We start from the raw sequence: 116,802 nt of genomic DNA, 5'->3' as shown, positions 1-116,802 counted from the left end.
CCTCTTCCTTGGCTGGCTCCAGAAGTGTGTCTTGGGCTTGGGTAGCTCCAGGAAAAACGGAATTTGCCACAAGGAGCTTTTCTCGAAAATATTTTGTGACTCTCTTCACTGGCTCCTCACACCTGTGCCTTGATTCATTTCTCCTTCCCAACATTTATCACTTTCAGGCTCTTTCTGTTTCTGGCCAGTCCAGGGAGAGTGGGGAAGGGGAGAGTCCTGCTCAGGTTTTCTGAGCTGTAGCAAAGCTGGGTCTGGGCTGAGAGAAGGAGCAGGAGTCCGAGGTGAATCCATGGCCTTCCAGGTTGAAGTTCCAAACTCTTTTCCAAGTGATGCTGTGAACTACTGTGTACTGCGGGTTAAAGCAGCTTTGGTGGCCCCAACTAAGTGTTGGAGAGGCTACAAAAGAGGGACTCAAACAGAGACCAGGGCCACAGACACAGGTCTGCCTCTGATGTGTGAAAGGCCCTTCTGCGTGTCGATGCTGCATTCTTTGTTACCTCAGTGTTTTTTCCTTTTACCATACAGACCCTGCGTAAAGATAAATTAATATATCTTAGAAATCTATCATATAGCCAAGGAATAAGAATAGAGATCATTTCTCCTTTCCCCAAAGTTGTGGGTCTCAGCCTCGCCATTTGGCAGAGTCACCTGGGGAGCTTCTAAAAGGTGCAGATGCCCTCCCTGTCTGATTTCCTTGGTCTGGGTGAGGTCTAGGCATTTCTTAAAGGCTCCCAGGTAATGTTAATGTTGCCAGAGCTCCAGGGGTGAGAACTGGCAAGCATGTGGGGATGAACTGAGCAGCTGTGGGCATCCCCACCCCCTCCTCCCCCAACTTGAGGTTCCAAGAAAACGGTCAAGTGACACCAAAGATGCTACCCACAGAGCCCAAAATAATATATCTGTGTAACCTTTTCACAAGTTTTATAAATAGTACATGGCCTATTGTTACCTACCTCATTTTCTTGGCAGTATTTTCAGGACTTGTGTCCAAGATCCATCTTAAACTACTAAAGAAGAATTATTGTGGACATTCAACAGCTATTAATCCAAAATCTGATTCGGAAAAGAAGGATGAAGGCTCAACGTCATGAAAATGTATCTCTGTTGCTCTTCCTTTTTTTCTACAGGCAAAACTTGTTTCCTTCTCCTGAATGTCTCCTTCACAAATGTACAGGTTATTAAATATTAATAATAGAGGAATTTGAAAAAAATATTTGTCTTCAAAAAATGCAAAATGGGGCCAGCCCCAATGGCGTAGTGGTTAAAGTTCAGTGTGTACCACTTCGGCAGCCTGGATTCGGTTCCTGGGCACAGAACCACACCACTCATCTGTCAGTGCCCATGCTCTGGTGGCAGCTCACATTAAAAAAAAAAGAAAAAGAGGAAAATTGACAACAGATGTTAGCTCAGCGTGAATCTTCCCCAGCAAAAGAAAAAAAAGAAAAAAAAAAAAAAAGAAAAAAAGAGCAAAATGGAAGCAAAAGAAAGAATCTTAATTTACTGGGGATGTGACCTCAAACACTCAGAACCTCATTTGGAGTAAATGAGTCTTAAGCCACCATCCAAGAAAGGTTTTGCAAGATGTGGTCAGGTACCTCCTGGCTAGAAAGGCAGGCTACCCATGGCCTCACCCCAAACTCCTCACTCTTTAGGGGCAGAGGCCAATAATCTGCATTTTAATCAAGCTTCCTAGGTATTTTGCTTGACTTTATTTTTTAAAGCAGCGATGCCACATTTAAAATAAAATTGGACATGGAATCCCAGTAAATAAACTGGTGGAGGTGGAGCGCCATTAGCTGAGTGAAGCAGCAATGAGGCAGGCTTGGGGTTCAGCAGGTGGCCTGTCCTGGGGGTTCAGGGATGCTTCCCTGAGGCATGACATCCACTGCTTGAGGGACTCCAAACATCAGTGTCATCTCTGCCTCCGCGCTTCTACTGAGCTGCCTTTCCCCTTACTTGTCTCCTTCCTACTCTCTGCCTTCTCTCCTTTCCAAGGGCCGTGCTTGTTAAGGCCCTCAGTCCTCTTCTTGACTCACCATACTCTTTCTTTCTCAAACATTGTATTCACTCAATGGCTTTAGAAATAAATACATTTGTCCAAAAAATCATAAAAGAAGAGAAATTTAGAACATGTAAGATTGTAGTAAAAGAAACTTTTTTAAATATTTGCATTTAACTTGCTGAATTGTAGAAGTTTTTAACTTCCCAATGTCCTTATTTCATTGTGCATCTCCTCCGGCTGGAGTGGGCTTCAAGCATGCTCCAGCACTGCGCTGCTTGTCCAGGAGTGCTGTTGAGGGCTGATCTTGTTTTATGGGGTTCGCTGTGTTACCTCAAATGACTCGCATCAGATTCTCTATGCAAGTCTAATTGCCATGAAGAAAATTACATTGCAGATTAGAAATCTGAAGCTGACAATGAAGGAGTTATGTGCCCTCCAGGTAACTTCTTCAAGTCCTAGTTGTGTTTATTTCATGGTGGGAGATGAGGAAAGAAGAACAAATATCTAGTCTGTGTGTGAATAGCATGCGCTATGACAGGCTGCCAAAGGAACCACAGAGTGGGCAGTGCCAACTTACTCACGAGGCTGTTGTACATCCAAATGTGACTATACTCTGCTCACGGCAAGACACAGCACGTGGGCTAATCACTGGGTAGGTTGTTGTGGCATCTGTTCAGGGGAATCTGGAGCCCCAAGTTAACCCTCTCTGACTTGGTCACTTTGAACAAGTGAGTATCAAGAGAGCCTCAGTGTCAAGAAAAGCACTGGTCCCAAACTCTCACTAACATCACTGCACTCATCCCCAGTCACTCCCATCTTGAGGTGGAAACTCCTCAAATTCCATGGATAGAGGTCCATGTAAAGTGCAGTCATAGGACCAAGGATGGAATTTTAGGCCATGTGCTCAGTAATTGCCACTTCTTGCTCCTTTGTCCACTACACCCAACAGAGGTTTGGGCACATCAGAAAGGATTGGGATAAGCTCTTTTCCTCTGTCCCCCAATTCTCTCATTAACTCATGGTCAATGGCAACTGGGTTTCAATTCCTCCTGAGACTGTACAGAATCCATACACATAGCCTCCCAAAACTTCCAGGAACCCAGCATGGTACACACTGCTCCTCAAGCAATGTGCCAAGGCTAGTGCACTATTTCATTGCACCTTACACTTCAGCTCTTGCTAGAGCAGCTCTGACTCCAGAAACAACACTCACTGGCTGGATGCAAAATCAGATGCTGGAACCCATGTCAGTTTTCTCTGAAGAGCCAAAGATTTCTTACCTGTTACTCCTCCTTAACCTGTTGCTTGGGACAAAATGGACACTGTAGCAACATGGAGCTTCTTGGCAGGTAGAAGTAAGGAGTTCACTCACTCCAGCTTTGCTGAGCATTGTGGACTTCAGGTCATCTTGAGATGGCAATGGATCATCTCCAGCTATTCTCTTCATGTTAGCTTCTGAAAACAAACCAGGATTAGTGGCACGAGCCGCGGTGAGTTGAATTAATAGCTGCTTGGTAAGTGAAACAACTAAATCTCTTAGCTTTTAAACATATCTGAAAAATTATTCCAAAATAATTATAGTTTAGAAATATATGGTGGAAATCAATAAAGGCTAGGCTTATGCCATTCCGTTCTCTAATTGTTAAGAATCTGTATTAGAGTTATGTCAAGCAAGATTCAATTCATTTATGTATTCAACAAATATGTACTGTGCACCTTGTGTGTGCAGCTCCTGCTCTGGGCTTTGGGGGCACAGCATTGCTCTCATGGATGTGGATCTGACATCCAATTTATAGTTCCTGAATTTCAAATGGTGAATCTCTGCTTGTAACTAATGAACAAGATCAAGTACCACTAATCACAAACATCTTCCAAAGAGTTAGTTTAATATTTAAGCTGGTCTCATATTTGTCCTGTTCTGGTCTCAAGAAATAGACAGTGTGGGAAGTGATATGACAATGGACAGTCTAGGTTACTAGATGTATAGCTGAGGAGGAGGGTGGAGGGAGGAGAGGAAAGTTCCCGCAGGAACTGATTCTTAAGTGAGAAGTGAAGGAGGAGTCCGAGTTATCCAGGAGAACTTGCAGGGGCTAGGCAGACAGAAGTGTGACAGTTCAAGAGAACAGCATGTGTCCAGGTGCAGAGGGATACAGGGCATAGAGTATTGGGGAATTGTGAGGGATGAGGCTGGAGAAGATAGAGTAGGGAGACAGTATGCTATGGCACAGATCACAAAGGCCTAGTAAGTCATGTTTAGGAATTTGGAAGTGCTGAATAATTTTTTTTTTTAAAAAAGGAATGACATCATTAGACTTGCATATTAGAAATAGTTCTCTGGAAGACTGATGGGCAGCAAGAGAAGATCCAAAGTGACCAGTCAGGAGGTGCTGCTGAAGGCCATGGGAAAAATGAGGGTGGAAAGAAAGGAATTTATTTGGGAGACATTTGCGAGACAGAGTCAGTAGGATTCTGTGATTGATTGGATATTGGAAGTGAGAGAGAAAAAATAGGAGAAAAAATATTCCCAGACAGGGAAATAGGGAGAACTGTGGTGCCATTTACTGAGATGAGGAGATTGGAAGAGAAGTAGGTTTGGATTTGGGGGGTGAGGTGCCAAAAAGACATCCCAGTGTGAGCATCGAATGCGTGGCTGGAGATATGGGTCTGAGGCTCAGGGAAGAGATCTGGGCTGGAGGCACAGGGTTGGAAATCTCCAGCAAAAAAGCAGTAATGAAACTGCCCAGGGAATGTACATGGAGTACAAAGAGGAGAGGCTCATTATTGAACCATAGGGGACATCAGCATTTAGTGAACAAGAAGGGCCTTCAAGGAGACTGGAAAAGAACAGCCAAAGAGACACAAAAACCAAGTGTGCAGGTCAGAGAAAACAAAGGAAGGGTGTGTTCAGAGGACAGGATAAAGACTAGTATGTCCTGTGAACTTAGCAACATGGAGGTCACTGGTGATCTCAGTGAGAGCAGTTCTGTGGAGTGTTAGACACAATGCCAGACTTCCATGAGCTTGAATGACTGAGAAATGAGGAAGTAGAGACAGGGGGCACAAGGAACTCTACCAGGAATGTCTATGAATGAAAGCAAGGAGAGGGAGAGGGCAGTTGTCCTGGGGAGATTTTGGTTTGGGGGAGGGATCTAATTAAGAGGAGTCACTCAGGCAAGATTAAGGCTGCTGGAAAGCAGCCCAAACAGTGGAGAGACGACCAAGCAGTTAGTTGGTAGGAGGAAGCACCAAGATGGTGGGATGGGGTCAGCCAACCCTTGCGGGAGAGGTTGGCTGTGTATGGAAGAGGGGCTCCTCCTTATGATGAAAGGAGAATCTTGGGTGAGTTTATGGGTATATGGGAGGACAGGAAGACAATTCCTTCTGAAGGTGTCCAGTTTCTCCTTGGAGTAAGAGGAAAGGCCATCTCTGGGAGTGTGGGAGTTGGCGACAGTGTGGCAGGTTTGAGAGACTAGTTGGGGCTGCTATAACAGAATACCATAGACTAGGTGGCCTGTGAACAGAAATTTTACTTATCACAGTTATGGAGGCTGAGAAGTCCATGATCAAGGCACTGGCAGACTTGGTGTCTGGTGAGAGCCTTCTTCCTGGTTCATAGATGGTCTTTTCACTGTGTCCTCAGATGGCTGAAGGGAGTGAAGGAGTTCTAAGTCTCTTTTATAAAGGCACTAATCCCATTCCTCAGGGCTCTGCCTTCATGATCTAATCACCTCCCAAAGGCCCCCACCTCCAAACACAACCACGCTGGGAGTTAGGTTTCAACACATGAATTTTGGGGAGACACACACATTCAGTCCACAGCACTAGTGAACATTTGCTATATCTGCTCTGGAGACTGGGACCAGGAGAATGTAGAAGGATTTTAGGGCAGCACGCAGGGTCCAGTTGCTGATGGAAGCTAAGAATCCTTAGTGGTTCTTGTCTCCTAAGTTGTGGGATTTCTCCAGCAATCCTCAGTGCCGCGGATAGAGATCCAAAGTTGGACAGTGGGATTTTGCTAGGTTGCTGAGGCAGGAGGGAGGGGGATCCTGGCAGAGAGGGAGTTGCAGTGATGGGTCCTGGCACTTGAGATGGAATAAAGAAGAGGCTTGGAGGCGTGGGGGGCTGGGTTGTCTGAATTTTACAATGCAGAGGCAAAGCCAGTGATGACAAGGAACAGGATGAGACCATAAGAGTGGGTGGATGACGTGGAGTAGGCGTGTAAGTCACCAGAGATGAGGAGTCAAGGAGCTGAGAGAGGCTGGGAGTTGGAAGGGTGCTGAAGTCATTCACAGCATTGGTAGGAGCTGAGAAGACTGGGGGCCAGGGGTAGAGTAAATGGGGGGAGAGGGGGTGCTACCACGTAGTCTGTACAGGACAGCAATGATGAAGGGTAGAGATGACAAAGTTCAGAGGAGCTTTGCAGGAGACAGAAAGAAGCTCCAGGGAAAGAAGAGTAGAGTTGTAGGGGAATGAACCTGTCACAGGAGAAGGGGCTCTGGAAAGAGCCAAGAGGTGGAGACTACTGAGAAGAGCTGAGTGTATCAGGCATGGGCTGGTGGCCTCAGGGAGCACAAGGAAAGGTCAGGTAGAGGGAAAAGCTTAGAGGCCAAGCTGTGTGATACATCCAGGTGCTATCCCTGGAGAACAGGAACAGGAGACAGACCATACAATGTCTAAATGAACCAGTCCCCCACCTCATCTGTGTCTTGGAGCAGATGAGAGGGAGGCTCAGGCTTCTGGCTAGGTGTCAGCAAAAGCCCACTGGATGCAAGCAAGTCCTGGCCCCAATTAGAGGCTGGAGGTGGAATTCACTGGCTCCCAGTATTCCTAAGGCTACCCGGGTATGGAGGGAGCTCAGCATCCTTCGGCGAGGAGTCTGCTCAGGTCTAGATATATTTGCGGGGCTCTGGGCATTTCATGCTCCAGTCATTACTTCATTCATGCACTTTTTAATCCATTCATTTGTCCCTCAATCTTACATTCATTGTTTCTTCCCTTCCTCATTCCCAAAAGGACTTAAGATGTTCATATCAGCATCTACTATCTGCCTGGCACACAAGGTTTTCAGAAATGTGCTGTTCCCTGTCTGTAACACTTTTTCCATGTTACCTTCTGTTGAAACTGTTTCAACAAGGCCTAGACCTGGTTTCATCTCCTCCCTGAAAACTCCTCAGTCGTGTCAGCCATGGTCTCTTCTCTTTGGAACTCTTTCAGTCCTTATGCTCTGAATCACATATTTCCCTACAGAAGTGTATTTTGCTCTAGCTTACCCTGTCTCTCCAACTGAACTGTAAGCCCTTTGGGGATGGGGACTCAGCATAGGAGTTTTTAACATCTGTAATATCTGCTAAGACACTAGGGACATGGTCAACAACAGGCATTGCTTTTTAGGGAGACGTGCCCCTCTGCAGTGGAGTGGTTCTTGATGATGCACTACAACTAGGACTGATAATGAACTCTCTGAGTTTCTCAGGAGCACTCCTTGGAGCATGAACAGTCTGACCTGCAAGGTCAGCTACCAGAAAGACAGAAGATAAAATGTGAAAAGCAGCAAAGTAGCAATGTACATTTGTTCTCACCTGAGACTAAAGGAATACATTATAACACAGTGACAAGTTAATGTCAGAACTTCGCTGAAAGTGGAATGTTACACAGATATACTTTGTTGCATCAACGTTAGCTTTCTGTGAAGCATGCTGGGATTATGCAGGTTCCTCTCTTGATGTTAGCAACTGCTGAGGGAGACAACTTCCAGAATCTAGACCCCAAGACACTTCCCCAATAAAGAGATCAAGTAACCTCATCCAAGGAAATGAGAAATAGATGCCACAGTCAAGATTCCCCTTTTGGGGGCTGACCCCGCTGCCGAGTGGTTAAGTTTGCGTGCTCTGCTTCGGCAGCCCAGGGTTCGGATCCTGAGCGCGGACATGGCATGGCTCCTTAGGCCATGTTGAGGTGGCATCCTATATGCCACAACTAGAGGGACCCACAACTAGAATGTACAACTATGTACTGGGGGGATTTGGAGAGAAAACAGAAAAAAAAAAAAAAGAAGATTGGCAACAGTTGTTAGCTCAGGTGCCAATCTTTAAAAAAAAAAAAAAGATTCCCCTTTTGTTGTCAGTCTGTGGACAGGAGAGCAAGTGGGAGGAAAAGGGGGGAAATTTGGAAGTTTTAAATGAGGCCTCTAAAATGCCAACATAGAGAAATAAGGAAATTGGTTTCCAGTTTAGTCTTTCCTTGACCAAATTTTGCTTTTCATTGCCCACTTAACAATATTTCCCTGGTCCCTCTACTTTAATATCATGAAGCTTTATTTTTGGGCATTTACTTGTCTTCCTCTATTATTTTATGCTCTTCCTCTTTATTTTATGCTCATTTCCTCCTTTTAATCTCCTCCTCACTCTCCATCCCATTTTTTTAAAATTACTTTTTAATTATTAGTTATTTCAAATGCCCAAAATGTAGCTTTTAGTGAGAAGAGGATTGGGTTTGCACCCTGGGGATCAGACCAGGGATTCTTCAGTGGGATGCTTTGTTGGGTTTCTGTCCTTGGAATCTGTCTGCTTTGGCTCAGCATTTCCGTAGTGTCACATAAGGAAGTACTTTGCTAGTGCATCTGGAACTCTTGAAAAGAAAAGCACATTAAAAGTGGACAGTAATTGTAATGCTTAATCTATATCATTATCATCTTGAATTGATTCATAGGATCACCTGTGCACAACACATTTTTAAAATGCAGCTGTTAGTCCTTTTTTTTAGCATCCACCACTATGTGGCAGGCACTGGCCTAAGGATACAAATATGAATAAACTGCATTCATTGCTCTTGTGGATCTCACAGTTATAAATACAAAATGAAATCTGGTATGTAACTGTCTGTGACTGTTCTAGTTTCTGCTCCACACTCTTCCTGTGTGAAACATCCTCCTATTTTGGGGGGAAGAGGGGCCACAGGAGTTTCCTACTATTTTATCCAGGCTTAATGACCCACCAAATGGGCAGTGTTTGTAAAGCACACGTGGGAAGCACGGAACTTCGGGGGAGCTCGTGTTTGTAAAGCACACATGGGAAGCAGGGAACTTCGGGGGAGCTCATATAGCCGAGAAGCTTGAAGCCCAGCAAGTGCAGGACTGGTCCAAAGACCACACAGCTGTCCTTGCTCTTCTGTGCTCCACTCCCCTGTGTCCTCACACCCATCCTGAACTGTCAGCCTCAGGCGCTGGGAGGACAGAGGAACTGCCATGCTCCTTACACGTCATCCACTGCTTTGAATATTTATTGAGCAATTACTTTGATGCAAGTAATTGTTAGATACCTTACATACATTGTCTTCTTTAATTTTTACAAACCTGTAAGGTAAATAACTTTTTATCCCTCCCCTTTTAGGGATGAGGAAATCCAAATTCAAAAACGTCTAGTAACTTGGCCAACATCCCAAGGCTGATATGTATCAGAGGAAAGAATGGAATACAGGCCTAAAGTTACCATGTTTTTTTTTTTCTTTTTTAAAAGATTTTATTTTTTTCCTTTTTCTCCCCAAAGCCCCCCAGTACATAGTTGCATATTCTTCGTTGTGGGTTCCTCTAGTTGTGGCATGTGGGATGCTGCCTCAGCGTGGCCTGATGAGCAGTGCCATGTCCACGCCCAGGGTTTGAACCAACGAAACACTGGACTGCCTGCAGCAGAGTGCATGAACTTAACCACTTGGCCATGGGGCCAGCCCCTAAAGTTACCATGTTTTTTAACCAGTACCCTATGCTGCCCCTCTGTGGGATTCTCCACTTGGTTGCCAAGCAAGGAAGGGGACTTGTCAGCACTGGTGGAACTGACACAAACCCACTGGATGTGTCTTAATCATAGATGTTCCTCTTTCAATTCAATTCAACAAACTTTGAGGCTCTGGTCAGGCTCTGTGGGACAACACAAAGTTGAACAGGAAACACTCTTGTCCTCTAGAAATTTGAGACCATGGGAGAGGAGGGTTAGCACAAAGTGACCTTCCAGGGCACTACAGAAGGCAGCATTCTGAATCATCATTTGATTGTTATCTCCTGCATTCATTCACTCAATCTCTCATTTATTCTTCAACAAGTGTTTTTTCTGGTAAAATGGTCCCAGTTGAAGGGAGGAGGTTCTGGAACCCATGCCACCGTGTACCGCAGGACACAGACAAGCAATCCAACAGTTCAAATATTGAACCTCTTTTCCCCTGTGTTTTTCTAACCATTTTAAAAAAAATCAGTCAACAAATTATTTGTGTCACCTTTAACAGACATTGAATTAGGCTTCTTTTATTCTAATGGGTAAATATTGGGAATATATTGGGTATATAATGGGAATAGATTCCAAATTAATCCAAGAGGGTAACACTGGATCCATCTGACACATGGTTTCAAAATCCAAGCATTCCGTGATAGGACTTTCAATCATTTTTTTTTTAAAGTGTCTAAAAATAGGTGTTCTCTGCTCCAATGAAGACATCTGAAAATCCAAACTCACAAAATATACAGAGTATGAGGGATTATTAGTTAGCTCGGAAAAACATTTTCCCTTTACAAAAGAGTTCATTGTCTGTTGAAAAGGCGTAACAGTGAACGAATGCCAGCATTAACTTCCTTAATAAAGAAATCGCCAGGCAGAGAAACTTAGCTGAGGATCTATAGTCACGGGAAGCCCCTGGAATTACCATGGAGACAATTATCAGAGCGGTGTGGCTTGATTTACAAAATTGGGACTTAGGGACAACTCTTTGGAACAAGACCCCTGGACGCCGCAAGAAAGGAGCGTCTCAGTTGTCATCCACGAGGCTGTAGGCTTTTGTGCAAAGAACGCGGGGTGGAGGACAGGAAGGATAACTGGCAGCGGTCCGGTTTTCCTAACCTTCCTGGGTTTCTTTTACTCATGCATTCTGCTGCTGTGTGAAAGAAAATACCTTTTGACTAAAGTTTTGTATTTATCAGCAAATGAAGTTTTCCTGCTTGCTTTCTTTTAAGCCGCAAGGCTACATCACGTGAAATTAACAGAACATACGTACTGATAATCTTTCCTCCTCGGACCGTTCAATTTTATCACCTTCCGCCTGGGCTACTACCCTGGTTTTCAGTTCACCCTTTTACTATCAGGCACACACTTGTGCCTCGACCCTTACCAGCTACCCCGAGACACTCTGCTGCTATTTCAGGTCAAGTTGCACCGTCCGTCGCATCCGTGAACGAGGGAGCTGCACACGGCAACGTTCTAAATTGCGAGGTTACACGTAGTGGAGTAAAGGTGAGACGATGCTTCACTCTGATCCGCTCGCCTTCCAGCCTTCCAGCGGCGGAGCCACCGAGGCTCCAGAGCGCGCGCACAGCGCCCCCCCGTGGTCGTTCTCCAGCGCCTCCTCCCGGTGCACACGCCCCCGCGCCGCGCCGCCGGGGCCACGCGGGCTTCGCCGGGCTGCACGCGTAACCTTAATCGGGTCCCAAACTTGGACCAGCGGCCCCCGCCGGGAGAGGGCCTCTTTCTCTTCCCAGCCACTCCCAGAGGGAGGGGCGGCCGCTCCCGGAAGGCGGCCCACACTCCCGCCCCCGCCGAATCCCGGTGCTGGCCCGGAGCAGGGCCGGGGTCGCGGGGCAGCGGCGGGGACGGCCCCACCCGCGCCGTCAGTCCGCGCGTGCGCGCTGGGCGGTCGGGAGCGCGCGTCCGGCGCGGAGGGGCGGCGGGGGCGGGGCCGCCGCCGCTCACAGGGTGTCCCCGCCTCCGCCCCCCGGCGTTCCGCGGTCGCCGTGACAACCGGAGCGGCGGCAACGGCGGCGGGCGCGCGAGTCCGGCGCCGCCTCCCGGCCGCACCGCCAGACAGGCAGCCGCCGCCCGGCCTTGCAGCTCTCTCCGCCTCCCGGCCCGCGGGGAGGGACCGGCCCGCCCTCCGCCCGCCCGCCCGCCGGAGAGTGAGCGGCGCCCGGGCCGCCCCGCCAGTCCGCGTTCGCCGGCCGCCGTCCGGGCGCGCGCAGCGAGCGGTCGCGACTATGCCAAGATGGTCCTGCAGGCGCGGAACAAGCACCGGGAGGCGGCCCCCAAGCCGCCCCAGCCGCCCCGCGCCTCGCAGTCGCCGCTGAGGGGGGCGCCCGACGCCGGCGCCGGGGAGCCCGGGCCCGAGCGCGCGCCCCCGTCCCCCAGGCGCAAGGGCGCCGCGGGCAGGAAGGGGCCCCGCGCCGAGTCCGCCGCGCCGCCCGCCCGGGGCGGCCTCGGGGGGCGCCTGGCGGCCGGGCTGCGCGGGGCGCTGGGCCTGCGGCGCGCGGGGCGCGGCCGGACCTGGACCACGCTCCTGCTAGGTGAGCAGCCCCGGCGCGCGGCCGCCGGACGCGGAACTTTGAGGCGCGGGCTCTCCCCCTCCGTTCCCCTCCCGCGCCCCGAGCCCCGCCGGCCGGGCTCCGCCAGTTTGCAGCCCTCTCCGACTTTTTCTGGGACGTCCTTCCCTCCTCCCCTCCCCCTCCCCGGGCTCAGCCTTCCTCGCGCCCTTCCTACCCGCGCTCTGACTCTGCTTTAAAAAAATGGCCCCGAGATCAACAGCTGCCCGGCCTGGCAGGTCTGCGCTAACGACACTGGGGCGCTGCTGATTGGCGCCGACCGGCCGCCTGCCCGTTATCTCGGCCCCTGCCCGGGAGGATGGTTTGTTTCGGGTTGGAAGCGATTCCGTTGAGCTCAAAGCAAAGCACTTTCCCTGTCTTAGAAAGTTGCTAAACTTACAATTAAATTTTAGCGTGCTTTTTTCTTCTTGGCCGCAAACACCGCCGGTGGCACTTTGTGATTCCCCTCGGCACATCACTTTCCAGGTTGTGTGGTGTTCCGGGCGCCCGAGCCTTAATCCCCTCTGCTGACCTGGGAACGTGGGATGGGGAGGGCTCCCCTCCTCTCCCGCGACCATGCACCGAATGGATGCTGTGTAACAATGTGCTGAAAAAAATAAAGTTGAAACATTCATAGGCTGTGGCCCGACTTGAGGTTTCCTTTGTTTCCTGATTGACATTCTGATAAGGCAAGTTATAGCAGTTTGGATAACAGGCCTGATTTTTCTAAGTCAGCCAGTAAAATTCTATAACATTGCCTTTCCTATATAATGCCGTTAATAGGCTTTGGCTACTGAATTATTTAACTATCGGTGATTTATCTCTTCTTATGTCTTCAGATTCCCTTAGTGACCCAAAAGAATTTGGAGTTCAGTATAGGCCGAGGAATAGAGCGCAGCAAATTGGCGTCCCTTGAGATCACAGCTACCACTAGAAGCCACTCAATCATAAAAAGCCAGAGTCATCACTGTGTGTGCGTGCGTGTGTGTGTGTGTGTGTGTGTGTGTGTGTTTTAGTGGGCTCGAAAGGTTGATACTGTTATGGGGGTACTGTTTTTTTTTTATTTGGTAGACTTAAGCGTAGAGTAATTCTGTCTTTTCAGTACATTCCTCCTTTTTGCAGTGGTGAGCTTGACAAGCGCTGCTGGTGTACAGGTTGGAGAAGTTCACCTTGGGGAGGCAGCATGGGACAGGCGATGAGATGGGCTCCAGCTCCAGTGCACAGTGGTTCAGTTGGGTTTCAGTTTCAAATTATTTCCTTTGCAGACCTTTCCTTCCCTGTGATGTGGGATTGTTACCTGTCCTACTTACTCCCTGGGCATGTCCTGAGGAGCAGAACTAGAAGGCGTGGGTAATATATGGGAAGGCACTTTGCATCTAAAGCATTTAACAAGTTTTAGTTGTTATAAAAGCACATGCGTAATACTGATTTGAGGTCTGGTGACAGAATGAAGTGGCATTCTTCTTGAATGGTTAATATCAACATTCACCACTTTATGGTGAAATATGGAATGGCATCACTTCTTCAGGGAGGTTATAGTAACAAATCACAGAATAATATCTATTGCATTTTCTTTTGTGCATGTGTATTTTCTTGTAATTGCATTTCCGTTGAATCTTCTTATATTGGATGGCTTATATTTGAATTTAGTAGTGCTCATAGCTAAATACAGTTTTGTGTTAATATAAGACTGTGTTACTTTACTTGACTTACCTTTTTGGGCATTGGAAGGAGGTACAATGAAGGAGCTGTCCCATGTTCTTGGGTGTCGCTGGCCATCAGATGTATGGATGTTCGATGACCAGACTAAGGTCTAGAGACTTTGTGTCCTTGCTAATCATCTACAGGAAGCTGTGGGGCAGCTTGAGAGAGAATTCTGGAGAATGATTGAACCTGGGATGTTTGGTTCTTTCTTTGGCCCCATATGCTTGGGCCTGCAAAGAGGATCAGAGTTTAGACATTTTTGAAAGCTGACTCATTTCCTCTCTTCTTCCCCACTTATTCTCAGAATGGGTGAGAGTTGAGCTGACACTGTACAGTTTTTTAGTATGGGACGTTACTATGACAAAAATTGCTTTTTTTATGTTTAGGAAGATACTATACCTTGAGGCTCCCTGGCAGAAGCACAAATTTTTAAGAGTTAAGACACTGAGTAAGGGTCCCTAGTTCAGTTTCTCTCATCTCCTCCATATGTGCTAATCTACCAAAGTGGCCCTTTCTGCTGTTGGGCAGGGTTAAGCACTGTTAAAAAATCCATTTTAATAAACATATATGCTTTTCTTATTTTTGGACATTATTTATTATTTAATGGTAACAGTCATAAAGAATTGTTCTTAAAATGTTTATTTTTAGAAGTTTCAACCCAGTAGCTCCCTGTATCAGCCAGGGGAGGCAGTGTTTCTCCAACTTTTTTGACCACAGCCCACAGTAAGCAATACGATTTGTGTTACATCTGCTCACACTTCTGAAAATGCAGTCCAGTACATTTAGGCACATGTCTGTCTGTCTGTTGATCTATTTATGTATGTCAGTGTCCTGGCAGGAAATAGATTTAATAAGTGGACTTATTTTCAAAAGTGTGAGCATGTTTAAGGAACCCACAAAGGACATTGAAGCACGCAGGGCCTGTCAACAATGAGAAGGTGCTGCCATCTCTGGCTCTGCAGGAGAATGAGAGCGACCCCACACACTCCTCCCATCCTCATCTCCAGCTGGTGCCTCTTACTGGCTGACCAACTGGAAACTCTCAGGCAAGGGGCCCAGCTGAATCATTCTGTAGGGTCATCCTCCTGGGTCTGGTAACAAAGCAGAGAAGGGAGGAGAATGATTTGAAAAGGCATATGGGATTAACCAGCACATATGTGCATATATTTAAAACAAAGAATCGTGTAATAACACTTATCTCTATAAGGTACAATGCACTCTGATTTTACTATTCTGTCCTTTTAAAAAAATGCTGTTTCTAAATCATTACATTGATTTCATGATCTAGTGTTATGACCCGCAATTTGAAAACACTGCCTTAGAAGAACTGTTTCTACTTCTATACCTGTTTCAAACCAGTTGGGTGCCTGAGCAGAGCACTTAGCTTCTCTAAGCCTCCGTTTGTACACGTGTGAAAGTGGGAGACCTGGACTAGACTGCTGGTTCCCAGTCTTGGCTGTATACTAGAGTCACCTGGGAGCTTAAACAATTCCCATAGCCAAGCCATACATCAGAGCAGTTGAATCAGAATCCGGGAGTGGGGTGAGGTGGAGGGAAGCATCAGTGGTTTCAAAGTCTGATGTCGTACCTCTCCGCAGAAGCAGACTGGCATCACTGAGCTGACGTTCCTGCATGGCAGCAATCCCCCGGTATTATAATTTACCTCTTCCCCTCTTTTAAATGGGGACACAGTTCAGTTTGCCAGATTTTCTCCTAGTCTCTATTGTTTTCCCAAAACTGGGGCTGTGAGTTGCCATTTATCATCGGATACGGCTGTATTTTAATTACAGCTGAGAGAAGAGTGACATGTTTCTTATGCCCACGTTCCTTATCAAAAGAGGGAAGACAGGAATAGCTGGAGAGGGCTCTGTGTTTCAAGGAAAAATGGAAGGGGTACTTGCCTTCGTGGAAGTGAAGAATATACATGTTAAACATGTGAGCGAGGCATGCCTGTGGTGAAAAACTGTAGTGTAAGATGCTGCTTACAAAACATAATAAAAAATGTAACCTGAATATGGAAAAGATAGATGATAAAAACTACTGGTTTTTTTCCCTTACACCTGTCCTATATGACTCATTTACATTACCTGCCTGGTTCCTGTGGTCTGTGGCAACTGCACCCCTGCTCTAAGCTGGTTCTTTATTGGCAAGGCTTCTCAGTCTCAGCACTATGACATTTTGGGTCAAATAAGTCTTTGGGGGTAGTGTCCTGTGCATTGTGGGATGTTTAGCAGCATCCCTGGCCTCTACCTATTAGCTTCCAGTAGCACCTCCCCAGTTGTGACAAACAAAATGTCTCCAAATAGTGGCAGATGTCCCTGGGGAGGCAAAATTGCCACTGCTTTTATTATCTACAACTTATGAGTACTGGGAAGCCTATATAATGGGAAACACATGACATCTTAGGGGCAGAAGGGGTAAGAAACTGGGTGTAGGCAGAGGGTCGGGTCGAGGTGTTGGGAGCTGGGATGGGTAGGAGGCAGTGTGGCGTCTGAAGTACCATAGGCATCTCAGTGCTGACCTGCATTTGAATCCTGTTTCTGCACTTGAAAGCTATAGATCTCTTAATATTTCTGGCTCTTAGTTGCTTTATCTTTAAAATGGGGATAATAAATGCTTCACCTGGTTATGGCAAAGAGTTAATAAGATAATATATGTAAAATAAAAGTAGCTTCATTTACATTTCTCAATTATTGAATGCCTGTTATGCCAGGTTCTAGTTGTTGGAGAACAAGATAGCTGCCTCCATGGACCATCCCTTCTAGAAGGTGGGGCAGGGGCTGGGGGGGGGGGAGGCAGCAAATAAAAATAATTGCACATTGCAGTAACTGCAGTGGAGGAAAGAAAACAGTGACTGAGATAGAAAAAAACAGGGAATACCCACTTTAAAGAGGGTCAGGAAAGGCTTCTGGGAGGTAGCCTTAAAGCCGAGCCCCGCAGGCAGGAAGATTCACACTGTATAGAGGAAGAGAGGAAGGGCATTGTGCATGGAGCCTCCAGCAGGTGCTAAGGCAGAGCGGAGCTCGGTGTGCTGAAAGGAGAGAGGGTGGCGGAGCATCAGTGTGAGATGAGCACAACCAGAGCTCCATAAGGAGCTTCCGTTTTATTCCTAGTGCGATGGGAAGCCATTGAGGAGTGTTGGACAGGAGAGTGAGGTGATTTAATTTTTATTTTGAGAAATCTGCTTTGGGGAAAATGGGTTGTGGCAGTGCAAGGACAGGAGTGGAGAGAGACCACTGAGGAGGCTCTGGCAGGCATCCAGCGAGGGAATTGTTGGCTTTGATGAAGGGGTGGATTCAAGATTTATTTTGGAGATAGAAATGGTAGGACTTGCTGGTGAATTGGGCTTAGGTTGAAGGAAAAGGAAGAACGGTGGGTTTTTGGCTGCTGTAACTGGGAAAATGAGGGTGGCATTCATGGAGATGGTGAAGACTAGGGGTGTGGGTGAGGGGACAGGTTTGAGGGAAAATATCAAGAATTCTATCTTGGACATGTGACCTTTGAGACATTTGTGAGATGTTCAAGTTTTTTTTTTTTTTAAATAAGACCTTATTTCTCACTCTCTTCTCACCTTTGATCTTCATGGAAATTTCATAAAAATATAGAACTTAAAGGTTACCTCCTGGAATTCTACATATGAGGAAGCTAAAGTAGGCCAGGCGAGTGGCCTGACGTTGTTAGTGAGTTCGCTGGGTGAAGTTTGGGATTGAAGTCAAGGTCTCTTGGCTTGTCAAGAACATCTGTCAACAATTAAAAGGCCCAACCTACCGAGAGACTTTTTGTTTGGCGAGTAGGAAGATCAAAACGCAAACAAAATAACCACGGAGGCACCTCGGAGAGTGTGAAGTCCCAAGTTATTAGAGGTGACAGTTGTTGCTGTACAAGGTCGTTAAGCGCTAGGAAGAGAGAGAAGGAAGTAAAAACCCCTCATTTCACATTTGGTGAAAATGAGACTCAGGCTAAATTCCTTATAAGTCATTTAGAATCAAAACAATATTTCCTAAGAATGACTTTCTTATCAGGGAAGGTAAAAAGAATGTGATTTTTAATTTTAATTCTTTCCCTGTCTTAATCACTGTTTTCAGCTGTCAGGATCTTGACAGTTTCTCCTTTGGAGTATGGTTTGAGTTTATATTTGCTTTTTCCTAATAAAAATTGTTAAAAATGTAGATTTCCAAGCCCCAAGTGAGATGTGTTGAATTGAGATCTCTGAGGGTGGGGCCGAGGAAGGCAATCTTAACAGGCTCCTCCTAGATCAGTGTTCTCAACCCTGGTTGCACATTAGAATCTCCCCAGTGCCAGACCAAGCAATGTTCAGAGCTCCCAGGTGATTCCAGGGTGCTGTCAGTGTTGAGACATTGCCCTTAAATGTGTTTGTAAGTCACCTGAGGGGTCGTGTTAAAATACAGGTTTGGAGTCAGGGCGTCTGGGATGGGGCCTGAGAATCTGCATTTCTAGCAAGCTCTCAGGTGATACAGTTACTGCTGGAGGACACTTGGAATACAAAGGACCTAGTTCTCACGTTAAATTTTGTGCAACTACCTGGATTTTGTTCCAGTCATTTCTGTACTAGTGATAATTAACCTTGTACGTCAGAATCACTTGTGATAAAAAAAATCCCTGGAGTTTCAGATGTAGGGCTTGGATGAATACTCCAGTATCTCTGTTTTCTTTAGTGCCCCTGATGATTCTAATGCAATAACAGGGTTTAGACTACTGTGGCTCTCTATTGCTGCGTTATGATGTTCTCTCTGAAACTCGCTTTGTTTCTTTAGTGATTACCTCAGTGCTTCCCAGCTTTTTTCACATCGCGGCACGTGTATAAAATGATAATATTTGTGTGGCATGGGCTCGGGGGATAAATGATCTCTTCAAAGCCTGGAGGTTACTGGCCTTCAGGACTCTGGCACTCGCATTCTTGGCACTGCAGGCCCCACTGCTTGGAAAGTTCTGCCAGACTCCCTTCCTGGTGTTCCTGGAGCTCTGAGAGCCTGACATACTCTCTATACAGTGAGCGGGCCCTCAATAAATGTTATTTCATTATTGTCATTATCATTTGTGTTCTGTACCATCAGTATTAGTGATGGGAATTCTTTTGTCCTGTTGGGTGGAAATCCACATCCAGCTTTATTGTAGCTGTCTTCTTTTCTGGCTACCCACGATAAATCCTCACAGAAGTTGTAATCATGTTTGAGACTCCACACCCTCCGCCCCTCCCCCATCCCACTTTAGTAAACCCTGCCCTGAGAAGTTCATCACTGGTCTGCCTTCTCAGATTTCTTACAGTTCGTAGACTTTGTGCCATTTGCTTGAGTGCCTAATGTCTTCTCTCATTATTTTATGTATCTAAGTCTTATCTCTCCAAGATTTTATCTTTAAGAGCACAGATGTTGGCTAACATTTTTTTAACGTTGTTCTTGGTTTCTAGGAAAATGTGTTGTGCATGTGGTAAGCATGTAGCTACTTGTTGACTGTAAAGCACTCATAACACACAAAAATCTAGGTGCTAGGAAGAAGGAAGGAGCTGAGCTTGTGGTATCCATGATGGTTTTCTCTTTCCCAAACTAAAGAATGTCTTTTCACTCGTTAGTTCACTACACAGAAACTGGGATTTGTTTCATTTCAGGTACTATAGAAATATGATTTCTTTTTTAATGTATTAATTTTATTGTAATATATAATTTTTCATGTAATGGGAAGTCTTTGAGCAGTTTGAAGTGCTTAGACATTGTCTTTAGGTGTTTAAGTTTTTGTTTTATTGAGTACATCCTATAATTTCTCTTACCTGGTGATAGTCATTTAACGCTTCAACCCGGTGAGGTAGTGGGCACAATGCTAGGAGATGTAGATGTTAAGGTGAATTAAACACAAGCTCAGCCTCAAGGCCTTTGCATTCTGGCAGAGAAAATTATTGTGTGTATGACTAGCTATTTAGGTGCCATAATAAAAGTGTTATAGCTAAGGTGGCAGGACGGGCTTCACAAAATGCCACATTTGAATTCCTTTGACTCTGAAGGACGAGTTAGGAGTTTTCAGGCAGGAGCAAAGGCATGCCATCGTTAAAGCACTTGGTACCTTAGGGGATGGTTGCCCAGTGCAGCCAGCATGAAGGGTGTGTGGTGGGGATTAGCTGGAAATAGAGTGTGGGCTCCGTGGTGTGAGTTGTGGGAAGTCGTGGGACTTTTCAAACAGAGGAGGAGATGCTTAGATCTGTACATTTGGAAATTGACTGTGTTCTCCAGGATGAATTGTTGATGTGGAACGGGGACATTATCTACTGGTCACTTCAGCTTCTGGAAACAAACTTAAACTCTGATGGGACCCTTGAGAACAATAAGAAATGGTTAGTAATATTAGGAAGGGGTCGAGATAGAACTTGTCAAGGTTTATTTGGAAACCTTGTCCAAAAGATTTATGGAGCATCCTTAACCTCTTTTTTATGTCATTTTGTCACTTGAGGGTTAGGGAGGCTAAAACTCTTTAGAATGCTTTAAGTATGGATTAACCTCAATTTAGGAATAAGTTGCATTTTTAAATTTTGCAAGTCATTTTGGACTTAAAATATATTTCTCGTATAAATATGTTACAAGATGAGGCCACCAAATGCCCACAAGTGGGAAAGGAGGCAGCTCTGTCATGGAGGAAAGAAACTGAGGTTTGGAATCAGAACCCTTGGGTTCAGGTAGTTCTTGCCATTTGCCAGCTGTGTACCGCTTGGAAGCCCAGCATTTGTAAAATGGGAATAAATACTTGGAAGCTTGGTTGTGAGAATCAAATGAGAGAGTTTACGAAGGTGCTCTCTGAATTTTAAGTCAAACGCTGGTGATGAAGTACACGTGTAAGGAAGAACATGTAACGTGATGGGAAAATGTATTCGTGGTCAGAGATACATGTCGCGGCTGCAGTTGCAGGAGAGCCCCCTGCAGGTTACCACGGAGGGACGAAGGCAAGGCAGCCCATGCTGGCTTCATAGCTTTTGCTCTTACAGCTTGAGGAGGAGGAAGAGAGAAAGAAGGACAGGGGGTCTCGAACTTTAGTTTGCAGGAGACTCAGCTGTGAACTCTTTAAAAATGCAGATTGCAGGGCCCTACTTCCCAGCAATCCTGGGGAGGGGGGCGGGTGTGTCTGGGGAGGGACCCAGGACTTCTGAGTCACCTGCTAGTGTGGGGTGGCTTCCAGGAGGAGGCTGGGAGAGGAGGCGAGAGGCGTCAGGGAGCTTGGGGCTGGGCCCACAGGGAATTGGTTTGGGAGCCCTTGAGGATTGCGCAGAACGCAATCTCCCATTTCTTTCTCCGTTCCTTCCGCCCTCCTTACTGCTGCTGACTGCTGTGGGCCAGGCAGGAGGATGGGGGCAGGGGGTGTCTGCTCCCCACATTCCGAGGACACTGGACTTGCCCGGGTGGGGCGATCTGGAGGGAGGGGAAGAACAGTAGATGAGACTGGCTTTGGGAATTGTGGCTAGAAGGAGCGAGTGTCAGAGGGAGCATGGGAACCTCACTCAGGGGAGCCCCTGGCTCGCTCCCTGTCCTCTACCCCAGTTCCCTGGCTGTGCTGGGCTTTGAGGCCAAGAACTGGAGGCTTGGGCAGCCGGCTGCATGTAGACAGGGGTCTAATTTGCACTAAGTCAAAGGGAACTCCATTTTTGCGAAAATAAAAGCAAAACCAAAAACTGTTACCTGCAGATGAGTGTGTTTGTGCATCTATCCATTAAAGTATATTCAACTTTGGCTTATTATGTGGACATGATTTAGGATCATTTCCTTTCCCCCCTTAACTATATCAAATTGTACACATTAATTCAGCAGGCATTTGAGTTGGGCTATGTCCTTGCCTCCTGCTAAGTACTAGAGTAAAGTTGAGTAAAACATTGTTTCTACCCTCGGGGAGTTACTTTCTGTTTTGTTTAAACAAGATTCTAATAATAGAATAATTTTCAGTGAAGTGGCTGGCTCAAATCCTGTAGGACAGAAAATTGATACAATGAAACATATAATCTAGTACAAAATTTCCTTAATCAGAAAGTGGAAGGAGTGTCCAATTTAGTTGCAGAGTGTTGATAATTTATATGCTTCCAGCTAAACTTAAGAATCATTCAAAATTCTCAGCCATTGGATTGGAATCTTTTGAATTAGATTACAAAGCAAGCCTTTCCTTGAATACTTTTTTCTTACGGAATAGGTTTGGATTTTTTGAAAGTTTTTTTATGTTCTTATTTTTAAAAAAACATGCTGTATTTACCTCAGTATCTTAGAATGACAAAAAAAATAGCATATGTGTTAAATGGAAAAAAGGGATTATCAATTTTGTGGCACTCCCAAAAGACTATAGACAGGGCTGACATCACTGGAATAAATTTAGAGAAAATCATATATAATCTTTTCTGTAGGCGAGAGGCAAGAAAAGCTCTTTGGGGGTGCCTTTAGAAGTTTTGTCATTTTATGTCTTTATGCTTAAGTTATATGCTCACAAGGCAGTATCTGCTTCACTGGGGCTTTCATTTTCAAATGACATATATGTATAATTTATTTCAATTTTGAATAAAGCATAGCTCTACATTTTTATATAAAATTAATAGTTTCTATAAAACATATTATCAACAGATGAATTGCCACTTTTTTCCCCTTTTATATTTAAAATACTAAAAAAGGGAAGAGGAGTGATCCTTTAGGGTAAGGAGGCCTCATCCTTGGTCTCACCCTCTCCATCCTCCGCAGGAGACCTTGCGGTGCATGGCTCTCAGGCCAGAAGTCCTGCCTCCAACCTCCTTTTCTCTGTTTACCCACTTTGTTTCCTTGAGCAAGTTACTAAAGTTCTCTGGGCCTCAATTTCTCATCTGTAGCCTGGGGAAGTATTTGTACCCACCACATAGGATAGTTGTAAGAATTTATTAAGTTAGCTCAAGTAAACCACTTAAAAAGTACCTGGCATGTAATAAAAATTCAAATGTTAGTGGCTTTTATTATTACTAAATTGAAACAAATAAAGGAATCCAAAACATTGAGCAGATTAGGAATTAACTCCGGAGACTATGAAAGAGTGCCATCCAAATGCCAAGAACTCCCAAGAATTGTCTACACTCGTACTGCAAGGATTGAATTAAAGGAATCAAAGGAAGGCACCAAAGGCCGCTTTGTACCTTCTGTCCTTCTCCTGAGAAATTGTGGTATTCTGAGGAAGCAGAGAGATGATGACCTTGGGAAATCCTATTTATCCCTCCAGAATTGTGAAGGTCAAAGTCTCATTTAAAGGCATAATGTGAAAGGCATTGCTGTTAAAATCAGCCGAAGCCAGGATGCCCTCTTTTATCAGAATTATTTAGCGGTATTCTAGAAGTTTATTATTATTGTCAAAAGAAGAAACTAAGAGTAAAATTATAAAAGAGGAACAAAATTATCATTTTTAAATAATATTATTTAATGTGAGAATCGAAGATGGTAAACCAAAAAACTATTAAGAATTAATAGTTTAATAAATGAGCCAAAAATAAATATATTACAAAATAAATATGCTTCAAAAGTAAATACCTTAACAATATCCAGTAAAATATAATGAAAAAAGACTTCATGGGTATTAGCAGGAAAAAAATCTTAAACTCCCAAGAAAGACTTTATAAGAAATATGAATTAACTATGAATTATGTATTTACTAGTAGGATTTTTCTCAAGGGCAATTGAAAACTAAGTTGAATAATTGAACATGGTCCATATACCATGTTTATGAACATGAATATACAGGTTTATATTGTCAACATGTACATTCTTCCCAAGTTAATTTAGAAATGAAATCCCAATTATAATCTCAAAGGTATTACCAAAGTATAAATTGTGACAAGTCTTCAGTATGATAAAGGTAGCATTTACATTCAGTGAGAGAAGAATGATTTGTCAGAACATGATAGTTAGATCACTGAGAAAATAAAACCCAAATTTTATTATGGTAGATGAAGTCTTTAAAGGCAGAAACCAAAAAGGAAGTGGGTGGTAGATTTGTCAATAGGAAAAAAATAAAATTTCAGATCAAAGTACCATATACAAACAAACGTCAAATGACAAACCTAGTTAAATATTTGCAATTTCAATGATCTAGAAAGTAACTCTCTGTCTTTTATAACCATTAATATCTCCTAGACAAAATGTATTTTTTAAGTTTTTAAAATATAAATACTTCTTTAAGAATAAGGCAACAAGATCTGAGCTGGCAGGTTTTTATTTCTAAGAGTATTTTCATAGTTCATTTCCTTAGATAGTGATTATTTAATCAAGCCTGTGATAAGATGAATCTTGTGATATAGGAAAACTGAATGGCATTTTCTGGATTCATCTTAATATGTTCTTTGTACTTGGACAGAAAGCAAAGTATTGATTCTCATGAGACTGATTTTATTACTAACTTGTTTGCTCTCTCTTACCTTTTCTTTCTTTCCCCCTCCATCTCTTCCTTCTTTCTTTACTTGTTTCATATTAAATTTGTTTAAAAAATAGTCAAATTTGTTATGAAAATTCAGATATTGAAGCACTATATAAAATGTGGCAGTTCCTCTTTTTATTCATCCCCAGTCCTGTTCCCTGAGGTTACCATGTTTCTTTATTCTAAGTTCCCTCCCACCGTTGGTTCTATTCCTCTGGCACTTCTGTTTATGGAAGTTTCCATCTGAGAGTACCTTGTGTATTTTTTGGCAAATAATTGTCCTTCATATATTTTGTTGAATGAGTGAGTGAATGAAAATTGTAAGTATATGCCTAATTCCTTTATAGTCGAGTCTATTGGTATTTTAAGCATACCTGGGGCTTCTTTCAGAGAGTCAGTATTCTTTCCCTAATCCCTAAGAGTCCAACATTTACACATCCCAAACTTCACGGTGCTGGTGCTTATCTTTGGAATGCTTTTCTGTAAGGTGGAAGCGTTTCTGTATGCTGACATAGTAATTTAAATTTGTTTTTTCTTCCAGCCGCCTTCGCAGCAGTGTTGCACTGGTAAGACTGTTTTTCTCCTATGGTGTATTTTATGAGGATGTTTATAACTTACCAAAGCTATTTCCCATATATATAAGGGAATAATTTCAGTATGTTAAGGATGAATGTATATTATCACATGTGACACAGTAATCTGCAAAAGTAGTTTAATTGCTAAATCAGGGTCAGAATAATATAATTTTTTAATAAAAAAAGAGATCTATTATTAAAGAGGTTATATTTGAGACTCTCCTTTTCTTAACATTAATATAGTGTTTGTGTTGAGAGGAAGATTAATTTTTTTTAATCTTCTGGGTAGAGAGAAATATGAATTTCATTAATCAGACATTTCTGAAATGGTAATCCAGTGACATTTATAGTTTAATCTATAATTTTATTGTACTTGACTTAAAATATCATTATTCTGGTTCATTCTGATTTTATAGGTTTGTGTGTGTGTGTGTGTGTGTGTGTGTGTGTGTGTGTGTATGAGGAAGATTGACCCTGAGCTAACATCCACTGCCAATCTTTCTCTTTTTGATTGAGGAAGATTGTCCCTGAGCTAACATCTATGCCAGTCCTCCTTCATTTTGTATGTAGGATGCTGCCACAGCATGGCTTGATTGAGCGATGTGTAGGTCCGTGTCTGGGATCCAAACCAGCGAACCCTGGGCCCCCACTGTGGAGTACATGAACTTAACCACTATGCCACCGGGCTGGCCCCCATTCTGATTTAAAAAACTAATTTGAATGTGTTTTCTTACTGAACAAAATTTTAGTAGAAATGTAAGACATGCTGAGTGGAAAAACAAATATGGATGCCATTGTATGAGTTTTATTATAAAATTATCTGCAAATTTGTAGATAATTTTACTTTTTCTTTGAGAGTTTCTTTTAAAAATAATGCTTTGTCTAAGTTTCAGCGCTGCTGCTTTGTTGTCTTTTGCTTTTGCAGGAGCCATATTACACACCTCTTTGAAAATGATCGTCATTTTTCTCACCTCTCGACGTTGGAAAGGGAGATGGCTTTTCGCACTGAAATGGTTAGTTTTCATGTGGTATTTTATTGTAGTATTTTAGTAATCTATAAATTTTAAGCTTTCTGTCACAGAAATTTTCATAGATATTCCAAAGGAGAAAGAGTAGACAACTCTCTACCCATCCACCAGCTTCAACAACTGACCACACAGCCGTTTTTCTTTCATCTACACATCTGCACACCCATCTTTTAAAGGAAACCTGAGACATCATCTCATTTCATCTCTGAATACTTTCATATGTATCTTGATCAAAAGAAAGGATTTTTTTTTTTTAACGCAGTACCATTGTCACGCTTGAAAACAATGAACAGCAGTTGCTTGATATTGTCAAATATCCATCAGAGTTTAAATAGACCTGATTGCCTTTTTTTTTTCAGTTTGTGTGTTGGTATGTTTGAATCAGGATCCAAACAATGTCTATACATTGCATTTAGTTAATGTGTCTCTTAAGTCTTTTAATCTATAAATTTCTCTTCTCATTTTTGTTCTTTTTCTTGTTATTTATTTGTTGAAGAATCAGGTCATTTGTCCTCTAGAATTACCTACAGTCATTCATGTTGTTTATTATGTTCCATTGTCTCAAGTTTCCTGAAAATTGATAGATCAGCGTCTTCGTAGCTGAAGGTTTGATTTTTTCTGGGAGGGATAGTTGGTAAGTGGTGCTGTGCACTTACTGTACTATATCAACAGGCACAACGTCTGTGGTGGTCTCACTTTCTGTGATGTTAAGATTGATCAATGGCTTTAGCTGTTGTCATGCTGATCCCTCCATTATGGCCTAGCCATCTGCTTAGGTCAGCTATTTCTTTAGAACTGCCAAATGGTGATTATCTATCTATTCTATTATTTTTTTCCCCTGCATTTATTAACCATAATTCCTCCATAAAGAAGAAATTTCCCACAATACCTGTTTTGTTTCTCTGAGGTACACTTCATATAGGAAAGACAGGAAAATGCTTGATTCTTTCTTTTTACTTGCCACTTTTCAGAAAAATGGGTTGGTTCCTAGCATCTTTCAGCTAGTGGTGACCAATGGAGTCCCTTCTTTTGGAGTATCATTATGATCTGATGGACTTTAACATGTTTTGTAAACTTACCTATCTTTAGCTAGTGAGAGCCCTTTTAGTTGGCTCTGTGCCGCCTTGACATGACCTCACTAGTGTTCTGTAGCTTCCTAACCTTCTGGTACTGCAAGATATTTCCTCTCCAGAGCTGGAATCATCCAGTTTTCCAAGGAGCTCCCATTCCTTTCAGTGGCAAATGGTATTTAGAGACCATAATTTTGGTGTGAGAGATGCTCATTGCTACTGTTTTATACTAGATTGGCCATCATGTCTAGGCTTTTTTAGTAAATAGAATTAGGAAACAATTTTAAGAGAAAATAAATCATTAATTTATATTTTTAAATTGAAATTTAGGATTAGATGGTTTTACTTATTTGATATTAAATTTATCTTTTCTGTTAGCCTGAGAGTCTTGGTTTCAAATTACTTATATTTGAGGCGTAAAAGTACCAAAGGTATTATTAGGAAAATGGAAAAATGATTACTGGAAACAATAGAAAGCTTTCTTTCAGTTCTTTTTGACTTGAGGATATATTCCTCTAGGGTGTACAGTAAAATTACTGTATGTTAAAGTTATATGAAATCCTCTCCCAACTTGATAAATAGTTAATTCCTTTCTTTTACTTTTCTTTTGATATTTAGGGATGTAAAAATTTCTATTTTAGGGGCCGGCCCTGTGGCCAAGTGGTTAAGTTCAAGTGCTCCACTTCAGCAGCCCAGGGTTTCCCTGTTTTGGATCCTGGGTGCAGACATGGCACCACTCATCATGCCATTCTGAGGCAGCGTCCCACATAGCACAACCAGAGGCACTCACAACCAGAATATACAACTATATACTGGGAGGGCTTTGGGGAGAAGAAGAAGAAAAGAAAATTTTTGTTTTATAATTAAATAAGATATTTACATGATTCCAAAATCAAACCTACAAAACAGGGTAGGTTATAGTAGTTTCCTGGGGCTGCCATAACAAAGTACAATAAACTAGGTGGTTTAAAAGAGCAGACATTTAGTCTCTCAGTGTGGAGGCCAGAAGTCTGAAATCAAGGCATGGGCATGGCCACCTTCTCTCTGAAGGCTTTAGGGGAGAATGCTCCCTTGCCTCTTCCTAGCTTCTCCTGGTTTCCTGTAATCCTTGGTGTTCCTTGGCTTGTGTTGGAGATGCAGTCACTTCAGTGTCTGCCTTCATCTTCATGTGGCATTTTCCCCTATGTCTCTGTGTCTAAATTTCCATCTTATTATAAGATTACCAGGGGGCCGCCTCCGTGGCCGAGTGGTTAAGTTTGCGTGCTCTGCTGCAGTGGCCCACGGTTCGGATCCTGGGTGCAGACATGGCACTGCTCGTCAGGCCACGTTGAGGCGGCGTCCCACATCCCACTACTAGAAGGACCTGCAACTAAGATATACAACTATGTACGGGGGGGTTTGGGGAGATAAAGCAGGAAAAAAAAAAAAGATTACCACTTATATTGGATTTAGAGTCCACCTGTGATCTCTTTTTAATTTGATTATATCTGCAAGGAACCTATTGCAGATGAGGTGACATTCACAGGTTCTAGTAGACCTGAACTTTTCGGGGATATTATTCAACCAAGTACAATAGGAAATATTTTTAAAATATTGAATATTAGAGTTGACAGCTAATGGTACTGGCTACCAGGACAGTTCTAGGCAGACTTGTATGGAGGATGGAGTTTGTTTCCTGTGTTCATCTGTCTTGCCCTATACTGCCACTTATACTCCCTCATAAGGCTTCTAGTACTTGCTTGTTTCTTTAGCCTATGTATTATTCCAACCTTGATATCCTTCCTAATTAGTATGTCAAGCTAAAAAATTATTTATTTCCCTCAAAATGAGAGTACTACCACTCTCCCTCTCCTCCGTCCCCACAGCCCAGTCCTCCAGGGTTCTTACCTTATGCTGAATTGAAGGGAAGGAACATAATCTGCAAAATTAGTTGACATCTGAATGTAATTTATATGTAATGCATCAATATATAGCCTTCTTAATATATTTGCATTGTTACATATAAATCTGGAGGAAAAATGGCTGATAGTATGATTTTGAGGATTCAAAAAGCAGTTAGTAGGGAACATTTTTGGCTCGAGAAGATTTCTTGGTTTAGGGTAAGCTAAAGTTCCATAATAAACCACTTGCTCACCCTGTTCCTAAGATAGCCCTTTCTAATACTTAAATTAGTTTGGGTTATAAGGTTTTCTTAAATGAAGTATGCTATCTGAGTTGTATTACTTTTTAAATGTTGAAACTGTTTTTGAAGCTATTTTGAGCTCAACTGTTTAAATTAAGACAAGGTTATACTAAAATATGTAGGTTTTTTGCACTCTAAGCATTTATCGGTGATCAAAAACCAGTGAAATTAATTGTAGATATTACTTGCTTGATTGCTTTGTTTTTCAAAAGCAGTGTATTTGTTATTTTTTTAAGCTAATACGAGGCATAGTAATAGTAATTATGTACTTTTTATTATAACTTTAACATATGCTTATTTCAGGGACTATATTATTCCTACTTCAAGACTATTGTGGAGGCACCCTCATTTTTGAATGGAGTGTGGATGATTATGAATGATAAGCTGACTGAATACCCTCTTGTTATTAATACATTAAAAAGGTTCAATCTTTACCCCGAGGTAAGTTGTTACATTTTTCAATTGTGATTTTTTAAAACTTTTTAAAAATTTTATTTGTATTAAATGCTGATTCTAAATCTAAGGTGTAATTTAATATATTAAATTTTGTCTCATTTTCTTAAAGAAACTGCATATCCTTTTTTTGTTTTTTAAAATTTTCATTTTTTTTTTTTTGAGGAAGATTAGCCCTAAGCTAACATCCATTGCCAATCCTCCTCTTTTTGCTGAGGAAGATTGGCCTTGAGCTAACATCTATGCCCGTCTTCCTCTATTTTATATGTGGGACAGACGCCAGCCACAGTGTGGCTTGATAGGTGGTGGGTAGGTCCGTGCCTGGGATCTGAACCAGTGAACCGCGGGCCGCTGAAGTGAAGTGCGCAAACTTAACTACTATGCCACTGGGCTGGCTCCAATGCGTATCTTTTCTTGGAAAGAAATATGGAAAAAGGATCATTATTAATTTTGGGGGGCTTTAACTGATTTTATGGGAACTATTATTATGATTGCATGGTTTAGATAATGTGAAAACTAGATTTGCTGTGTTTACAGGGATTAAAGCAAGTGGGCACCATTACTTTTATATGTCATTTGTCAAATGATGTCTTTTCCCTCTGTGTCTTTATTTAATTGAATGCCCTTTCTCTGGGTAGGCGTAGGGGAACGGTGGGCTTACCCAGGAGGAGAGGGAGGAAGGCAGTGATGTCAGTAACTTGTTTTGGCTTCTCCTTTACCATCCCTGCCTTCAGTTAACACATCCCTAAGCATTCTCCAGGGCCAGGCCGCGATGTGACTTCCTCAGTGATATCCTCCTTGACTTGGTATGAGGTTCTTCAGTTAAGCACACTTTCCCTGTGTTACCCCTTCTTAGCATGCTGATGTTGCTAGGTAGCATGTCACCTGAGGCCAGGGCGGTGGCTGCCTTGGTCTCCGTGGGGATCTCAAGCCTGACTCAGTACCAGCTCTTAGCAGGGCTCCCGTTCATTTCTTGTTGAGTGAAAGGAGGAGTGCAACAGATCAGTGAGTTAGACTGATTGATTAATAAGGAAATAAAGATAGAGGACAGAGAGACGAATAAGTAGCTGCCAAGGTTCAGTGTTTTCTTACTAACATACTGCTTATTGAGTACTTTCTATAACCACGTACGCATTTACTTTTACAGAAATGGGATCACATGACACATATTTGTTTTATAAATGCCTTTTGTCTTTTAAGAATGTTTACAACACTCTTCCTATGTCATCTTTTCTTCCACAGCATCATTTTTATGGCTATATATACAATCTACCATTGTTTATTTAGTCCATCTTCTATGAAAATTTTGGCTGTTTTCAACTTTTTAAATATTCTAAAGCTGCAATAAGCATTCTTGAAGCTAAATCTTCTCACACATCCTTATGTTTTTTGAACTATAAATTTGTTGATGTGGAACTGTTTAGTTTAACAGAGTATATGCTTTAATGACTTTGGTACATGTTGCCAAAATGCTTTCTAGATAGGTTATGCTAATTGAAATTCCCACTAGCAATGTGTTTTGTTCATTGCTGTATGTATGTCTATATATACATTTAATTCAATGCTCTATATTGAAAATGCATTTTCACTTTTAAAAATAATTGCTCATTCATGCCCTTTGTCTATATTTCTATTAAAGTTTGGTAAGAGCTTGTTTATTATATGTATGATGTTAATACTATGCTATATGGATAAAACATTTTCTCCAGCTTTTTGTTTGCCTTTTAGCTTTGTGTATGATGTATATGTATTTTTTTCTGTACAGAAATATTATATCTATCAATTTTTTAAATTCATGGTTTTTCATTTATTCATATATATAACAATTTTCATTCTTTTGTCATTATAGTTATATTTTAGATATTTAAATTTTTTTTTATTGTGAATATATATATATATTTTTAATTTTTATTTTTTTCGGATGTACATCATATTTCAAATTCTGGATACATTACATCATGTTCACCACCCGAACACTAATTATAGTGCATCCCCTCACATGTGACCATAATCACCCCTTTTGCCCTCCCCCTTCCCCCCTTCCCCAGTGGTAACCACCAGTCCAATCTCCAATGCTATGTGTTTTTTTTTTTTGTCGTTTTTATCTTCTACTTGTGAGTGAGATCATATGGTATTTGACTTTCTCCCTCTGACTTATTTCACTCAGCATAATACCCTCAAGGTGCATCCATGTTGTCACAAATGGCTGGATTTCGTCATTTCTTATGGCTGAGTAGTAGTCCATCGTGTATAAATACCACATCTTCTTTATCCATTTGTCCCTTGATGGGCACCTAGGTTGCTTCCAAGTCTTGGCTATTGTGTATAATGCCGCAATGAACATAGGGGTGCAAGTATCTTTATGCCTTTGTGTTTTCAAGTTCTTTGGATAAATACCCAGCAGTGGAATAGCTGGATCATATGGTAGATCTATCCTTAATTTTCTGAGGATACCCCAAACTGCTTTCCATAGTGGCTGTACCAGTTTGCACTGCCACCAGCAGTGAACAAGGGTTCCCTTCTCTCCACACCCTCTCCAACATTTGTTTCCTGTCTTGTTAATTATAGCCATTCTGACCGGAGTGAGGTGATACCTCATTGTAGTTTTGATTTGCATTTCCCTGATAGCTAATGATGTTGAGCATCTTTTCATATGCCTGTTGGCCATCTGTATTTCTTCTTTGGAGAAATCTCTGTTCAGATCTTTGGCCCATTTTCTAATTGGATTGTTGGTTTTTTTGTTGTTGAGCTGTATGAGTTCTTTGTATGTTTTGGATATTAGCTCCTTATCTGATATGTGGTTTGCAAATATCTTCTCCCAATTGTTAGGTTGTTTTCTCGTTTTGTTGATGGTTTCCTTTGCTGTGTAGAAGCTTTTTAGTTTGATGTAGTCCTGTTTGTTCGTTTTTTCTTTTGTTTCCCTTGCCCGGTCAGACGTGGGACTTGAAAATATGCTGCTCAGACCAATGTCATAGAGCATACTGCCTATGTTTTCTTCTAGAAGTCTCATGGTTTCGGGTCTTACATTCAAGTCTTTGATCCATTTTGAGTTGATTTATGTGCATGGTGTAAGGGAATGGTCTACTTTCATTCTTTTGCATGCGGCTGTCCAGTTTTGCCAACACCATTTATTGAAGAGACTCTCCTTTCTCCATCGTATGCTCTTGGCTCCCTTGTCGAATATTAGCTGTCCATAAACGTGTGGATTTACTTCTGGGCTCTCAATTTTGTTCCATTGATCTGTGTGCCTCTTTTGGTGCCAGTACCATGCTGTTTTGGTTACTATGGCTTTGTCGTATAATTTGAAATTGGGGAGTGTGATACCTCCAGCTTTGTTCTTTTTTCTCAGGAATCCTTTGGCTATTCAGGGTCTTTTGTCGTTCCATATAAATTTTAGGATTCTTTGTTCTATTTCTGTAAAAAATGTTGTTGGAACTTTGATAGGGATTGCGTTGAATCTATAGATTGCTTTAGGAAGTATGGACATTTTAACAATGTTAATTCTTCCAATCCAAGAGCACGGAATATCTTTCCATTTGTTTGTGTCTTCTTCGATTACTTTCAACAATGTTTTATAGTTTTCAGTGTACAGATCTTTCACCTCTTTGGTTAAGTTTATTCCTAGGTATTTTATTCTTTTTGTTGCAATTGTAAATGGGATTGTATTCTTAATTTCTCTTTCTGCTACTTCGTTGTTAGTGTATAGAAACGCAATGGATTTTTGTACATTGATTTTGTATCCCGCAACTTGACTGTATTCCTTTATTATTTCTAAAAGTTTTTTAGTGGACTCTTTAGGGTTTTCTAGATATAAAATTATGTCATCTGCAAAGAGTGACAGTTTCACTTCTTCTTTTCCAATGTGGATCCCTTTTATTTCTTTTTCTTGCCTGATTGCTCTGGCTAGGACTTCCAGTACTATGTTAAATAAGAGTGGTGACAGTGGGCATGCTTGTCTGGTTCCTGTTCTTAGAGGGATAGCTTTCAGTTTTTCTCCACTGAGAATGATATTTGCTGTGGGTTTGTCATATATGGCCTTTATTATGTTGAGATATTTTCCTTCTATACCCAATTTATTTAGAGTTTTTATCATAAATGGATGCTGTGTCTTGTCAAATGCTTTCTCTGCATCCATTGAGATGATCATGTGATTTTTATTCTTCATTTTGTTAATGTGGTGTATCACGTTGATATATTTGTGGATGTTGAACCATCCCTGCATCCCCGGAATGAAACCCACTTGATCATGACGTATGATCTTTTTAATGTATTGTTGTATTTGATTTGCTAGTATTCTGTTGCTGATTTTTGCATCGATGTTCATCAGTGATATTGGCCTGTAATTTTCTTTTTTTGTGTTGTCCTTGTCTGGTTTTGGTATCAGGATAATGTTTGCTTCGTAGAAGGAGTTAGGAAGCCTCCCCTCCTCTTCAATTTTTTGGAAGAGTTTGACAAGGATAGGTATTAAGTCTTCTCTGAATGTTTGGTAGAATTCACCAGGGGAAGCCATCTGGTCCTGGACTTTTATTTTTTGGGAGGTTTTTAATTGCTGTTTCGATCTCCTTGCTGGTGATCGGTCTATTCAAATTTTCTACATCTTCTTGGTCCAGTTTTGGAAGGCTGTATGTTTTTAAGAATTTATCCGTTTCTTCTAGATTATCCAATTTGTTGGCATATAGCTTTTCATAGTATTCTCTTATTATCTTTTGTATTTCTGAGGTGTCTGTTGTAATCTCTCCTCTTTCATTTCTGATTTTATTTTTTTGAGCCTTCTCTCTTTTTTTCTTGGTGAGTCTAGCTGAGGGTTTGTCAATTTTGTTTATCTTTTTGAAGAACCAGCTCTTGGTTTCATTAATTTTTCCTATTTTTTTTAGTCTCTATTTTGTTTATTTCTGCTCTGATTTTTATTATTTCCTTCCTTCTGCTGATTTTGGGCTTTGTTTGTTGTTCTTTTTCCAATACCTTTAGGTGCACTTTTAGATTGTCTATTTGGGATTTTTCTTCTTTGTTGAGGTAGGCCTGAATTGCTATGAACTTCCCTCGTAGAACCACTTTTGCTGTATCCCACAGATTTTGGCATGTCGTGTTTTCATTTTCATTTGTCTCCAGGAATTTTTTAATTTCTTCTTTGATTTCTTCATTGACCCAATCATTGTTCAGTAGCATTTTGTTCAATCTCCACATTTTTGTGGCTTTTCTGGTTTTCTTTCTGTAGTTGATTTCCAGTTTCATACCTTTGTGGTCAGAAAAGATGCATGGTATTATTTCCATCTTCTTAAATTTATTGAGAATTGTTTTGTGGTCTAATATGTGATCAATCCCGGAGAATGTTCCTTGGGCATTTGAAAAGACTGTGTGTTCTGTGGTTTTTGGATGGAATGTTCTGTATATATCTACTAAGTCCATCTGGTCTAATGTGTCCTTTAAGGCAAGTGTTTCCTTATTGATCTTCTGTTTGGATGATCTATCCATTGGTGTAAGCGGAGTGTTAAAGTCCCCTGCTAGTATTGAGTTACTGTCTATTTCTCCTCTTATGTCTGTTAATAATTGCTTTATATATTTAGGTGCTCCTATGTTGGGTGCGTAGATATTTACAAGTGTTATATTTTCTTGTTGGATTGTTCCCTTTATCATTATGTAGTGCCCGTCTTTGTCTCTTATTACAGTTTTTGATTTAAAGTCTATTTTGTGTGATACAAGTATTGCTACCCCCGCTTTCTTTTCTTTGCCATTTGCGTGGAATAGATATTTAAACTTTTAATTTATCTGGAATTTGTTTTGATGCACAGTGTGGGGCAGGAATCTAACCTTGTGGTTTTTTAGAATGGTCTTCTGTGCAACCTAACACTTGGATGAGTGGTTCATCTTCTCCTTACTGATTTGAAATAGCTTTCTTTATCATATACAAAATTATTATCCATGTACGTTTGCATCTGTTTTTGGACTTTGTGTTTAGTACTGCCGTAGGTTGAGGTCCTGGGAAGCAGGCTGTAAGACAGAGATTTGCATACAGCAAGTGTATAAGGGAGCACCCTTAGGGGAAACACCTGAAGAGGGATGAAGGAAGCAGGGCGGGGCAAGAGGAGGAGCTGGGCTCTGATGCAGTCACAACAAACGCCTCAGCCAGTCCCGTGGGAAGTTCTAGAGCTGGAATGACCCTGCAGTTGTCCTACTTTGAGTCAAGGGCCCCTGGCCTTTGTATTCCTCCCTATTGACTAGTCAGACATTGCATGCAGTTGCCCTTGGGTAGGGGGTATGAACTTTAGTGAATGTCTTCTCTTTAGCAGAAGGTAGTCCCCATAGAGGGTCTTGGCTGAGAGCTGTCTGCCACCAACCCTCCTAGCTGCTGGAGGAGTGAGTGCCTCAGCGCTGAAGGGGGATCTGGGTGGCATTCCACAGCTTCCGCCATGGTTACTTTGATGTGCCTGGCTATTCTTGTGTCAGTATCACCCTATTTATTTTAATTATTTACAGTAACAAATTTTAATATCTGTGAGGACATTCTCTTCAGTTGTCTCCTTGTTATTTTTCTAGATAACCATTCTAGATAGACACTTGGGATTTTGATTAGCAGTATTTTATGTATATGAATTAATTTTAGGGAGATTTTACGTCTTGAAAAATCAGATCTATTCAAAAAAGACATAGTATCTTTCTGTTTGTTCAAATCTCCTTTTATATAGCTTAGTAGACTTTTATAGCTTTTGAAAAACACAAATCTTGCAAGTTTCTTGTTATATTTTGTTCTTACTCATAGGTGAACAGTTGAAGACTGACCAGTGGAGAATCTGTGTAGGGGATTGGGAGGTTCATTTTACTAGATTTAAAAGTTGCCAAATGGATGGTACAGGAAGGGAGAATTTGATAATTATTGAAATGCCTCAAAAATATTCTAGTAATGAAACTGTTGACGATAATAGCTTTTCTTATGATGTCTCTATTTTTTTTAAACAATAGGTAATCTTAGCCAGCTGGTACCGAATTTATACCAAAATAATGGACTTGATTGGTATTCAAACCAAGATATGTTGGACAGTTACCAGAGGGGAAGGACTCAGTCCAATTGAAAGCTGTGAAGGCAAGTTTCTTTCTATGATATTGGTCTTTATCTGTTGCGGCATAATAAACTTACCCCAAACTTGTGGTATAAACAACATTTTATTATGCTTGTGGATTCTCCATGTCAGGAATTTGGACAGGGCATAGCAAGGTTGGGTTTGTTTCCATGATGTCAGAGGCCTCTGCTAGGCTCAAATGGCTGGGAAGACTGGAATTAACTAGAGGCTGCTACACTTACATTCTGGCCCCTGGGCTGGGCTCATCTGGGACTGTCACCTGGGACATCTACATGTGCCCTAACCGTGCAACTTGGGCTTTTGTATAGCATGGTACCTCAGGGTGGTCAGGCTTTTTATATGATACTTCAGTTCCAAGTTGGGCACTGCATGGCCTCTTATGACCTAGCCTCAGAAGTCACATAGTATGGCTTCTGCCATCCTTTGTTGAAGCAGTCACAAGCCCAACCAGGCTCAAAAGCTGGGGCATGATCCCACACCTCTCCAGGAGGAGTGTCTGCAAATTTGCAGCTCTGTTTTAAAACTATGTAGCTACCATCCTGTTCTCATCTGTGTTCCTCAGTAGTGTCATGTGTTTGTATAGGAACCAAGACAACCATTTAATATATCTGGCAACCATTTTCAAAATGAGCACATTTTAATATAAATTGCCAGACACTTAAAGTAATTTATAGTTAGAACATATGTTTTGTTTATTTTTAAAGGATTGGGAGATCCTGCTTGCTTTTATGTTGCTGTAATTTTTATTTTAAATGGACTAATGATGGCATTATTCTTCATATATGGCACATATTTAAGGTAAGACTTCATTGAGAGTATTTTAGTATATGTTTATAATATTATATACTAGAATAATAAAAATAGTGAGATAATCATTAACTTTTCAGTTTTGTAACTGTCAGTTTTAAAATGTCAACTTGTATAAATAAAAGTATTTCTCATTTGAATGATTTCACCTTTGGCAGGGCCAGCCAAACTGAAAATAGTTTTAGAGGCTTAAATAGAGCATGGTGGGGATATTTGATAAATTTTAAGCATTCATAGGCATTTGAGCATAAGCAGTATATATTGTTTACATAAAATATAAAGGAAAGGATCACTTATTATCAGAAGGTGTTAATGGCCCTTACTTTGCTAATGTTATAATAGAAATATATTTTATGCAGATGTTTAATATCTGACCTGATTTACTTCCTAGTTGAGCAACATTCCTAAAACTAAAAGATTGACAAATTTCCTAAGGGTTTTTATGTTTAGTTTTCTTCTTTGTTTTTTTGGACAATTCACCACAATGTATACTTGAACTATTTTACCATGACAATATCTTTAGAATTTCCTTTTTTACTGCTTACTGATCCTTTGTAGTACAAAAATATGAGCATAGTTATATAATTTTCAATTTGAGTTAATGAGTTTGAATCAGCTATTAGACTGTTATCTTCTTTGCTTTGGAAGTGTGGATTTTCAGTTTAGTACCTTAAAGATCTATTGAGTTCCTTGTGCAGTTTTGAGTACGTAGCAGTTACTTGATAAATATTTGTCAAATGAGGAAGGTATTAGAAGATCAATTTAAAGTATATTTGCATATAGATTTAATATACTTTGATGCTAATATTTCTGACTTAGTTCTAGGAAAATTCTTTTTAGTATTTTATTGGGGGAGACAAATGAAAATGCGTGATTAAAAGATGATGTGAAAATTTTGCTTTTGAAACAAGACACAAATAACTTAACCCAAAGTATTTGGTAATCAGAAGAGGGGGCTGACTTGAGGGAAAGCAAGGCCTTGTATCCTGACGAGCCCAGCGCGGAGAAACTTGGGGGCATCTGTTCATTTTGCTAAGTGCTGCCCATCTGTCTTCTAGATAGCTTTATTACATTTGGTAGATTAGATTTTAAGTAGGAGAAATTAAAATATGGGAACATGACATTACTGCTAAATTGCTGATCTGTAGTTCTGCTACTTTTTTCAGTGAAAGAAGAATTTCTAAACATTTATTAAAGTAAACATTCAGCATCCTTTTCCTAATGCTTGTTATAACCATTGTTGCAAAGGCTGAAGATGCACTATCTGCTGCAGAGAACGCGAGTTTCTGGTTTTGGTTGAGGGGTTCTTGGTGGTTTGGGCCCCTGACCTGAGATTCCTCAGTCTTCAGGCTCAGTAGTCCCCAGTCGGCACTTTTCTCTACGCAGAGATGCATCTTCATTTGTTCGGTCAACGTTTAAAGTATAATCAAGTGGTTTCTTTTTGATCCTGCACGATTGGGTTCTGTGAGTATGGCCATGGGTTGAGATGGGAGATGGCGGTACTGTCTGTGAATGGAAGATAGACAGCAAAGGTCAAGTGCCCACGGTTCTGGAGGCAGGAGAAATTTGTTCTGTGTGGAGGGGTTTCTTTAGCCCACCCTTAGAAGATCGGAGCATTCTGGACAGGTGGAGGAGGAAAGAATCCCAGGGAGAGACAGATCCGTTTTACTTGGATGCAGATTATTGAGTGGCATTGTGCAAGATTAAGATTGGAGAGGTGGATTGAGCTGGTTGAAGAAAGACTTTAATGCCAGGCTGGTTTGAAACCTATTCCAAAGCAAGTGAGGGAAATCAGAAATTTGACCAATAGAGGGAAAAGTGTTCAAGACCAGCTATGATCTCTGGAGACCCTTGACTTCCACCTGTCCCCAAGGTCAGCCCGTGACTGCTTCAGCACAGTGTCTGTCAAACTGCAGGGCACGACCTCGCAGGGTTTTAAAATCAATTTAGTGAGTGGACCCAGCAGGTTTTTTTTACATGAGAAAGAAGAGAATACAAATGTAAATAAGAGTGCACTACATTTAATAAGATAGGTATTATTTAGAGAAACTTCTGTTTGTTGTTTGTTGTATATATGTGTATACACATGCTTGTGCTGTTACAGTGTAAATTTTCATTTCTTATTGTAGTTTTAGTGTAAAAAAAAATCTGTAGACTACTGCTTAGGGTAGCATGAGGGAGTGACTTACCTTAGAGTATTTCGGTCTTTCCGAGTAGCTATTTCTGGCTCTTCTCCCAGCTCCCAGGGCTGCAGCCTATTTCACCTCCACCCACTTTACTGCTTTGTGCCCCAGTGGCCCCTTGGGTCTTGCCTGACTCTTTTACCTATCGGTGGTCTGCCCTCTGGAGCTGCGCTTCCATATAGATGCTGCAGTCATGGCACACATTTTCATTTCTCTGGCTCTCCCTTTGGTCTGTTTTCTAGCTTTTTCTTAATTGTGAATAATCTCTTTAGCCTGGTCCAAACACATCCTAAAATCAAGGTTCTTTCCAGCCCCACTCATCCCCAAATAGGGGTCCAGTTCTTGTGCATTATGGAGCCACTCATATTCTAGAAAGCCTTGACTATTGCCCTGTGCCCCAAGGGCAGGTGTGTAATTATCCATCAGTGGTGATCCTGGTTTATATTATGTTAAATGAAGTCTTCTATCACTTCTTTTCTATCAGTTTTTTGTTGTTGTTGCATTTCTAAATGTTCTTGACATGAGTATTTTTAGAGGTCTCAACTCAAATTACTAGTTCGTTCTTGATGTTTTTTTCCTTGATGGTTAGTTAGTCACCCTTCTAATTTTATAAAGTGGGATAAAGCTGCAGACTTCTTAACATGTGGGTTAAGAATAAAGAGGGAGATATCTAAAATTGTGTTTAGAATCTTTTTATAAATTGTGTGATGTATTGCGAAATAGAAGTTGAGATTTGTCTAGTGGATTAGAAATTTATAGACAGATTGAGTATGACATTTTTAATCCAGAAGTATATTTGTTTAAAAATAATACAGACATAAGTTTCTGAAGTCAGGTAAGCCAGTCAATTTCAGCAGAGATGGAAGTAGAATAGAAAGTCGAAAACATAGCCAAAAGGTGAAATGGGGTCAGGCTGCCATCCTCTGACCTGAGGAGATGAAGTAAGATGTTTTCTGCAAACACAGACTGTTCATGATGTATCTCTTTTTCTGGAATTCTCAGTATTTTAGTATTTCTTTAAAACATTTGTTGTTCTTTATTTTTTTAAACACTGTGTTGTTAATTCATAGTTACAGGTGTTTATTTCAGAAGATACCCTGTTTCTCAGCTGCAGACTGACAGTTTCTGGAGGACAGTTTCTTAAGACCCTGAGTGTGAACGTCTCTGTTCTGTAGGGAGGAGGGGACATAAGAGAGTGGTTGGCAGGCACTTAGGAAAATCCCCATTGCTGCTTTTGTATGTATTCCTGGGGAATGAAATTCTCTTATTGATAAATGCGAAAAGCTTTTCTTATTGGACCTCAAGGGCAAATATCGAGCAAGTAATACTAACCCTTCTATTCCTTGTACTTACTTTGATTTTAGTAGTATTCTGGTGTTTGGGGTTCCCTCTAGCTAAGCCATTATTAAGAGTATATTGGATGGTATATATAGCTATTATTTACCCTTAGGGAGTGGTGTGTTGGTAAATGTTCCAGAGAGCCAGCTCTCTCTGGAAAAAACACATACATACGTACATAAAATCTATTATAAATTTTATTGATATAGAAGATGTGTACAAATAATGACAGGGTTTCTAAACAGGATTTTTTTCTTTCTTTTTGGAAATAGTGCACCAGAAATACTCTGACCAGCTCAAATAAAAGAGGGAGTACAATGCTGGGATACAGAGGTCTGTGGAATTAGGGACAGGAAACCAAGTATTTGGGCCTCATGAAAGCTGAAATTGGGACTTTGAAAGCCCTTTTAACCAAGAAGGCCTATTTCTCCATATCACCTCTCTGTCCTTCCCCACCTGCTGCTCCATTTGTTTCCCGTCTCTGTCACCTCTCTGATAGAGGCTGTGTGTGTGTATGTGTGTGTGTATCCGTGTCCCAGAGGTGTGTGTAGTTCCTCAGGTAGCTGGTTTTGGTCATTTTGCCTGGCTTTGGAATTCACAGGAAGTCAAAACAAACCTAGTTTTTTGAGGGTGAATATTTCTATTAGTGGAAAATTAATTTAGGGCAGAATTAGTCCTGAAAGAGGGATGTCCATTGGAAGACATGCTTTTGTTTTAAGGCTCAGTCCTCTGTCGGTGTTATAGAGTGTCCCCCTACTTGCTACCATTTAGTTTTTATTGTTGCTGTCCTTCAGTCCATCTGTCTTGGTTCCTGCCATCTGCCTAGGAATACGTGCATCCTTACCCTCCCCTCTCAAAGAACAAAATTGAAACAAGACTCTTTTTTTTTTTTGAGGAAGATTAGCCCAGAGCTAACTGCTGCCAATCCTCCTCTTTTTGCTGAGGAAGGCTGGTCCTGAGCTAACATCCGTGCCCATCTTCCTCTGCTTTATATGTGGGACACCTGCCACAGCATGGCTTGCCAAGCACTGCCATGTCTGCACCCAGGATCCGAACCAGCAAACCCCAGGCCGACAAAGCAGAACATGTGCGCTTAACCACTGCACCTCTGGGCCGGCCCCGAAACAAGACTCTTTAGTTGGACTGCCCCTTGGGTTCTCCTTCTCACCCCCTAATCTAGTCTTTAAAACTTCTATACCTTCCTCCACTGCGTTCCAATCTCACCAGTGGTGAGGACATGGTCCCATCCACCTGTCCTACCACCTCATTTTACAATGATTGTCTGGTGGCCAAGCCAAGCCATTGTTTTGTTGGTTTGTTTTTAATCTTAGGATGGTAAAATGATGCATAAAATCACCCAGGGTTTTCACAGAGAAGTGCTGTGGCCAACCCAAGAGCCTCTGTCTCTATTTGTTTGTGCTTCGTTTTCTCTTCAGAGTCTCTCCCTGGTTACAGCTGCCACCATCTTTAGAGTTCCTACATCCATCGTTAAAACCATAGCTGAAGGATGGACAAAAATTCCTTTCCCACATTTCCCACATTTCCTGAGACAAGGGAGATACAGCAGAGTCATTAAAGCACTTAGTTCGAGTATGATTTTTAAATCTTGTAATAGAATCTGCCCTTCCCGCTCAATGTCCTATCTCAGGGTACCCAGAGAATACCCCGTTTTGGTTTTTAGGCTCTTCTTCATTTGGTTCATTCTAGATTAAGCATCATCTTCATTTGGTTCATTCTAGATTAAGCAGCTGTTTTGGAGAGAACAGTGGGCAGTGAGTTGGGTTGATGACTCATTGCGGGACAAACTCAGCTCACGCCGTGTCCGTCCGTCTGAACTGCCTGGTCCCTCTCCAGTCAGTGCTGCCTACTTGGACTTTTGTTTGCTGTGCTCCGTGGAATACCATTACTGAACTTTACTGTTGGGGTCTTATAAGACCTGTGAAGTTTATAAGCTATATGAAATTCCTCATTTATGTTTTGTGTATCTTTATGATTTGAGTACATTATCTGCTCTATCACCCATTATCCTTTTTTAAAAAACTTTTTAATGTGTGAAATGTGTCCTGCCTATGGAATTGTATAAAATCTTTATATAACATTTTTAAAGAATAGTAAAGTGAACACCAGTGTACCCATCACAGATTAAGAAGTAAGTCATTATTAGAAGCTTTCATTCACTTAAAATTCCTCCCTTCTCCCAACCCTCAGAGGAAATGACATCCTAACTTTTGGGCTAATATTTTCCTTGCTTTTCTTTATAACTTTACCTCCTATGTATGTATCCTCAAATATGATATATTTTTTAGTTTTGAAAAACTGAGCATCAAGCACAAACCTAGCTGTGTAAGGAAGGGGCAGTATTTCCATTATTAGATGAAAATTTCCAGAAGACGATAGCTGAACAGACCATGTCTTCACATCCCCTGAGGGAACATTCTGGAACTGTTAGTAGCTCAGCTGAGCTAGGAGATGGAGCTGAGCTGCCGGGTATTGGAGTAGCCGATTAAAGCAACAAGCCAAAAGTGAAAGAGTTAAGTCTTTTAATGCTTACTTTGATAGAATAAGCAAGAATCTGAAACTGGAGAAAACCCTGACTCCTCCTGTTCATTTTTCCCCACAGAACGATGCACACCGGTTGAGAGTCAGGTGGATTAGTGCAGACTTGGGGGTCATCTCACTGTTGAGGAAGCCCCCAACAAAAGGCTCCAGCAGTTTTATGGACTCTGAGGTGGGAGGGGGAAGCGTAAGGGAGAGCGCTAGGAGTGGAAAAGTACTGGGTACTGAATCAGAGTGGGGAAATGTGTCTTCAGGGTTTCCTCCTTTTCCTCTCCATATGGAGCCTTCAACAGAGGCACCTGAAGAGGGCTCAGGTAAGAGACCTAGGAATGAAGGCTCTGAAGCTAGCCATGCAAAGATGTGAAGGGAATGACTGGCCTGGGGTCCTGGGTCCTCAGAGTGCACTGGCCGTGCACCACATCTGGTGTGGGGAGGGCGGCTTTCCCCGTGAGGCCTGTTAGGTAAACCTTTGTAATTGTCTGTGGTCCAGTCTGAGAAATCACACATAGGTTTTTAACCAGTAGCGCTACTGCTTAGGATGTCAGTGGGCAAGGTCGTGAGCTACTTCTGGGATAAATGTAGGACTCATTCAGTAGGGGCATCTGGAAGAAATGCAGTGTGGGCCTGGTCCTCAATGTCTAGCAGAAATATCATCAGGCGAGGAGCTATCCCCTGTTTCTCAATTCACCACTGTGTACTCTGGCTCTCAGGAGCATACCAAAGCAGGACAGCTTCTGTGGGTGAAATGGATGCCTTTAGCTGATGCCAACAGTCAGGCAAGTAGGAGCCAAGACAAAATACAGACAAGAATTTGTTCCAGGCTCACCTGGGCATTATCCTCAGGTTCAATAAAACATGAGGATCTTGGGCGTGAGTCCATACTTGGTTCTGGACTCACTGCTTTCTATTGTTTGGTGACTGTTATCTTGGCATTTTCCTTCTCCATCCAATTGGGATTTCCTTCATTGCTCTCCTATATTGGATCTCTTGTGCCTCTATCCTATTTGTTCTTGTTTCTTGGTTTATTTTCTCACTTTGGTACATTCTCTAGTAGTTTTTGAGAGTGGTTAGATGGGAGGTAAATTTTTGAGACCTTACATATTTGAAAATGTGTTTGCCTTCATATTTGATTGATAGTTTGGCTGAGTATTGAACTTTAGATTGAAAATCATTTTCCTTCAGAATTTTGAAGGCATCACACTATTGTTTTGTTTCTGGTGGTGTTATTCAGGCATTCCTAGTTCTTTGGATTGCTGAACCTTTGTGACCTTTTCTCCCCTTTTTCTCTCTAGAAGATTGTAGAATCTTCTCTTTGTCTCCATGATTCTGAAATTTCACAACAATATGTCTTGGTATAGATCTGTTCTCATTTATTATCTTGGACATACGATGGGTCGTTTCAATCTTGCAACTTATGCCCTTCATTTTTGGGAAACTTTTTTGAATTATTTCTTCAATTATTTTGTTCTTTCTGTTTTCTCTTTCAGAACTTCTGTTATTTGGATGTTACATTACCTGGTCCTCTAATTTTTGTGTCTTTTTCCACTTTTATTATCTTTGCTATTCTACATTCTAGAAAATTTTGTCAACTTTATTTTTCCAACCCTTCTACTGAGATTTTCATTTCTGTTATCATGCTTTTAATTTCCAAGAATTTTTATTTGTTCTGTGAATGTTCCATTCAAAAAATAGTATTTTTGTTTCATGGATTCATTATCTCTCTCTTTGAGGATATGAATGATTTTTTTTCTTCACTGAATAACCTTGGCATCCTCTAGTTTGCTTTTTTATATCTTTCGGGTTCAACCTTCCATGTTAGAAGCTTCCCTTAGATGTCTGGCTATCCTAGGGTGTCATGATTAAGACTAGAGAACAGAAGAGCTGTATGGAATCTCTAAATTGTGGGTGGAACCTGTTAACATTGAGTTTTTATATAATTTGAATAAATGACGTGGGAAGAACTTAGAGTGACTGCCAGTTCTTTGTTTTGCCTTCAAATATAAAAGAAAATATGAGGTGACAAAGGTCTTTCAGGGTTGTAATGGGGAGATGAAGTGTTTTATCAGGTTAACTGAAATGGAAGATGATAGAAGAATTTTTAAGAAGTGATTGAGTACGAGGGAGAAGACCTAAATGAGTTAGGAGGCACTGTCTTCTCTGTGAGAATAGAATAAGGTAATGTTTGCAAGGCACTTAGAAGAATGCCTGCCTTCAGAAACTATTTTTTAATTGAATGAAGTGAATAAATAAATTTTTGAAAAAAACCCTTAGGTCATGGTTGCCATATATGAAAGGCACAATAATAGTATATTATTATCTATCACATAAGCTTTATTGACATTTACCAATTTAGGAAATATTTTTCCAAAGGACTCATCTGAAGCTTTCCCTCTGCAGATTCCAGTCTTTACTTAAGACTATTTGTTTACTGAAGAAACACATACATAGCACTTACTATGTGCCCAGCTCTAGTCTTAGCTCTTTATAGTCATAAACTCATTTGATCCTTATGAGTAACCTCTGAGATAGGTTAGCTGTTTTATAGAGGAGGAAACTGAGGCACGAGGACATTAAAAAACTTTCCCAAGGTCACGCGGCTAGTCATTTGCAGAGCTGGCATTTGAACACAGGCTCCAGCGTGTGCTTTCAGCCATCGCGTTCTGCTGTCTTGAGATGAATACTTTTGAAATGTTCTTTCCGATAGTAATTCAATTTTCTGCAGCTTTAGTTAATTTATATTTAAAGACCCTGAGTAATGAATAAAAAGCTGTTTATTCCATTTCCAAAGAGATGGTATTTATATTTCATAAAAAAGTTTCATCTAAAATATTTCAAAGAAAAATGGCACTTTGAAGGATCTAGACTTTGCACTCTCTTTTCTGGAATAGTTAATTTCCTAAAGGTTCTAAATTTGCCAGGATATTGCAGTTTTTGTGCTAATACTTCTGTCGGCATTGTTTATTTTAGTTTGACATGTAGAACTTTACTCTTTCTAGTATTGGCATTTATTAGGATCCTGTTCTGCCCCCTTTTTCGTTCTCATACTTGTGATTTTGTAATCATTCTAATAGCTGCCTCATTCATTATTTTTCTTAGAACCATTTTGTTGATGCTTTACAAATTAGAATGAAAGGAGCATACTGTGTATGACGTTTCTGTTTCCTTGCATGTCTGTCTCAGTGATTGCACGTCTCTCCCCGATTCACCATCCTCCATATAGAATTGTGCCCCATGGTTTTGAATGATCTGGCAGTTTGTAGGGGTTCAGTCTATTTTTTGAAAAGTTTCTCTTCTAATGGTCTCCAAGCCCCAAATCAATAAGATACACTATTTTATTTCTTTTCATGGTAAATAAGAACATCTATTTTAATGTTGTCTGGAAAACTTTTATGATTTTTTTTCCTCATAGCTCTGTGTCTGACAAATATCAACAGCTTCCCAAATCAGTTCATCGAACAACTTTCTTTCTATTATTGTGTTCTGGAGCTGGGTGTGATACTTATTAGTATGTTTCTAAGCTTAATTGTCATTATTTTGTGTGTACGTACCTGACTTTGGCATTATTTGGCTTTTTGAGGCAACACGCAGCAGCCATCCCTTGCTCCATCTGTCTCCACCACCCACCCATCCATTTGTCCAGAGAAACCACTTTCAGATCTTTGAAACCTCAGTGATTCTAACGTGTAAACCAGTAGTCCATGTTTATGTTATGATGACAATATAAATATCACTCACTGCTCAGTCAAGTAGGGTAAATAATTGTTTACTTGGGAACAATTTTTTTCCTGTAGTTAATAATTGCCTAATATTTTGTTTTCCTTAGTTTTCTGTATACCTATTAATTCCAAGTCTGCAACTGAACTGTAGCATGCTTGCTTTATACTTTGCCAAATGTATAAAATCCATCATTTCAATTCTCCTTCTCCCACCTCCAGGACTTCCCTCCTGTAGCCCTCTGCCCTTCTGGTTCAACCCTGGTCCGGGCGTTCTCTAGGCTCGCCGCACTGCTGTGGTCCTGGGACAGTTGCTCACCGCCACCCTGAGAGTTCCCGTTTCTTCTCTTGTGTTGGATTTACCATTGCTTGAGTCCTATATTGCCTTCTTTCTTGGTTATTCTTTCATTTGGAGGATCCCATCCTCAGGTAGTTCCCAGGAAAGAGTACGTGGAGGTAATTAAAAAAAAAGTTTATCTTGCATGTTGGAACATTATTTTACTTTTATACTTGATTGCTGGTTTGGCTGGTTTTGGTAATTTATTTTCCCTCAGACTTTGTTCCCCAGTCTTCTAAGATTCAGTACAGCTTTTCAAAAGTCAGGTGCTATTCTGCTGTCAATTCCTTCTTTATGTGGCTCATTTTTTCCTTCTGGCGGCTTAGGTTCTTCTTTTCCTCTTTAGTGTCTTAAAGGTCATGACGTGGTAGATATTGTTTCATTCTTTTCGTCAGACACTCTGTGGGCTCTATCCATCTGGACTCTTCCCTTCTTCTGTTCTGGGGAAAACTTTTTCCAGTATTCTTTTGATGACTTTCTCTTCTCCATTGTCTCTCTTTCTTGAAGTCCTATTGTTTGAATGTTGGACTCTTGGATTGAAATCTAATTTTCTTAGCTTTTTTCTTCCCTTATTTTTTCTGGTATGTTTTATTGTACCTTCTGCAAGATTTCCAGCTCTCCTAAAGAATTTTGAGCTTGAAATTTTCTTCTGCCTCTTGCCTTGTCTTTGTTAAATCCAGGTCCCCTGTGAATTTGTCTTAGTCTCTGTTTTTCACATTGAAAGCTTCCTCACAGTCTGGTGATCCTTAGCTTGACATTTATATTTAAGAATGAGGTAGCTTGTAAAAGTTGGTTAGAAGGTTGTAAGGTGGTTGGGCCTTACTGACTAGTGTGTTTTATTATTGAATGATCAGATTGTAAGGCGCTTTGCTTGGAGAGAGCCAGGCTCCTTTCATCATGTAGCTCCTTCATTTACCAGCCTCAGCAGCCTCTACATAGGCCAGCAGACAGGAGAAGAGAGAGTGGAGGAGGCACATCTGATTCTTAACCAATTCAGTGTGGAAGTGACACAGATACCAGTGACAATTCCCCACCCCCCTACCTCTGGTATGTGGACATTTGTATATGTGAGGGCCCAAGGGCACTCACCGAGGCAGAGTCCAGTAGTCTCTGTTCCTCTTTCTATTCCCCTGTTGCACTGAGGTAGCTTATTATTATTTCTTTTTTTCGAGGAAAATTAGCCCTGAGCTAACATCTGCCTCCAACCCTCCTCTTTTTGTTGAGGCAGACTGGCCCTGAGCTAACATCTGTGCCCATCTTCCTCTACTTTATATGTGGGATGCCTGCCACAGTATGGCTTGACAAGCAGTGCCTAGGTCCATGCCCAGGATCTGAACTGGCGAACTCTGGGCTGCTGAAGGGGAGGGGGTGAACTTAACTGCTGCGCCACCGGGCAGCCCCCAAGGTAGCTTTTTGACGAAAACTCTAATGAACTTCTCTGCATTTAAGGTCTGCTGCTCAGTATCACTGTGGCCACTCTGATCTGTCCCTGATCTCTTCTTCCTCTTTTGAATATTTCACCTTTCTCTCTCTGTCTCTACTCAGTTTTCCATTGCTTCTCAGCTTTTGTGAAGAAAAGCCTGGCCATTCTTTTGTAGACATAACTAGTCATCAGAAAATGCCTTTTTTTCACTTGAGGAGCGAACCAGTCACAGAGTACAACACATTCATCCTCTGATTTTCTGTTCTTCTCTTTTATCTTCTTTGGTCTTTGGAGGTTTGTAGTGGCTTCTTTGATACCAGGAACAATTTTTTTTAACTACTTTATTTCTAAATATGTTCCAGAAGCCCTGAGGGCCTGGAAGATTAGTCAAGCCTCCCTTTTAATTTTGCTTGATGTCCCCCTTTCTATCCTAAAGTGAATAGTCATAGTTAGTATAACTCATTTTCCTACTCCCTTCTCATGATCCAAAGCAAGTTACCTATGAAGTGACTCAGTGTTCTCTAGGTTCTGTGGCAGAACAGACTAGCTTTTTATGTGAGTTCTTTACTCCTCCCCAATCCCATACCTTTTAAGGAAAACTTGAATTTCTTATCTTTTTAATGCCAATTTTGCTTCCATTGTTTTCTTTCTTTTGTTCTTACTTCATTAAAAAAATCAAGCATTTACTGTTTATGCAAGCTGGATTTTTGGCTAAAAACATGTCTTAAGCAGGCTGCGGATTGTACCAGCTCGAACTTTTCCAGCTCCATGTTTTTTTTTCCTTTGCATGTTGTATTATCTTGGCCTGCCTCCACATCTTTAATCATTTGTTCTAACGGTTGTATATGAATATTTAAAAGAAAAGCATTTTTCTTCAGTATGCATAAATTGATGAAAGTTATTGGTTGAAAATATTGGAGTCCTTTCTCCCAAACCTGCCCCCTTTTATGTCACTGGCTCAGCAAATGGCTTAGCCATACTGTTTGTTGCCCGATTCTGACCCCTTTAAGAGATATCCATGACTTTCCTCTTCAGTTACCTCCGAAATCTAAGTAGTCACAAAATCCTATTGGTTTCCTTCTTCAGGATACCTCTGGTGTCTTTGCACCCCGGCATTCTCTCTCCTTGGGACACCCCAGCCTTCTCTTTCCCCGGGACACCATGGCCTTCTCTCTCACTAAGGCTGCCTCAGCTCTGCCACCAGTCCTGCTCCCCGCCAGGCCACTTTCCACATTGCAGTCAGTGTGATTTAGTTTAAGGAACTGTGACAAGGACAGTATAGCTGGAGCCCAGGTTTTGGGGTAGGAGGGAGAATAGTGAAAGGAGTCTGGAGGTGTACACAGGGGCCAGATTCTGCAAGGCATTTCGGACACATTTAGGTATTTGGATTTGCTCCTGAGAGCTGTGGGATGCCAATGAAGGAGTGAGTGGATGCTGTTAGCCTGATTGGGTTAATTTAGTTTTAAAGGTGGCATTACCTCCAGTGTAGAGAATGTTCTGTGGAGGGAGCACGCCTGGATATAGTGAAGCCACGCAGGAAGGTGTTGCAGTTGTCTTGTGGAAGATGGCTGCCTGAGCCAGTGTAGTGGGAGTGGGATGCGGAGAAGTGGATTGACTTTGAGATCTGTGGGAAGCAGCGATCGTGAGGCTTTGTGATTGACAGGTGTTTTTTGTTCGGTAATTTTAGGGGAGCACACGTTTTCACACTGGTGTAATTTTCTCCAGTGGTTCTCAACAGAGAGTAAAAAGCTCGGCATGCCTGTAGGAAGGAGAACAGCTGTGAATTGTGGGGAATGAGTTGGAGTGTTGGGAGATAACAGCTGTGAGGAGGGCAAGTGCGAGAAGCGAGCTCAAGGGCTGATGAAGCTTCCAGGAGTGCTGTCTGCAAGTGGCCATAGAGGAGGCTACTGGCCTCACCTCCAGGCCTTGAGCCATACAAGAGCACGATGGAGTGACGAGGGGAAGTGTTTTCTTGGAGGAGAGTGAGGTTTCCAGGCAGGAGGAGAAGGAAGCATCTGGGTAGAGGCTGGGGGCGCTGGGGAAGGAAGCTCTTCACCATGGAATGGAGGCTCGGAGGACAGAGTAAAAGGTCTGGAAGGGGAGTCAAGCACTGCGGTGGTTGGGTCACAGCTGGGGCTCCACTGAGCACATGGTGCTGATGAGAGCAGGAGCCCACATCTGGGCTGATAAACAAGGGTAGTAACGATGTGAGGTGTGGTGTGTTTGACCACAAGTTTCAAAAAAACCCCACGAATGCCAGCAGTTTTGATTGGATAGTTTTTATGTTTTCATTTCCTCCTCAAATATCTTTTGACCTTCTGCCATTGGCAAGACTCTGTATTAGGCACTGGCAGCTACAGTGATGAATTGGGAAGTTCACAATCTAGTAAATAAAATATTGTGTCTTGGCCCTGGCAGACAGAGTTAGAGGCATTAATTAGTTGCTTGTAACAGACTGGAAGGACTAAGCTGAGAACTTTTCTCAGGCTTCCTGATTCTCATTCCTCACTTTTACTTTCTGTGTCTTTCCTTAATGCTCCCTAGTACCCACCTTAAGTTTAGGGGAATGTGCTGAGCTCTCAGCCAGGCCTGCTAGGCATTTCTTCATCTAGCTAGCGGGGTGCTGAAGCTTGACATCTCAAACTTGAGCCTGGAATTCTTTTAATTCCATGATTTCCAAATTATTCTCTCATGTTATCCTTCTTAAGCATTTATGTAACAAGAAAACTCGAAGAGTTATTTAATGTTGTTTTCAATTAACTATGATTACTTTTTTTTTTCTCTGAACATTGAACTTTGCATGTTTCAACATTCTTTGGTAAATAGAGGTAAAAACCTTAACGATTAATGAAGCCTATCAAAATGTGATGATTGATTTGAATCCGTCACTTAAGGATGTACGAAAGAAGAAAATTGTAAAATTGTTAAATGTCAGAACTGAAAAGTATTTTTAAGATCTTTTGCATTCTTACCCTCTCATTTTATATCTAAGGAAATAGAGGCTCAAAAGGTGAATGAGGTGTATAAGTGAATGTGGTAGAATTAGCAAACTTAGAATGCTTTAAAATTTGCACAATAGGAACTTTCATATTTTCTAACAGTTGGTGGTAGTATTGCAGAAAAACTTTTTTTTTTTAACCACTAGGAAATGCTGAAATATCAACTGATCAACTGTAATGGAAATCAATTTTAACTGTTCTGATTACTCCATCTTTTCTGTTTAGCAAACATAAGATGACCTATGTGGTAGTCTCTGAGGGTCAAAGGGGAGGGAGCTACATACTAGGGACACTACTTTAGATTATTGCAGATTATGTCATTTCATAGTGATTGTAACTCAGAGCATTCCTTGTAGATAAGCAAATTTCATTCTCCCCTCCTGGCTCTACAAGGCCTGAAAACATTCCAGAAAATCTGCCTCCCTGGTGAGTAGAGCAGAGCTGGCTGTATTGAGCTGATGCTGGACCATAACCTGTCTTATGGTAACTTGGTGCAGAGCGAGTTTTGTCACACTGGTTCCGCCTTTAGGAAAAGGTCGGGCCTCAGAGCCCCTGGCAGTTGAGTGAGGACGGAGACTTCTTGGGTACACCTATTCCTGAGGTTTGGTCAGGAAACTGGATTAATGACTCTTCTCTCCTTGTCCTCTCTTTGCTACCATCCCCATCCCTATCTTTTTACTCTGCCATTAACAAAAACTAAGGTTATAACATTTCAGTTTTGACTTCTCTTTGTTCCAGGAGATTTTTAAGAGTTTATTTTACATTAAATTCCCAAAGTATTGTTTTTGCGTTTTTTTTTTTTTCCATCTTTCTTGTGTTTTAGGTTGTATTGGATTTCAATCAGAGAATGAGGTTTCTTTGCAGCCAGATGCACCAGGGACATAAAAAAATAATATATATTCTCTTTATAGTCAAAATACTATATATAGTCATAAAATTGATCTTGTTGATTATTTCATTCAAATCCTTACTATGTTTCCTTTAGCTTATGTGACCTGCCAAATTCTGAAAATGTTAAAATACTCTACCATGATCAGATTTTATCATGTTCTTTTATTTCTAGAAGTTTTAACTCTAGGTACTTGATTGCTACATTAATCCATAAAATTTTTATCCAAAGAAATACAATTAGAATTGAATAAGTGCAGAGAGACAAACTATCCAACTGAATGAGCAGACTTACCATCATATAAATGACAGTTCTTTCCAAATTATATGTAAATTTAGTGACATTCTGATCAGAAACCCAACAGTTTTTTTTTTTTGAGGGAGGGGCACTGGTTAGAATTACATAAAAAAAAATCTTAAAAATACGAGTAGGGGGCCAGCTTGGTGGTGTAGTGGCTAGGTTCGTGTGCTCCACTTTGGTGGCCTGGGGTTTGTGGGTTCTGATCCTGCGCGCGGACCTAGCACTGCTCATCTGGCCACACTGTGGCGGCGTCTCACATAAAATAAAGGAAGATTGGCACAGATGTTAGCTCAGTGACAATCTTCCTCAAGCAAAAAGTTGAAGATTGGCAATGGATGTTAGCTCAGGGCCAATCTTCCTAACACACAAAAAATCAATAAATAAGAGTGGTTGGGGGTGGAGAACTTTCCTTATCATGTGTTAAAATTGCTATAATGCTATAGTAATAAAAATAATGTGATACAAAAACTATAGAATTAAATCTATTGGCTGGAATAGAACAGATTCTAGTATTGTAAGAAATTAATATGGGATAAAGACTGAATTTCGTTTCACTGGGAAAAGAAATATTTGATAAATAGTATTAGCATAGTTGCCTATTTCAAAGAGAACAAAATTAGGACTTTACACATACATTTCTATGGATGAAAGATTTAAGTGTAAAAAAACAATGATCCTAGAAGAAAGTTTAGAACACTATATCATTTTGAGATGGGGAAGACCTTCACAGACAAGACAGGAAGTGCAGAAGAAATAAAGGAAAATATTGACATTTAACTACATAAAATTTAAAATTTCTTTCTGGCAGAATACACCATAGATTATATCAAAGGCTTTGTCACACATATGACAGTCAAAAAGTTGATATCCCTAACCTTTGTAGGGAAACAGACAATCCAATAGAAAAATGAACAAGAATGTGAACAGGCAATTCACAGAAGAGAAAGCTCATACTGTCAAAAAACACCACTAAGACAATGCTCTGTACAAGTAGGCAGGAAATACAAGTCAAATAACAATGAGAAAAATGTTTCCATCTTTCTGATGGGCAAAATGTAAAAGGGCCTGGGCACACCTGGTGCTGTGTAGAGAAACAGACCCCTTGTATACTGTGGTGGGTGTGGACTGGCATAGCGTTTTCTGGAAAGTTCACATTCTTTGACTTGGCGGTCTCACAGTGAGATCTATCCCATAGAAATAAAAGCACCAGTGTTTACATGTGCAAGAATGTTTATTTTAACATTTTTTTTATTGTAGCAAGAAACTGAAAAATATCTGTATAATATCTGTGTAATAGGGAAAGGGCTGAATAAATTGAAGTACATTTTGTACTATGCAATATTTGGCATCCATTGAAAAGAATGCCTTGGGTTACATGTATTGATTAGGAATAATCTTCATGATAGATTAATTAGAAAAGGAACACATTACAGAGGGATGTTAGTATGATTACATTAATGTATATATTTGTATGGGTATAGAGAAAGATTTGGAAGAATGGACACATAAATGTTATTGTTGATTATCTTAGGTAAATAGGATGGAGGAGGGTGACAAGGAGGAAACCAATTTTTAAAATATGTAGACCTCTGTACTTTTTGTCTTGTTAGAATAAGTTCAAAATATTAAAATTTATTTTTTTATTTATTTAACCCATAATCCACTCTTAATCTTTCTAATGTTTCATCATTCGCAATGAAGCCTGGGCTTTGCCTGTTTGCTGGTCTTTTGAAGCATGTGTGCTGCGCCTCTGAGGAGAGAACCCTGCCTTCTGATCCCTGGCCTCTCCTGCTTTCTAGCTCCTTTATCTGTCCTTCATTTTTGTGATCTATCCCTTCAACCACTTTCTGGCCAATATGCTGTTTCTTTGCCCCTTTATATTTCATTTATGCCAGTCTAGCTTGATAACTCTTGGAGAAAAATCACACAGTCCTACCATTTAATGTCTCTCTGAATTTGTGGTCTTCAACTTCAGTTGGTCCCTTACAGATGTGTCTGCAGCTCTTCTGTTTCCCTTGTTACAAGTGGTATTTCAGATACCTCCTTTTTCTCAAACCTTTAGTTCTGCCACCTCTTCTCTTGAGCAGCAAGTGGCTGTGCCCCCAACTCTGTTGGGAAAACGGAAAGTCCATAAACTACCTGCCACTAAACGTGCAGATTTCACTCTCTTGTGCTAAGGCTAACTGACCTGTGCTGGGGACCCAGCCCTTCCTGTCTCCTCCTGGGTGGAGGTGCTTGTGACACGTATTATCCCCGCTCTTTCCTGTACTTCCTCTTTGTTTCCTCATTCACACGTCCCCAGGAGTAAGTGTAATGGCCTACGTCTGATTCTTTGTTACCTCTCTGTTATACACATACTTGTTGGATGGGTAGAAAGAAGGAAGGATATTTGAGTAAAATAATGAGAAAGCAGCATGAGCTAAAGAGAGTAAGATGATTTCAAGAGTAAAGATAAAAGAAATGATGGAACAAACCCGAAAACAGCCTTACTTTACCCTATCCAGGGGCTTCTGGCCAGACAGGGAGGAGAGTGGGGGATATATTTTACTCTTACTGAGCAAATGAAGGTTTAGTTATTAGGCCTGCCATGCTATACCATTGTGATTCTCAGCTAGAGTTATAAGCCTGACGGTCATATTTTGGTATTTGTGTTCTATTTCACAAGTTTTTTGAAAACAAATGAAAGATAAAACTTTATCTGTACCCTAGTGTTCCCCAAGTGTGTTCTGTAGAAAAGTAGCTTGGGGATAGGGTTTGAGAAATACTGAATTAGTTAAATCTTTGATGTGTTCAGGTGCTTTGTGAATTACCAAGAACAAGAGACAGTGTGGTGTTTTCCAACTTTGTGACCATAAAGCCCTTTTTTTTGTTGTTTTGAGGAAGATTAGCCCTCAGCTAACATCTGCCACGAATCCTCCTCTTTTTTTGCTGAGGAAGACTGGCCCTGAGCTAACATCCGTGCCCATCTTCCTCAACTTTATATGTGGGACGCCTGCCACAGCATGGCTTGATAAGCGGTGCGTAGGTCCACGTCCGGGATCTGAACTGATGAAGCCCAGACCGCCAAAGCAGAGTGTGTGAACTTAACCACTGCGCCACCAGGCCAGGCCCCATAAAGCCCTTTTTTGCACTTCTCCCTCCCCTTTGCTGAATGTATGTCATGTGTCCCAAATAAACAGAAATAATACACAAATAAATATGTGGTACTAAAGAATTAAAAATAGAAGAAGGATCAGGTTGCAAGATGCACAGTAACGTGACTATTACGAAATTTTTATTCCCTGTCCGTTTTTGTGTTTTCTGTACATTTTGAAGATGGAAAATGATTTTTAAAATATGAAACTTGTTTTGACTAATGATATTTTAGAGGAAATAAGCTGTCTCGCAAATAAGCATAGTAGAGTCCTAGTGTGGCTGAAACTTTTTGTAGCACTGGAAGGTTATCATGTTATTTCAAGGTTTTGTTAGGATTGACCTGGATTTCTGTTATTCGAGTTAACGTTTTCTTATCCTCTTTTCCAGCGGTAGCCGATTGGGAGGCCTAGTCACAGTGCTGTGCTTCTTTTTCAACCACGGAGAGGTAGGTAGTCACCAAATGTCTTTAAAATCTTTAGGGGATTTAATTTCCAGAAATCCAAATTTCTTTTTTAGGAGTCAGTCAAATATTTTTAGAAATTTTAGATTTTACTTATAGACATACAGGTTTCTTCTTTAAATTTAATTTCTTTAAATTTAATCTATAGTAGCATTTTTCAAGTGTTTCATCTTATTTTGATTCAAATTTTAAACACTAGCATTTATTTTAACTTTTCATGACCATTATATCTTGTAGGTGATGTATCTTTTAGTGATTTGAAGAAACAGTGGGTCTGTATCAATTCTTTATATAATTTAAAACCGTGAAAGCTTATGTTTTGGTTATAATAGAAATAAGCCAGCCATGGATATAGTGTAACCTCCTTGTGTGGGGATAACTTTTTGTTGTAGGAGCTAGATAGAACATTTCTATTTTAATGTATTTACATTAAACTTTGATATGCTTTTAAGTGTCCTTTGCAGAATATTTTATTATACCTATAAATTTGCACATATCTAAAGGCTTTCTAAAGACAACGGTATTGTAAAAAGCATAGACTCAGAATCCAGGCTACCTGTGTTCAAATACTGGCTCTGCCATTTAGTGGCTTTGTGACCTGGGCAAGTCATTTAGTTTCATTTTCCTTAGTTTCCTCTGTAAATGGGTGTAATGACGTTACCCATCTCATGGGATTATTGGGGAGATTAAATAAATTCATATGTGTGAAGTGCCTAGAATAATGTTTGATACACAGTAACTCCTATGTAATTGTTAGGTTGTATTATTATTAATAACTTAGCTTAAATTAAATTCTAATATAAATTCAAGGTGCCAATGAAATCCTTCCACTAAATTAATCATAGTTGTAAATGAATTTCTAGTAATATATGTCTGTCTCATTTCCTTTTATGGTAAGTTTTGTATGAGGGAAAGAAAAGAAAGATAAGCTTGCTTTGAGTGAAGTAGTAATCATTTTGTGTGTTTAGACACTAAGTGTCTACAGTATTTGAATATGCACATGTTACAATATGCAAAGCTCTAAGAGTAGTCATACTAGAACTCAACTGTAGAGTCAAGGTTCAACTTTCTTTCGTTATTCAGCAGGTTACTAATGGATCTTAGTGTTTAGAATCACAGAAATTTAAAGCTAGAGTGGCCTTATAGATTAGAGCATTTGACAAAAAAATGATTTCAATATGATATCAATTAATTGATGTGGTCTGAATTTTGAGTGGAAAAAACCCCACAATTGTGTGGCTCTTTTTGACGATGGGTGCTGCTCAGTGTTATAGTGTGGACCATACAACATTTAGAAGCACAGATTATGTGAGAATGAGCTAAGAAATAGGAAGTAACTGCTTAACAATGGAAGAAAGCAGCACTGAGTGCCCACAATAAGATGTTGGAGGAAAGGGATTATTGAAAATTTTGAAACCAAGACACAGTTTTTTTTTTGAGGAAGATTAGCCCTGAGCTAACATTCGCCACCAATCCTCCTCTTTTTGCTGAGGAAGACCAGCCCTGAGCTAACATCTGTACCCAACTTTCTCTATTTTATATGTGGGACGCCTACCACAGCATGGCTTGGCAAGTGGTACCATGTCCACACCTGGGATCCAAACCGGTGAACCCAGGGCTGCTGAAGCAGAATGTGCAAACTTAACCGCTGTGCCACCAGGCTGGCCTCTGAGACACAGTTTTAAAGACTACCGTCTGTTAAGCAGGAAGCGCTACTGTGTTAAACCTCAGTGTAAATTAAGGATAATTAATTTCTGAGCTTACATTTTTCTTACAATTTTGATACTCATGTAGCACAAACATTGTTCCTTACAAAGTCTTTTCAGTTTTTAACAATGAAATTCAAGCTATTCAGTTCATTTTTCAGGTTGATAGATTTCCTTTTTGATACTTTTCAGCTACTTGGTGTATTTATGCTTAGACATCACTTTCTGCTTAGGAATAGGTAAACTAAGTGTGATGAGAATTAGCAGTTTAACTGAAATAGTCAAGTTGTTAATGGTACTTATATCAGTAACTGTAGCTATAGAGTTAGAAAAGTGACTGTTTTGAGTAATGACATATTAAAATGGAGAGTATAAACTGCAGTTGTGAGTAAAATAATGGTAACTCAAGTAACTGAAAACCATTTTGTTATAATTTTATATTTATTTTGGTTTTCAGATTGTGAGAGTTTCACACCCTATTTTTTTCTGAATTTTAAAACTGTTGCCCCAAATATATAATTTTTATATGGGGGGAAGCGTCTGCTCTGGGAGTACCTAGTCATGCATTTAGTGAACTTTATTCTAGAGCATCGACAGAATTTTGCTCCCTGGAGTTGCTAGTGGGTTTCTAATTGGTACCCTTCATTCTTAGGTGAGTTATTTTAATCATGTGAGTGAGTGGTTTATGTGCCAAAAAATAGTTGTGAATTGTTAACTTCCTTTTAAGTTCCATTTCCATTATTTAGTTTTCTCTGTGCTTGAGTCTAAGATAGATGTGATATACTTTTTAAAATATTCTCTCAGATGGTTTTACAAGGGAAAATTGTTGCCTTAACAAAAAAACTGCAAAATGTGTAGTATATAAGATTAATCAAATTATTTAAAACAGAAATTTAAAATTCGGAGCTGAAAGGTAAAAATGCAATAAAGGAGCTATTAATTGCTCACAGTAAAGATCAATAATATTGAAGTTATACCTTTCATAATAAAAATTATGCAGATGTTTTCACTTATCAATCTTTTTAAATTAAATGTTGATTCTGTCCTTATTGAGAATTATTGCTAAGATGAAAGCTAACAATTTTGCCTGCCTTTGAAATGTTCCCTTATAAGGTAAGATGGATGCACCATGAGTTGATTCTGAAAGATTTTTAGCATGCTGATTGAAAAGCCTTTAGATGTGTGTATAAAAATGGAGGTACTGAAAGGTTAATTGTTAGGCTCAAGGTTGCTAAGCTGAATCTTTACTTTAATAAATGTTTAGAAATTGTTCTTTCAATGAAAAACATAGCAGAACTATAGATCAGCAATTTGGCTTTAGATTCTAAGTTTCCTGATTCACCAGTCATGTCTCCAGACTTCTCCCAACACATGTGGCTCTTAGATAGGGGCAGGATTTCAAAGACAACACTGTCATTCATCTTTTACCAAGGACAACTACAAACTTCTGTCCTTGCCAATTTGTGGGACTTTTGTTTTTTCTTTTCTTTTCCCTTTCTCTCTCTCTCTCTCCTTTTCTCTTCCTCCCTCCCTCCCTTCCTCTGTTCCCTTTCCAGTGATGGTAAGGTTTTGGCCAAGACATTTATTCTGGGTCTTCAGTTTGTTCGACTCAATTAAAACAACATATACTGAGGGCCTACTGCATGCCAGGTACTTATAGATGCTGGGGATGTGCCAGTGAGTAAAACAAAGACCCTGTCCTTGTGGAGAATCATGTGAAAGTAGAACCATCTTTTGCCTAAGATGAGAAAGTACCGGCCTATCTGGGGAGTAGTGAGGAGGCCATTGTGATGGGAGCAGAGTGGAAGAGATAAGGCCAGACAGTTAATAATGGGAGGTGGGATGTGGAGGGAGCTGATTCTGTAGTCCCTTTTAGTCATTGTAATGTTTATTTGGAGCAGATGGAAAGGCCGTCTTTCCACTGGAGGGTTACACAGAAGAGTGAAATGATTTAAATACTTTTTACATTAGTTTGGAAAATAGTATAAGTGCAAGATGTATTATTTATTTAGGCTATTGAGTGGTGTGCCTATGGATTTGTGAATTTATGTTGAACTTACATTAAAAGTCCAAAACCAGAGAGTGTGCTAATCTTAGCTGGGAATGAATCTGTTGATGTGGATTTGAAAATTAGTCTATAATGAAGCAGAAAACTAGCTTACAATGGCCTTAATGACTTGGCCCCTGCTATATATCACCACTTTCCAGGCTGTTTTCTTTGCCTCAGACCTATTGTCCTTTCTTCTTCCATTTCCTACAAAGGTCCATTCCTTTTCCTTCCTCAGGGCCTTTGCACATGCAGTTTCCTATGCCTTGCATACTTCCTTTCCCTTTTATCTCCTAGCCTGTGCCGAATTAACTCCTAGTCATCCTGAACAACTGGGTATTTCAGTATGGGTTTAAGTGGTGTTCTTCATTTCTTCCTGCAGATCTGGATTTCCATCTGGTATAATTTCTCTTTAGCCTTAAGAACTTTATTTAGCATCATGGTGAAGATCTGCTGCCAACAAATTCTCTTAGCTTTTGCCTGTCTAAAAATGTCCTCATTTTGTGTTTCTTGAAGTGTATTTTTGCTGGATAAGAATTCTAGGTTGATAGCTTTATCTTCCAGCACTTTAAATACATCATTCTTTTGTCTTCTGGCTTCCATTGTCTGATGAGAAGTCAGCTATCATTCTTTATTGTTGTTACAATGAGTGATGTGTCTCTTCTGTGGTTTGAAGACTTTCTTTTATATTTGACTTTTATTGGTTTGATGGTGATGAACTCAGATGTGGTCTTCTTTATATATATCCTACTTAAGCTTCACTGAACATCGTTGTTTCATGGTTGCCTTTTTTTAAATCAGTTTTGGAAAATTTTCAACAAATATCTTCTCTTCAAATGTTTTGTCTTCCATGCTCTCTCTCTCATCTTCTTTGAGAATTCTAATTCCACGTATGTTCAACTTTTCATGTTGTCCCACAGGTTTTTGACACTCTTCCTCTTTTCTTTCTTCGTTTTTTCTTCCTCCTTTGCCTCCATTTGGATATTTTCTCTTGCTGTGTCCCTGAGTTCACTGATACTTTATTTTGTTACATTCGGTCTGCTATTAAGCCCATTCAGTGATTTTTTCATTTTAGATGCATTTTAATTTCAGGATTTCATTTTTTTCCAAGGCTTTCATATTTCTGTGGAAAATTCCCATCTGTTCATCCATTCTATTGATCTTTTTCTACAAAATGTTAAACCTAATTATTATAGTTAAAGTCCTTGTCTGCTAATTCCAATGTCTGCTTTATCTGTGGATTTAATTCAATTGACTAGAATTTGTCTCTGGTTGGGGGTCATATTTTTCTGCTATTTTGCAGGTCTCATAGTTTTCTCTTTTATGCAAGACATTTTATATAAAAGGATAAAGCCTGAACTGGATAATTGTTTTTGCTTGGTTTTTTCCCCAGAGAGGGAACATCTTTTCCTATGTCAGGCATGTAGGCTGAGGGGCTGAGCATTTCCATCCACCATGAGTCCTGCTAAGGTGGGCAGGGCTGCAGTTTTAACTTGCTTTAGTTTACCTCCAGTTTCAAATGAATTAAGGATCTCTCTGCCCTTTGGCTCAATCTCCGACTTTCCAGATGCTCAGCCCAGGGCATTATCTCTTTGGTCTTCTCAGCATTTGAATTGGGAGGGGGTTAGTTTTCAGCTTTTTAGTTTAAGTCTATGTCTGGATTCAACTTCAGCAAGTTCCTGGAAGCTGAGCACTGTGTGAGATTGTGAGAGTCCTCTCTGCTTTCTGTCTCTGCCCTGCTGCTCCTCACTCCACCAAATGTGTGTGTGTGTATCCAGGGTTGGTGGGGGGTAAGTTGTCAGTCAGAAAGATTTGTTTTTGTGTCATGGCTTTTCCAGATTCCAGTTTATGTTGTTAGAAATCTGTTTTTTACTGGTCCCAGCCAAGACTCTGCCTATGGCAGGTCCATACCTAAATTATGCAGTTGTTCCCAGGTGTGAAGGTAGAGCCAACAGATGTTCTATATTTTCTTTTGGTCTACATCTAGTTCCACTGTAAATTTTGTCCTTAAAAGGCAGCACCAAAAAAGTGCACATTTCTGTACTTTTTCCTCCAGCCTTTTTTTTTTTTTTCTGTGAGGAAGATTGGCCCTGAGCAAACATCTGTTGCCATGAGGAAGCTTGGCCCTGAGCTGACATCTGCTGCCAATCTTCCTTTTTTTTCTTAAGGAAGATTGTTGCTGCACTAACATCTGTGCCAGTTTTCCTCTCTTTTTTATGTAGGACACTGCCACTGCACGACTTGATGAATGGCATGGAGGTCTGTGCCTGGGATCCGAACCTGCAAACCCCAGGCTGCCAAAGCGGAGCACACGAGCTTAATCACTACACCCCTGGGCCGGCTCCTTCCTCCAGCTTTTTATTCTGAAAAGTTTAAAACCTACATAGAGTTCTAGATTCACTTCATTCACCAGTTTTACTATTTTTTGCTTTTTGTCTCTCACATACACACACATTTTTCTAATCCATTTAAAGTAAGTTGCAGACATGATGACATCTCTCATATAGTATATATTACCTGAAAGCAGGGACATTCTGTGTAATCACAATACTGCTATCATGATCTCAAGAAATTTATCCCTGGTAGTTATGTAAAATGTCTGAACCAGTCCGTGTTCAAGTTTCACAGTTATTGCAATAAATTCCTTCATGCTTTTGTTTTGGATTCACCATCTGATTAAGGATCGCACATTGCATCTAGTAATTTTATCTGGAAGAATTTATCTAGAACCGTTCCTCTGACTCTTTTCATTTTCTTTTTGTGACATTGACATTTTTGAGGAGACCGGGCTCATTATTTTGTAGAAGGCCCCATAATCTCAATTTGTCTGATTGTGTCCTCATTGATAGATTGAAATTACACCCTCTTGTAAAGAATGCCACATGGATGATCTTGTATCCTTTTCTCTACATTACATCTAGAGGTGTTTGAGCCCAGTTTGCTTCATATTGAATTTACTAACTTTGATCATGTGGTTAAGGTGGTGTCTGTCAGATTTCTCTATTATAAAGACGCTTTTTTTCCTTTTAAATTAATAAGTGATCAGTGGATAATATTTTGAGGCACTGTGAATATCCTGTTCCCCAATAACATTCTACCAAATAGTTGTAGCATCCATTGATGACCCTGGATTAGTTCTATTATTTTGGCCACTGCAAATTGTAATTTCCTAATGCTATCATTTCTTCTATATTTATTTACAAGTGTTCTTCTGTAAAGACAAATCCTCCCCTCCCTCTCATTTTCTGTTACTATATATGCATGTATTCTTTTTTTATTTAGTGTTTTATAATACACTACCATCATAATAATTCTTGATTCCCAAATTGTTACAATTTGGGCCACTAGGAGCCCTTTCTCTCATTTTTATGATATAAAGTTTTCATACACTAAAATTTAAATATCCTAACCATACAGCTCAGTGGAGTTTTATCTATGTGAAGGAAAATGTAGCCATGATCCAGATCAAGACATAGTGTTTTCAGCCCTCCATCAGGCTCTCCTCTGTCCCCACCTGATCTATATCCCTCCCCTTCCTCCAAAACAGGTAACCTCTGTTCCAACCCCTATCACTATAAATTGGTTTTGCCTGTTTTGGGACTTCATATAAATGGAATCATACTTTCTTATGGCTGACTTCTTTCAACATATGTCTGCAATATTTATAAAGTGCTTGTACCAGTGTTCGCTCCCACTAGCAATGTATGAAAATTCCAATTGTTCCACATCCTTGTCACTGCTTGGTTTTGGCTGTCCTCTTTATTTTAGCCATTCTGATGAGCGACAGGGAATCTCATTATGGTTTTAGTTTGCATTTTTCTGATGATTAATGATGTTGAGCATCTTTTATATTGCTTATCTGGTTTAGATATCCTCTTTTGTGCAGTGGCTATTTAAGTATTTGCCCGTTTTAAAAATCGGGGTGGTTTATTTCTTGTATTGGTATATGGAATTCTTTGTCAATTCTGTGGAGTTCTTTGTAGGATATATTGTCTGCAAATATCTTCTCACAGTCTATGGCTTGCCTTTTCACTCTTACTGGAGTTTTTTAATGAACAGAAGTTCTTTCTTTTGATGAAATTCAATTTATCAGTATTTTCTTTTACATTTAGTATTATGTATCTTGGTTAGAAAATCTTTGCCTACTACAGATCACAAAGATTTTCTCTTATGTTTTCTCCTAGAAGCTTGGTTATTGTAGCTGCCACATTTTGGGTCTATGGTCTAGCTCGAATTTTTGTGTATAACTGAAGTAAATTTAACATTCCCACTCTCCACCCCAATTTGAATATCCAGTTAACCTAGTACCATTTGTTGAAAGGACCATTTTTTCCCTACAGAATTGTAGTGGTTCTTTTATCATTAATCAGGTGACTATATTTGTGAGTTTGTTTCTAGACTCTCGATACTGTTCCATTTGTCTGTTTGTTTATCTTTAAGTCAGTATCACATTATCAAATACTGTAGCTTCGTAAGTTTGATGTCTGGTAGTGCAAGTCTCCACCTTTGTTCTTCTCCAGTGTTGCTGTAGCTGTTCCAGGTTCTTTGTATTGCCATATAAATTTTAGAATCAATGTGCCACGACTCCTTCCTCCCTCAGCACATACACAACCTGCTGGGACTTTAGTTGTGATTGCCTTGAATTTTGGAAGAATTGACATCCTAAATATACCAGATATTCCAGTCCATAAACATGGATATATCCTTTCATTTACATTAATCTTTAATTTCTCTCAGCAATATTGTGTCTTGAAAATCTTTTGTTAAGTTAATTCCTAAGCATTTTACAGTTTTTTGGGTACTCTTCTGTGTCCTTTCGATATGTCCCTCTATCCCTTTGAACACTTACATACATGCACAAAAAGGTGTTTCAGGACCACCTAGTACTTTCTTGTCTCCAGATGTGGAATCAGCTCTTTTCCAAGGAAGCTTGGATCCTCTTAGTGGAAAACGGTCTTTAGGGACCACAAGCAGGGTGCTTGTGTGCTCATCGCCATGGACGTCATTACTTTTAGCTCCTTTCGGCAGAGAGCTAGGAAGTATGCTTTTTAAAAGTCATTAATTTGTGCTGATTCGTCCAGTAATTCTAATCCGGTATCATAGGGTTCTTCTCTGCCTTCCCGCCACTCTGTATTTCTACCTCCTTCCTCCCCACAATTTAAATGTATTTTCTTATTTCCTTTATTCTATACTACACACAAAATAGTTTCAGAATTAGTACACTAATGCTATTACCAAAATCAAATGCACTATGTAAGGTTTAAGGTTTCTTTGCAGTTTTTTTTCTCCTAAGAGTATATTCTAGTAAGGGTGTACAGAGTTCAAAAGTAAAATAGTTCAAAAGTTACTTGAATTATTTTTGCTTCTCTGTTATGTTACCATTTTGATAATACAGTTAGAATCATTAGTTTCAGTTTATATTTATACTGCTTTTGTGTTTTGACAAACATTTCATACTATAGACAGAATTCTGATTATGTTGATAACCTTGAGAACTGTAGTTTATAACCACATGGTAAAGGTGATAGATTTGATAGTGATAATATCTTCTCAGATATGTTTTCTATGTTAAATGAGTAAGGAGTGGTCAAGTTGGAGTCATTGCAGTGGTAGATTGAGTCATGAAGATGTAATTCATTGCTTTTCTGGGCCAGTCCTGTGGTGTGGTGGTTAAGTTCGTGTGCTTTGCTTCAGCGGCCTGGGGTTCATGAGTTTGGATCTCGGACGTGGACTTATGTACCACTCATCAAGCCACATTGTGGAGGCATCCCACATACAAAATAGAGGAAGATTGGCACAGATATTAGACCAGCAACAATATTCCTCAAACAGAAAGAGGAAGATTGGCAACAGATGTTAGCTCAGGGCCAATCTTCCTCACAAAAAACAAACAAACAAAAATTCATCACTTTTCCAATAAAGCTGAGTGATTTCACAGAAGTTCTGTGTAAACTTAGGATAGGATATACTGATATCCTAGAAGTTCAGAGACAAAAAAGATAAATGTTTCTTTTCATAGAACCAGCAGAAATAATTGATTAAGATAATAAAGCTCAATAATAGCAATTATATATCACTGCAACATTAATTCCTGTGTGAGCCAAAGTTGTATTACAAATTCAAATTGACATCTGTAACTGGCTGTTTAATTGAGCAGCGTACCAGTACGCGGTACAGAAAGAGACACAAACTCCAAGAAGGCCACCTGGCTTATTCTCAAGGTGTAGTGCCAACAGCTGCAGAAAGCCTGTGCCAAGCTAAGGGTCTCTGTAAGCCATGGTAGCTACCTGTTGTAAGAAACATCGAATAGGAGATGTTTAAACCATGGCCGTTGACCCTCTCCTTCTTATGGCTAACATCTGGATAATAGAATCCTTAAACCTATACCATTCTCTGTAGGAGGGTAGCCAAACCTGTGGTGGCCAGAAATTGTTTTTGGAAGCCCATGTAAATATGGTGTTTAAAGCACTATTATAGCTGATATTAAGCAATGGAAATCAATATTGTAGCTGGTATAGCAGTACGGCAGTCAGAAGTGGGGTAATACACCCAAGCATTATACTGACAAGTTACGATTGATCCTGCAAACATCAACTCTAGTTAAAACTGCTGGATAAGCCTTAAACGTGACCTGTTCGATACAGATTCGAACCGCAATTTCTAATTCACTAGTCAGTCATACTCCTATTTATTTTTAAATTATGAAGAGAAATTGAAATTGATTAGATTATGCTAGAACTCTAACAATATAAGTAAACTATTTGAAAGTAGAGACTGAAAAATGAATCTATCTGTTGCTAAAATTCCTTTATTTTTGATTCTTGAGTAAATGGTTAAAAAACTTCAGCCTTTACTAAGCAGAAAATAAAAGCCTGTTGTCATCAATATCTAGGTAGTATTATGTTCCTATGTAGGCATAATTTATTCAGTGCAATGAAGTGTGTGCTAAAAATTATATACTGGATGATGGTTTAAACAGTGTAAGATTTTCATTGAATCCATTTTCACAATTAAGGAATTTCTTGTATTTTGTTAGAGTGCTGGATATGTTTGTGTAACCCTTTTTGAAGTGGTTCTCAGGTATATTTCCATCTTTAATTCTTATATTTCAAGATAATGCCTTTAAAAGGCATTGGTATTTTAAACTGTCAGTCTATATATGGAACTGTAGATTTTTATTTTCCATTTGTAGTTAAAGAAAAAAATATTTGTTGAAACTTAAGATATGATTAAAGAAAATCTGTTTACTATTTTCAAAATATGTGGGGTCATCTAGACCAGCAATTATGTTTGTACCAGATCTAGTGAAGCACACAGTGTTATTGGAGCAACAGTAACATTTGAACTTGTTCACTCTTAACATTTTAGGGGAGAAGACCGTGCTCTCTTTTATGGTTATGTAATTGGGTGTGCTTATCCTTATGTTACAGAGGATGGAATTGAGTTTTAGAGAACTGAGTGACTTCAGCTTTAAAAGAAATGAATTTTTAAGAAATGACAACATAGTTAAATTTGGGTAACAAAATAAATGTGGGTCAACAGTTTGTATGAGGAAAATTCTCAAATTGTGCATTACATATAGTTTAAGTATTTTCTTACTTGTTTTTGCACAGAAATTGGTAGCTTTATAAATTTTAGTTATATAGCTGTGCTATCAATCGTGTTGAAATCTCTAGTTAATCTAGTAAACTAACAGATTTTTAAAATTACATTCCAGTAACAAGTATGCTTTTTAAAAGACTTCTTAAATCTTTTCAGAATTCACATGTGTGTATAATTCATTTATAGATGTCTATGTTAAATTTCATAGAGGATGATGAGTTTTGGTAAAAGAGAGGAGTAGATTGGCTCCAACTTTCTATGGCAGTAGTAGAACTATCTAATAGCCTGCGGTGGAGCTGGAGTAGAGGAAAGGCTCATCTCCACTGCCGTCTTCGTCATTCTGCATAGTCGTTAAATTAGCGCTGCTTGACTTGGGAGATGTAATGATTTCTTCTGATGTGACTAGCTTAGAAGTAGTAATATCAAACTTTATATTTAATCCAACACAGTTGTCTTTAAATTGAAAGATGGACTTAATAATATGTTTAGTATACATGCTATAGTATATATGTAATAGTATATATTTAGAATAATGATTGAGTATGAAAACCGGGATAGTACATTATTAAGTCCAAAGTGAGCTTTTCAGAAAGGGTGATACTTGACTATTTTAGGACTTTCATTACTTTATTTGATCCCCTCTGCCACTTCTAAGTATTTTCCAGCCCAGCGTAGTTTAGACAAAGAAGAAGTAAAAGCAAAAGTGGAATGCTCCTTTTTTAGCAGCATTGTGAATGAAAATACTGACATTGATGACTACGAAGAGTTTTGAAGTATTGTTTATGGATATTTTTGCTGAAATTTGTGTGAAAGAAGACACGCTGTAGTTAATTTACACACCCATTCAAATGAAATGTTTTTAATTTCGGCAGAGCATTTCTGGCTGGTACTTTCCCTTTAGGCTGTAGTTGAAGTTTTGTTACGTTGTTCTTGACAATTCATGATGTTAATGTTTCACAAGATCTTATGCTATGTGTGTCTCCCTCTCAGTAATGTTTCTCACTTCCTAGTTTTGCTGTTGGTGGAAAATCTAGTAGCTTGTTTTCCAACACACCATTGAAATTATGTGTGAAAAAATCTCGTTGTATTTATAAATAGTGGCTTCCACTTGGTATGTCTTACTTAACAAATTTAGCAAATATTCCATACACTCTGAACTTTTTTTCAGTGTACCCGTGTGATGTGGACACCACCTCTCCGTGAGAGCTTCTCATATCCATTCCTTGTGCTTCAGATGTTGCTTGTGACTCATATTCTCAGGTAACTTTGACTTATCTTCAGTTGTTGTTTGTTTGTTTGTCTTCCATTGAATAACTTAAGCTAGAATTTTTTAAGTTTCCATAATAAAAACAGTCAGTGTAATAAAATAATTAAGATGATGCTGATGCTGGCTTGAATTCATGACGGTATTTTAAGAGTATAACTTCAAAATATTCTCTACCAAAAACATTTTCTTAATGTGCCTTCTAGTCTTCTTCCTTTTTCTTAGTGGTCCACAGATACTGCTCAAGGAGCAGCAAAGCTGCTTCCACTTCCTCTGCCATCCCCACTTTCTCAAGTCATTTTCTGCCACCACTATAGCTTCCCAAAAATAGGCAAAAAGAAGGGGGAAAGCTGGCGGCAGTAGAGTGTATCCCATAAGATAGAGTCCTTTGGAGCAGAGAACAGTTCGTGGAATGATTGTGGTCAGGTACATTAACATGTGGAATTCTTCTTTCTACATTTGTTTAGCATTTCTGAGAATCAGTCTGTAGGGGTAGAAAGAACCAAACGCAGTAGACCAAAGATACGCCAGGAGAATTCCTGCTGGAAATTCAGGATTGGATGGGGCTCTTCTGTGTCTTTGGCCTTCAGCCAGAGATGCAAGCACCACACAAGTGGAAAGTGAGTAGGACCCAGAACAGTTTGACAAATACTGAGTTTAGACAGATGCTGCCTTGATTCAGAGGGCAAAAATAAAATGAAACGGGGCCTATGAAAAAATAGAACGAAGCATGATGAAAATCTGAAGATGACTCAGACTAAGAACTCCCCTCAGTGATCTGCAGAATTCAGGAGAACGTGGTTGAAGTCTGTTACTCCAAACCCTTGTGCCATCCCTTTCCCCCATGATGGTCTTGGTTGGAACAGATCCATGATGTGGCTCTGTCTCTTGTGTAGTGTGTTCAGACCTGCCTTTCACGGGATGTAGATGGGCGCAGCTTTTGTACTAGCTTTTAAAGTCCCTGCAACTCCAATGTCATTGCTCTCCCCTAAATTCCTCTTCTACTATAAGATTTAAAGCTTTTTTTAGCATCTTCTAATAAAGTGAACTCTCTGAATTCATAACTTTTAGCTCTGGGGCACCTTGATAGAGATTTCCTTCTCAAAGGATTCCGGAAGAAGTGTTGCGCTATCCAAGTGTCTGATTCACCAAGGCTGTGTTTCCACATCCGCATTCTCGATCTTGGCTTTTTCCTCCAGTATAGTGCAGACAGTGGACTGCCCATCAGTCTTTAACTTCTGCGTTTCTTCTGCCTCAGCTTCTGTCTTAAATCTAGCAATGGCGAACCTTTGCTGGTGCTCACACTTCCTGCTTGATCTGCTCTGATCTGAGTAGCCGTGGATGGTGCTGCTCCACCTGCTGAGCACTGCTTCCTTTGATCCGTCCTGAGGGATGTACTGCAGAAGGTTCTGCTACTTTCCTATTGATGCTGTAACAAATCACCACAAACTTCGATTTATCTTACATCTTACAGTTCCATAGGTCAGAAATCCTAAAATTGAGGTACCGGCAGGGCTACACTCCTTCTAGAGGCTCTAGGGAAGAATCAATTTCCTTGCCTTTCTAGCTTCTAGAGGCTTCCTGCATTCCTGGGCTCATAGCCCCTTCCATCTTCAAAGCTAGCAATGGTGGGTTGAGTCCTTCTCCCATTGGTTTACTCCAACCTTCTTCTGGCCTTTTAAGGACCCATGTGATGACACTGAGTCGACCTGGATAATCTCCTATCTGAAAGTCAGCTGATTGGTAACCTTACTTCCACTTTGCCATGTAATGTGACATACACGGCTTCCAATGATGAGGACATGAATCTCTTTGGAGACCGTTATTCTGCCAACCATACTGGGGCTGTTCCCATTGCTGTTTCTTGGCCTCAGAGGCTGCTTTCTGTTAGGTTCTTCATTCGTGTTCTCTAGGTGCTTTTGTGGCCAGCTCTTTCTTTACTTTTTTTTTTTGCCTCCTAATCATTGTCATTTCAGCCTCATCTATGTCCTCATTCCTGTCTTTATTTTTGGTTTTTGCAGAAAAGTTTTAGGAGAATTTCCTTCCTTCAAAGTTTCTTCCATTCTCTTTGTTTTTATCTTAGTTGGCATCTTCCTTCTCATGTTCCTAGAGCTGCGGCAGCTTTTCCCACTGGTGGTTCAGCTTCATCGCTATCTCCATCTCCTCCCCATCCTCACTGGCACCTCATCATTTCCTGTCGGGGGCAGGCTGCTTGTCCTTTGTTCCTTGGTTGGCATGGCTCCCTTGTTCCCTGGTGTGGTTACTGCTGTGGCTGGTGTGACTGGTTGTGTGGAAGTGTGGTGGCTGCTTTCATTTCCCTGGGATGATGGCTGCTTTCTTGACTGTCGTCCTTTTTCCTGGGCAAAACTACATCCTCCTCTTCTGGATTTGTGGCAAACTTCTTGCCTTTCTTCTGAAGGATGACAGCCTCCTCTCAATCTTCTGATATTTCGTCCTTGGTACTGATTTCTGTCTCCTTCGGTGGAGTAGCCATTTCCTTTAGTTCTTGGTTTCCACCTGTAATTCCAGCTCGTGGTGTTGAGGGGAGCAGGGAGTGGATGGCATGGGTGAGCCAAGAGGAAACTGAGCAGCATTGATGTTGGCTGCAGCTGCTGAGGATACTGTGACAAAGCTAGAAAAGAGACTGACTACTCCTAATGCTAGAAATCATTTATAAATAAGGTTAAAAAGGTATTTATCTTAACAAATTGGTTTTGTCCAGTTTTGAATCTTAAGTACTTTTAGAAATTCAGTTTTGTATAAATCACCTAATATCAGCTATAGTCTTAGCTAGTTCTTGATTGTTCCTGGAGTATTTCTGTTATCCTAGTTCATTGCTATACTGATTGTGCCATCAGCAGGTGGAATTCCTTTGCTTTCCGTTTGTTCCCCTCCTCCCAGTGCATTCTGTCCCAGCTGCCAAATTAGTATTAAATTCTGCTCAGAAGTCTTTCTCTCTCATTACCCATAGAATGAAAATCATGTTCAGTACTAAAAAGCAGAGAAATGCTTTATTTTAGACAGTGGCTTTCCAACTTATTGACTCTGATCTACAAGAAATAAAATCTGTCTTACATTGTGACCTAGTATACACATTCGTGTGTGCACACAAACGGCTGAAACAGAACTTTCAAGGAATTGTGAATAATAAGGGATAAGAACCCTTGTTATGTAGGATGCAATCATGTATTTTTCCTCTCTACTTCACTCCATTAAAAATTGTTGTTTTTAATCTAATAAATTGATTTCATAACTCATTAATGTGTTACTTGGATTTTAAAATACTTCATTTAGGGGCATGATGGGAAGAGTTGGATTAGAATAACAGAGAGGGATGTCCTTTGGGGAAGGGAGACTTAATGAGTGGAGAGAGGCATTTTGAGGTGGCGCTCAGCGCCCAGGTGGGTTTGTCCTAAGGAGGATCTCTTACTGTATCCAGGGTGCACACGTTGGACCTCGGTGTGTCAACATGCATGCTCCACCTTGTGAAGATGTCAGGGTCTTCACATTGACTCACTGATTTAAGAGAAAAGTACTTCTTAAAACTAGTGTGAAAGATAAAATTACCTCACTCTCCTAAAAATCCCCTAAATTACAAGTCAGGGTCAAAGTGAAGCCTCTAAAGGTGGCTCCAGAGTGGCCCCCGCCTTGCCTCCTCTCCTCTTTTCTGCGTCCTGCGTGTGCAGGGCCCAGCTTTTATCCCACATCCTCTATGAAATCTCTCCTCGCTGCTCAGCCCGTATTCTGAATTCTTGCCCTGCTTGTCTGCAGAATACTTAGGACTTTGAATATGCTACTTTCTTTGATTTTTCATAGACGTCCTCTGTCTCTCCAAATGACTCTGTTGAATGCAGCATTAAATATGTTTGATTATGGCAACTGGCCTGGTGGGTCAGTGGTTAAGTTTGCGCACTCTGCTTTGGTGGCCTGGTTTTCACTGGTTCGGATCCCGAGTGTGGACCTACACATTGCTTATCAAGCCACACTGTGGCAGGCATCCCACATACAAAATAGAGGAGGATGGGCATGGATGTTAACGCAGGGCTAATCTTCCTTAAAAAAAAAGTTTGATTATGCATTCACCAAAATATAGTTTGAAAAAATTTAATGGATATACTGACCCAGATGCCCTCTCTCTCTTTGGCAGGCTTTATTTTTATAGTAATAATGAGTATTTACTTTTCGTAGAAAACTATTGTAATTGAGTGTCGGGAGGTATAATTTCTAACCCATTGGGTCATGTTATAACCGGATCATGTTTAGAGATTCTAATTTCCAGCAGTTGGGATCCATGCTAGAGTATTTTTTGCTTACACTTACTGATATTTATTTTATCTTCTCAAGGGCTACAAAACTTTATCGAGGCAGCTTGATTGCACTCTGCATCTCCAATGTGTTTTTCATGCTTCCGTGGCAGTTTGCTCAGTTTGTGCTTCTCACTCAGGTAAGGCACTTACATTTTTAAACTGACTTAAGCTTAGTGTGTTTGATTATGTGAAATCGTTTGTGTAAAATTATAAAACTGAGATGTTATGTGATTCTAAGCCCTAAAATGATTTTTAGTTAATACTTTTAAAGAAAGTTCAGGGTAGGGGGATATGTAAGATTTACTTATTAGTGGGTGTTAACTATTTATTTACTAGTAGAATGCATTTATTAAACTCAAATTTATAACAATGCTTATATTTGTTTTTCAGTATTTTTAGTGTGCTTAAAAGAGGACTAGTGCTATAATTTTAAGTATTTTGCTTAAGTAAACTACAGTATTTCTCTTAAGTAAAATGTATTTCTTTTATGAATAATGCTGTGCATTTTTACACATAGGATAAATAGTTAAACAGTTCATATTTTATATAACTCCCCTATCAGTCTGTAATTGATCTATCATCTTTCCAAGTACGCTTGTCTCCCTTTCTTTTCAAATAGAGGTATATAAAGCAAGATAAATGTAGCTCGTTGAGAGAGAGAGTAAATTGTGTGTTCATCTCCCCACCTGCCACTACTATTTTATCTTACGGGCCATATTCATATTCATATGAAGCAGTTTAAGAATTGCTTTGTAATGTTCTTTGAAATGCCTTGCTTGAGAAATGGCGTCAGATTTGGATTTGAGTCCTAACTATTCTGTAGCTTCCTTTGTTTTTTTTTTGCTGAGGCAGATTTGCCCTGAGCTAACATCTGTTACCAGCTTCCTCTTTTTTTGCTTGAGAAACATTTGCCCTGAGCTAACATCCATGCTAGTTTTCCTTTGTTTTATATGTGGGTCACTGCTACAGGATGGCCGCCAACCAGTGGTGTAGGTCCGCACCTGGGAACCGAACCTGGGCCATGGAAGCAGAGCGCACCAAACTTAACCACTAGGCTGCAGGGCCTGCCCCACTACCTTCTTGACTTGGACAAACTGCTTAACTTTTCTTAGTTTCAGTTTTCTCATTTGTGAAATAGAGAAAATAAAATAACCTACTTTATTGGGTTGTGGTTAGGATCACATGAGGTAATGCATGTAAGATTCTTTTTTTTTTTTTTTTCAAATTTTTTTTTTAAAAGATTTTATTTTTTCCTTTTTCTCCCCAAAGCCCCCCAGTACATAGTTGTGTATTCTTCGTTTTGGGTTCCTCTAGTTGTGGCATGTGGGACGCTGCCTCAGCGTGGTCTGACGAGCAGTGCCATGTCCGCGCCCAGGATTCGAACCGACGAAACACTGGGCCACCTGCAGCGGAGCGCGCAAACTTAACCACTCGGCCACGGGGCCAGCCCCCAAGATTCTTACACATTACCTGGTACTTAGCAAGATGTCTGTAAGGTTGGCTGCTTTTATCATTAATTAAAAAAAGAGGCTCTATTTGTGCAATTTTAATTCTTTTAGATTCTTCCTTTGTCTTCTTTAGTGTGATTACATTTTAAGTGTTTCTAGTTTGAAGGGTCCCTGAGAGTCCCTCCTTAGGGTTCCACCCTGGAGGCCTGCTGTGTGTTGCTCAGCCCCTTCCAGTTAGTGGGGAAGGCCATCTCTTTCCTTTTGGGGCGGGGGTTGCGTGGGGTGAGGGGAGGAGGCGGTGTGATTCTCTGTGGGGCTTATGTTGAGTAACAATGCACACTTCTTTGCATAAAGGGGAAAAAATATAGATTTGTTTCCAAAAAGTTGTATGAAATATGAACTGTTTATTGTGTCATCTCAGTCTTCCTTCAAGAATGCAGAGCTCCCATGGATAAATCTGGGCAAAGAGAAGCCTTGTTTTTCTTGCTAATGGGAAACAATGTTGTAGATTGTTTGGAGAAAAAAACCTTGATGAATAGAACTTAAGTTACATGTTTAAGTATTCAGCTGTTTTGCAATGTGTTTATACTATGTTTCTGTGGTAGGAGAAGTGTGGAGTTAATCTGAATTGCTTTCTCCACGCAGAAAGGTGGCGAGGCACTATACCTCTATATTTTACTAAGACGTACATTATCATCATTTAATCGATTAATTCATCTAAATCTCTCCAGTACTCTTAGAATTCTTGGTAAATGCACACACAATTTTGTTCAAAACTGTAGAGAAAGTTAAAAATCCCTTTGTAATGAAAGTACTCCTTCTAATTTGAAATGTGATAATAACTAATGTGAATATTTGGATAAATGAAAGAGAACACTAATGGAGACACTTGTAAAGAGTGACTAACAAGCAGAACTTAATGTATTTTCACACACACATGCATTAAATAATTATTTTTGAGTTTGATGTACCTTCCCTAATTATGTATTAATTGTCATATATTGTAATTAAATTTGAATGTTTTTTGACTGGGCAGGGCACTTTGTTATTGTACATGTTGACAGTAGAGTCACCCTGACGTTAAAATGAGTATTGTTTGGATAATCCACAAAGTAGATAATTTACATGGTTAATTGAGAGAACTGTATATGGAAGAGAAAAATCAACCAATATTTGCTATATTGATATATTGACCATATTCAGTAATAAATTGGCAGGTAAGAGGAAAACTAAAGATCTCACTTTCAATATAAATATAAATATAAATCAGTTTGAAACAGCAATAAGGATAATCTTTTCTTCATTCTTAGAGCTATTCACTATATATGTAATTTTTAACTTCTTTTTAAATTTCAGATTGCATCATTATTTGCAGTATATGTTGTGGGATATATTGATATATGCAAATTACAGAAGATCATTTATATACACATGGTAATGATTTTTAATTTCTTTTTTTCATTTAGTTTGACCTTAAAACAAACTTCTGATTAGTATTTGATTTGTTCACGGTTGAAACTGGTTGTAATATAATTCCATAACTAAAACAAGTGTAATTCAAAACTGTGATATAATTAACAGACCTTGTTTTAAATAGGCCACCCAGAAAATTTTAATTTAGGTCAAATTATCTGATTTGAGGTTGTGCCTGACTTCTATGTTACCAGTAAAACAGATAATTCATGAAGGAGAAGCATGGAATTGTATATTGTCCAGGAGCCTTCTGTTAAAATGAAGAAGCATGTTCATTTACTGAGCACCAACTATTCAGGCACACGGGATGTACCAGTGAGCAGAGCTACAAAGATCCCAGCACGCTTGTTGATTACATTCCAGGAGAGTGGAGGAAGGAGAGAAGACAGAGGATAAATAGTAAACGTAGTAAATGGGTAAATTATATAGTATGTTAGAAGGTGATAAGGACTGTAGAAAGAAAGAGCAATCCATGGTTCCCCAGGGAGATCAGGAATGCCAGCCTCAGGGGAGGTGTCCAATGAGGTGGTTATGATATCAAACCTGAAGTGAGTTCGCTCACCCGTTGTGCAGCAAGCCAATCTCTGACACTGGGTGTAGTTGAAGAAAGTAGGAATTTATATTGCACAGTGCTGAGTAAGGAGAGAGGGCACCTAACGCTGAAATCCCAAACTCCCCAAAAAGCTAAAACGAAGGGTTTTTATTTGGGGTTTTAGGTAGGGGAGGGGGAGCATATGGCCTTGCTGGTCGGAGCTTTCCCACCAGCCTGTCTTTGCCTTGAGACTACTTGCAGAGAGGAGGGAGCCCGTGACCTTGCTGGTCAGCAGCTGTCCCAGCAGCCTGTAGCTCCTTGGCGAGGGGGAGGGGGAGATAATGAATCCAGGTGCTTGTCCTTGGCCCTTTGTCTCCATGGAGGATAGTGGATTCTGGAGCCAGGAACCCAGGGAGTAAGCAAGGAATGAGTACTTTGGTTTTAACCCCATATATGCTGGGTTTAATGTAGGGAAAGTGGTATCAGGCTGGTATCAGTTAGAGCAGGCCTTACTGAGCAGTGGAGAGTGGAGCAGAGATTGTGAGGAGGAGAGGAAGTTAGCTAAGCAGATGTCATGGAGAAGAATATTCTAGGTTGGTGGAACAGCTAGAGCAAAGGTCGTAAAGCTGGATGGTTGATTTTGATAAATGTTTATTCTTTCTTTTGTTTTTGTCATTAGTTCTTACAATTTTGATGTTCTCTTTTTCCTATAATTTTAATGCTTCTATAATATGCCATTATTATTGTTTATTCTCTAATAATTGGTACATATAGACCATTTATAATATATAGGGAAGTTAAAAACAAAGTTATGAAATGAACAACCATGAGCCTACCCTCCAACTGAAAGATAGAACCGTCGTGACTTTGAAGCACGTGTGTGCCCTGAACATACCCCACTCACTTCTCCTAGAGATAACCACTACCCTGACTTTTTAAATTATAATTAACTTGTTCTTCTTTCTGACTTTACCATATATGTATTCCTAAATAATATGTTTTTATTATTAAAGGTTAGTATTTTTTTAAGATTTGTAAAAATAGTATCCTTTTATGAGACTTAGGTTTTCACTCAGGTTTCTGGGATTTGTATGTTATTGGAGTTCAGACATTTTCTTTGCATTTTCCATTGCATAAATAGAGCACAACTTATTTATCCATTTTCTTGTTGAAAGACATTTAGTTCTTTTCCTCTTCTGTTTTCTTTTATGAATAATGCTGTACCTTCTTACAATTACCTCCTGGGGCATGTACATTAAGAGTTTCTCTGGGGTATTTATGTAGTAGTAGAATTTCTGGGTGGTAAATTATATATGTGTTCAAGTCCATAATTTAATACTGCATTGGTCTTCAAAAATGATTAGACTGCTTCAAACAGTAATGTATAGCAGTTCATATTATTCTATATCCTTTTTTATTTTGTCAATCTGGTGAGTATAAAATGGTATCTTACGGCCTTAATTTGCATTTTCTCTGATTCTCAATAAAGCCAAACATCTTTTTGGTGTTTATGGGCCCTTTTTGTTTCCTTTTGTGACATTTCTGTTCAGCTCTTCTACCAGTTTTTCTCTTATGTCCAAGAGAAAATCTCATCTGCTTTATTCACTGCAGTATAATCCACTATTTCCATTATTTATTTTGATGCTTGACTTGTTCCAGATTTGCTACTTCAGCTTGACTTCTTTGTCCTTTTAGCATGTTCTCATTACACTTTGAGCACTTTTTAAAAGAAATGAGTGAAGGCTAAACTCCATCAAATGCTTTTCTGCACCTGTCTAGATGATCCTGTGCATTTTTCCCTCTTCAATATGTTGTGGTGGTGAATTATTTTAATTGATTTTCTATGTTAAGAAACCTTGCTTTTCTGGGCTAAACACAATTTTTATATGTTGCTGGATTCACTTTGCTATTATTTTGTTAAGAGACTTAAGTCCTATTCATGAATGGGATTGGATAGTAATTATTCTTCTCTTACACTTGGCTTATTTTTTTAATCAAACTGTTTAATACTATAGTTTTTTTACATTGCAGTAAAAACAAGAATAATTGTTAAGCGTTTAGAGTCCATCAATCACACAGTCACATAGGCAACTCTGGATGAGGACCCTCACTCAAAGCTACAGCTATAAAAGTACTAATATTACGCAGGGTTGGTTGGTAGTAGAACCTGTCTTGGGTAAATGATATATGCTTATAACGTGACTTACTATCTGTGGAACTTAGTTACTTACTAACTATGGAATATCTTCTTTTGTTATCACCTTACAAATTCCTAAATCCCCATAGTTGCATAAAGGAAAAAAGACAGAATTGTCTCCAAAAAAGAAAGCTTTTTCCATTTTTTTATTGTCGTAACATACACATAACGTAAAATTTCCCCTCTTAATCTTTTGAAGTATTTACATTGATTGTATTAGGTACATTCATATTGCTGTGCAACCATCATCACTAACTCCACAATTCTTTTCATCTTGTAAAATTGTAACTCTATACCCATTAAAAGAAACTCCCTATTCCTCTTCCTCCCGCCAGCCCCTGGAAACCCCAATTCTGCTCAATATGTCTGTAATTTTAACTACTCTAGGTACCTCATGTAAATGGAATCAAGCATATGTGTCTTTTTCTGAATGGATTATTTCACTTAGTATAATATCCTCAAGGTTAATCCATGTTGATGCAAATGGCAGTATTTCCTTCTTTCTTATGGCTGCATAATATTCCACTGTATATATATACTACATTTTCAATATCCATTCATCCGTTGATGGAAATGTAGGTTATTTCCCTGAAAATAACGCAGTGAACATGGGAGTGCAGCTATCTCTTGAGATCCTATTTTCATTTTTGAGGGGATTGCTGGATCATATGGTAGTTCTATTTTTAATTTCTCAAAGAACCTCCATACTGTTTTCCATAGTGACTGTACCAGTTTACATTCCCACCAACAGTGGGAAAAAGAGTTCCCTTTTTTTCACTTTTTTACCAACACTTATCTCTTGTCTTTTTGACAATAGTCATTCTAACAGATGTGAGGTAATGTCTCACTGTGGTTTTGATTTGTATTTCTCTAATGATCAGTGATGTTGAGCACCTTTTCATGTACCTGTTGGCCATTTGTCTGTCTTCCTTGGCAAAATGTCTATTTAGGTCCTTTGCCTGTTTTTATATCAGATATTTTTTTTTGCTATTAAGTTGTAAGAGTTCCTTATGTGGATATTAACTCTTTATCTGGTAGATGGTTTGCAGATATTTTCTCCCATTCGTAAGTTGCTTCTTCTTATTGTTGGTCATTTTTTTTTTTTTGCTTTGCAGAAACTTTTTACGTTGATGTAGTTCCCTTGTTTATTTTGCTTTTGTTAGCTCTGCTTTTAAACTCGAGCAGGGCTGTTTGCATCAGGGCTGATGTATGAGGAATGGGTAGCTCCTGCTGAGCTAAGAGCCAGAATCGACTGAAATTAACTACAATTTCCTGTCCAGAAGTTCTCCTGGAAGTTGCGAGTCTTGATAGACTCCCAAGTTCCAAAATAGTTGTATCAGATAGATTCCACCGGGGCAGTTATTGTCTGGGGGGAGACAGATTCCTGCCCTTCTCCAAGAATGTTGCAGCTACACTTGACTGATTTTGATATCAGATTTATTCTTGCCCCATAAAATTAATTGTAAAGTATCCCTACTTTTTGTGTCTGTGATAGATTTTGTGTAAGATTTGAAGGAATAGTCCCTGAAAGTTTGGTAGATATTGGCCTGTTAAGCTATATGGACAGATATAGCTTTGTAGATATCCATTTTCTTTGTAGACAGATTTTAAATTACTGATCTAAGTTATTTTATGATAATAGAACAATTTAGACTTTTTTCTTGAGTCATTTTTTTGGTAACTTTTATTTTGCTAGGAATTTTCCCGTATCATCTAAGTTTTAAAGTTCACTAACATGGTTTTTCACAGTGTTGCCTTATTTTTTTTAATTTGCTAAAATACAGATACTCAAAAAAGACATAGATACTAAGATAATTTGTAATAATCTCTCCTTTGTTCTGTACCTTCTAAATTCTCAATTTTCTTAGTTTATTAATGTTCCAATTTTCTTCTTCAAATTTAAATTTGCTGATGTTTTTCAGCACCAGTTGTTTGTCAAACATTTTCTAGGTCCTGAGGATATTGCAGTGATAAAAACAATGAAAAAAATCCCTTCTTTCCTGGCGCTTATATTTTAGTGTACACAGAAGTAATCCAAGTATGTAAGATAAACAAGATGTTCAATGGGAGTAAGTACCAGTAAGGAAAGTAAAGCAGACGAGGAAGGTGGGATTTGCTGAGTAGGTAGGAGTGTTACTGAAAGTTCGGTCTCTGATCCTGATGTCAATCCAAATAACGAGAACAGAGTCTTGGGTGAAAAAGGAAAGGCTTTACTTTGCCAGGCAGAGGGAGCAAAGCAAGGGCCAGTGCCCCAAAAGTTGCTTGCTCCCCGTTAAGAAATGGGTAGGGGTTTTATTTGGGGTTTTAGGGGAGGGGGTCTGTGGCCTTCTTGGTCAGCATTTTCCCATCAGCCTGTATCTGGGTCTTTTTCTAGCGGAGGAGACAAAGGATTTCTCAGATGAGTGTCCTTGGCTGTTTATCTCTATGGTGAAGGTAGACTCTGACGTCAGGAAGCTGAGGAGTTGGGCCTGGGAAGCTTCTGTTTCTTGATATTCTCTGGACATTAGTTTCTCTGTAAAAGAACTTCAAGGTCCTGTGATTAGCCACAGCTTTAGTGGGAGCCCAGCGTGAGGCCATCTGGACTTTAAGAATTTGTAACTTTTATTTGGCTCTATAGCTCAAGGAGGTCAGAGGTTAAAGAAACAAACGTTTACGTATGAGTGTAACTAAAGAACCGGGGACCTGGGAATGTGTGCCTTACTTTTAACCCATATATGCCTGGTTCATTGTGGGGGAACCAATATCAGGGCTGATACTAATTAAGGGCCAGTAACAGGGGAGGTTGTAATTTATAACACTGAGAAGAGAAGGCCTCACTGAGAAGGTTATGTGGGGATAGATGAGGGAGCTCAAGTAGCAGCCATTAGGGTAAAGGAAACAGCAAGCATAAATGCTCTGAGGTGGGAGTGTACCTGGTGTGTTCTAGGATCTGCAAGATGTGGCAGGATTGGAGTGAGAGAGGAAAGAGTAATATGAAATGAGGTCCCAGAGGTGAGTGAGGCAGACCTCAGAGGGTGTGTAGATGTTTGTAAAGCCTTTGGCTTTTCTTTGGAGTGAGAATCAAAGCCCTTGGAGGGTTTGACCAGACTTGCTGCTGAGTTGGGAATGGACCCTGAACATCTCCCCAGACCTTTAGTACCTTCTTTCTTAGACTACCTTCTATTTTCTCTTGAATACTCTTGGCATTGCTTTGCCTGATTCTTGGTTATGAACCTGTTTATTCAAAATGATAGTATTCTGCTAATTTTTGCCAAAATTGAGAAAGTTTTAGAATTACTCTTAAATTTTAGCACTTCTGGAAAAAAACTATTGTCATAAAGTTTTGAGAATTTTGTTGTTTACCTGTTTAGTATGTATATGAGAATAATATACCATGACAAGTTAAGTTCATTCCAGGAATGAAAGAATGATTTGACATTAGAAATTCTATTAATATAATTTATCACATTCATAACTTTTTAAAAAGGTCAACAATATGATCAGTTCCTTTGATGCTATGAAGGCATTTGATAAAATTCAACATCTATTTCTGATTTTAAGATCATATTAAAATGAAAATACGTCTTTCATTGAAATTTGAAATACATATATTTTAAACCAAAAGCTAATAACACAAAATGCTGAATCAATAGAACTATTCCCATTAATGCCAGAAGCTTGATAAGTATGCCTACTGCCATTCTTATTACTTAACATTGTTGCATGAATATTAGTGGATACAATTAACTAAAAAATAAGTTTCAAAAATAGGAAAGGAAGATATAAAAGTATTATTATTTGCAAGTGATATGATTTTGAATACCTAAAAACCCCAAATTAATAAGCTAATTATTACTGGAAACAATGAAAGATTGTATTTATTTATGCATATTTAACATAACTTTTTTATATACGATGAGAAAATGTGATGAAAAAAGATTTCTGATACAATAGCAAAGGAAATAATATCCTTTGAAATAAACTTAACATGCAGAATCTATGTGAAGAAAACTTCACCTCCTAGTAACATATGCAGAAGAACACTTAAAGAATTGGAAACAACATGTATTATTTTTGGATTTAAAGACTCAATATTGGACAGACATAGTGATTAATGTAATGTACATTATTGAATAAAGCAATTCTAGTTAAAATGTCAGTTTTTAGAACAAGCTGATTCTAAAATTCATATGGAAATTCACATAAGTGGACCAAAAATAAAACTTCTAGAAGAAAACGTGAATTATTTTATTTTTAAAGGCTTTTCTAATAATGGAGCTAAATCCTGAAGACCTAAAGGAAACAAATGATAAATTTGACTAACATAAAAATCTGGAAAATAATCATAATACAGAATACCACAAAGATAAAAATGAACTGGGAAAATATTTACAATATGTTTATTTGGTAAGGAGCTATGTTCTCTGTAATATATAAAGAGAGCTCTTAAGGAAAATAACTTGATAGAAAAATGGGCGGTAGGAATAGGTAATTCATACCCACACACACACAAAGCAACATAAACAGCAAATAGAAGAAAAGATGCTGGGTCTCACCCACTATTAAAGGAATGGAAAAGTGAAACAGTGAAACAACATTTTTCTCCTCTTAGATTGGCAAATATTTAAAAGTGTTGGTAGGAGTGTGTATGAGCAGGAACTCACGCCCGATTGGTGGGAGAGTAAATTGGTGCAATATTTTGTATGGCAATTTGTCAGTACTTTTTCAACTTTTAATTTATGTGTATTTTCAAAATTTATTTTGTGTGTACCCTTGATCCATCAATTGCACTTCTAGTAATTTATCTCGTGAATATGTTGACATGTACGTAAGATACACACGAGGATGTTTATCACAGTGGTGTTTGCAATGGGAAAACCAAACTACACTAAACTAGAAAGCACTTAATGTGTTCAGCAGTGGTCAGAGGACTGGTCAGATAAGTTATAGCACAACTCCAGAGTGGACTACTTTTTTCAGTTAGTCAACAGAATGAATTAGATTGGTTTGGATTGATATGGAAAGCTCTCTGAAACAAATTAAGAGTAAAAACAAGCAAAAATATAAACTAGAATTTATGGGCTAAGTTTGCATTTGTGGTTTTTAAAAAATGTAAGCTAGAATTTGTACACGTGAGTCAGTGGAAGGGTGCACACAATGTTGGTGATCTTTCAGGTTTTGAAGTGTGGGATAGAACGTGGGCTGTTTTCATTGCATATTCCCTTTGGAAAGCGGTTTAAATTTTGTTTATCGTGGGCATGTGCAATTTTCAGAATAAAAAATGTTTTTTTGCTTTCTGTGCATTAATTATATTTTTCTTGGATTTTTCCAGATTTCTCTTGCACTTTGTTTTGTTTTGATGTTTGGAAACTCAATGTTATTAACTTCTTATTATGCTTCCTCTTTGGTAATTATTTGGGTAAGTGTTCCTTAACTACATGGCTGTTTTTGAAACTAATGGTTCATCAGTTTCTTTATCACTGGTTTAGGAGTCATGAAGGATTTTCTGTAAGAACCGCTCAGGTGTTTTACTGAATGCATCTGTGTGTGATGGAGTGTTCAAGTCCTCAATTCCAAATCAGGAAAGAAATACAACAAAAGTTAATATTGGAAAACATAGCATATTGCCTCTTAGTCCTAATTTGTCCTATCTTTCTCCTTCCTCGTCTTTTCTGTTGCCTGAGTTTTAGCCCCAGGGTTCATTTTAGAAAGGTTTCTAGGCTGTCTGCTTTTTTCCTTGCCTTTTTTCAGCTTTTGTCCTGTTCTTGCTCCACTCTCTTTTCCTCCCTCTGGCATCTTGCAGCGGTCTCTCCTCCTTGTTCCGCTGTGATCAGAGGCTTGAGGTCTTGGTTTTGTAGGTTTTTCCCTCTTAGTCTCCTTGCATGAAATATTCAGGTAGTTTAAATCGGGTGATGATTCAGTTATATTTTGCTAAATCTCTATAAAGAACAGATTTCGATTATCAGGAGACTGTCTTAGAGAATTAGAGCAAACTGTGAAAGGTCATCTAACTCTTTCTGCCACTTTTGGCAGGATGACTTTCTAAATATAAATCTCCCTAAATTTAAGGACTTCCGGAAGTGGTTATGCCTTTTTTATTAGTGGGTTTCACCATTACAACGTTTTGCAAACCTAAGAGGAAAGAACTTCTTTCTTATATTTAAAGTGCATGTGCTTTAGCATGAGGCTGGTTTCCTGAAGAGGAAGGATATTGTGCTGTCTTAACTGAAATGTATCCTGCTCCTTGCATAATCATTTAGGTTACTCAGGTCATTTTCGCTTTCTTGATTTCTAGAACCAATTAACAAATTTGGGACCTCCTATTTCTTTGTCCCATTTTACAAATAATATTTATTTAAGATCCCATTTCCCAAGAATATATCTCCTCCCAGTCTAGACTGCCATCCTTTTCAAGTGGTGTGACTCGAGTGTACTTAATCACAGAAATTAGCAGTTAGCATATAGTGATGCTGTGTTTCAACAATGAAAAAAAATCATTAGTTGAGTTGCTGTACTTTGAGATTAATGATAGTTCTTAATCATTGAATTCTGTTTGTAATTAGGAAATGTGACAGTGTACTCAGTTCTATATTTTACGTGTATACGCAAACAAGTCCTGGTATTACTCAGGTTAAAGTCTTGACTCTTGGTACTTGCGTACAGGGAAACCATTGAATGGAAAATTGCATATCAGTAAAGTCTAATCTAAGTACATTTTGCAGGAAATTTCTCTTCAGTTTAGTTGATCACCTGCAGTGTGTCAATTTTCCTGCTAGGTGCTTGACACCAAGGTGTGTCTTAGGTATGAACTGAGCAGATTTGTGTATATTTCATATATTTTGATGTGTAAAAATAAGTATTGCCAACCATTACAGAATATAGCATGTTTTTGAATATTTAACTATGAACACACGTTTGCCTATTTTTATTTATTGTTATTAGTTTGAAATCCAAACCTTATCACATTTTGTATTCTCAGATATTCAGAAACTTCTGAAAAGATTTAATTTTGGTTCATGTATTTGTATTTTGATCTCCAGCCATATTTTCCCCAAGTTTGAAGTAGATTTGGATCAATATAGGTACTGTACTTTGGGAGGCTATTATGGACCTGGAAAGACACAAGATTTGATAGAGGAGAAGTACTTAGCTGATCCATTTAAAACTGATTTGTAGTTTATTCTAAGAGTTAATCATATTTAACTTAAGGAAAACCTTATGACTATAAGACACCTGTCTAAAATTCTAAAATTATTGCATACTACTTAGGTAAATCAGAGATGTAAAATCAACCATAGAAGTATATATATACACACACATGGTGATTCTGTTTTCAACCCTACAAATTCACTAACTGCCCTAATCTACGTTGGATGACAGAGGGCTATGTCTTGAAGGCAGTGAGCATGTGGTAATGCTATGTGGAACATCGACAGTGTGCTGAATTTTAGATTCTTGACAGTCCTAATATTTAGATATATTTTTTGGTACTTGAATTTATGTCTATAAGTATTAACTGTATGCTATGCTGTTTTCTCCATGCAGGGTATACTGGCAATGAAACCACATTTCCTGAGAATAAATGTATCTGAACTTAGTTTATGGGTAAGAATCAATCTATTTGAATGCATATTTTTTCTTCTGTAAAATATATCTTTAGTTTTATGTTTTACTTTTAAGGAAATGATCTATGTAATTCAGGGGATCTCATAGTTTTGTAACATATTAGGGCTCAAATTTTTTTTTTTTTTTTAAGATTTTTTTTTATTTTTTCCTTTTTCTCCCCAAAGCCCCCCAGTACATAGTTGTATATTTCTCGTTGTGGGTCCTTCTAGTTGTGGTATGGGGACGCTGCCTCAGCGTGGTTTGATGAGCAGTGCCATGTCCGCGCCCAGGATTTGAACCAATGAAACACTGGGACGCCTGCAGCAGTGCGCGCGAACTTAACCACTCGGCCACGGGGCCAGCCCCTAGGGCTCAAATTTTAATGTGCCAAATTGCCCTTTTCATGAAGCAAGCTAAGATTAATATTGAATAGGCAGTTAAAGAATTTCAGTTTTATTTATTTTATTAGCCATGTTTTTTCCGAGGAGCAGTGCATGTGTAAGAAACTATTAGTAGAAGGAGAATTAACTGCAATTGCTGTATGTCTCCTATAAAATATATTAATTTTGATAATAAGATTGTGTGTGTATATTTTTGTTTTTACTGATAGCCCCTTGATTTTGGAGTAACATTCTTTATTTTAATTTAAGTTGCATTTTTTAGCATTTTCTCTTGGATCTGGAGATAATTATTTCATGTATGATTAAAGCATTTATTTTTTTTCTTCCTAGGCTATGTCTATGGAATGGCTATGTGAAATGTTGGTCTATTTTTGTTTTGTTATATTTTTCTTTTGTAGGTTATCCAAGGATGTTTTTGCTTGTTTGGAACTGTCATACTCAAGTATTTGACATCTAAAATCTTTGGCATTGCAGATGATGTAAGTGCATTTTTGCTTAAACTTGAAAGGCTTGAACAGAAATCAGACAGGCTAAGAATGGATTACCCGAGTTATTAAAGTACCATTATTGAAACCAAATTCTAAGATGAAGTCTGTTCACCTGTTATTTTATCTATTTATTAGACTAGAAAGTAAATGTGACTATGAATATAGTCTCTATTCTCACCAATTAATTTTTTTTTACACAGTTCTCTCATTTTACTGGTCTTTCTACATCATAAAGATTTTAAAATTTTAAAGCAAGAAAGCTCTAGAGACTTAACCTCAAATTTTAAGCTCTATTCAGGCATTTTTCTCTGGCTTCTTTATAATCCCCTCTTGTAACAAATAAAGATGCCATCCTCAGAGCCTCTTAAACTATATATATCGTATTATAGTCTCATTCTTTTTTTCCTCCAGTTTTCTGGTCAGTGCTTGTGAAAGGTTTGTTTATAAGCCTTTATAGGTAATTTAATCCAAGTTAGTCCTCTTAAGAGAGGTTTTGTTGTTGGTTTGTTTGCTTTGTTTTGGTATTTGGATAGGAGAGAAAATAAAATGAGAAGAATTCTGCTTTATAATTTTAAGGATTCTTCCTATCCATAATTTTGCGCTGCCTGTTTTATTTTGGTGTTTTAGTAAGCACATTAACTAAATGAAAAGAGAAAGCAACACAACAACTGACACAGAAAGAGCAACGTAAATCACGTGTTTTCTGCAATTTATTTGAATTGGCTATCTTTCCTCCTCCTGTGGTGGATGAAAGCTATGGACTTGAAACTGGGTTCTGTGAAGTCCTGGGACTTCTAAAGACTCTTCTGTGGCATCCGTTTGCTTCCCAGTCCCCCTGCCAGCCCTCTTTCGCCAAGGGCAGTTTACTTTATTCTCCTACATATTGGACATTTATACAGGTTTTCGTATGGATAAGGGAATGTTTCGCTTAAAAAAGATCGAAAACAACTGAACTTTTAAATGAGTAGTCTACAACTGTGAAAAGATTTTTAAAAGTATAAAACTGTAGTCTAAAATGTATTTATTCATTCATTCAATATGTACCTGCTATACGCCTGGCAGTAGAATGCATCCTAGAGAAACAAAACTGAATACCACTGGTCTAGTGGGAGATAGGAATGGTTTCTAGCAAATATAATGCAATGTAATACGCTATGGTAAAGATAAGTACACAGTGCTGCAGGAATCCACAGGGGGAGAGTCAGGGAAGGCTCCTACAAGTCAGGGATGAAGATGGAATCTCAAAGGTGATTGTTGGCCAGGATGCAGAGAACGAGCAGGAAGAGAAGTGAGATGGCCCAAGTCCTAGGTTTATGGAGTCTGTCTTCTCACTGGGGGAAGGCAAGCCAGTTAAAGTATTGATTCAGGTTAAACTGACTACTGTCATTTCTGTCACAGCCTGATGCTGTACCAGGGCCAAAAGAAGTGCTACAATAACAGTTATTTCCAGATTAGAAATAATTTAGTTGCAACTTTAATATTTCTAGAAATCTATAACATTGATCAAGGGCATCAGCTCATAAATTCTTAATTTTGACATTGATCAAAGGAAAGGAATGGCAAGGTTGCATAGCTCTTGAGAAGCATTGCCACCCACCCTTCTCTGTTAAGATAATCAGAAGCACTTCCCTTCCCAGAACCAAGTGAGCTATTTCTTAGTATATCCTGGATTTCCCATCCCTGCTCCTGTCAATTCTCTTTTTGGTAGAAGCCTAATGTTGTCTACTAGGGCAGCTCAGTATTCAGTGCCCCAGGGTTTACACTGGAGTCTGGTTACATAGGCACCCTCTGCCTAGCACGTGTCAAAATTCCAGACTCCCAGAAGGAGTGTAGGTGTTCAGCATAAAGCACGTTGTTTGTACAGTTTAGGTACAGTGAGCCACTTTTATCATTTAGGGTGGTGGGAGTCTTCCAAAATCACGTTCCCTGATGCCAGCCAAGGGCCAGCCTTGCTAGCAGGTTTTTCAAAGGATAGCATTCAGGCCTGCTGTGTTAACTCTTATCTGAATATCAGATTGGCCCTTCTTTTTCTGTCTGCCCTACCTTCTTGGATCTTCCATGAATGTATACAGCACCTCCCAGTCAGTCATTGATTTGTAGAGAGTTTGGGCTCTCTTGGATCCCCCAGTGCATGTATGCAGCTTTCTGGTCCACCAGGGATGTGAAAACTTACCTACCCCTTGTTGCTTGTCTCATTTCCAGAATCTCTAAGATATGTTAGCTTGTTTGCCAGTCTGCTGTTCACAGCACCGGGACTGCAACCTTAAGCTGGCAGAGCTGTGAGCTTTTGCCTTTCATTTCCTACTGAGTTTGCTACTTTTACTGACAGTGCCTCTGAGCATAGATTTTTTTTGTTCTCTGCACCAAAACAAGTTAGCTCCCTCCAGGAGCGAAGGTTCTGCTTTTCATGGCCAGCCTGGCCCTGGTGGAACTACTATGCCTACCAAGCTGGGGGAGGTGGTGGTGGTGCTCATGGTAGGTGGGAGCAACCTAGGCAAGAATGCCAGACTCCCACTATTTCTACCCAAAGTTCATCATTTTTTTAAATAAATGAATATTTCTCCATTTGTTTTCCTTTTGCTCAATTTCTAGAACCTGATATGGTGGTTTTTGAGAGTTTTGTCCAATTTTGTAGTTGTTATTGGGGAAGGGGATTTGCCCGCGTCTTCCTCTGCCACATCTAGATTTTTGAGTGTTGGTCCAGCCTTGTGTTTCTCAGATAACCTCACTTGCTCACGATGTGTTATTCTTTCTTGATGTTGCTGGATTGGGTTAGCTAATATTTTTAAGGATTTTTGCCTATATTCATGAGTAGTATTAGGCTGTAGTTTTATTTTCTTGTAATGTTTTTGTCTGGTTTTGGTTTTAAGGTAACATTAGCTTCCTAAAATTATTGGGAAGTGTTTACTCTCCTGTTTTCAAAGAGAATTTGTGTAGAATTGGTGTTATTTCTCCCTTAAATGTTTGGTAGAATCCGAGTGAAACCCGCACGGCCTGGAGTTTGCTTCATGGAGGATTTTCTGCTACGAATCTGCTTCCTTAAGAAGTTATTGGTAGTTTATGTCTTTAGAGGAAACGTACCCGTTATCATATATATCATCAAACAGATCTTGTTTTTAAAAAATTATTGTAGGATTCAGTTGACAAAAGTTCTTATTGAAATTTTTGCATATATATGGAATGATCTTTTGTACTCTTTTATGTAGTTTTTCTTATTTAGAATCAATATTTTATTAGTCTCCTCTAAAGAGATGTTCTTTTCTTTTTGCTATTGTTCCTACTTTCTATTTGTCATACTACTATTTTCAAAGTACCCCCTTTTTTAAGTCCTCTTTGTCGTATTTCTTTTTGTCACTGAATTCAGTCATCCTCATTTCCTTCTCATTTCTTCGGGCTAGTTCTGTAGCTTTTTCTGATGCTTGAGGGAAAGTGCTTGGCTCTTTTGTTTTCACCCTCTCTTATTTTCTGATAAATGCATTTAAAGCTGTGAATTTCCCTATAAATAGCACTTTTCTGTGTGTCTTACAAACCAGCTTTATTTTCTGATTTTATTTTTACCTGAGGGTTAAGTTATATGTTACTTAGTTTCTAGCCAAAGGATTTTTAAAGTCATTTCTAGTTCTCATTTTCCAATTTTATTGCATTTATGATTAGAAAAAATTTGTATGATATGAATTCTTTGAAATTTATTTTGGCATGGTGTGTAAACACTTTAAAAAATATATTTTACTGGGGCCAGCCCCACGGCTGAGTGGTTAAAGTTCCTGTGCTCCTCCTCGGTGGCCTTGGTTCACCAGTTCAGATCCCGGGCACAGACCTAGTCCACTCATCCGCCATGCTCTGGAGGCATCCCAAATACAAAGTAGAGGAAGATTGGCACAGATGTTAGCTCAGGGCTAATCTTCCTCAAGCAAAAAAAGAGGAACATTGCCAACGAATGTTAGCTCAGGGCCAATCTTCCTCAGCAAAAATAAATAAATAAAAATTTTACTTGTGTTTGAGGATAACATGTGTTCTCTTTTTGTGAAGTTTGTATTCTGTTTGTGAGCTTATTAATAGTATTATTTAGATGTTAACGTTTGTCTACTTTTTCTCTTTTAGAGGGAAATTTTTAACATTTCCAGTGAACACTGTCAACTTATCAATTTCTTCCTACTGTTTTTTCAGTTGTTCTTGTATACACTTTGAGTCTACACTGTTAGCTGCAAATATGTTTATGATATGTACGATCTTGCTTTGCTGTTTATTTTACCAGCATATTCTGTCATTCGTTTTCTCTTTTCATATATTTTTTGCTTGAATTCAGTTTTGTGAAACATTACAATTGCTAACCTAGATTTCTTTGGTTCACTTTATCTGGTCTATCTTGTTCTCTTCTTCTATTTTCAACCTTTCTGCATACTTTTGTTTTAAGTATGTTTTTTGTAGATAATATAATATTGGATCTTTTTTCCTTAAGTTTAACTTGAGGATCTATCCTTTATATGTATGGCAAATATTGTTATATTGGGACTTCTTTCTTCCATTTTATTTGAGATTTTTCAACTATCTTACTTGCTTTTTAGATTTTTTTCTCCTGTTCATTGAATAGATAATTTTCTTATGCTATTTTAGGCGCTATATATTCTCCCTATTGTTTCTTAAACTTATCAGCGTATATTTCTTCCCCAACAAGGGAAAATATTTGAGATTCTTCAGCACATTCCCACCACCCTTTAATTTCTACTCTCGCCCACATCCCCTACTTATGTAGGTTTCCTTTAGGGTTTTAGTTATGGTTTGTCTTAGATACAGTTTCCCCCCTTTTCTTTGGTCCTTGCTTTTTTAGACAATAATGAATTGAAAGTTTGGTAACTGTTTTCTTATTTGTTAAATGAAAGTAATTCCACCTTCCTCACATGGCTTTTGTGGGAAGTGGATGAGGTGACATAAGTGAGAGCACTTGGTGACTTGTAAAGAACTACACAATATTGATTGTCAGTCAAAAGGTGCATTTTACTCCATGTCCTGCCCAATTTCTACTTCTTTCAAAAAGTCTTGTCAATCCCCTTTTCAGAAATCTGAATCACTCATTCCTATTCTTAACTCCATTGCACTTGTCCCTTTGTGATTGACAGACATCTGTGTGTGTTACCAAGCCCATTCCAGCGAAGGAGATATTGTGCAGTGTATTTCACCAGCTTTAGCACATTGAGCAGGGAAAACCCAGGGATAAAAGCCTTAGGGATGACAGTGATCGATTGTGGAAGGCAGGATGGTGTTGGAGCTATCATCTATCAGCAAAAGAAGGGAGAACTGAAGTTGGGCGGCATGGCACTTTCTTCTGTAACAGAAGCATGCCTGGCATGGGAACAGTGAGCTCTATAATGGGGTGAAGACTACTTTTAGATACTATTAAGGTTAAATGCATTAGTACAATACATGACATAATCTAACGGTACGTCACTTTATTCCTTCCTAGGCTCATATTGGCAACCTGTTAACATCAAAATTCTTCAGTTACAAGGATTTTGATACTTTATTGTATACCTGTGCAGCAGAGTTTGACTTTATGGAGAAGGAGGTAAGATGTGCTTTCAAATTTTCTTTCCTTAGGTTTTGGTCCGTTCGTTTTGCATAAAGGGTGCTCCTGTTATTTCAGATTCTCTCCTCTGTGCTGTTAGCTCAGTTTGAAGGGAAGGGAAAATCTGGCAGCTTAGAGGAAGATGTTCCTATTTACATTAGTACAGCTCCCTGAAATATATGGTCTTTTCTCATTTTGATAATTTAGAAACATATTCAGTCTAGCAATAGTTTTTCGGATAAGTAAACACAGAGGCTTTTCAAGTGGCCTCTTTTCAGGAATGGCATTAATTCAGGGATGCTCTCGAGCTCTTACATTTCCGCTCGTTCTGTGGTTGGTTGTTTGAATGATCTCATTGCTTTAAAATATCATTGAGTACAAGTTTTTCATTCCAACAGCATTCTTCTTTCTAAAACTGTATTCAGATGTGTGGCAGGAAAGCAGAGAGTAGTTTAGTGGCTTGTGAGACAGAAGTCTGCAATATTACTTGCTGTGCTTGAGCAAGTGACGCTTATTCTTTGTGTCACAGCTTACGTGTTTCTAGTAGTATGCTACACACAGATATTGTGAGGACAAAATGAGAAACATAGGAAAGTACTTTGACATTGTAATGGTATTTTACATAAAATGTTATTTTGCAGTCCTTTATGAGCTGGTTTAGTTCAACAAACACATATACGTAATATGTCTTTTTTAACACCACCCATGTGGCCCTGATTTATTATATTTTATTATCAGTGAAACATTTTCCTTCAAAGCTGTATGTGTATATGTGGTAAAGTGGCCATCAGTACTCTGTTGACACATTCGTTTTCCCCCTTGAGCCCCACTGGGTTAGCCCCATGTCCTGAGTTACAGACCAGTGGACAATAGTGCATCACGCTGCAGACTCTTGTCAATCAGGCCTTCTGAGTTGAGCGTGTCCTAAAGATGTACTGTTTACTCCAGCAACCTGTCAGTCTTCATTTCCTGTGTTCTGGCAAATGATTTTGACACGTAATGGCTGGTAAAAAGTGTACAGGTGATAGTTTCAAACCTGCCTAAAGAAACTAAAGAAACTAAGGAAGAGTATCTTGCAAGACATTAAAATGCTTGTTCAGAGCAAATCAAGACTCTCTTAAGGAAGTGGTAAAGGAAGTAGATGGTAAACATCAGCAGAGAATTAGAACTGACTGGAAGTCCTTTCACATTATTGAGGATATACATGCCGCTACATCCTGAGAGCATGAGCCATCAGTTATGTGATAGAAGAAATTGTTTACTGAGGCATAGCATGACTTCAGTCAATTTGAAAAAAAGGGCAGAGCTGTTTCTAGCCTGCCGTTTCCCATCTCCATGCATATCTTCACAAGGACTGTGCTGAAGAGACAAGAGTGTGGTGCCAGTTCAGAGAGTGCATCCATTGTGTGGTACGTCCATATAGTGGGGAAAAGGGAACAGTTTAACATGATATCATACTGATATGGAAAGACACTTATGATGTATAATGGAGTGAGCAAAATGGTACGATCTTATTTACCTATAATTAGCACACACAGAATAAAGTATAAGAGAGCAAAATTTTAATAGTGGTTTTTGGGTAGAGAGATAATCAATGGTTAACTTTTTTTGTAATTTGCATCTTCTAAATTTTCTACAATAATCATATTTTAATTGTATTATCTTATTAAAAGAATTAAAAATGACATGAAATGAAATGGAAATGAAATGAAGGAAATGAAAATGGATAGCAACAGTATTTAAAGTACACGGATACTAAGACAGGAACATTTTTATGGCCAAAAATAGACGATGCTGGGTAGACGCAGGTGTGTGTGCTTAGCACGGTTTTGTGTATGTACTTAATATGAGCTGCAGGCAGCATCGTGGATAAATGGGTAAAAGATGTATTATTTAAGGAATATTATTTAAAAAATTGGATTTGGGCTGGGAGGTCAGGTGAAAGCCTTGTATCACATTATACATCAAACTTCGTTATAGTTGATTTGTGTGTTAAAAATAAGTGAAGCCTGAAAAATAAATTTGAGAGACATTTCAATGAATATTAACTTCATTCTTTAATGAGCATAATACTAGTATAAGAACTTATATGAGAATGCTTAATAGATTTGTCTGCATGTAACTTAAAACATCTGTACATGAAATATTGTGAAAATTAAGAAGCAAATGACTAACTGAAATGATTCTTGCCATAATAGAACAAATGAAACTAGAGCTTAATGTAATTACTATAGGAGCTTGTCCAAATCAATAAAAACCATTATCAAGGACTCTTCTCCCTCCCCACCACTGAAAACACATCCCCACCCCCCACACACATGCAGAAACGGGTGAAGACTGTGAACAGACAGTCCATTGGGGAGGAAATACTGATAACTGATTAAAATGTAAAATTGATTGTCGTCTTTATTTTGCTACATTTTCTAGCTTTTACAATGAGCATATATAACTACTTTTATGCTTAGGATAAAGTCAACAATTACAACGAAATATTAAAATAAAAGGACTTGTAATTCTAATACAACACACACATGCAGGTGTGGATTGTGTCCTTTGCAGTTGTTCTTGTGCGTATATACTCTCTGTCGTATCTTTTGGTACTCAGGAAGTTTCATAGTTTTGTTTCGTTTATATTAGCACATTTATATGTTAACCTTGGTCCCCTGTATTGATTTCCTCTTGAGAGTTATCCTGAACTTAGTCACTTCTTGCCCCTCCCCTACTTCCCACACATTTGTAATTTATTGTAATGCTATAATCAGTGAGATGATTTTACTTCCTATATATTCTCCCTCTCTTACCTCATCTAAGAGTCTCATTACTTCTACATTGCCGGCACATATAACCGCTCATACTGTCATACACCCCTGTTGTTGTAGTTCCGTAGGTCATTGTTTTTAATGCTCACTATGATTTCTGGGCTTGAAGCCCTCCCTGCCATTTCTTGGTTGTGTGAAGCTTGCTCTTCAGTGGATTCCTCAGGAAGGGCTCATGAGAGCCTTACGCCTGAGTTTTTACATGTTCAAAATATTTTATCCATGTCCTTTGTACATGAAGGTCAGTTTGGCTGGATACAAAATCTTTGGCTCATCTATCTTTCCTTGAGTATCTTGAATAAGTTACTCCACTATCATCTAGTCTAAAGTATTGCTGTCAAATCTGATGCTAATCTGATTTTCTTTTTAAGAGAAATACTAAAAAATACCTTTTAAGCAAACTGCTGGAATGTAATGTTAAAATTGTTTGAACTCTGTTAAATTTTGTTAAATATAAATATAAATATGTTTAATGTAATTTTGACACATTGCCTTTTTTAGGCAAACAGGTGTATCTTACAACTTTTCTTACATTTATTGTTGTTATTAGCAAATGTCTAATTTTTCAAGTAGTAAAATAGTTTTGGTTATATTATTTTTGCTTAGGTTAAGACAATTTAAAATTTATACGTTAGAATTATGTTTATGTATTTTAAAGTATAAAATACTATCCAAATGTTTATAAAGGTAAATAGTAAGATAAAAACATAAAAATTCTCTGTTTAATGGGACTTCTAACACATGAAGTATGCATTTTGTATAATAAATTATCAAAATTACTTGTCTGATGCAGAACAATGAGTGAGAAAATTGGACTAATGAAAAGCAAAATCAGAAAATGCTACTTACTGTATACTTCGTAGAATTAAAATGTACCAGTGTTTTTAATATGGTTGAAGCTAGATTTCTCTTTATAAACATATTTGGGAAAGCATACATTATTTGACTCAATAATTATTGATAAGATTATTTTTGTGGGGAAAAGTGTGGTGGTAATCAAATCAATTGCAGTTTAGAAATTTCAAGCCCAGGGTTGTTTAAAACTGTGATGTCAAATGATTGACATGTGTATAGGATTGCAGTGTGTGGGGCTTTGTTGTTAAAATGTAAAAATGCTTTTATTCCTCTTGCAAACATTGGTCATTATTTTGTGTACGTGTGTGTATGTGCATGGATCGTGGGATCATGGTTAAGATTTTTATCCCCCACAAAATGTGCAGGAAAAGTTCATGCCGTTTAAACGGGTTCTGCTGATGTTAGATGAATATTAAGTTGGGCTCTCTAGTTAGAAAAGTAGTGTGCAAAAAGTGAACGGTGATCTCTATGGTCACATTTTATACTAACAAGTGTTTAGGGACTGTATTTCTTAGTGTTTTCAATTCAACATTTTGGAGAGTTTTGTTTCTATGGACATGCATCTTCATTTTTGTGATGGGAATCAGTGGGTAGATTGGACCCTAGATGGGTGAATGCTCATGTTTCTCTACTTTAGCTTTCTAAAGTTCATTTGGTTCATTATTTGAAATGAAATTTTGTCTGTTTAAAACAACATTTTCCTCTAACAAAACGTCTCTGAATTTCAGACTCCACTGCGGTATACAAAGACGTTATTGCTTCCGGTTGTTCTTGTCGTGTTTATTGCAATTGTTAGAAAGGTATGTCCATTGCTTTAAGAGCTCTTTCTTATAATAAAACATTTTCTTGTTTCTACGTAGTAGTTACATATACTAGACTATGTGTTAGATACAATGTTTTTTAGATTTATTGAAACATATTCTGTATTTTCTTTCTAATAACCTTTGATGAAAATTTATAGGCCTTAAATATATTCTGGTATCTGCCAGCATAAAATAGACATAGGAAAAGGATGGCTCAAGTTTTGATAGTCGTGTATTTGGAAAGACATGATCATAGAGGCCATATTGACCCAGACAATTGTTTTTGCCTGTGTAAATTATTACTGACTCACTTTTCTTCTATGTAATATTTCCCTAATATTTAATATATGCCTTTCTAAATAATTTGTGCAGTGTTCACTAACTCCTGGATCGAGTTTATTATTAATTGAAAGAAAAAATAGAATATTAACAATGTATTACTAAACTTGATAAAATAGTTAGACTCCCAACTTGGCTTTGATAATGAAATTCTAAGCCCAGATATGAATCAGGCCAGGGAAGTTCCAATCTTTAGTGAAGAGCGGGTGTGCTATTCTTTTTTCTTTTAAGAGTTGGTGAATTCTGTAACTGCAAGTATTTTAAGAGAATGAATTGAGATTAATCTGTAATCAAAAAACAGATGATAGACCCTGAAAGTTTTCTGATTTGTAGGTAGTGATGTCTGTGTTAACACAATGCCATATTATTTGTAGAATATTCCGTACTATAATTATTGTTCACATTTATATATTTGTACTTTCCCAAAACATTCAGGTTTGTTATTTCAATTGGTTATTCAACAGCCCTGTGGGATACAGATATTATTATCCCCATTTTGACAGATGCAGAATTGGGAGACCAGAGAGGTTGTTACCTGTCTTACATCGCGTCCATTAGAAAGCAAGAGAAGAGCAAGAATCAGACTCTGCACCTTTCCCCCCTCATTGGATGTAGATAGTATTCAGTTTTGTAGTCTCACAGCCGTTTCAAGTCTGATCAGTTTATGGTTAGTCAGTTTCTGCTGTGTGCCAGGCTCTTTGCTCCCTTCGTACTTTTGCATCCTTTGTGTGGGCGGGCATCCTAGTAGGTAGCTGGGATGTTTGATTTAAAGAAGAATGACTCAAATAGAAAGTGGACAGTTATTTTCAAATGTTTAAAAGCCTGCCACATGAAAATAAGATTACACTCATTTTGGCTCCTTAGAATTATGGTCAATTCCAGGAGGTAGGACTTTTGACCAGAATTGGTCTGGACTGAGTAGGAAAGTGTTGTAGACTGAAGCAGCAGCTGGGTGGTTCTTCCAAGAGCTGGATTAAAACCTGTCAGCAGTGTCATAGAGGACATCCGTACTGGGGATGGGATTTCACATTAGATGACCTGCCAGGTACTGCTAACTATGAAAACACAGCATTAGCTAGTTGTGCTTATCAGTCTCTGAGCCAGTTCTCCAGTTACATGTGTGTATGGTTAAGGAGAGGCATTGCCAACAACCTTGGAATGGTGGAATTCACTGAATGTGAATCAGAAGCCAAAAGATCAGGTTTTAAGACCCAGAAATGCTGCTTAGCTGTTGTCCAGCTTTAGGAAGATCGTTTAATGCATCTGAGCCTGTTGCTCATTTACAAAATGAGGATAATAAAATCTGCCTGAACACGGTTGTTGGGTATTAGATATGGTCAAGTACTGTACAAATGTAAGACTATGTTGTTGTAATTATTACGATTTTCTGAGTCATCTCCATACTTGTTATATTTTTAAGTAAAAGTTTGACAGTTTAGAAGATGCTTTAGTCAAAGTTTTGTTTTTCCCAAAACAGCTGTCTTAAAGTGTTTCAAAATCTATTTGCAGATTGTTAGTGACATGTGGGGTGTCTTAACTAAACAACAGACACATATAAGGTAAATATGCTATTAATAATTTTATTACTTCCTCCATTCATTAAGTAGATATTTACAATGTATTTATTTTATAGTTACGTGTTGTACACTCAACATTTGATAATTGACGTTTTCGATTGTTGTCATCCCCCTTCTTTGCTTCTCTCATTATTTCCTGTCTGTGCAGAGCTCAGCACATCGCTTATTCATACTCACATCCCATCCAGTCCAATCTGACAGGAACCCTACACATAATCTATACTTGAAGGACACAGCTTTGTGCTTCGGTTGAACAGGGAAAATAAATTATTCTGTTGATGGTTCTAGGACTAATGGACTGCTTTTTCAGAGGAGAGCAGGGAAGTATAAAACTGGATCCAGGGGCTGGCCCGGTGGCACAGTGGTTAAGTGTGCACATTCCGATTCAGCAGCCTGGGGTTCATCAGTTCAGATCCCAGGTGTGGACATGGCACCATGTGGCAAGCCATGCTGTGGTAGGCATCCCACATATAAAGTAGAGAAAGATGGGCACGGGTGTTAGCTCAGGGCCAATCTTCCTCAGAAAAATGGAGGAGGATTGGCAGAAGTTAGCTTAGGGCTAATCTTCCTCGGAAAAAAACTGGATCCATACCTTACTTTTTACACAAAATAAACTCCAGATGGAATAAAGATTTAAATATAGAAAAAAATGAAACCTCGAAACTAACCAGGGAATTATTTTTATAATTTTAGCCTTAGAGAGGCCTTGTTAAGTATGACATAAAACCTATAAGCTAGAAGGAAAGACTGACAAGGTTGACCAAATAAATACCTTGATTTGGTAAGTTCTGTAAGCATTGTTCAAAGAAAAAGAGAAATTGGGGAAAGTATTTGCAATATATGACAAAGGACTAATGAGCATCATATATAAAGAACTTCTATAAATTAATAAGAATAATACTAAAAATCCATTAGAAAAATGAGTAAAGGACACAGGCAGGCAACTGAGACAAAAATTCTCATTTTCCCTTTCCCACTACGCTCACGTCCCCCGGGCCTCCTTCCCTTGAACCACGGCCAGTTGCTTCCCGCCTCTGCAGTCCTGCAGTAGTACTAAGCCCATAATTGTGCTGCCTGCCTCCCACCTCCTACATGTCACTTTCTTCAAGAAGCCTTTCCTGACCATCATTTCTGAGTAGTCTCCCTGGTATTCTCCACCATCACACCCTTTATCTTTCTCTCAACATCTGTCACCATTTGTATTTAAATACTGATGTTGCCTGTATCTCCTGAAGGGGGAGGGGTCATTTATGTTGAACAGTTTGTATGCAATGCCTGGCACATAGTAAAGAATAGTAGTTGAGTGAGTGAAGACACATAACTAATAGATAGATGAAGAAATGCTCAATCCCCTGATAAAGGTAAAGGAGAACTTTTTTTTTTAAATCAGGTTTGTAAAGATTTATAATACCCAGTGCTTGCAGGGGTTGGAGGAAGTAGTTGGGCGGGCAGTTTGGCAATGACTAGCAAAACTTACAGTGGGCCTGTCCTTCAGCCCAGCAGTCCCACCAATGCAAATGTGTCCTCTAGAAATGCTCACAGGGATGCAGCGATAATGGTACAGAGATGCCTGTTGTGGTTGTGTGTGTAATATGAAAAATGAAACAACCAAAATATCCACTAGTAAGGCATTGGTTTAATTATGACCCAATCATATAATGGAATGCTGGGCCATCTTTATGGAAATATTTCCATCATACATCATTGAATTAAAAAATTACGAAACAGTATATAGAATGATTACACTTTTGTTTAAAATTTGAAGATTTTGTGTGTTTATTTGTGCATAGGAGGGATCTGGAGGATAAAACCTGTAACTATTAAGAGCATGGGATTGGAGATTGGAGTAAAGGAAGTTTTAATTTTACTTTCATTCTTTTGTGGGATTTTTTAGGGGGTAGAGTTTGTTGAATTTATGTGTGTCTGTATTTTCTTTTATAACTGGAATACACACAGCCTTATATATTATTCTCTCACCTCCAAATTTCTACCAACCAGTGATAAATTATTGCATGTACTCTTGAGACAATCCTTATTCTTATTTAGAAACAATTTGCTGTAACTGTGCCCGTGCTTATACTGAAGCTTTGAAGGCCAGGGGAAAAGGAAAAAGTTTCTGGTATATAATGCCAGAATTTCTCTTCACTTTGAGATGAAGTCATTTCTGAAGAGCTCGGGAAGGAGCTATGAAGTTACAGCTATAGTATGAAGCTCTGGAAGAGAAAGGTGGAACTTTTCACAGAAACAAAGCAGGCCTTTGAAGAATAACTCAACCTATAGAAATAATTGCGAAAACCACTGAACTTCATGGGGTTTTCAATTCAAGTAGGATCAGAGCTTTTTTGAAAGGAGGATGGAACATTGACATTTCATTTACATAAGTTCTAAAGTAATACGCCAATATAAAAAGGGGATGGGTAGGAGATACATTTTAGTTATCAAGATGTGAGTACCAGTATCCCCTTTATTCAGGGACCTAAGGGGTAAAGTAAGATAGAGGCAGCATGATGTAGTAGAAAATATTTTGCCTCTGAGATCAGTCAAAATATAGACCTGCCTTTGTCACTTAGCAGCTCTGTGACTCGCTTTCCTTGGTTGTAAACTGGGATAATAAATAGTTGTAAGATCAGAGTTAATGGGATATACTGAGCATTTTAACATTGCAGGTGCTCAATAAATGGTAACTGGTAATTTTTGCTTGGCATGAAAGAAGAATAAAGAAAAATCCATTTCACTTCCTTCATTTGCCCTATATTTTACTGAGTTTGTTACTACATCAGTATTTTTGAAACCAAATTCTCAAGTCAGATTATTTGCTACCTGGATTAGGGGTTAATTTAATCATTTGTTCATTCATTTAAAAAAAAATTGAGCTTTATGTGCCAGGCAGTGTTCCAGGCCTTGGAAATATATCAGTGCTCAAGATAGAGAAGGTGTGTGTTACCAGTTCACACATTTGTATCTCTGACCCAGACTTCTCCCTTGAACTCAGATTTGTACATGTGACTCTCTGTTTGTCATCTCTACTTGAGTGTCCAGTGGAAGTGTCAAATTTTGTGAACAGAAAACTGAACCTCTGAATGTACCCCTGCCAGCATGCTTCTCCTGCATCTTCCCATCTCACGTGGCACCACCCTTCCCCCCCACGCTCTCTCTTCTCTCATCAGGCTGTCTTTGTTGTAAGCCCGTTGAGGACCTTCCTACCATGGGGCTTTGCATTGTCTGTTCTCTCTGCCCGAAGTGCTCTTCCCTGAGGGATCTCAGGCTCAACCTCTCAGCTCCTCGGGCCATGCTGAAATGTCACTCAATTGGTGACCACACTGATTAATAGATGCCTTTCCAGTCCCCCAACACTCTGTTCATCTTTTACCCTGTTTCCTTTCTCTCTGTAGTACTTACTGCCATCTGATGTTCTATTTATTTGCTTTTTGTCTGTCTCCTTCGATTTACATGTAAGCTCTGTGAGGGCAAAGGTTTTTTTCCATCCTGCTTACTGATGTATCTTTGGTGTCATCTGTGCTCAATGAAATTGAGTGGAGGGATCGGTTTGTACCTTTTACTCCTGAAGGGTTCATTTTAGTAGGGAGAGACACATGATCACTGAGTAATCTGATAAATGGAAATTTGGTTTTCTATGGGAAGACAAAGCAGACAAGTGGAGTAGGAGTGGTTAAGGAGAGGGGCACTGAACGGGGGAGACACAGGCGCCTCTGTGATGTTTGAAGGAGCAAAATTAGTCTAGCGTGGCTGGAGCACAGTGATCAAGAGGGAACACGGTAGAAGAGGAGTTTCAAGGCGGAGAAATGGGGGCCAGCTTAGGAAGACCATGTGTAGCATGGTAAGAATTTGAGAGTTTATTCTCATTACATAAGACTCCGCTGGAGGGTTCTAAGTAAGGGAGCGTCATGACTGAATTCCCATTTCCAAAAGATTGCTCTCCCTGCTATGATGAGAATCAGCACGGGCTGGAGGGTTCAGTGAGATATGGGGAGGATATGTGGGGCCCTGGGCATGTATCCTTTCTCTGGAAATTAAAACTGTTAAGCAAGCTAAAGGTGGAATTTTGTGGCTATTGGTATATTCCAGAGCTGCTGCTGAAAAAATCTCCTATGTGGCTTCCTAGATTGTCTCTCTAGCAGCTCCAGTTTATGAGGAAGCTGAGGGGCCACTTGGAATGAGGAGCAGGGATATGGGACTGTGAAGGCTTCTGAGTCCCCTTCGCTCCCGGCTGCCAGGGTGTCACCCGTGAGGCGTTGGAGGCACCACAGCGTGCCTTTTGTTGGCCTACTCAGTCTCTGTATTCACCTATGCAGGATATGCAGCATAGTCATTTTTTAAAAAATAAACTGTCTTAAAAGACTGTAGCACCAGTTTTGGTTTATAACTTTTAGTTATTTTGACTTTTGTATGTATGTGTGTCCTGAGGGAATATTATAGAAGTCATAAAACTCGTAAGATAAAAATGCAAATAATTGAAGTAAGTGCTTCATGAATGATTGAATAGTAGTATTTCTTTTTCCATTTCAGAAAACCCCAGTTTGATCATGGAGAGGTAAAGGCTGATATTGCTAAAATTTACGTTATTTTAATATTTGCATATATTTGGACTTTTCTTTCTAGTTCCAGGTTGTAAGTTTATTGGTAATTGTCACTACTCATCTTCAAAGTAGGCCTGTATGTGTTTTTATAAGAATACTACAAACATGACCATCCATTTGTTAAAACAATTAAGTGGGAACTCAGTTGGTCTACTCTGATCATCCTCAGGGTAATAGCAGTTTGTCTCTGGAACCCAGTTAGACGCATACGTATGTGGAGGATCTTCTGCATGACGGGTGATCTCTTTGCTCTCTGCTCACCTTGCCCTGAGGCTTTGGAGATGTGATGGGTGCTCCTCCCATCTCCTGGTGATTCAGCTTGGTTTTGATGGCTGTTCCAAGGTGCAGCTCTGGGATCTTAAACAGCAGTTGTTTACCACTTTCCTGCCTTAGTCTGGTGGTAGCACCAGTGTAGATTCAGAAATGTGGGCTTTATTAGCCACAGGCTGGACTCTGAGCAGAATTATAGAACTACTTGTCTTAGGGACTTTATAATTTTAGTCCTCTAGTAAAATTAAAAGTTCAAAAGTAAATTTTAAGACTTATTTCAGAAATCAAAATATTACTACTAAGAAAAAGACCCCTTTTCTGTGTATTCACCAGTTTAACAATTTATTCTTAAACTTCACAAATAGTGGGAGTAAAAAATATTTTCTCTTTCTTTCAGCTGGTTTATCATGCATTGCAACTGTTAGCATATACAGCCCTTGGTATTTTAATTATGAGACTAAAACTCTTCTTGACACCACATATGTGTGTTATGGCTTCCTTGATCTGCTCAAGACAGGTAAGATGGTTGTTAGGTTGGTGTTATAGCTACTATGATAATTTTACTCCAGCCTTTGTTATTGAGTGGCCCTAAAATAATATTGTTACCCAAATTAAATTGTTATAGTTAAAGTTTGTTGTGGTTTTCTACTAATCTTTCCTGAAGGGTAAGGGCCAAAGCAGATCATTTGCCCTTCTAACTTCTAAAATAGTCCTTGGCATACAACAAATGCTCAATCAGTGCAGGCTGAATTCATGAATGATTATTACAGATGTTGACAGAAAGAAGAGCTTAAATTGTAGAAACAACCTTTTTTGTTTTGACATTGGTATCACAAAGAATTCTAACAATTGATTTCAAGTTACAAGTATTTTCAAATTATTTGTTCTTTTTCAGTATCAAGTTTAAACATTTTTTTTCATTTATACGAGTATGCATTTGTATGTACCTCCCCAACTCTACTTTTTTATATTTAGTTTAAGCCATCTTCTTATTTGCTGGTTATTTTTCCTGGATAACTGCTTCCTTGCTCTGTATTCACAAATCTATGCTTCTCCATAGTGTCATCTTTTCATCAATCAGGTAGCCAAGGTGCAACAGCATTACTGTTTTTAAATTTAGCAAATATTTGCTGAACATCTACACCATGCGCTAGTGATGAGGGTAAAGTAGTAGTTAGGAAAATCAGAAATCAAAAGTATATGTATGCCCTCCGGAAACTTGAAATCCAGCTCTACAGACATGTAGCGACAAAATATTAAAGAGAAAATGATAGGGACAAAATGATACTACAGTAGTCCTCCTTTATCTGTGGTTTCACTGTCTGAGGTTTCAGATGCTTGCGGTCAACCATGGTCCAAAAAAATTACATGGAAAATTCTAGAAATAAACAATTAGTAAGTTTTAAATTGCATGCCATTCTGAGTAGTGTGGTGAAATTGCACACCATCCTGCTCCATCCTGCCTGGGACGTGAATCATCCCTTGGTCCCCTCTGTGTACACTGCTCACGCATCAGTCATTTAGTAGCCACCTTGGCTACTAAGATTGACTTTCAGATATTGCAGTGCTTGTGTTCAAGTAACCCTCATTTTGCTTAATAATGGCCCCAAAGCCAAACTTATTATTAGTTACTGTTAATTTCTTACTGTGCCTAGTTTATAAATTACACTTTGTTATAGGTATGTATGTATAGGAAAAAACATAGTATATATAGGGTTTAGAACTATCCTTGGTTTCAGGCATCCACTGGAGGTCTTGGAATGTATTCCTCGTGGGTCGTGGGGACTACTGTACTGAGTGTGGCCTATTTGAATATGGAGAAAATTAGCCCGCCTCAAGGTTCCCAATCAGAATGCTGGTATTATATTAAAGAGGCACTGCTTCCCAGAGGCTGACCCGGGTGTGAAGCCACTGTTTCTGACTCCTCCAGGTGACTCTTCCAGGTGACTCCTCCAGGCGGAGACAGGAGAACAGGCTGTTGGGAAGCCTCTCATCTTAAACCCACCCTGCACCATGACAGGATAAAGAGCCGTGCCCTAGGCTGGCTTCACAGGTGTGGGACCTCTGCGATCTCACAGGGGCCCACACTCAGAAGGACTCTGCACCTAGTTTGATGCCCTGGTGTTTTTGAACTTCTCAATAATTTTTAAACAAGGGGCCCCACATTTTCATTTGATGCTGGGCCTGATGAATTATGTGGTAGGCCCAGCCTTACCTGAATCTGGGAGTAGAGAGAACAAGTTGAAAGAAGAGCTTCTTCAATCATGGCCCACCTATTTAAGGCTGATTTAGAATTCTTTTGATCCCTCAGGTCATTGTTTCTGGAACTTTTTCCTTAGGATAATTAATCCTGTATCTGAGACTCTATCAGAGATTGTATTCTTCTCTGGGAAGATCCAGTGCTTATTGGATACATGCTGCTTTGTACTAACAATTGTCAATGTATTCTTAATTTGGTTTCAGCTATTTGGATGGCTGTTTTGCAAAGTACATCCTGGTGCTGTTGTTTTGGCTGTGTTAGCAGCAATGTCAATACAAGGTTCAGCAAATCTGCAGACTCAGTGGAATATTGTAGGGGAATTCAGCAATTTGCCACAAGAAGAACTTATAGAATGGATCAAATATAGTACTAAGCCAGGTAAAAAAGTAATATTATTTTGCTACTGTTTTTCCCACGATTTTATATACCACTGCAAAATTCTTAACCCAGTTTACTTCCAGTGGTCTTACTCTTTCTAAGCAGCACTGCTTCTAGATTATCCAGAAAAGGAGATGTCAGTCTTACTTAAGTGGTTTGCAAAGAAAATGTTATACGTATTTTCTAAGTAATTTATTTTGCTATTTTCCATAAATTCCAATTTTTTCAAAATTTATCCAAAGTTTTACCCACCACAATTTAAAATAATTTTTATGCTTATTTTCTTAACGAATTTTTAATCTTAGTCTTTCACATTCCTTCTTGAAATGAACTCATGGAATCTGATATTTATTCGTCTTTAGAAAGGGAGATTTTGTTGTCATCTGAGTATCAAGTGACTGAATATTAAACCATCTTCCAGAATTCCTTGGTGCTATAGAACTTTTCTGGTCAATTTGATACCTCTTTCCTGGAATCAGGAAAGATTTCTTAAACATTAGGGGAAAAAAACAACCGGAAATTCTCAATGATGAGATGATGAGGCTCTATATTCCAAGAAAAATAGTTTACCCAAGCCTAGTTGCTGACTGCTACTTTTGTCAGCCACCGACCTCATTCTGGTCCTGCCATTGAATCCTTAAGTCACGAGCCTCTTTCGGCCTCCACCTTTCACCTGAGAAGTGACTGAGTTGACCAGAAGGAGATCCCTGTGATGCTCACTGAGTGGCTTCCTAAGACCTTGCTCCTGCTTTGCAGATGCAGTGTTTGCGGGAGCCATGCCCACAATGGCGAGTGTCAAACTCTCCGCGCTTCGGCCCGTTGTGAATCATCCACATTATGAAGATGCGGGTTTGAGGTCAGTACACAATTCTCACATTGTTGAAAACGCATTTTTCATATAAATAGTGGATGACGGAACCAGCAAAATAATGAGGAGTGTTTCCAAAAGGATGTGGTGAACTGGGATTTATAGTGAGGGGAGAGAGGAGTGCTGAGATAAGACTGTGAAGTTAGGTACAAAACTGGCAAGGCTCAATAGGGTAATAAAACTACAACCTTTGTGATTATCTTCTCTACCAGGCAGCACAAAAGGGATCTTACCGTATCAGTTTTCTCCAGGTTAACAAGGCTATAGAACATACAGGGCCTCGTTAGTCGTCCTCATCCTTAAGTGCCCCCGAAGAGTCATTAGCCTATAGCTGTTATTAAGGTTTTCCTGTAGGCCATCTTTCTTGAATTCTCAGGAGTCAGTTGAAATGGAATCCATTCAAAGAAAGTTTTATTCTGGTTTTCACAATATAACCTGCTAGAATGATCTTTTTTTTGTTTTTTGCTATTTGTTCATAAGTTAGAGTTTTGTGTTCTCTTTGAAAAGGAAATGGATTTAATTTTCGTGAAGTTTCTCGGGTAGGTCAAGCTATTAATTTCCAAAGTGACTAGGTGAATTCTATCAATATATTCTTTTGTCCAGCAGTGGGACATACACTTTATAAATAAAAAGCTTTTTCATTAAAAAATCAATTTCAGCAAGCTAATTTCCAGAGCAATTGTATTGAATAAGTTTAGTTTTCTTTTAAATCTCGGAATAAAATGGAGAGCCATTTCATACTGGTTATTGCTGGTATCCAAGTGGGGCCTGTTGCGGCTTTGAAGTAGTCCTGTAGCTGTGTTTGTGCAGCCCATCCTCGTCCACACACAAGGTGCCTTCCTCTTATTGGTGATAGAGTGATGGAGAATTTAAAACAAAAACAAGCAAACAAATGAACCAATAGGCTAAGTTTGGAAACGAAGGGATGTGTTAAACTGAACCTCTTCTCCCAGGACTCTTATGCCACTTCTGCCTTTTTCTTTTGACCTCCCGGATGCCCCTTAGCAGGAACTCCCATGAAGAATGTTCTCTTGACCTGATTCTTCTGTGTAGTCTTTCTTCCTAGTAGGTTGATTGCTTCCTTTTAATCTTGAAAATCTTCTGCCCAATTATGTTTCTTTAAAGAGCCAGAACGAAAATAGTATACTCGATGTATAGTCGAAAAGCAGCTGAAGAAGTTAAGCGAGAATTGATAAAGTTACAAGTGAATTATTACATTCTAGAAGAGTCATGGTGTATAAGAAGATCCAAGTGAGTACTCAGTTAATGTTTTATATTCATAAGACGCAAAAAGTTAATCCAGTCTCACGGCAAGTGTTTTACTAGTCATATGTGTGAGATGCATATAACATTTGGCAAAGTATAGGTGGAAAAAACTTTTTAGATAATCAGTTAAATTGAACTTTTTTTTTCTATTCATTATAAATATCTGTTTTTTTAATAATGATTTGCATGTGTACACTTCCTTAAAAGTATTATATTGGGGCCAGCCCAGTGGTGCAGCGCTTAAGTTCGCACATTCCGCTTCGGCAGCCTGGGGTTTGCTGGTTCAGATCCCAGGTGCAGACCTATGCACTGCTTGTCAAGCCATGCTGTGGCAGGCATCCCACCTTTAAAGTAGAGGAAGATGGGCACGGATGTTATCTCAGGGCCAGTCTTCCTCAGTAAAAAGAGGAGGATTGGCAGCAGATGTTAGCTCAGGGCTGATCTGCCTCGGAAAAAAAAAATATGATTTCCCAGTTTGCTCATATTTGTCTTTAACGTTTTAAACTTTCATGCAAAGTTGGATGTATTTTCTTTCAAAAGACTTGCAGAGTCTGAGACTAAATAATGAAGAGTCTCTTTGTAATTAAGTCAGTCAGACAGTGAGGGCCTCGTTTGTCCACGCCACATCTCTGCACCACACCATGTCTGTGATAGACAGGACCCCCTCCCAGCATCAGCTGAGAGTGCAACTTCTTTCTGCTGTTTCACATCTTATTTGAGTGAGATCGTAAGTAACTTTTCTGTGACCCACAGTCTCTTGAGTTTATAGTTTTAAGAAGTATCTATTTCCGCAGAAAAGTTCACTAAGCAGAGTATAGCAACAAGAGTTGGTAAGATCTTAGAAGCAAACGTGAATTCCAAAGTTGAGTGTGTAGAAACGTTGCACTTGGGTGACTAGACAGCAGAAGACAGTAGCTTGCTATTAAAATACCAATGCATTTGCTCCATGAGCAGCACAGACATGGGTAGTTTCATCAGAAATCAAGGATATTTTATGGAATACTATTATTTTTAAAATTCTCACTACTCTTTAAATAGAAGCCTTCAGAAAATTGCTATATCTGTGGCTTAATCATACTCATCCACCATTTATTTCAGTGAGACACAAGAGTGTTAAGACAAAATAACTAAATATTGACTCAGGAGTAAAAATAATTCTGTGACAAAATATCAGCATTGCCCACAAGGAAATTCAAACAATTTTTGATTGCCGGATGATTTGCATATGAATATGTCCCACGTGACTTGAATTTAATTAGAATCTATAGAAAATGTTATTGTTCTTAGAGTCATAATTTAGAAAATGGTTTAAGTCCTTGTGAATAAGGCTATGTATAAAATTCATGTACTCATCTTTAATTAGCTTTGTCATATAAATTTAAGACAAAAAGGTCTTAAGCATCTCTCATAACAATTTTCTGAGGACTTTGTAATAAATGAATGGTGGGCTGACATTTGCAATCAGAAGAACTTAGTTTCTTGCCAGAGATTTCCACCAGCACTGGGGTCTCCTTTATTGCCTTGGGCTCCACTCTCCAGTTCAGTTGTGCCAGCCTGAGACACCTGTAGGTTACTGGAACGTTAAAATAAAGTTTCATGACCTTTTTCCCCCCAAGCTAATGACGAGCCATGATTCAAGGTTCTTCGCGTTCTCTAGGCCCTTGAATGCTGTTTTGAGTCTGTGGAAACTGCGGAGGCTGGGGCACTTTAGTTCTGAGATGGGGATGGAGCTCCTTGAATTTGCATAGCTTTAGTAATCTCATGTTCTGATGGTCAGAACACTTTTTTTGTACACAAGAAAGGATGAAAAGACAAATTGGGAAGTATGGCAGCAAATCTTGCACCCTGAAGAAGGTCAGCAGTGAATTCACTGGCTTCGGGTCGTCTGCATTTAGAGCTCACTAGGGGCACTAAGACTGAGAGCTGGTGGGGGGAGGAGGCTCCTGGATTTCCCTGTCTGGACCTTCACTTGCCCTTGTTGCGTTTGCTCCAGCAGGAGTGGAGAAGAGGAAGCTAAGGAAGAGGCTTTCTCTAGTCTGTTTTCTCCACTCAGTAACTAAAACAACACTCTCCATCTACTGTGAGGTTTCAGCCAGACAGATTGTAAATCTCAGGAGACCTTAGACAGGTGCACTCGGCTTAAACCTGGAAACAAAACACACAAGTTGTGCTGTCTGTTCTGACAGGGAAGCAAAGGGTGAGTGAGCTCAGGAGAGGAAAGGGAAGAAGGACTAATGTGTAGTGCTGACATTTGCAGTAGGAAGAACTGAGTTTCTTGACAGAGCTTTCTCCCAGCGCTGAGATCTCCTTTATTGCCTTGGCCCTCTCTCCAGTTCAGTTATGCCAGCCTGAGACTCCTGTATGTTACTGGAACAGAAAAATATGTCAGAACCGGGGGAGCAAATGGGGAACTCAAACAGAGAAAGAAAGGGAGAGGGACTAATATTTATCTGGGACTTACAGTGAGCACTATATTTATGTGATCTCATTTTGAAGTGGCTTAATTGTGTGGCTTGATTATCCCTTAAATACTTGACACCCTGTATTCAAATACAAGTACGAAAATACACTCAAATGCAAGTTGTAGATGAGTTTTTAATTAACTACTCTTTTATTCTCAGTTCTCTGCTTTCTTTCCCATTAATTCCAATAATAGAGTTGACATAAAATTAAAATACATGAATTCAGAAGAAAATTATTCCAATTTTCACATTTTTAAATGCTATTTAAAGATGGAGCTGGCTGGCCTAGGGAAACTTCAGGGAACTCAGATAAGGACTAAAGGATGTTACGCTTAGGCAGACAGAGCTCAGAAAGGCAGCTTTGCCCTCCTTTTCATGAAAGCATTTGAACTGAGTAGCTGGGTAGTTTTCTCCTTGCTGTGTTTCACTCTCTACTACCGTTGGCCTGCAGTGTACTAACAGTTTGGCCTTGGCATGTATGAGAAAGTTAAAGGGTAGAAGCCCAAGCCTAGTCATCTTATCACATGTATTCGATAGCGATAGAATCTAGTGTCAGTGAGAGATGTGCAAAAAATTTGCACCAAACACTCTTCATGGGAACACTCATGGGTAAAACCTTTTTGGGAGATAATCTGATGGAGGCAAATTGGGTAGCCCTTTGACATAACGACAGTGCTGGTTCTAGAATTTTAGCTTGCAGAAAGATATAGGCACAAGAATGTTTCTATCAGTGTGGTTTTATAATGACAGAATGGGAAACAATTAAAATATCCATCCATAAAAGAATGGTTAATAATACGTAGGAATGCTAGCAACTATTTAAAAGAATAATGTAGGTCTTTGTGTATTGAGATGGAAAAATGGATTCTTGAAAGGAGCTGAGGCAGAATTTAACTGAGATCTCTCTTACCCCACCACCTGAATTCACATATTTTGTATGTCTGTTTCTTTCTTTATAGTCACTTTTGCTGCATTCACCTTGTTCTAAAGAGGATTTATGGCAGCTTATAAATATAAATGATTTTGAAAGGATTTTTTTTTAAACTATATTAATTTAAAATGAAAAAAATGAAATGAGAGCATAAATATAAGAGTGTGCTCTGCTTTATCTGCCATTACATAATGTACTTTGGTTTTGAATCTGTACGTTAACGTTTCTAGGCCTGGTTGCAGTATGCCTGAAATTTGGGATGTGGAAGATCCTGCTAACGCTGGGAAACCTCCCTTATGTAACCTCTTGGTGAAGGATTCCAAGCCTCACTTCACCACCGTATTCCAGAACAGTGTTTACAAAGTCTTGGAAGTCATAGAAGAGTGACTGCTGCCCACAGAGAAGTACATCAGTCATGGTTTTCATGTTTTGCTAATAACTCACGCCTTGTTTTTAATTCAAATCCCAAAAACTTTTATGGGTAACTGTTTTCAAATAGAAAACGTTTTATTTGGTCAATTTGAATGTCATTCTGATTGTAAAAATACTTACACTTTTATCAATTGGTTACTATTTCAATGCACCCCATAGAATTTGCTATGCAAATGAGTATATGCTTGTACTTGACTTAACTATTTGTGCTAAAGTGAGCAAAACTACCTGTATAAAAAATATGATGGGTCATCCAAGGATAATATGAAACTGTAGTCCATTCTGAACCGTGTAGGGGCTGATTTTACAGTTTATGGACTATTGATGCCCCTTGCTTCTTTTTCTGCCTCTTGCTCTTGTCTTTTGGACGTTTCAGTGATTATTGAATTCTCCTCAATCATGTCGGCCCCTGTCATCAACTTCAGTAAGAGTAGATGGGGCAGACATGGGTATTTGCTATGTAGAATTTTCTGTTTATTTCACTTCACGTTCCTTTGTTCTCTGTTGCTCTTGTTAATGAAGCATTTCCTGCCCATTATTAATCCAAACTCTTGGACCTGATAGTCAGGACCAAATTCCTGTAACTGTCAACCATGTGGCATTATCGTGTCTTTCTCTCTTTCTCTCCCAATATTCTTTGTCAGATAAGTGTTATTTACTCATTTAGTTGTTTATCAAGTACTTATTCTTGGTTGAAAAAAAATTTAGTGGCAATTGTGTATTTTTCTCATCCTTAGTATTATTCAAATGTTTATATTTTAATACTTTTAAACCACTTTTAAAATTTTTCATGTTTAATTGTAGTTTTAAGAAAAACTATTTTGACCAACCCCAAATATAATGCGTCTAGAAACTAATGTATATTTGAGTAGACATAATTTACAGTGGAACAGTAGACTGTAGTATGTGGTAATTTTTATTTTACTATTAAGATACAATAAAACATGAATAATTTTTCTGTCAAAAAAGTAAATGAATAATGATAAGTGAATGAAGTTTTTATATTTGCTTTTAAAATTGCCTGTCTTTAATAAGACAAAGCCTTAAGCCTTATGCTATAATTTTGGTTCCAAAAACCATCATTTCAGTATGAGGAATGAATATATTCAGCCTTCCTCTTTATTTTTTTTCCTTCCTATTTATTTTTATTTTGAAAAATGTTCAAACCTGCTTTGAATTCCTAGTATGAATTTTTGTTTCTTAGAAGTTAATTTGTGTGAAATGAGATTCTTCAAAACAGTGAATCCTCATAGTTCTGAGAAATGGTTTTAAGATTTTAAATTCTAAGCAAACCATGACTCTGGCAGACTACACATTTAATTATACAGTGTTCTCTTTATTAACCACAGGCAGATTAACCTCATTGTGGATTGTCCTTGAGACCTGAGTCCTCAGGGATGGTTTCCAGTGCCCGCTCCTGGGAGCCACTGAAGAGCTGTTCTCTTTCTGCCTTCTCACCAGAGCCCAAGGACAAGCCTGGTCTGGGGGAAGCACTAGCTTGCTTAGAACAGACAGCTGCAAAGACGGCCTCGGCTGAGGAGTGTGCAGCCCCGGCCTGCCCCAGAGCCCATGTTTCCCCTGGGGGCCTCCTTCTGACCCAGGGGGCCTCCTTCTCACTCCGAGGTTCGGTCAGTGTCTTCAGGTGCCTGCCCCTCTTTCTCGCTTGCTGGGTGACTTTTATTTCTTGGGCTTTTGCCAGTTTCAGAGAACAGGGAAGCAGCCCGGGAGTTGCGGGTTAGGAGTAGAATTTGAGCAATGATGCAGCAATCCAGAAAAACAGGGCGAGGGCACTTAAGGCCCAGGAGGGTGAGAGCTGCCCTGGTTGTGAGCGGGAAGAGGGGAGTATGCCCTGCCCTGTCTGGGATTGTTTCTCACCCGAATGTGGCTGTTTTGTACATCCAGCGGTTACAATTTTTTAAAAAATCATACTTTTAAAGTTATTCTTCCCACCCTCTAATCCCTTCCTAATAAATTCACGTGTAATGATTGGAAATTCTGTACAGCAAAAACATTAAAATACTGTTATAACTGTTTCATATGCTGGGAAAAGTTAAAAGCAGTCAAAGTAGATTTTTTCAGAAGAATCCTTTTGTAACAGAATTTATTAATGTAACTCCACCAGCAAGCTATGATTATATTTTAGGCCAGTCAGTTTAGAACAGAGGCCTTGGGCTACACTGCACACTCAGCCTTGGTCACATCTGGTAGCAGCCGGTGCTGTAGATTATAAATATCTTTTATGGCAACATAGAGTAGTAGTAGGTTCGATATCCATGACAAAACAGTATTAAAGCTCAGTATTTTGTGCATTTTTAGCATTAAAAATATCATTGCTTTAGTATGAGGAAGGTGAGGATGGACAAGGAGGCAATAAAAATAGCTATTGCTATGACATAAAAAAACAAAGTTGGGGCAGTATTTCTAAAAAGATAAGCCTCTAAAAATACCTAGCAGAAAAAGTGTAGTCTTAAAATAGGACAATGATATTAAGGAGAAAATGAAAGGATGTATCAGGAATAAAGTGGTATTGCATAGGAGTATTGTATTTTTATGAATTTTATGCCAGTTTACATGTAAAATGTATGTTAAATAAAAAAGATCATGAAAAATATGGAAAGTGTTTTGTTGATTATTTTCTTTGCCACCTTGACTGTGAACATGTTCAGCCTCGTTCTGTCGTCATATAACCGTGAACTGGTTTGTGGCAGATTGCGGTCCTGACTGATGGGGAAGGGTTAGAGCAGTGGGTCCATGAAACTACTTGGTCCTCTTCATTGGTGGTGCTTTAGGCATTGGGGTTACCCATGCTCTTCTGGTATTTAAGGCCATTACACACTTAACATTACTTTATCTTTCACATCAAGGGATGCAATCATTCTTTAAAGCCATATTTTGGGGATAATTCCAGAGTTGCTGAAAACTTTTTCTCCTACGTAAATCCAGCTGGTCTCATGACATTTCCTAAACTAAAGCTTCGTGTTTTTGCTTGATACAAGCATCAGCTTTATTTTTTTGTCTGCTTGCAGGAAGGATAGTTTGGCTTCGTTCATGCCTATTTATTTAATTTCTTTACACAGTGGCATCTTCATTCTCTGACATCTTTGGAGAATGAAGTGTTCTCATACAGCAGTTCTTAAATGTAATGAGCATCAGAATCATTTGGAAGGTTTGTTACAACACAGATTGCTGTGCCCCACCACAGAGGTTTCTGATTTGAGAGGCCTAAAGTCGTGCTGTGGTCTGAATGTTTGTGTCCCCCAAGATTCATGTGTTGAAACCCTGAACCTCCAAGGTGATTGTGTTAGGAGGTGGGACATTTGGGAGGTGATTAGGTCATGAGGGTGGAGCCCTCACGCGTGGGATTGGTG

At 39.2% G+C, this 116,802-nt stretch overlaps 1 protein-coding gene across 2 annotated transcripts; it reads left to right on the top strand.

Annotated features, from left to right (window-relative positions):
- The first annotated feature begins 11,861 nt into the window (after positions 1-11,861).
- On the top strand, positions 11,862-116,045 carry DPY19L1 (dpy-19 like C-mannosyltransferase 1). Of its 2 annotated transcripts, XM_070511737.1 has the most exons (23): positions 11,862-12,317; positions 24,985-25,009; positions 25,944-26,031; positions 29,602-29,739; positions 36,709-36,829; positions 37,532-37,625; positions 56,895-56,952; positions 69,491-69,582; positions 73,931-74,030; positions 76,698-76,775; positions 84,855-84,941; positions 87,068-87,127; positions 87,927-88,007; positions 93,478-93,579; positions 97,979-98,050; positions 99,902-99,951; positions 104,497-104,521; positions 105,235-105,354; positions 107,301-107,475; positions 108,232-108,331; positions 109,469-109,594; positions 113,233-113,406; positions 114,784-116,045. In XM_070511737.1, the coding sequence occupies exons 1-22, from the start codon at positions 12,020-12,022 to the stop codon at positions 113,387-113,389; spliced, it is 2,247 nt and encodes a 748-aa protein (XP_070367838.1). In that variant the 5' UTR covers positions 11,862-12,019; the 3' UTR covers positions 113,390-113,406; positions 114,784-116,045. The 2 variants fall into 2 exon arrangements, with proteins under 2 accessions (XP_070367838.1, XP_014694244.2); XM_014838758.3 differs by having other exon boundaries at positions 113,233-116,045.
- The last annotated feature ends 757 nt before the right edge of the window (positions 116,046-116,802 follow it).

This window comes from Equus asinus, chromosome 1 (genome assembly GCF_041296235.1).
Source record: "Equus asinus isolate D_3611 breed Donkey chromosome 1, EquAss-T2T_v2, whole genome shotgun sequence".
Lineage (NCBI taxonomy): Eukaryota > Metazoa > Chordata > Mammalia > Perissodactyla > Equidae > Equus > Equus asinus.
The sequence above is the reverse complement of the archived record's forward strand: the minus strand, read 5'-3'. Positions and strand labels throughout refer to the sequence as shown.

Coding starts and splice junctions, on each gene's coding strand:
- DPY19L1 (XM_070511737.1), top strand. CDS start 12,020: ATGGTCCTGCAGGCGCGGAACAAGCACCGGGAGGCGGCCCCCAAGCCG. Junction 104,522..105,234: donor CCCAGTTTGATCATGGAGAG/GTAAAGGCTGAT, acceptor TCTTTCTTTCAG/CTGGTTTATCATGCATTGCA. Junction 107,476..108,231: donor CAAATATAGTACTAAGCCAG/GTAAAAAAGTAA, acceptor CCTGCTTTGCAG/ATGCAGTGTTTGCGGGAGCC.